The 130838-nt window shown below is 40.4% G+C and overlaps 5 protein-coding genes across 20 annotated transcripts in view; 3 read left to right on the top strand and 2 right to left on the bottom strand.

Moving 5' to 3' along the window:
• NFYB (nuclear transcription factor Y subunit beta) overlaps positions 1–6698 on the top strand; it is an 18435-nt gene extending 11737 nt beyond the window's left edge. For all 8 annotated transcript variants that reach the window (XM_011220052.3, XM_034644485.1, XM_034644486.1 and 5 more), the window contains 4 exons: positions 1564–1761; positions 3014–3095; positions 4081–4160; positions 4896–6698. In XM_011220052.3, coding sequence (XP_011218354.1) covers positions 1564–1761; positions 3014–3095; positions 4081–4160; positions 4896–4928 — 393 coding nt within the window. In that variant the 3' untranslated portion in view covers positions 4929–6698. The remainder of the gene's footprint in view (positions 1–1563; positions 1762–3013; positions 3096–4080; positions 4161–4895) is intronic.
• Positions 1–51877, bottom strand: part of HCFC2 (host cell factor C2) — a 69496-nt gene extending 17619 nt beyond the window's left edge. For 2 of the 5 annotated variants that reach the window (XM_034644480.1, XM_034644479.1), the window contains exons 1-16: positions 51677–51876; positions 50067–50215; positions 48392–48552; positions 39922–40130; positions 39032–39116; positions 37506–37612; positions 37208–37396; positions 31926–32093; positions 31332–31384; positions 29683–29860; positions 26245–26448; positions 25608–25681; positions 23502–23639; positions 21592–21777; positions 21134–21172; positions 20581–20866 (exon numbers count right to left, since the gene is read on the bottom strand). In XM_034644480.1, coding sequence (XP_034500371.1) covers positions 20581–20866; positions 21134–21172; positions 21592–21777; positions 23502–23639; positions 25608–25681; positions 26245–26448; positions 29683–29860; positions 31332–31384; positions 31926–32093; positions 37208–37396; positions 37506–37612; positions 39032–39116; positions 39922–40130; positions 48392–48552; positions 50067–50215; positions 51677–51839 — 2389 coding nt within the window. In that variant the 5' untranslated portion in view covers positions 51840–51876. Of the gene's footprint in view, positions 1–17553; positions 20867–21133; positions 21173–21591; positions 21778–23501; positions 23640–25607; positions 25682–26244; positions 26449–29682; positions 29861–31331; positions 31385–31925; positions 32094–37207; positions 37397–37505; positions 37613–39031; positions 39117–39921; positions 40131–48391; positions 48553–50066; positions 50216–51676 lie in introns of those variants that run through there. The other 3 variants (XM_011220049.3, XM_019795534.2, XM_002915460.4) reach the window with 3 other exon arrangements.
• A 12213-nt stretch (positions 51878–64090) lies between these two features.
• GLT8D2 (glycosyltransferase 8 domain containing 2) lies at positions 64091–99153 on the top strand. Its single transcript, XM_002915459.4, has 10 exons — positions 64091–64293; positions 75343–75389; positions 77513–77605; positions 84406–84577; positions 89840–89957; positions 91170–91254; positions 91871–91983; positions 94103–94269; positions 95460–95572; positions 98525–99153. The coding sequence occupies exons 2-10, from the start codon at positions 75371–75373 to the stop codon at positions 98695–98697; spliced, it is 1053 nt and encodes a 350-aa protein (XP_002915505.1). The 5' UTR covers positions 64091–64293; positions 75343–75370; the 3' UTR covers positions 98698–99153.
• A 95-nt stretch (positions 99154–99248) lies between these two features.
• TDG (thymine DNA glycosylase) lies at positions 99249–121955 on the bottom strand. Of its 2 annotated transcripts, none has more exons than XM_011220048.3 (10): positions 121746–121955; positions 110461–110603; positions 108160–108401; positions 106698–106767; positions 105411–105546; positions 105134–105216; positions 104956–105050; positions 102158–102329; positions 101625–101735; positions 99249–101197 (listed from the first exon to the last, which is right to left on the bottom strand). In XM_011220048.3, the coding sequence occupies exons 1-10, from the start codon at positions 121766–121768 to the stop codon at positions 101067–101069; spliced, it is 1206 nt and encodes a 401-aa protein (XP_011218350.1). In that variant the 5' UTR covers positions 121769–121955; the 3' UTR covers positions 99249–101066. The 2 variants fall into 2 exon arrangements, with proteins under 2 accessions (XP_011218350.1, XP_034499330.1); XM_034643439.1 differs by having other exon boundaries at positions 108160–108415; positions 121746–121931.
• A 6508-nt stretch (positions 121956–128463) lies between these two features.
• The window catches only part of C15H12orf73 (chromosome 15 C12orf73 homolog), an 8897-nt gene continuing 6522 nt past the window's right edge, over positions 128464–130838 (top strand). The window contains exons 1-2 of one of the 4 annotated variants that reach the window (XM_034643441.1): positions 128464–128593; positions 129199–129316. In XM_034643441.1, coding sequence (XP_034499332.1) covers positions 129209–129316 — 108 coding nt within the window. In that variant the 5' untranslated portion in view covers positions 128464–128593; positions 129199–129208. Of the gene's footprint in view, positions 128594–128684; positions 128947–129198; positions 129317–130838 lie in introns of those variants that run through there. The other 3 variants (XM_011220045.3, XM_011220046.3, XM_034643440.1) reach the window with 3 other exon arrangements.

Raw genomic sequence — 130838 nt, 5'->3', positions numbered from 1 at the left:
CCCCACTTCCTCCTCCCCCACTTGAAGTAGATAAAATAAAATTAAGAATCTCCTTTAAAACAGGTGCATTATCAGAACTATCAGGTGTGGGCATATGGAGTTGTGACTTCTGTCATGTTGCAACAAAACTGGGTCATTTTGGACTGATATGGAAAAAATCCTTACATTTGGAAGCAACTATTTTTATATAATCATAAATATTAATGTACATTTAAATTTAACTGGCATGATTTTTTTTAAAGTAGTTCTGTCTTGAGATAGTCGTATAGACAGTTATTTATACCAACTTAAAAAAAACTTGTCACTCTACTCATCACTTGGTCTGAATTAAAAGCCACATTTTTATATTATTTTATACTGCATAATAAACTTTCTTCTCGTAGCTTATAAAGTGCTTACGAAAGTAATAAAGCTCACAAAGAAATATATTAAAGTACAGAGCTAAGCCTAGAAGTTCCAGTTTGAGAGGTCCTCCTAATGTTTTAAGGGGAAATAAAGCACAACTGCTGATTACTGTTTCTATTGCCAGGCCTGCGCGGCCCAGTACCTCAGGCCACCAGCCCCATGTGGTTATTGAGCACTTGAAATGTGGCGAATCTGAATTAAGATGTGCTATAAATGTAAAAAACATATTTCAGATTGTGCAGGCTTAGTATGAAAAAAAGAATGAAAATACCTCAGTTTTAAAATGGATTCTGTGTTTAAATGATAATATTTTAGGTTTATTGGCTGAATAAAGTAGATTATTAACATTAATTTCACCTTTTTTTAAGCATAGCTACGGGAATATCTAAAGTTATGTGCACGGCCAGCATGATATTATCTTGCCTGCGGCTCTTGTTTACTTCTCTCCGGGATGTACAATAGGCATGGCGGTAGAAGACAGTGTGTTTCAGCAAGGGGTTTTGTTGTGTTGTTAGAAGCGGCTTTGGAATTGCACGCTTTAATTCATTAGAGTTTCACTTTGCCCATACCCTTAAAAGAAGAATTGTTTTTAAAATGAAGTGGCAGGTGTGTGCTGCTTTTTAATAAACTCCAAACTTGTACCTGACACTTGGTATCTTCAGTAATAAAAATGTCACCAGATGTCATTATTCCATTCCCTTGTAAGCCTTACATGAATTCGGTGTTTTGTCTTTTTAAAATTTTCTGGTGTCCGTATTTGTGGAAATGCTAGGACAGAGGAGTGATACCTGAGTCTAGCCCACAGAATACTACATACACCATGGGACTGATTTTCTTGGGGCACTTGGTTAGTAAGATTTCATCTTTATGGGATGGTAGGGACATCCAATGATTGCTTTTTTCCTTAAATTATATCTGTTTTCCGTGAATAGTTGTCAAGGCTTCTCTTACTAGTATTTGCCTTTTAATCTCACTCCAAGGGTTGGAATTTTGATAGCACACATTATGTCAATGTAATTAGCATATCAGTTCAAAGATGAAATGTTAACAGCCACGACCTGAAATTTGTACTCTTCTGAATAGCTTTTTATTTTTGTAGGTTGTTAGGAAGGGGATGGTTATATTCCCTGCAAATTTACCTGTGATCTTTCTCTTCAGATTGCAAAAGATGCCAAAGAATGTGTTCAAGAATGTGTAAGTGAGTTCATCAGCTTTATAACATCTGAAGCAAGTGAAAGATGCCATCAAGAGAAACGGAAGACAATCAACGGAGAAGATATTCTCTTTGCCATGTCGACCTTAGGCTTTGACAGTTACGTAGAACCCCTAAAACTATACCTTCAGAAATTCAGAGAGGTAAGTAAAATGCCTTCCACTATGCTTTTAAGAAACTAAGATACACTATTCACTTTAATTTTTTAAATGTATCATTCATCAGAAGAAGTATGTAATCACTTACATTACTGTATTTCAATAGTATGTCCTTTCTTTTTCTCTTTTGTTACAAATGACATCATAGTTGTGTAATGACTGAGAGCCTGGACTCTGGATTCCAGCCACCTGAGGCTGAGTTCCAGCTCCACCACATGTGACCTCGGGCAGATTATTTAAATACGTTAGGCCTTGGTTTCCTGGTCTGTAAAGTGAGGTTAGTAATAGTACCTATCTCCCAGGGTTATTGAGAGAACTAAGTAAAATAATCTATGTATAGCCCTTATTTTGGCATATAGTGAACACTCTGTAATGGTAACACATGCTGTGGTTATTATTAATTTAAAAGAGGTAGCATCTCAAAGCTTGGGGCCTTCTGGATAAGAAAAAGGGAATTCTAACTGTATCCCTTTCTTATTAAATTCTTCTGCATTTCCTTTTGGGTTTATCTTTGCCCTTGGTATGAATTTTGTGGAAATAAATTGAGATCAGCATATTTATTTCCACACTCTAACTTGGGTGTCAGATTCACATGGCTTTCAGAATACTTTCTTAATAGCTTTAATGTTAGAATCCCATATAGTTAGTGTCATATGCATCATCAAATGATTAAAGGAGGAAGAGAATGTGTATACATTCTTTACCGTACTTTTCCAAATCTTTTGCATCATAGAACCTTAGAGTGAATGGATGGAAACTTAGAGCTCTTTGGTCCAAACTGTAATTTTGATTTAGGAATTTCAGACTTTAAACTTGCTGTTATAGTACTGCCCATTTGGCTGAGAGCTATATATACACACACACAGTTTAATGATAATTTGGATCATTTATAGATTTATGAGCTGAATATTTATAGTATTTTGCAGACTACTTCATCTGTAAGTAGACTTCTATTTTCCTTTTGATGTAGTCTGGAATTAGAATAATTTTATTTTTATCCATAAATATTTGAGAGTTTCTAGGTCATTACTAACACTGTCTTGTGATGATTACTGCTTATATAAACCATGAGCACTTTGAAGGGCCTCTTCATATGTAATTAACCAGAAGTGTAAATAAATACTCTGTGCAGTGTTTGTAATAACAGAGCTCCTAATTTTAGGAAAGAAGCATTCTCATCTAGAAAACAGTTTCTTTTGAATACCAGTGATTGCTTTTTTGATTTTTCCTTCCCCAGGCTATGAAAGGAGAAAAAGGAATTGGTGGAACAGTCACAGCTACAGATGGACTAAGTGAAGAACTTACAGAGGAAGCATTTAGTAAGCAGTGTTATGATACATTTATGCAACTAAATTTGTTCTTATAAGTCATGTAGTTTGTTAGTAGTTATTAATACTAAATGTAGTGGTACTTTTGCAATGTCAGCCCTGCGTATTTTGACATAGCACTATTTTGAATAGTTCTTACTTATTGAAGTCAGTAAGGGATAAGTGTAGAAATTTAAATTTTGCAGACATTATAATCTTTCACCCATAGTTCTGATTTCCATAGCCCCTAGTTTTTGGTTTAAGATTCACATGAGATAGGAATATTGAGAATTGTAGCTTGTAATATAAAATCTTGTGATTTAAACAAATTTGAACTGAAGGGTTTTTTTAAAAAATTGAATAGGGGCACCTGGCTGGCTCCGTTGGAGGAGCGTGCAACTCTTGATCTCGGGGTTGTGGGTTTGAGCCCCACATAGGGTGTAGAGATTACTTAAAAATAAAAAATCTTAAAAAAAATATTATCAAATTGGTGAAATAAAAGGTCTGTGGTGATTCTATTTCTCATATAAAATTTATAGGCATATATTTTGTGTTTCTCATACATAAAATACATGCTGCTTAGTTAATGTAAGTGGTGATCCCAGCTAAGCCTCCCGGTGTAGGTCTGCTTCTGAATTAGAAACCCCGTCTGGTCTCTGCAGATTTCTACACATGCGCAGTCAGCTCAGGTACATTTCAGAGAAATGAAGATTCAGAAAATTGAAAACTTGCAATAGAAAAAATATGCTTTTTACAGAGCTCCCACAACGCTGGGATCACGCCCTGAGCCGAAGGCAGACGCTTAACCGCTGTGCCACCCAGGTGCCCCAGAGCTTTTTTTTTTTAATGCTAAATTTGAGGGTTTATGATTTTGTCCAAGATTACACTGATTAGTGGCAGAATTGTAATGAGACATTAACAGCACAACTTTAAGGTTCAGACCCAGAGAGTAGATGCAATTCTTTTCCTGCTTTTACCTTTTTTTTTTGTCTTCCAGCGAACCAGTTACCAGCTGGCTTAATAACTGCAGATGGTCAGCAACAAAATGTTATGGTTTATACGACGTCGTATCAACAGGTAAAATGCAACCTTCTTTGTAGTTTAAATTATCTTAAAAATTGATTGTATCCATTGATTTTTAGTTAATTTCAACACATTACAGCTGACCCTTGAACAACACGGGTTTGAATTGCACTGGTCCACTTAATATGCAGACTTTTTACAGTACTGTAGGTATGGTTTTTCCCTTATGGTTTTCTTAATAATATTTACTTTTCTCTAGCTAGTGTTGTAAGAATACAGTATATAATACATATAACATACAAAATATGTGTTAATTGACTTTTTATATTATTGGTAAGGCTTCTGGTCAACCATAGGCTGTTAAGTTTTTGGAGGGGTCAAAAGTTATATGAGGATTTTCAACTGTGCAGAGTCTGGCACCCCTAACCCCTGTGTTGTTCAGGATTAACTGTATTATTATTAAGGACCTGATAAAGGAGGATGTTAAAAATTGCTTTCTCAAAATATATAATTGTGTATTCTCTTACTGATTAAAACTATGTATACACATATTTGTATTTGCATAGATGTCTAGAAAGATGCATAAGAAACTATTGAAGTAGCTCCCTTGGCTAGACAGAAGGGCGATTTGGGAGTGGGGAGTAGAGTTATTTTTCATTGTCTGTTGTTTTTACTCTTTGAATGTTTATAATATACATGGGTTTTTTTGTTTTTTTTTTTTAAACAATATATATGTTATTTTTAAAATATTTTCTTTAATTCTGCTCAATTTAAATTTTCTGACCTTAGATTTCTGGTGTGCAACAAATTCAGTTTTCATGATCTGAAGAAATGGTGGCATGGGGAGTGGAGAGAAGCAAAAGAGTCTGTACGATTCTGGAAACAGAGACATTAGAAGGAAGTGACTGGAGAAAAGATGTCTCTTTGTATATTAAATAGCTGTAATGTAGCTTCCTGATGCTTGACTAATTGAGGTGTTAATTCTGACTTGAGAATCTTTTTCATGAATGATTTTAAAGAAAAATTTGGATTTTAAAGGTATTAAAATATTTTTGTTTTGTACGAGAGTTTGTTGCTCTGTATGACTCCTGTATGCATTGTATATTGCAATTTATTACTGTCAGAGATTTGTAGACAGTTTCTTATTTTCATATTGAATCATGTTACTTTTGTAATTCAAGTAAGCAGCTGGGTTAATTCATGATGTTTGCCCTTTTAATAAAATTTAAGGGTAGAGTTCATTTTGAATGCAAGTTGCCTTTATTATAAATTTGAGTTTGTCTTGGTTATATAATATCTTGCATGGTAACCTAGCTAGATTTTTAGCATTTGCCATATTTATTAAAATTAATTTTTTGTAAAACATTCATAGCTTAAGCAGCACCATTTTTTAAAAATGTAATTGACAAATTAAGTGTGAATGCAGAAGCAAACATTGTCTGCCCTATTAAACTTGGTGCCCATTAACAGTGTTTACACTGTTCATTGTGCCTGTTAAGATAGTTTTAGTTTATTGGAACTTTTGTTAAGACCAGATTTATTTCTGAGTTACATAGTGAGTGTTGGAATTCATTTAAGTTTAATGTAGTCCTAATGCTGTTGAAATGGTGCCCTTTTCATTTTTATATGATTTTTCCAAAGCATATCTTCAAATACTATAGTATCCTCTTCCAGAAGAGGAATTTTATAGTCTGATGGTAAATGTCCTCGTTTTACCTTTTTAATTGAAGTGTCAAGCTTCCTAATTATACTGTGGGAACCAGGAAACGTCAGACATCATTGTGTGTATACAGACCTTTCTCTGCATGGGTGAGTGAATGCAGTGGAGAAGAGAGTGAGTGCTACGAATGGTGTGAAACAGAAGCCCCAACTTCTAGTGCGCTGTCTTGATCTTTGCAATAAACTAAACTTAGATAATGTAACTTTGTATAATTTAGTAGTATGTACTTGGGTTGTTCCTTTTTTAAAATGAAGATTTGTATTTTCTCATCTGTTCTTTTTGGTGGTAATTAACCTGAATGTTTTGGGGTTTTTTAAATATCAACAATTGCTATTGTATAGTTTGCCTAAAAGAAAATTTAAATGTCATCTTGGAAGGATGCTCAAATTTATAAACAGAAGCCTTTTGTAGATACAGGCTGAACAGAAATATGTTACCTTGCCAGAAGGAGACCTTGGGGGCACATCTGGGATAATCTGAGGTTAGTAACTCCCTCACTACCTTCCCATTTAAAAAATAATCTTCATTACAGAAAATTCAGATAGGCAAGAAAAGGGGCGGGGCGTTAAGCAAAATCAACTATCATCCTACCATGTTGAAATAACCAATGTTAATATTTTGGTAAATTCATTTGTCCTTTTACTTTGCTAAATATGTATATTTTTATAAAAATGGGCTCATACTTGCATACTGTTTTGTAACCTGCTTTTTTCACTTAACAATATATTGTAAACATCTTTCCCAGGTCATTACATAGTCTTTTATTTTTATTCATTATTCTGTTGTATGGCTGAACCATAATTTATTTAATCCTCTATTGGACATTTTGACTATATGCATCTTTTCACAGTTATAAACTACACTTCACTGAATTTTGTGTACATCCATGACTGTTTTCTTAAAATAAATTTTTAAAAGTAGAATTGCTAGGTTAACAGATACATACAATTTTCGATATTTCCATGTTAGTGTATTTCTGAAATAGTTTCCATTTGATCCAGGCAGTATATCAGTATGTAACTGATAAAAGCACTTGGTCTTTGTTTATCAGATTCTTTCTCTAAAATTAAAGATTGGGTTATGTTTAAATATCAAGATAAGGAATTAGACAACTTTAAGATTTATATCAATATAAACCAAAGCAAATGTCTAAATGTAGTAATTTGTTGGTAGTACTGAAACTCTAGGTAAAACCAGGTCAACTTGGGGTTCTATGGCCTTGCTCCTCCGGAAGAGCTCTCGCCTTCTGCATGTGTCGGGCACATACTCTCTTTTTATGCACGTGGGAGGGAGTGTCGGCTTCTTACTTGGCCTGTGTTGCATTTCAGTGAATGTCATGTTTTCTTCCCTTGGAACTTAAGTAGATAAGCTCCTACATTAACCTAAAAGTGTTTTCTTTATAACTTTGTAGTTACTGCTTTTAGGAGTATTTGAGAGAGAAATGGGCTTCAGTGACTAAGTCATAAACAGGACTTTAGTAGCTTCTGTCTCTCCCCTCATTGCCTTATAACAGAGATGCTTTAGTCCAGAGAGAATTATTTTTTTAATGCTACCTTCCCAATGTCATATACTTGGGTATGATGATGTATTAAGCTGTTTGTGTTTCTTTTCCTCCAATAGTGTGATACCTATACAGTATTTTCCGTTCCTCAAAAATATGCCTTATTGCCTCTTTTCTGGATTGCCTTAGTGGGTTAAAGGAATACCAGTTACCTTTAATAACACATATTGAACATAGTTATGAGGGCCAACTAAAAGGATTTCTGCAGGAGTACCAATTGAGCATAATAAATGAAAAAAATAGTTTCTGACATTTGCCAAGAATAAAATCTTGTAGTACAAGATTTTTAAAATCTATAAATTTTCTCTTCAGGGAAAGTTATTTTATTAACAGTCCAAAACAAGACAATATTTGTTGCTTTATGTGATAAAATACATTTCTGAATCAATCAAATGATACCAGGTTAAGATCTATACCAAAAACTAGGCTACCCTAAATGTATATTTTGGGTTTCTCTGAATTAGACAACTTTATATATGTTTATGTAATAATTTATGTATATTGACCTTAAACTCACATTAAGTCATAGTGCATTCATGAGTAAAAATAGAACAATCTCAACTAATTTTATTTCTTAAGGAACTATACTACATTGTCTGAAAAATACTCAGGTTTAATGTATGGTTTCTTTTAGAGCTGGAAATGTTACTCTGCTTACTTCCCCAGGTTTCACTTCCTCTTGCTTGATATGCCTCAGTCAGCCTGGTCTCTTGGCTCCTGTACCATGTTCTTTGCCGCCTCTACCCACTTATACTTCCCACTACCTAGAACATTCTTTTTCTTCCTGTGCCTGGCTAAGTCTCACTCATCCTTCAGGTTTTAGTTTAAGCTTCATCAGAAAAGCCTATAAAAGCTTCTGTTACACCTTCATACTAATTACCAAATAGAGAAAATAGCACCACCCAAACTGCGTAGCTTTGTACACAGTATTTGCTGGCTGCCACAGCCGCTTAGACATTTCTTTGAAGACTACATTTCTTTTTATACCTGATTTTAAAACCATAAGGCAGAATCTCTTCAAATCATGGGCCACAGATGGCACTGGGATGGATGCCTTTCTCTGGCTTCTGGCCATCACCTTTTGAGATGTAAATTTGCCCAGTAACAATTACAGCTGCCCCTGACTTACTCCAGAGACTGTTTCCTTCTGGACTGCATAGTACATAGATATCTGTACAAGGCACCTTACTGCAAACACTCCTTTGCCAAGGTTAATGCCAGCAAGCGTGCCAAATAAAGTCAGTAAATATGTCCTGGCTTCGTCTGTAGAGACCTATGGCCATGTATCAGTTTTAGGGGTGGAAATTACAAGTTGATAGGTAATTCCCTCCATCTTCCACAATAATACCTAGGATTAAAATATTGTGACACTGCAGCATAAACACTGCCTCCTTCAGGTATAATCTGGGTTCTCCTTGAGCATCCTCTAAAAGCAAACAGTAAGTCTTTCTTCTGCACCTATTTTCCAGGGCTCGGTTTCAGAGTACGTCTGAATGAAAGAGATTTCAGAACCTTCAACACCAGGTACTTGGGGAAAACACACTGCTAGGCAAACCATAACTGACAGTGCCTTACAGCCAAGAACAGCTATGCCAAGAAGGCCTATTCGTGCATCTTTAATGCCCAACATTCGGTTTGCAAGAAAGCAAGACCAAATCCCTTCTGCAGACCAAAGCAAACACTAATCAAAGAACAGAAAGGAATAATATTTGGGCTGACAGCCATTTAAGGAAATGGCAGCAGAGCCACTCCTTACTGTGGAGGGAAAGTATAACTTATAAAACATGGTTTCTTTGTGTGCATTTCTAACCTTGCAAGTGGCAGTGCCCACACCACAGGAGGGCTCCCTGGCGGGACAAGGGGCAGAACTAAACATCCTAGAATTCTTTATAGACTACAAACTGCCATGTGAGTAGGAATACTCACATCAAGGACAAAGTAAAACAAATTTTAATTTTTAGGGGGGGAGAGAGGTGGGGGAGGAGCAGAGGGAGGAGAGAGAATCTTAAGCAGGCTCCACTGCCAGTTCTTGCCCCAAGGGTTCTGTTGAACTCTGGAGACTATCAGTAGTTGGGGGGGAATGGACATATTTGTCAGAGTGAGAGAGGGCACAAGCAGGGTGAGCCACAGGCAGAGGAAGAAGCAGGCCCCCCATTGAGCAAAGAACCTGATATGGGACTTGATCCCAGGCCAATGGGATCATGATGTGAGCCAAAGGCAGACACTTCACCAACTGAGCCACCCACGCGTCCCAGGGAGGACTGGACACAGAGCCTAAGGCTCACCCAGGCTGGAGTCTGGTAGGGCCACCACAGAGAAATGGGCAGCAAGGAACTTTGCCTATCTCAATTTTGGTGCTGGGTGGAGGAGGATAAATCACCACCACCCGCAAATTCATAATCACAGGCCAGCCCTCAAGGTTTACGATCTGAAATCACAGAACCTTCAAGCTGATAAAGTGCTCTCAGGTTGGCAGTTACTGGGTATCTGGCATAACAAACATATTCTCTGAAGGGTCTCAATTTTAGCCCATACTTCAAATAATACCTATTTTCCAACAAAAGTAAGTTAAAGGAAAATGGCACCATGAGCGGGAAAAAAACCCAAAAACATAGCTTATACAATAGACAGTAGAAGCCCCCAGAAAGACGCAATACTGGTATCAACACAGGAAAATTAATGGTATGTAAAGGAATAGAAAGAAGCACAGAAAATATGAATAAGGAGCAAAAGAATACACAGAGAACAAGATTTACAAGCTAAACAGAGCTCATATAAGAAAAAAATAATTGAAAATAAGAAACCAACAAATGGAGGAGGGGAGAAAAGAATAAGAAAATGAAAAAAGACAAGGCAAGAAGTGTGGAGTGGACAAAAAAAGAAGACATTTACGATGAGGACCTAGAAATAAATCCAACTTACATTTGTAATCACTACAGATATAAATGTACTTAACTATCCAGTTAAAAAGGCAAATTTTCTTTGGCCTTATCTTTCCATGAGTCTCCCGCAAACTCAAAATATAAGGCCAAAGAAAGATCAAAGATATTCAGATTAAGACTAACCAAAAGATTGCTATAGTAAGTAACAATAACAACGAAGATGAGGACAATGAGCATTCATAGAGGTAAGAGTCACTACATAATTCTGAAAGGTTTAATTCACCAAGGAAGAGCCAAAATTTCTTAATTAGTATGCATCTAATAATAAAGCCAACAGAAAAAGCAAATACAACTTAAAGAGAAATTGAGAAATGTAGTTATCATGATGAGATCTTGAGACTTCTGTAAATAAATCAGGTATAAAGTTCTCAACAACTGGGGAATACATACATACTCTTCAAGTACACATGGAACACACATGAAAACTGATCACATAAATCAGAAAGCTAATCTCAAATTTTGGGAAATTAAAATATTGTAGCTCATATTCTCTGGCAAAATATTAGAAGTAAAGATTAAGACAACCATAACCTACCCTTAGCATTTAGAAATCTACTTTTAAAATAACTGGGTTAAACAGTCAACCCTCTGGAAGGATTAATCAAATGAGAAGGCACAAAATAAACTAATAGGGATGAAATGGGTCATAACTACAGATGCCGTGGAAACTAAAAACATAAAGATAATATAGATAACTTCATATCAAAAAAATTTTAATGAAGTGGAGAAATTTTTAGAAAAATTTATTAGATTTAACAAAATTGACTCAAGAATAATATAAAATCTTCATGTTCCTGTGATCTATAAAGAAATGGAATCAATAGTTAAAAATCTCTTAATGACCAAATGGTTTATTTATTTATTTTTCAGAGAAAGAGAGAGAGAGCACAAGCAGGGGGAGCGGCAGGCAGAGGGAAAAGCAGGCTCCCCGCTGAGAAAGAAGCCAGATGTGGGACTCGATCCCAGGCCCCTGGGATCATGACCTGGGCCGAAGGCAGGTGCTTAACCAACTGAGCCACTGAGGTGTCCGACCAAATGGTTTTAAAGACTAGTTTCAATCTTCAACTCTGGCAGACAATCGAAAAACTCGTATCATGAGGCTAGTATACGGAAACTAGACAATGACAGGACAGAAAAGTAGAGTATTCTAAAGCTAGTGCTACTGATGAACACAGAAGCAAAAATCCTAAACAAAATATTGGCAAACTGAGTCCAGCAATGTATTAAAAAATACACATCATGATCAAGTTGGGCTTATCCTAGAATTAAAGGTCAGTTCAATATTAAAAAGTCAACCACCATAATTTAATACAGTAACATTGAAAAGCATTCAATAAAGTGCAAAATCCATTCAAAATAAAACTATTAGCAAACTAGAAATAGAAGAGAATCTTCTTAACTAATAAAGGTCATTTATGACAAAAATACTAAGCTGACATGTTGAAAGTATTCCCTTAAAACTGGGGCTAAAACAAGGATATTCACTATCAGTCCTTTTCAATATTGTACTACAGGTCGTAGCCAGTGCAGAAATGAAAGAAGGAATTTTTTAAAAGGTAGAAGGATCAGAAAGCAAGAAAACTGCCACTATTTTCTGATAATGGTTATATAAAAAACTCAAAAGAACATCTAGATACATTATTAGAATGAATAAAAATTTAGCATGGTTGCTGGATCCAAAATCAACACATAGCAACATTATCTGTATCAGTAACAACCAGTTAAAATAGAAATTATAATTTTTAAAAATTTACCACAGCATTAAAAATACATAAAATTTCTAGGAAGAAATTTAATATAATACATGAAGGCCTTTCTGGAGAAAAATCATTAAAGTTTATTGAGAGATATGGAAACACAGTGTTTTTGGCTAGGAAGACTTATTGCTGAAAAGATATCAATATTCTCCAGGCTGATCAACAGATTCAGTATAATTACAAAAGATAATCCACAAACTGGGAGAAGATATATACAACATGTTTAACTGACAAAGGATTGGTATCCAGAGTGTATAAAGAAATCATACAAATCAATGAAAAAAGACACACACCTAATAGAAAAATGGGGAAAAGACATGAATAAGTATTTCACATAAGAGAAAACACATTCATATATGAAAAAAAAATTTCATTAGTAATCAGGGAAATGCAAATTAAACCCACAGTACAACACCATATAATCACCACCCAACTGACAAATACAAAAGATAGTCAAGACCATGTGTTTGCTAAGATGTGGAACAAGGGCACTCAACCATTGCCAGTGAGAACATAAACTGGTACAAATGCTTTGAGAAATAGTTCAGCATGACCAAGTAAAACCTGCTTCTTAGGGCAGTGGTTCTCAAATTTTCGGTCTCAGAACCTCCTTACATCCTTAAAAAATACTGAGGACCTCAAAGAGCCATTGTTCATGTGGGTTATTATATTTATCAATTTTTACCATATTAGAAATTAAAACAGACATTTTCAAAACAGTAATACACAAGTACACACTTGATTAGCTGTCAGAGTGAAGACGTCATCATAGCTGAAAAATATTTAAACTCATAAAAAATGAGAGTGAAAAGGACAAATCATGTTTTAGTATTCTTATGAAAATAATTTTGTCCTCACAGACCCCCTGGAAGGGTCTCAGGGACCCTAAGGGTCCCTGGACCACACTTTGAAAACAACTTCCCTGGAGCAAATCTTGTACATGTGCACCAGGAGACACGTACAAGAACTCATTCATGCCTCAAATATTTACTGAGCATCTACCATGGGCCCTGCATTGTTCTAGACATTGTGAATGTCTAAACAGACAAGATCAGACAAAACAGGGAAATCCCTGCCCGCACGGAGCTTACGTTGTAATTGGCAGAATGTTCAGAGCAGCATTGTTTGACAGCCCCAAATGGAAAACAATCCAAATCTCCATGAACAGAAGAACAGATATAAACAAACTGTGGTTTAGCATACAATGGAATACTGTACAGCAGTGAAAACAAATGAAATAAGTTACATGCATAAACAAAGATGGGAATCTCAAAAACAATGGTCAGAAAGAAGTCATGGAAGGATGTAACACAGCAAGAAATCATTTACATGAAAGTTCAAAAACAGGTTAAATCTAAACAACATGCTATTAGGGATACATACATAGATGGTAGAACCATAAACAAACACCTGGGAATTATTAACAAAAAATCCAGAATGTTTGCCTTGTGTGGTATGTGGGTTGAGGACAAATGGGGGGATTCTGGGTATCTGAGAATGTTCTAGTTCTTAAGCTGAAGGTTGAATCCATGTCTGATCATTTCATTTATTTTGCAAGAAATATTTTAAAAGAAAAAGATATAAGATTATTTACTACATAATTTCATCAACCAAGAGAGGGAACATCTCCCCATATTTCAGCCACTGCTGTGCACTGCAAATCAGCTTATTATTTTAACTGGTGGGGAAGAAGTTATCTGATAACAGGAAAAGAGAAATGAGTATGGGGCATTCCTCACAGAAGTTAACTAGGTTCCCAAAGGTCAGAATCCAACGAGATGGCACTACTACAGGACTGCTCTGCCAAGTTGAATCAGAGTCACCGGCCTGATTCTGGTTAACTAGTACTTTGTTCACTGGGTATAACCATTTAAAGCAGAGACTAAAGATAGGTGATGCAAATCCCAAAATAAATGGACGAAGACCCTGCCTCTTTACTGAATTCTGTTGACTTTCAAAAGTACAGATTCCCTTTGGCACATTCTCCTCATAATGTATTTATGTACTAAGTAATCCAAAAAAACAAAGTGCATGGTCGTTACTGTTTCTCTACACTGATCAATAACAGGTGTCAGGCTGGTCACACAAATGTCATAACAATTTGCAATCCTGTCTTTGCCACCAAGGTCATTGCTGCCAGTCCCACTGTGCAGTTTAAATAAGACATAGTTAAGGTGCAATTTTTCCTGATTCAGGAAAATAGCTATTAATTTGATATACAATTTCAAAATTTGAAAAGAAGAAAAAAAAAGATCTTGAAACATTTGATCCAGCCCCTTTACCCAAACAGAGCAAGCTAAAGTTATTATCTTGGGTGAGGGAGTTGTTGCAAGAGGTAGAGTAGGCCTGGCAGTAAGAGCCCCACAACCCATTCCCAGGAAATGGGGAAGCTGAAGGTGTATTCTCCATGTCCAGACTCCCCAACTGGGTCTAACACAGGGGTGCCAACTCACCAGAAAGTTCCAGACATTGCTATAGCTATTACTGTAGAAGTCCCAGGCTTAAAATCTCACCCATATATTAGCTGGAAGGCACATGACACCAGGGGGTGCTACACTGCAACTGGTGGCGGGAGGACTTTGTAAAGGTGGGTCTGGCTAAGCTTAGGGTTCTGCTACTCCACCAAGTTGCACCCCTCACCCCCACCCCAGCGGCGGCAGTGGGGGCGGGGGGCTCTGGATCGAAAAGTCAGACCTTCAGAACACTGCCCACTCTCTCATACGCTATGAGGCTCTAAGTGGCATACCTACACCTTTGTTATTTTGGATGGTCAGTATTATACCTGCAGCTTTTCCCTCCCTCTCCAATAAGAAACAGAAATTAGGAGGAAACCTTTCTCAAGTTCTTAAACAACTTCCACTCCATCGCCGCAGATCCAAGGAATGAATAATCCTCTTGGTCAGAGATGGATATTTACTGGACCATGATTTATCAGTGGACAGAGTTATCCCATGTTCAAAAACAAATACCAGCTCCTACCTTTTATTTTTAACCTGTATATGCTCAGACACAACGGATTCTCATGTGCTTTCCTCAGCTGCATGCTGAGGAATGATGGGTCCTTTAGCTTCTCGTCCCTGGGTAGGAAGGATACCAGGAAGGGGGAGTGGGTAGGAAGGGGGCCATTTCCTTCTCTGCAACAGCTTTCATATCTGATATGCCACCAACTCATACTTTTTACACTTTTATCTTCAGGAGTAAACACCCTAACATCCCTAAATACTCTGCAAAGACTTTTTGTTGAACCAGCAAAATCAAATAAGGAAATAGTGAATCCTTCTGTTGCTTCCATACTCTCATATCTATGATCTCCTAGGCTTCTCTATGTCTAAGGCCAAAGGGTTTGTAACCCTGTATTCTCAAGACTTGAATGTGAGGCTCTGGCAGGAGTGATAGTCAGATTGAGAATATGATGACCTTTAAGTACCAGGCACTTGCTCAATTCAATTTATCCAAGATACTATATACACAAAAGAATCTCACGTTCAGTTTCAGATGACCTTACTGAAATAAACAATCTCACGAATGGACTTGTTTTTTTTTTTTTTTAATTTTAGTTCCTTAGAGAACAGGAAAGAGGCAAAGAGATACTAGTAAGATACAGAAATCTATTCTGAACAAGGAGGCTGGTATCCTTGGATTTTATAGCCTTTTCTTTCTTCACTCAGCTCATAGAATTTTTTTCTCCCCAGAATGTTGTAGTTCATGTTTTTCCAGGCATGATTAAAAAAAAAAAAAGTCTTCCTGAGTTACAGAAATAGTACAGGGACTCCCAACTATAACTGGGAAATGTGGAAGGAAGTTGTGCCAATGTCATGTTGTTTTCTAGTAGAATAAGAATCCTTTGTCCTATAAGCTCAGAGGTGACAACAGTGGCCTGACTTCATATGTATTAATGCTGCTGTTCCATGTCTTCCAGCAGTCCCTGTGCTTAGGTGTTAAACAGGTAGGTGGTTTTTTCTAATGCTAGACAATTGCCCATGGCTCTCCTACAAGGAAATAGTTTGGAAATATTTTTAACTCATTTTCTGGATCATTCGATGTTAAAAATCATAATCCAGCAATACCCACCAATCTCACTAAGATCTTTTTAGCTCAGATCTTTTTAGATCAAAGATTTCTGCTCGAGATCTATACACACCTAGATTAAATCCCTTTTAGCCAAGTACATATGTGACACATCGTTTATTTATCCTAGAACTTCTCTAAGGAACCTAAGTAAGAGCAGGGCAGGATAAGACAAAACTGGAGTTTTGTCTTTAGTATTTTCTCTAGAGGTTTACTAAATCTGCTAAAATCTCTTTCCCTATTAAAGCCTCCCTCCCATTTTCACCCCAGTTTGAGAGAGGGAGGTGAGATTACAGAGAGAGGTAAAGGTGACAATTTTCTTTAACCATGTGCTAACATATTTAAGCACCAGCTAAATGGCCAATATCTAAAAAATATAAAGACCCAGGCTCTGCCTCAAAGACCTACCACCATTCTAGCAGAGGGAGAAAACAATGCTAACGGGTAAGGATACAACATTTTTTAGGTCTGTTATGACAGAAGATTTGACAAAGGATAGTGGGGGCACAAGACGAAGGGGGCAAATCTACCTGGATATGGAGCATGTCAAGAAAGGCTCCATATTGAAATCTTGAAAAAGGACCCGAGTCTTGAAAAAATGAATAGAGGCAGGTGCAAGTGGAAAAGGGGACTACAGACAGGAGGAGGTATGGAAAGAGAGAGCAAGTATCACAGAAACCAAGAAAATGTCCAAGTGTCCAGGGAGTAGTTGAGTTACGAAGGACAAGAGTAATCACCAGATTTGGGAAACGAGAAGCTATCCCTGACCTTTGCTAGAGCCATTTTGATGGAGTAGCAGGACAGAAGTCTGGCTGCTGTGAATTAAAGTGGGTACAAAGCATAAAGACAAAAGATTAAGAGTGAACAGAGGACAAACAAGAAATGGCAACAGTTTAAGATCTGTTTCCTGGAGCCATGTGACTTTTCACTTACAAGCTCAGCCACAAGGATTAGAGAGAAACAGGTGTTACCTTTCTATGAGAACATGACTCCCGAACACAATCCACTAACTTATAAACAAGTTTTGGGACACAATCTATTCTTTAGGAGATGGCCTAGATTATTTTAAGTGAATGATATAAAGTCCACATTTCTACACATTTCCTCCGCCATCACTAATTTTTCTCTCATAGTTCAAAATAAATAACACCTGTAATTGGTTTTCATAGAAAAGGTGCTTTATTTTACATATCATTGGTACATAATACACAAAACTGCCTAAAACCAGCCTTGGAAAACTTAATTGTCAGTTATACCTTAAGCAGTCAAAGACCAAGGCTATTCTGCAACCTATTTCATTCATGGTCAGATTGCTGCAATAACTTTAAATACTAATTCTCTCTTCAAAGCCAATGTTACAAACGATTTTTATGCTACAAGGGCTGCATTTTTTAAAAAATAAAAATACCTTCAGTTACAGTAGACCATATCTCTAACCGCAACAAATCTTTGCTAGGCTACAAGTCTTTGAAATAATGGATCAACAGTTTTACCTTCTAATAGATGATTGTATTTATGTAATTGGGTTTTAGGGCAAAGGGGCCTCATACATGCAATCAAATTGTTTTTTTTTTAATGTGGATAAAAGTGAGTTTATAATGCCCTATTTCTAGTTAAACTGCCAAAACAGTTTACTAAACTAAAATGAAGCCAATACAATATTTTAGAAAACATAATTCTAAGAGCATGCAACATCACAATCTTTTTACTACATATGTGAATCAAAGTTTTAGAGCCCAGGAAGAGGACTGTGGCACAAAGGCTTGTACATCTGAATTGCCTATCCAGCAGGGAGGAGTAAAGAAAGTCATTTAACTCAGCATAAATCCTCTTATGAAAGATATCTGCATGATCTAACCCACTGCTACTCAGGGATCTTCACTCAGAAAATGTGCAAATCATGGGAAGCTAAATGCACTTCTCTTGTTATTTACCCTAGTCCATTCTATTCATGAACATGCAGCTCAAAGATCTGTTATTAACTATTAATGTCAAGCCACAGAGATTTCTCAATGGCATTTTTCAGTCACCCATAAATGGGGCCACTCCTTAATGTACAAATGCCAAAAAATGATAACAGAATCTGGGCTAATTCTCCAAGTAAAAACATTTGTTATTTTCACAAATCCCTTGGTATATAGAAAGACTGCCTTTCTCTCTAGAAAATAAGATGTATGTTAGAACCACAGGTTCACAGCACAGTTGAGGCATGTAAGCAAAGTAAACTAAGCCGAATACTAAATAGGTATAAATGTGCACACTCAAACAAATACTCTATTCTTTGCTTAGAGTCGACTTAGTCCTTGTCATTAAGAGAAGGACCTCGAGATACAAAATGTTAATTAATACAGAGAATAAGGAGTTAAAAGCGAGACCTTTTTCTACTAAAGCAAACAGATAATTAAAATAATCAGACTTGAAACATATACTATAACTTTCCATTCTTACTCTTTTTATAACTAAACACACACATATACACAACAAACCCTAGCATTTAATATGTGCAAAATTGCTTACCATTTATTTTAACTTTGGTTAAGTATTTGTTTAGCCTATATCAGACATATTATGGAAGCTATACAAATGATTACAAACATAATAATGAGGTAAGTTAAAATTCTACTAGTGCAAAAAGCAAGCATATGCTAAAAGCAAAGCATATGAATTTAACAAATGCAGAATGAAGCTCTCACCAAGGGAGATGCTGACATAACAAACCAGAGAAGCTCCTTGTAAACATTGTTTGTAAAACACACATTTAAAGATTAAGGATTCATACAGCCACGAAAAAGGTATTCTAACAACACCAGAGTAGTGCATTTATTTTACCTTTAGAGTTTGGAAATCACTCGTTACGTGTCTAAACAGTTTGCATATTTTCTTTGAGAGAAACTTAATTAGTGAGACACATTAATTACAAATACTGTAGTATAAAAATCCCAGTTCTTTACAAAAATTATATATTAAAATATTCTATACACTTTAAATTAGTAACTGGAACATACATATATATCAATTCTGCACAATTAAATCCATCTTGGCTGGGAGTATTCTACGTGAAGCTCGAGGACACAGCTACTCAGTCAACCTAAACTGGCATAAGGTTACATGGTATAAAAAAGACAGACCTGGGCCCGTGCGTTTTCCTGCAGCTCGTAGCGTGAACTACCTTCTTTCTCTGCACTTACTGCTCTGTATTTCCAGTCCAGATCAGAACAGGCAGTGGAACCGTGACGTTCCGAAGAGGTTCAAAACAAGCTGCCTGTGGCAAGGGACCCATCACGCCTATCTGCATCTTGAAGGTTGCAATGGGACCTGAGTGAGCTGTCTAATGCTTATATTTCAGTTGTAAAAAAGTTTATACAATTTTGAGGTAAAAACAATGCAAAAATAAAACATTTAGAGCATTTACAAAAATCTTACAAATGTTTAAAACACTATTTCAAAACGTGTTAAGGTGCTTCTTTCTTTCTGCAATAAGGAGGACATATATACTTCAATTTTGAATTTTAAATTATGAACGTTTTATTAATTTCAGCAAAAGCAAAGTTAGAGCCACTAAGACAGATGTTAAAATGTTCACAGATATACTTTGCTTCTGATGAAAATACAGAATTTTAGTGCTGAAAGAAACCTTAAATGTAAATTCTTTTAACTCTCTCTTCTACTGATGAGGAAACCGAGGACCGGGTAAGTTAAGTGCTTTGGCCAAAAACATATTCCAATATATCAGGTATGAATCAAGAAAGCCCATTATTCTTTTTGTATTTTGCCATGATTCTTGGAAAATAATAAAAATTCAAAGTCAGAGTTTCTAAACTCGCCTCTTTCTTTCTGTTGTAATTTCTTAAGCTCTGTGCTAACTGTAGACAAAGAAATGAATCAAATAGCGGCTACTAAAATTAGTATCACAAATATTATGCAGTAGAAGATAGTTGTTAAAAAGGACCGCTGCTCGTCTAGAATAATAAAGTTAGAGGGAGTACTCAAAGACGGGGCCTTGACAGTGGAGAGAACATCTACTACGTGTGACAGCACAGTGTACACAGCCAGTTACTAGAATCACCTCAATAACTCTAGGATGACTGAGTTACATGGCCTTTAGAAAAGATATTGGGGTAATAAAGCCTTCTAGCTTTTATCTTAATTTTACTATTTTCCTTTATAAAAAAGCAGTTATATAACTGTAAGGACGAATCCATATACTAATTTTCAGAGAGTCTTTGCTTCTTTTCTATTTTTATTTGGATCTAAAATTGAGCAAATACATTTTAAGAACAACTTACAAACTCAAACTCATAAGTGCTAGAAATACAGTCAGAATACTCTTAAATGACAAATATTCAAAACCAGTTACTAATAAATAATCATCACAATAGCTTCAGTTAAAAAAAAATTCAATTTAAAGGTGCTTTTTTATTGTTACCTTGAAGCCATCGAACTTGTGTAGCTGGTCCATATCCCTTTTCATTCTTTGCTGATATCCTGAACACAATGGCAGGCCTGGATGTATAATCGATATGTGCATTTGCAAGTTGCCCGGCAGTTACTATACATGATGTCTTAAGACCACAATAAATCCTCATAAACACAAGTTGACTTGGATTATCTTGTATTTGTGCTGTGCGGATAGCCAAGTAGGCTGAATATTCCAAAATATTTCCAGAAGGGGAAGTTGGAGGTTCCCAGGAGAGATGGATACCCTCAACATTCTTGAAGAGAGGAGAGAAAAAAGAAGACAAAACCAGGTAAAGGTTCTGAAGTTTTCTCTAATATCACTTATAATGCTGAGTCTATCTTTAGAACACAAAATATTGCTTTCCGCTAAAGTAATTGCATTAGATACTAGAACTTTTACTATTGATTTTTAAAAACCTACCTTAACTGGATCTACAATGTTTAATTCATGCCCACTTTTCAGTATCATAACTAGGCTTAAATGTCTGCCTGTGCCATCCTAAGAAAGGGATTTTTCTTACCTGAAAGCAGATCTTTTCTTCTCTAAAGAGGGGCAGGACCTTAGGATAAAATATAATTCAATTTCATGTGTTCTATTAAAATTCTCCAGCACAAACTTTTTGGTTCCATATAACAAGAACAAAGTTAATAAAGAATACCAGATTTCCCTGAATTTCTATCATTTGGATGCTGTAATTCTGCTTGAAATTTGGTCCTTAAAATTATGAGTGATTAGCAAACACCTTTTAAACTTATAATCCATAATCTACCCCTTTTATTTATTTATTTAAGACCTAATTTTTTTTTAATTGAAGTCCTGTTGACACACACGTTACATTAGTTTCAGGTGTACATTAATCCACCCCTTTTAGATACCTCTCATTCCATCAGATACTAATGAGAATCTCTAAACTGACTGTTTCACTTCACGTACAAAAGTTCAATAATTAAATCACCATGCCTTGACCTGACATCTCACCTTTGAAATTCTGACTGCAGAAGGAGCTCCAGGAAAACCGGGAATACAAGTTTTAAATTCACTGATTTTGCTGAAAGGGCCTATTCCACAACCATTGATGGCAGCAACCCTGAATCTGTATCCTGTGCCTGGAACAAGATCTTGTTTCTTAAGTAAACTGTAGTCAGGTGCGTCTGCACTTCCTATCTAAAAGGTAATACATGCAAAAGTCAAAAGGTGCAATTCATCATTTTTTCATTCAACAAGAAAACTTTTAAAGAATGAATTATGTTTTAAGGTTCTAGTTCACATTTATTTCCCTTTTTAACACATGGAATAAAGCTTCCAATACAAAAGCAACTAAGCCCATAAATTGGTGATTCTTAACCAGAGGAAAAGTGCCCTTTCCAGTTAAAAACCACTGATTATAAAAACAAATTGAAGTGTGTTCTGCGCATGAAGAATATGAAGGCAGAAAACAACTGGACAGCCACTATAAACAAAGTAACAACTATCCGTGTAAACTTAATTCGAGTAAAATTTCAGAAGAATTACTTTCAAATAGTCTAACCAGGAACAACACCCTTTGGATATAGGCAAGCAAGCTTCACAGAAGTAACCAGCACTTAGTATAGAGCATTTTAAAAATTAATATTCAGCAGATGCTGAATAAATGTTAAATAATTGGATTGCATATTCTGGGTAGGAAGTTCATACCATTCACAATTTTCAAACAGTTTTTGCACGTTCTCCCTAACTCTCCTGCACCACCATTTCTAAAGGAACAATGCCATTTTTATTTTATAGATGAGGAAACTGAGTCTCAGAGAGGTTAAACAGGTGGCTTGTCTGAGGTCACACTGTTGCGTACTAGAACTAATGATTCAAACCCAAATTTACCGGTTCTAAATGCTTATGCTCTGTTTTTCTTTTGGGGAAAAAAGGCAACGTTACTAGGCCCTTAGATGTTGTTATTTCCTTATATATGAAATTAAACTACAGCCAGAAATTTCATTAGGTATAATACTAACAAATTATTAACCAGGATTTCTATTTTTGTCAAGAATTGGAAGAATTCTATATGAAAAAGAAAAAAATATCAGAAGTAATATTAGAGAAACTAAAATGTAATGATAAATGATAAATTCTCCATTCGTGTAGTTCTAGGCAATTCACTCTCTGAAATTCCCCATTCCAGAAAAAAATCAGTTCAATGTGCTTTGGAGCTGTTATCTATTTCATAATTCTTAGGGTTAATGTCTCATTTATATATATGAGTTCTTCCTTAAGGGTTTTCAGAATCAAGAGCAAATTAGATTGTATTCAATAACCTACAGGCGCTTTTAAATTTTTTAAGCTGTGAAATCAGGAATTTAAAAAGATCTCAGTAAAGGGGCGCCTAGGTGGCTCAGTTGGTTAAGCGTCAGACTCTTGATTTCAGCTCAGGTCACGATCTCAAGGTCTTGAGATAGAGTAGAGGCTCCTCGCTCAGTGGGGAGTCTGCTTCTCTCTCTCTGCCCCTCCCCTGACTTGCACACTCACACATGTGCACTCTAAAATAAACAGATAAATCTTCAAAAAAAAAAAAGTTCTCAGTAAGAAAAAATGTTCCATTCTCTAAACACACCAGGTAACAAAATTAGAGATATTTCAAAAAATCCTTATCTGTACTAGCCAGACCGTATTATTTATGACTCAAAATCCAGCCCAGTGATTGTATAAGGTTTTTTAAGTGACCTAATTGTGATACATTCCATAAAAAGTACCTTAAAAGAGAGTACAAGATAATTAGGCATATAGATAGAACTCTCAGTTATAGATTGTGAACAGATCTCAATTTCTTGCATTCAAGTGACTTGAATCAGGATTATAAAAAAGATCTCATTCATGAAACGTACAACTCACAGTGTAGGAAACGTATCAATAGCTACCTTTGAGATGCTTTGCTTTCCTTTTGGCAGCAAATAAAACTGGCTCACCAAAGCTGTATTATTTTTAAAAATTCCTACATCACACCACTGTCGTTCTCCTGCTTTCATTGTGGCCGCTGGATTTGAAGGAATCTCTTTCTAATTTCAGAGAAAGAAAAATTTATCAGGATTCTTACTGGGCATATAAGAAACCTCAAGATTTAATAAATCCATGCAGTGATCTACAAGTAGGTATATGGGTAAACACCACAACATTAAAAGCTCATAAGTAAATAAACTCTTAACAGATTAGGTCAACTGACAGTGAAACAGGGATGCCAACTCAAACACAGGGAGTGACAGGCATTCTCGAAGTCAGTAGGTCTGCACTATCCACCTAGCTGGAGTTAGCATGCTTTCCAATCAGTGATATGTTAAAATGCCAGCTGTTTTATACAACACTGTCATTTCAGAGACCTTCTCAGAAAATGTAATCCCTTCAGTGTGACATTGTACCTTGCTCCAAAAGGAGCAAATAAGAAAAAAATTCATTCCAAGCTGGCTTATTTCTAGATTCAAAAACAACTAGCAGAAATTCAGTGATCTTTGTACTTGAAATACCTGTGATTCTCCAAACCTAAAAGGAGAAAAAATGTTCAAAACTAAAATGCAGTTTGAATATACTTTAGTTAAGTGTATACTAAAGAGGAGCAGATTAAACAGTTTCACATTTTTTACCTTGCTTTAAAACAAACAAACTCCCTCTACCTTAAGCTACTTTTAGTGATAAGTGAATTATACTTATCCCTGGAACTAACCTTTTTAAGCCATCTTCTTTATAAATGAGACACTGTTTCCAGAAGCTCAAAACAAATGTGCACTTCAGTTATTTATTTCTGTCTTAAATATATAACAGCAGAAGTACATGCTTATAATTCACATTATTTGTTATTTAAGCTATCACACATGACAAAGTGAGGTAACTAGGAAAGTCTTTAAGGTTTGTTTGTTTGTTTAAAGGAATATCTTTAAACTTGTTTTCATTTTTAAAGTTGTAAAAACTCTTTTCAACAACTTTTATAAAACAACTGTCTCCAACTGAAATAACAAATACCATTCTGGCTGATGTGTTGCAAAATACATTTAGGAGAAAAAAGTTCCCTTTAATAAGTCTTCCCTGAGAAGAGTCTAAGAACTCCAGGACTTAACATTCTGGAAAGGTGAAAGCTGATGAAGGTAAATATATGATCAAAATTCATAAAATTGAAAGAAGACTATAACTACCGACAATTCCTGAAGATTCTAAGAGGTAAATATTAGGTCAGATAAAAACTCTCGCTCATAGCAATAAAGTTGAAATGGCTGATAATTTTAAAATAAATTAAAAAGTATATACACACACATGCACACACACATACGTATTATCCTTATATTTACCTCATTAAGACAATTGTGGTATATTTGTGAGGCACAAACCTAGCATTTTAAGTTTGGTGCCATGCAGACCAATGCTGGCCTTTCACAAAACCACCCAACGTCAGAGATTATTGATCTACCCTATAGGTATGTCTAACCCAATAGTGCAATATTCTGCTGTTCTCCCAATAAGTAGCTACCAAAAGAGCCACTGAAGTTTTATATTCTGTAACATGTCTTTTTATTCTTTAAGCCATTAATGTAATTTACATATATACATATATACATATATATGTACACATACACTCTACTTCTATACAAAATATTGTACAGTACCATACAGAACTCCTGAAGGCCCAGAGAGGTAAGTAAAAATTATCTGTGGCCGCACAGCCTGCAGAAAGTCATCTAGCATTGTAATGAGTATGTGCGTGGACTCACATGAGAGTGAGAATGTATGTATTGTGTGTATCTTTTAATAAAATTGGGACCACAGTGTGTGTATATATATATATGTGTGTGTGTGTGTTATTTTTTATGCAGCTTTTTTCACTTAACATTATACTGTAAACATTTTTCTATTCAAGCCTTCATTTCTCAATCTTTGGCAAGTCATCACTAGAGGACACCTAAGAAACTTTTCATGAATTACGCTGGAGCTGCTCAGCACTCCACCTGTAAACACACGTGATCTTTAGGTCATGTACTTACAGAAAACGGCATCGCTGTAGCATATGCTTCTACACGGCTGATCTTAGTTGCAGGCAGCGCACATGCTTCATCCACTAAAAACCAAACAATTCATCATGTAAGACTTATGTAATCACTTAGCAAACAGACACATTAAAATATAATTTATAAGCATACAAAAAATAGCCAGAGGGAGAAAAGCACAATAATTAGAAATACGGACCCTCTAACTCAAACTAATTCACAAAGTTCATTTCTCAAGGGTTTGATGACTAGCTAGAGCTTCAGAGAATGTTTACCAAAGATGAAACACAAGTCCTATTGCAAAAGAATGAAATGAGAACTTACAAAATCAGAAATCAAGCTGGGGGAATTATCACTCTATCATCTAAAAAATGAATCTTTTCTATGGGAAAAAAATTCGCTGAATATATTCACGGTAGGAAAAATACATTCTGAATGTATTTCAGTGTGTGCTGATTTAAATATTTTATGGAAGGCAGCAGAGTATATTATATAATAATTTTAATTGAAATGTTTTATCTGTTTATATATGACTCAATCCAAGATGAAATGCAATTCCCATCTAAACAAATAAGTTTGATGAATTTATATACAAAAATGGTTCAAAATACAGTATGTGAAACACATTTCAAACCTTCAGATTTGGTACTGAATGTTGTTAGTGAAGTTTCATCTTTAACAACTGCCCCATTTGTACTGGATGATTCAGTTTTAATGGTCTGCTGGGTTACCATAGTTTGTGCGCTGGAAACAGAACTGGATACAGAAGTTTCAGGGATTACTGTTCTTAAGTCCAGGCAACTACTTAGAACACCTATATTTGCTGAAGTATGAGGACCTAAAATTAAAGTGAAAAGATCAATTATTAACATAATGCCTGCAATAAGTGTGCCATCTTAAGGTTCGCATCATACAATTTTTGTTATTTTCAATTTTAAAATCATAAACATGAGTACTGTACATGTCATTCATATGAATTAACCATCAGGCATAAAATGTTTAGAAAAATAAAGTGCACTACACATATAGCAGACGTCCAACTTCTCAGCTGCTTCCTCCACTCTAAACACTGAAGCATTGTTCTCGGACTCTCCTAAATCATAGATCAAATGCCCTGCTTCCCATTTTAAGGAAAAATACAGAAGCAATTAGGCATGGATGCCATCAATTTTCTGCCTTCTCCTGCCCTAAACTAGAAATGTATTTGTGATTGTGCCTATCCTTTCTGTCTTCTCTTCCATTTCAGAGGATGAACTGACCTCTCTCCTGAGGAAGGATAATCTACCCTCCTGTGCTCTTGGACCCATTCCTTCCCGGTATTTTGGGACTTTCTTTCAACAATCATTCCTTTCTCTTCAGGGTTTTCAGATTCTTTTTCATTAGTAGTTTTTGGCCATTGATCCACAAACATTATCAAGCCTCTCAAGTAAACAAATATACATCTTCTTTGACCCCACAAATCTCCTCCAGTTACCTTTGCCCCTCACTAATTCCCTTCAGAGCAGTCTCTACTTCCTTGACCTCCTCAAACGTGGTTTCTAGCCTGCTAATCTAATGAAATGGCTCTGGCAAATGTCAATGATTTCTAAGGGATGCCTTTCAATTTCCGTTTACTTGACCTTTCTGCAACGTAAACAATGCGTACTGCATACTCCTTTTTGAAGCCGTTTCTATGACTTATAATTACTCATTCCACAATACTGAAGATTTACTATTTACCAGATATTATGCTTCTTTCTACAGTGTTGAAGCAAAGCAAGCATGGTTAATATCTCATCAAGTTATAATCATGTGGTAGAGAGAGACATGCATACCCAATAAATATATATAGTCACAAACTGTGATGCCCAGAAAAAATAGGACACCAATCTCTTTGGTTCTTTTCTTGACCTTCTAGGAACCACTTTTCAATCTCTTTAGCTGGTTTCTTCTTTTCAAATGACTCTTTAAACGCAGGTGTTCCCAAGCCCTCTCTTTTCTCCATTTACATATTTTCCTACGCTTTAACTACCATTCACAAATCATACATCTCTCAAATCCATATGTCCTGGGCATTGTGCCAGGTGCTAGGAATCTCACAAGTCAGACAAGGTCCCTGCTGTTGTGGAGCTTATATTTTAGAGACCCTTAACTTTCACATTTTACTTCCAGCCAAAACTACTACCTAGACTTTACACCTAAGTATCCAACTGCCCATAAAAAATCTTTACCAATATGTTCTTCAAGTGCCTCAAACACATTAAGTTCAAAGATGAACTTACCTTTTACCCAAGTCTGTTCTTGCTCCTATATTTCATATCTTGATAAAGAGTATCATCATCCATTGAATTTCCAACCCAAAAAACTGGGAGTCATGGTCAACTCATTTTTATTTCTCATATCCAACCAGTTTCCAAGGCAATAACGGATCCTAGCTTCTAAAATGAGTCTCTCCTCTCCACCCCACTCAGTGCTTTAGTCTCTGTGTCTCTTGCAGTCCTAAAAGAATACCCTAACAGGCCTCCCAATCATTTCCTACTATAATTCTTCTGATGGTGAGGCCAGAGTGCTCTTTCCAAACAACAACTAATCATGTCACTCTTCCACTTTTGAAACATACCAGCTACTCTAACCTACAGAGAAAAAGTCCAATTTCCTCTTGTTAACCTGACATTGGGCAGCCGTTCATTCACATATTTGAATGTCTACAATCTACCAGATACTGCCATTGTACAACCACTCTGGTTTTCCCATTTGCCTAGTACTAATTTTATCCAAACTGCCTTACAACATAGGATTTAGAGTGCATTAAGATTCTGAAATCTCAAAGCTCCTATTTGTTTTCAAGAATATAAACTTCTTTATAAGACAGACATAGAAAATCACTATAAGAAAAATAGGGGCACCTGGGTGGCTCAGGTCATGATCCCAGGGTCGTAGGATCGAGCCCCACATCAGGCTACCTGCTCAGAGGGAAGCCTGCTTCTCCACCCCCCCAACCAACCTGCCATTCTCCTCCTTGTGCTCTCTCTGTCAAATAAATAAATAAAATCTCCAAAAAAAAAAAAAAAAAAAGAAAAGAAAGACAGAAATATAAGCTGCAGCCCAGGACCAGGCTAATTTTGACCAAATGATTCCAATGGGTATTAAGGAGGGCACGTGCTGCATGGAGCACTGGGTGTTATACGCAAACAATGAATCATGGAACACTACATCAAAAACTAATGATGTACTGTATGGTGACTAACATAATAAAATATTTTTAAAAAATCAAGAAAACAAAAGTGTTCTCCTTTTCCACATGTAATGAAATGAGGAAAAATTACAGGAAATTGTTTTCCTTGAATACTTTTATCTACCATGAACTCATAAAGAAAAAATGGAAATAAAAATAAAATTCAACTTGTTAAGCTTGCATCACTGAAGAGGATTTAGATTTATATCAGCTGTCATGATTTTTTCAAATTAAAAATACAGTTACATGTTTCTATGTTACAGACATATCAGAATGAGATTTATAAAATAATTTTAGATATTGAAATCAGGCACAATGCTTAATGTATCTCAAGTGGTATGAGAACATTCAAATGAACTCATTTTAAATATAAGGTTCACTGAATTACAAGCTGTCCCATGAATGTAATCAACAGTTCTCATAAATGAACTATCTTTCTGAGGATAATCCAGTCACTTGCTAAACAAGTATTTACTAACTAACTACTATTAACCAGGCATGGATCCAGGTGCTGAGGAAATAGAAATGAACAAGAAAATCCCTGCCCAAAATAAATAATTTCTGATAGTTCCAAGTGCTAAGAAAATACAGTAATGGGAGAGGGACACTGCAACACTGGCCAACCTCTAATGTCATATAAGAGCTTGCCTCATCTGAATTCCATAGCTCATAACTAAGTGTTACTATTCAGGTAAGTGCTTCCTTGGTATCTTGACATCGCTCGAACTAGGGTCAATATGACAGGCTAACTATTATTTTGAAAATGGATCAAAACCATAGAACTTTTACTTTTCCAAAGACTAAAATTCCCTACTATTATAAAAAGTTTTAGCTTTATTTAAAATGCCATCCTTATACCTTCATTTTTCCTTAGTACATCCACGACACAACTATTATGATTAGAAGCATTAGTTGCCAAAGATGAATGTAAAGTGGCATTAGAATCAGTTGATGCTTTAAGATCTGGTCTGTTTTTCACAGAAGTTCCTTTCATAGCTGTATGTTCAGTTTTTGTATTGTTCACTGTATCACTGATCTATAAGAAATAAATAGTTTATTGTAGCAAGCAATGTTCAATTGAATAAAAATACATGTAAAAAACAAGCATAATAATTTACAACTTAAATGCTTTCGAAAATAAATTTACCAAGATATAAAACAGTTTAAATTATATTCTTAATTTGTATAGGATTATTCTTTAAATTTTACAATAGTTTAAGAAAACAATTCCTTCACTTAATCTCCATTCTCAAAAGATCAGTTCTGAAGGGGAATGGGAAGGTATATTCTGAGGGGAAAAAACGCTATATTTTTATAAGTGGTAGTTAGTATTCAAGTAAATATGTATGTAACACAGGTGAAAATTATGTTACCGAGTTTAACATTTTTGTCAAATTTTCTTAACAAGGTCAATATGGATATTAAAGATCTGATGACTCCTAAAACTAAAATCTCAGTTCAAGCAAATGAATTGTTCTGGATGAGTTTTCCAATGAGAGATCAAGATTTAATACATACACATATAAATATTCTTTGCCATTAAACATTTTAGATAGGAATCTTTCTAATTCTGTTTTTCTTTGTCTTCTTATGCACACTGTAATGAATATATTTGAGCTTTTTGATAATTCAAGTCATCAATGTGAATATCAGCTACTATACAGCAATACCTATGGGTCTACTGCACCACAAAAGTGATCTGGCTTCATTCAAAAACCCCAATATTGTTGCCCCTTTTTACTTAGCTGTTTTTTGTTACTTTTCTGTCTCCATCTTGATTGTTAATTATAACTCTATAGTCAGTTATAACTTCTTATGGCCCTAAAGATACTTGTCCATCACAGTCATGTTCAGAACACAAGTGCTTATACCTACACATCATTTTCCTTGAAAAGAATCTACTGTATATTTAGATAGCGGCTTGCCATATAAAACCAGTGTAAATCCTAGTAAGCTTATTCATTAGTCTCTACAAGTATCTATTGTGAAGCACTTCATAAACAAGAAGGAACCTCACAAACAGCAGTGCTCAATTTAGCAACTCATATTCTCTGGTCCATGAAGTACACGGTAAAGAAATATATTTCATATCCATTTTGGAAGTATTAGTTGAAATTTAAAATGAGTGTGTATGTCATTAAGAAATGTCAAAAGATAGATTTCAGGATGCAGTATAAATTATAAGGGATTAACCTCTGATGCCATGTGTAATGAGGGTAGACTTCGATTTCTTGCTTAGGGGTTCTTCATCTTGGCTACTATCATAGTGACCCACGGAGCGGTCCTTAAAACCACAGCTACTTGCGCGTCATCCTAAAGATTCTGCATCACTAAATCTCGGGAAAGGCTGGGATTCTGTGTATGTTTTTTTTTAATCTCAGAGGTGATTCTAATATGCAGCCAGGGTTGAGAACCTCTGTCCTAGGGTAATACGCTAAAAATATGAATAAAAATTGGGACTCTAACCTTAAACATTAATTTGTCACCATAAATTTTTTTTAACTTACACTGTTAGGAATGGTGCTATTACTGCCTTGTCTGTGAGGGTCCATTCTGACTCCTGTAGGAATAAGAAAGTTCAGACTGACATGCTCTAAATTAGCTTCAGTAAAATATATTACAATCAAGTATTTCCAGAAGTTAGGTATTAAAGGTTAAAAAGTATCTTTATCAAAGTTCATCTATTTTCTTAATAGTTTGCTTAATAGTTGACTAAAATCCTTTCTAAAAGAACATGTAAAATTAAAAGTGTTTTTACTTTCCAAGTGCCTGTTACTGTACAAAATACTTTTGAAAAAAGCTGAAATATTTATGAAAGCTAATTAAAACCATATCCTGAAGTCAAGCAGCATGTCAAATTAAGAAAGTACATCAGAATGAACTGCAGAAAAAGCATTGTATCCTACATGTCTACGCATTCTACCACATCATAATGATAAGACAGGCAAGTTTCAGAGTTGAAATGCAATGTATTTGATTAACCAGGCAGGAAACATCATATCATAAAATTTTTAAAACAAGGCCATAATTACTGGTTTTCCTGCAGTAACTTTTTAAAAAAGCATATGAGCATGCATGTTGTAAGGTGAAAATTATGTTACCTTGCATATTTGGTGCTGCTGAAGACTCTGATGATGCAGCTTGGTACGGCAAGTCTGTATTCAGCTGCAAAAGATAGCCCTCAACCGTAGGCACTTCATCCCATTTGACATGGAAAGAGTTGGTAGTGGCTTTGATTAGTTGTACTTGTGATGGTGCCGGTGGTTTCTCTAAAGAACAATATTGATATTATACATTGATATTTCAAATGTATCAAATATATTCCCTATAGAGTTTGTGTGGGCCTAGGGCCCTGAAAACATCAGCAATGAGTATTTCAACGGTTTACCAAGAGGGAGAAAATTTACTCAGATAAACATAGCTATCATAGGTCAAATGAAAACAGTTTGGGGTTCTGATTCTATTTATTTATTTAATTCTTTATACAAATAGCTCTACACACAAAACAATCCGGTTCCAAGCTATTTGTCATCAGAATCAGATTAAACATTTCTATGTTTAATCATAGAAGTGCAAGGGTGTGGGGGGAAGCAAGTATTTTATAGTTATACCTACATTATTTTACCTTCCTTGTAAGTTTTTAATTTTATGAGGCAATTTTCACCCAATAGCATACATGTCAGAAATACTGTCAATGTTAGCAAAGATGATTTGGACATGATATTTTGGAAAAATGTAACTTCTTGAAGTTAATATCCTCTTATCAAAACTTGTACTACCCCAAACAAGGAATTACTTTGGTATAAAATACTACCAACATTTCCAAAACAAATAGCAATCGTAGACTTTTAGAACTCGGAAAAAGAACCTGAGATTATTTCTACAATACCCTTGTCCTCTTTTTGTTTTCCCACCAATTCAGGGAACTCCAAATTCCTGAGGGAGTACATTCCATCTTTAGACAGTTACATAAGAAAATTTATTCTTCTAGTGAATTGATATCTATAAGCTATAATTTAATCTTTATAGAACAAGTCTAATACCTATCTTTTTGTATCTTTTAGAGAAGCGGTCAGCAAACTGGCTGGCTTATGGGCTGTTTTTGTAAATAAAGTTTTATTGAAACAAAGCTATGCTCATTTGTTTATGTATTAGTTATGACTGCTTTCATTCTACAGTAGCAGAATTGCAGAGTTATAATAGAGACCATACAGCCTGCAAAGCCTAAAATATTTACTATCTAGCTCTTTACAGAAAAATTTGAAGACCGTGTTTTAGAGGATAAGTACCTCCAACTATTCCCCATGTAGATTTCTCCATAATCTTATTCACAATCCAGTTTATTTACATGTCTTAAAGTAAGACAACCCATACAAGCAAATAATAAGAAGACAAGTCCAAGAGGTACACCACCCACATAACAGAAGTTACATGAAGAGAAAATAGAGAAAACAGAAGGGTATACACCAATGAAATAAATCAAGAAAATTCCCAGAACTGAAGAACATGAGTTTCCAGACTGAAAGGGCCCACTGAGTACTCAACACGATGTGTTAAAAATAGATGCACAAGCACATCACCATGAAATTTAAGAACAGTGGGGACAAAAAAAAAAAAAATTCTGAAAGCTATCAAGGGTGAGGGGGAAGGTCACATTTAAAAGGAACAAAATCACAAGTGGTTTGGGTTTCTCAACAAAAAAACTAGAAGCTTGAATACAGTATAACAATGCTTTCAAAATTCTGAAGGGTAATGACTTCCAATTTAGAATTCTATTTCCATTCAAATGGCCAATTAAGTGGAAGAAAGACTGAACATATCTCCAAACAATGAGAAATCTCAAAATAAATTTATCACCTATGCACCCTTTTCCTGGGATGTGTTCCACAAAAAATGAAAAAGTAAACTAAGAAAGGGAAAAATATGGGATCCAGGAAACGGGGAATCCGGCACAGGTGAGAGGCAAAAGATATCCCCAGGAAGATGATGAAGGGAGACTCCAAGATGATAGCTGGACTCGATTTGTGGAGGACAGCCATCCCAGATTGGAGCAGGAGAATTTCTTCAAGACGATGAAATTTGATAGAATATCTGACGCATCTAACCATAATGAGAGAAGATTTAAACAAATAACAGAGTATGGATTGAATTAGTGGTAGATACATGCAAATCTAAAACAAACAAAAGTGACAACTATCAATCCATGGCAAATAAAAAACTGTGCGAGAAAAGTATCACAATATTCTATATGGCTCACCTGTGAACAGTGTTTATGTGGTCATAATGTAAACAATAAATATCTAACAAAATTATGGTCTAACCATATTGAGAGAATGAGGGTAGGAAAGGCGTATAGGAGAGAGGCGAGGAATGATGGGAAGAAGAGATAAATCCTTAATTTCCGTAGTAGAAAGTAAGCATTTTATGCCTAAACATCAAAGTAACTATATATTCATGTTATATGGAAATATGGAAGTAAATACCAAAAGAATTGTTTAACAGAGTTGAAAGCATATGCTTGTGAAGCAAGGAAAATGAGAGGAAGGTTGGAGCGAAGGACTGCTGTTTTTCATAAAAAGCTTTACGGAATTAATCACTCTTTTAAATATTAACAAATTCACAAAGATTAACTAAAAGTGAAAAAAGGCAAGATGAAGAGCCCTCATTTCCCCAATCCCCAAAATTCATGCCAACTTATCAAGAGGAGAAGTAAAATCTAAATTTTGACCTTATGATAGTGACCACAATTATTTTTAGATAGATATTCATGTCTAAAGAAAAGGTTTATGGAAAAACTGGCCACTCAGAGTCAGTAATTTTTAACCTTTTAAAGTCACAGATCCCTTAGATAATCTGTTGAAAGTGATGTATTTGCTGCCAAGAAAAATTTATACACACATTTTTCTTCCAATCTCAGAGGTTGAAGTTTATCCTTGGACTTCAGGCAATAACTCCCAATTTCAAAGATGCATCAGTAAGTTGGATTTTCTATATTTCTTTCCTGCTTACTAGTATGTGCTTCTTCCATAGAAAATATTTACTCTCTAACTTAGTTGTTCCATTTATTATTTTTTCAATTATCTTAATTTTAAAATTAAACTGCTTTTATATTACCAAGGCAAAACATGCCTCTGTAGAAAATACAGATGAGAGAAAAACCTTTCAGAAAATGTTGACTCTCACCTTTTAGATAACACTTTGGTACACAATGTATCCTTCCAGATTTTACTTTTTATACACTTAAAAGACACCGGAATCATAGGTATGTTTTATAATCTGCTTTACTCATGTACACGCATTACATCTCCAGATCTGATTTCTTGACTGACCTGCAGATTTCTTTATTCATTAACTACGTATTTGATCTTATTCGAACTTAGCATAGTCTAAATGAAACGCTTCATTTTCTCCATAAACTGGTTTTCTCCTCAGTCTTCCCCATCCCAGTAAATGGAAATACCATCAAGTTATTCAAGCTAAAAACTTCATCCTCCATTCCTCTCTTTGTGCCACATGCCACACCCAATCCATCAACCAGTTCTGTCAACAAGAACTCCAAAACATCCAGAATTCATCCACTTCTCCCCATCTCCACTGGCACCACTGTAGTCTAAGACTTCTCTGACTCCTGTGAAAGCCTCTTAACTGGTCTCCTGTGTGCACTTTTGCCCACCTACAATTTATTTTCCAAAAAACTGCACTGCCCATTCCAAAATGTACATCCGATCACGACACATCTCTCCTCCCAACTAATAAATAAACTTCCCTTGTACTTTATAAACAACCTAAACTCTACCAAGATGTGCGAGGCCTTATGATCTGTCCTGCTGTCACTTCTCTAACCTCCACTCCTACGCTCTCCTCTTCCATTCAGCTCAAATCTGTTCCCAAATGTGCCAAGTATTCCTATCTCAGGGCCCTTATACTTGCTGTTCACTCTTGCTACAGTGTTTCTCCCACAGCCTCTTCCATGGACAGCATCTTCCCTCCATTTGGATTATATCCCAAATGCCGTCTCATACTTTTCTAACTACCCACTTTGAAGTTAACCCCACTTCCCCATTCCAGGACCTCCCATGACTATCCCACTGGTCTATCTTACTATCTTCACACGCTTACCAGAAAAGGAACTTATTTTGTTACTTTGTCCGATTAGTGTCCATCATCCTCCTGCCCTCATGCTAAGAATATAAGTTCTTTGACATTAGGGACATTATCAGTCCCTTTCACTGCTGCAGCATTTCACTTCTCAGCATGTAAAACAATTTAGAACAATTCCTGACAGACAGGTGTCAGTCAATAAATATTTATTGAAAAATGGATGAGTTCTATATTTAAAAATTTTTAGTGTTGTAATACTTTTATAAAAATCTTTTTGGGGGTACCTACATGGTTCAGTCGGTTGGGCATCTGACTCTTGATTTTGGCTTGGGTAGTGATCTTAGGGTCGTGGGATTGAGCCCCACCTCAGGCTCCATGCTCAGCCGAGAGGCTGCTTGGGATTCTCTCTCTCTCTCTCTCCCTCTAACTGCCCCCCTCCCACGCTCTCTCATGTACTCTCTCTCTCTAAAAATCAATAAATCTTTTTTAAAAATCTTTTTATTTTGGAATACTTTTAGATTTACAGAACAAATGCAGAGTTCCCATATACTCTTTACTGTTTCCCTTAATGCTAACATATTTGTTAAAACTAAGAAATTGACACTGGAATAATACTATAAACTACAGACTACTCAGATTTCACCTGTTTTCCAACTAATGTGTTTTTTTGTTGTTGTTCCAATCCAATCTAGGGTACCACCTTGCATTTAGTCTTCATGTCTCCTTAGTCTCCTCTGATTTGTGACTATTTCTCACTTTCCTTGTTTTCTCGTTTTTTTTTTTTTTTTTTAAGATTTTATTCATTTGTTTGAGAGAGAGTGAAAGTGAGAGATCACAGAGGGAGAGGGAGAAGCAGGGACCCCGATGCAGGGCTGGATCCCAAGATGCTGAGATCATGACCTGAGCTGAAGGCAGACGCTTAACCGACTGAGCCGCCCAGGCGCCCCTCACTTACACTGATTACTTGATTAAGACGGTGTTTTCCAGGTTTCTCCACTGTTAAGCTACTATTGGTCTTTTTCCATATTCTGTGCTTTGAAAGGGAGTCACTAAATCTAGTCTATACTCAAGAAAAGGGAAATTAAGAAACTCTCCTGGGGCGGGGGGGAAAGAAGGAAATTTTCCTGGAATGGGAAGTATCTACATATAATATTTCTTCCATTCATTTTTAATTATGGAAAAGAGGGGCAGTGGCATTTACACTAAATCTCAAGAGACAGACAGTGTTCATGTATTTATTTACCTGAAGGAAAAATTATATTTGTTGAATACTCTTACCTACCAGTATCAAGATACCAAAGATCCTTGCAGCAAACTTGACTATTCAGTGCTTTTTTGTAGCCATCTCTTCCACTCCAAAAATACAATCGAGTGCCAATTGCAACAGCACAGTGTCCAGCTCTTGGTCTTGGTCTTGAATTTTTTTTATCTTCCTGAGAATCTGATACTAGGGTGGTCCACTCTGCTGTATCTAAAAGACAGAAATATCCATGACTATTATATTGTTCTTAAACAACAAAATAACAAAAATTCTTTTATTAATAAATTTTATTTCAGTAAGTAACTCTTTAAAGACTCACCAAGATTTAGGTAAGAAAATGAACTAGTACATCTCCATTCACAATCATGAGGTGAAGTCTCAATATTCTCCCCCTTATGTGGAACCCATCCACCAAAAATGTACATCCTGAACAACAAAAAGAGAGAAGATAAAGTGCTGATTTTTTTTCCTAAAGCTTTAATTTTTTTGTTTTAGATTTAAAATGCTAAGAATAGACTGAAATTTCTTATTTGTTGACTCAAAATTCTGGGACTATTCACTTACTTAATCATGATCAAGGTAATGGGAATAAGATAATGAATAAAATGGTCTTCTCTGAGGAGTTTACAATTTCATGAAGCAATACAGAATCAAATTATTTCTCTCTGGCAAGTTGAAAATCAAAATTATATATAATATACTAAATGTACCTCAGTCAGAAAGATAGTCAAATGGTTTACGACACCCAAAATCAAATTCAGAGTTGTATGTATACAGTAATGAAAGAGGATTAAGTTTCTTATAACTTTGGTCACTGATATCACTCAAATAAAAAACTTTAAACTATGTTCCTCGGGGCCCTAAGAGTTCTTGAGACATGCCTAATAGCTGCTGAAGGAGAAGGGCTCATCAGGCAGCGCTTAGGGTCCATATCACCTCATGCCAACCAGACAAGCTCGATTTTCTATCTATTTTATATAGAGAGTTCCAATGGAAAATCACATTTTATAAAAGGGTTCTGATAATCTGAAAAATATATCTTATTAGATTTTGTTTATGGCTATTTTTAAAAAAGAACTAATGAGGTTCTAGTTGTTTCCTAAAACATCACTGATAAGAAAAAGTCCCTACACAAGGAAAATACTTAATTAATTTCTATTTAGACAATAATGTACAAATAAGGAAACCTGCTGATGATAGCATAACAGCTAACCTTTACGGGGTGCTCTTCATGCACCAGGCACTGTTTGAACATTTCAGACACGTTAATCCACTGAATCCTCAAGACAACCTTGTGAAATAGGTTTTATTATTATCTGAATTTTATATGTGAGGAAATTGAGGTACAAACAGATTAAATTTCCCTGCCCCACGCAATACAGGACAAATACCAAAACTGGAGACTTGAATTCATGCAATCTGGTTACAGAGTTCATGTTCTAACCATCACTTTATTCAAAGTTCAATCACTGACCGTACATACTGAGTACATACCTGAGTACAAATCAAGCACTACCAAAAATAAGCAAAACGAAACATTGAGTTAGGTATGTCAAACCTGGCAATGGAGGCCAGGCCAGGAACACTCTGCCTCACACTTATTTAATACCTACTCTGTGCAAGGCACTGTAAGAAATGCACAGAAATATAAGAGGCAGCAGGATAAGAAAATGGCACAGTAAGTATTTTAGCTTCTATAGGCTTATTATTTTAGGTTTAGTAAATGCAATCAAACATTGTTAAATTCAGTAATCTATTTCTAAGCAATTGGCAGCACCACTCTTCTCTGCGTGTATCTTTCTTAACTTGGTTTAAAAAAAAAAAGTGAAAAAAAAAGCACCATACTTATTTCCTATAACACTGGCTGTGTGAAGACTTCGTGGAAGTGGCACTGTCCCTTTAGTTTCTGGTTTTGACCAAGACATAGTTTCTAGAAGTAAAAATAAGTATATTAACAATTTGGTTTAGTAACAGCAAATTACCACACCTTGCAGAATTTTAAAAAATAAAACAAAAAAGGACTTACCAAAAAGAAGCAAAAATGTTTCAAAACCATTACATGAACTTTCTCTTAAAACAAACATTTCCAGCTGACATAAATAGCCAATGACAGTAATCTATTTACACTTGAATGTTAGCATTTGTAATGGAGAAGTGTATTTAGGATGCCACCAATTTTGAATTAAAACCAGATTAGGGATTTTAACATTTTAGGTAAGAGCACATTGTGTAGAAGATAGTCAAAAGTGAGAGGCACACTTACCCATCACTCACTCACTCCTAGGCTGTCTTTAAAAAGAGCTAGCCACAGTTTTTTCACTGACCAGCAATAACATCACTAATGCTACATTTTCTGTAGACAGAGAAACCATATAAATTTGATCATCCCCAAGTGGGACACTTCACAGAGTGATAATTGGTACTATTGATAATTACACACAGAACAATAAGCATAAATCAGAGCCCTCTCAGGCAAACCATGACATATGGTGACCCTATTTGTAAGGAGCACAGGAGAGTTACTATAATAAATCAAACATTCATTTGTTTAACTTCACAGATCAGCAGCCATTTGCATCACATGTCGGCTGTCCCAGAGCTGGCTACAAGTGCCTTCTATAAATCTAAGTGTAACTCAATAAATGCTGTAACCAAAAATATTTTTCTAAAGCAATTTTTACATTTGCCCTTATCAATCATAACCAATTCCTGAGCCTGAATCAAGGTAAGCTTACCTAAGTCAAGTTGCCATAGATCATCCAGGCGAGCACCACACATTCCACCAAAGACATACATTTTAGGACTTCCAGAATCTTTTTTGCAATATATGACAGCTGTGTGGGACTCTCTTGGAGAAGGCACAATTCCTTTAGTCACTGGAATGCTCCAACCCACAACACCAGAACCATGCTGTAGCTCCAACTCATAGAAATCATTCAAATATCTAGGATATCATGAAATAAATTAAAACATTAATATCGTATATACCTTTTATTTGATTTTTGTTTCCATTTATAATCTATGTTTACTGTGAAAAATTCATTTAGTACCAAAAAGCATTAGGAGAGCACAGACCCCATTCCTCATTCAGTCAACATGTATTTATCAAACACTACTGTGTATCAGGTACTCTTCTGAGGATCAGTAGAGAACAAAAGAGATTTTTAGAAAATTCCTGCCATCATTTAACCAACACTCTCGTCCACGACAGCTGTGATGGTTTTAAAACATAGCCGCAAATTCTGACACTCTTTCCATCACGTGGTAGGATCTACCTGTCAGTCCCCACTCGTGATTCTGGGTTACCCTGCGACTGCTTCAACTAGAATAAGGTGAAATGACACTAGGTGACTTCTGAGGCTTGGCCACAGAAGGCTAATGCAGCTTCACTATAGAACACTTGTTCCTGGAATCCTGAAGCACTATATAAGTCAAAGTGGCACAAGAACCCCATGTGGAGAGGCACATATAGGCATATAGGAGGACGGCCCCAGTTCAGCCCATCCTTCAGTCATCCCAGTGGAGGCACCAGATATGGGAGTGACCCTTCAAGCCTTCCCATCTCAGGGCCTAGCCATCACTGCTGTGTCCTGTCTGAATTCCTGATGCACAGAATCCCTGAACATAATAAATTGTTGTTATTTTGCATTGCTAACTTTTGGAGGAGTTTATTACATGGTACAAGATAACCAGGACAATCACTATTGGCAATAATTGGTAACTACCCTTTCTGACCTCTCTCTATGAACATCCACATATGTATAAATGGCATAGATTACAAATGTTGCTTTGCAACTTTTTTCTTTTAAAACTTTCACTCTATAATGTCATAGCAATGCCCTACATAGCCTTTTTCTTAAACTCTAGAAACTGGCATTAAACTCTTCATCTGTGACATGGATGTTTTCAATGTTTTGAGCAAAATAACTTTTATAGGAATATATTTCCTATCAAATTATTGCTCAAATATGAGTGCAAAATTACAACACTTTAGGACATATAAAACTTCAAAGTTTAGGGGCCCCTGGGTGGCACAGTTGGTTAAACATCCGATTCCTGATTTCAGCTCAGGTTATGATCTCAGGGTCATGGGATCAGGCCTGCACTGGGCTCTGTGCTCAGCATGGAGTCTGCTTGAGACTCTCTCCCCTCTCCCGAAGCCCCTCCCCCCCATAAATAAATCTTTAAAAAACTCAAAAACTTAAAAGTTTAGACATAAAATTGTTTTGGGAAAAAACAATTCTAGATGTTATTCCAGAAAAATAAGAAATCCAAGAAAAAATACACTGCATAAGAGAAACAGTAGACAGAGAAACCAATAATTTATAATATACTTAAATTGTTGTTTATTTTTTAAGATTTTTAAAAATTTATTTATTTGACAGAGAGAGACAGAGAGAGCATGCACAAGCAGCGGGAGTGACAGGCAGAGGGACAGGGAGAAGCAGGCTGATGGGGGGGTCGATCCCAGGACCTCAGGATCATGACCTAAGCCGAAGGCAGAAGCTTAACCGAATGAGCCACCCAGGTACCCCTAAATTTATGTTTGTAAGTATAGTTGTGAGGTCTAAATAATCACTAAGAAAGACTGACCAAAAAATTAACTTCTTAGCATTATTATAATCTGGAGTAAGACTCAAGAATACATGGAACATATGGGAAAAGCAAAAGAAGGTAAAGACAACAACCTATTCGCAAAGATGACAAGATCCTTTCAGTTTAAATGTACGTGATCATTTTTGAGCAACTAAGGCAAGCACAGAATTAGCAATGTATAACTTTCAAATCATTAGAAGGAAAGAAAAAGAACAGTAAATCAAGAAAAAGTAAAGAAAAGGAAAAATAAGCAAAGCATAGTCTATGGAAAGCAATTAATAAGATGGTTAGGCAAAAAAAAAATTATAAAACAATGTCAAAAGACAAACTACAAAAAGAAATTTGGTATACATCACAGAAAAAGATAAAATTTTCTTAATGTAAAAAGTTCCTATAAGATCAAGATTACAACCAATTACACAATAGATACAAATAAAAGGATATAAACTGATAGTTCACAGAATGAGAAATAAAAGTTGTATAAATGTGTATGTACACACACATAGAGACACAGATAAACAAACACACATATGTACACACACACACACAAATGTTCAACCTCGTTATGATTTTTAAAAATCTAGCAAAGTCAGGGGCTGGGGGTGAAGAACCAACAACAAGCAGAATAAATGGAAAACATAAAATACAAAGGTAGGAAAAAACTTCTCTATTAGGAGACAAAGTCTCTTGGGGGCAGGAAGCCTGTAAGAAAAACAAAAGAACCCTGAAACCAGGGTGCCTGGTGGCTCAGTTGGTGAAGTGTCTGCGTTTGGGTCAGGTAATGATCTCAGGGGCCTGGGATCAAGTCCCATGTCCAGCTCCCTGCTCTACAAGGAGTCTGCTTCTCCCACTGCCCCTTCCCCTACTCATTTGCTCTCTCTCAAATAAATAAAATCTAAAAAGAAAAAAAGAAAAAAGAACCATGAAACCAGCTGTAAGCAATTAAGAGCAATGATAATATCAAAACTATCTGACAACTGATGTGGCATAGACTTACGCAGATAACGCATGCCAGCCAGTAAGCTATACCAGTTCATACTGGTCAATTGTTAGTCCTATTTACAAAAGATAAGTCTACAACAAAATACTACACACAGATTGAAAAGTAGATATACAAGAAATAAACAATAAATTCACAATCTCACTGGGAGATTTTAACATGTCATTCAGAAGTTGACATGATCTAGACTCACAAAATAAAAAAGCTTCAAATAATAATTTAAAACAGTGATTTAATAAAGAACCTTGTACCCAAACAACAAAGAATTTATAATCTTTATGAACACCTATGGAATAATCACAAAAACTGATTGACATATACCACAAAGACAATCTCCAAAAAGGAGAAACCCCACAGAACACATATTTTTTTAACCCAATATAATAAAGCTACATATTAGCAACAATAACAAAACTTTCCATTTGGAAATTTTTACAAATTTATGCCAAATTACTTTTGGGTTAAAGAGAAAATAAAAGGGCGCCTGGGTGGGCTTGGTGGGTTAAGCGTCTGCCTTTGGCTCAGGTCATCAACCCCGGGGTTCTGGGATCGAGTCCCACATTGGGCTCCCTGCTCAGCAAGGAGTCTGCTTCTCCTTCTCCCTCTGCCTGCTGCTCCCCCTGCTTGTGCTCTTTCTCTCTTTCAAATAAACAAATAAAAATCTTAAAAAAAAAAAAAGATAAAATAAAAAGTAATGACAATAAGAGCACTACATATCAAAATCCATGGAATATGGCCAAAGCCATAACAAGCGGAAAATATGTAGCATTAATAGAAAATAACACTGAAAATAAATGAACTACTAGGCATTCAAATTATTAGAAGTTAGAAAAAAGTTAGAAAAGGCACCAAAATTATTAAAAGTTTAAAAGAAGTTAGAAAAAAGGAAAAATTTAAAGAAATAGAATGAAGAAAATAAGTGAAAAATAAAAATAAATCAATAACACTAAAAAATTGAGCTACCTTATGATCCACCAATTGCACTACTGGGTATTTACCCCAAAGATACAGACGTAGTGAAGAGAAGGGCCATATGCACCCCAATGTTCATAGCAGCATTGTCCACAATAGCTAAATTGTGGAAGGAGCCGAGATGCCCTTCAACAGATGACTGGATTAAGAAGATGTGGTCCATTTATACAATGGAATATTACTCAGCCATCAGAAAGAACAATTACACAACATTTGCAGCAACATGGACGGCACTGGAGGAGATTATGCTAAGTGAAATAAGTCAAGCAGAGAAAGACAATTATCATATGGTTTCGCTCATTTATGGAACATAAAAAATAGGAAGACCGGTAGGAGAAGGAAGGGAAGAATGAAGGGGGGGTGGTAAACAGAAGGGGTTATGAACAATGAGAGACTGTGGACTCTGGGAAACAAACTGAGAGCTTCAGAGGGGAGGAGGGTGGGGGATTGGGATAGGCTGGTGATGGGTATTAAGGAGGGCACATACTGCACGGTGCAAATAATGAATCATGGAACACTACATTAGAAACTAAGGATATACTGTATGGTGACTAACATAACATAATAAAAAATTATTATTAAAAAAAATGGTTCTTTGAAACCACCAAGCCACTCACGAGTCTGATGAGAGAAAAGACAACACACACATTTATAAATGAGAAAAGAGATGTGACTACAGATAGATTCTAAATCTTACAATTTTTATCAAAAAATGTAAAAATCTAAATGGGTGATTTTTCAAGGAAAACATAAATTACAAAATGATTCAAGAGAAAGAAAATCTAAATAGATCAATAACTATAAGAGATATTGAAAAAGGTAGGCAAAGATCATCTTCCTAAATTATACCAATTTCAGACAATTACGGGAAATTTCTACTAAATTTTTAATAAATTATGTTATCTAAGCATAATAAAAGATGGAAAGCTCTGATTATGTTCCCAGGAATAACAGAGTCCTGATACTCAAATCAGATTTGAATAGGACCCCACTACCCCAAATAAAGTCAATACAGGAAAAATCACTAGTGACTATAGATAATATAAATATATATATAAATAATATAAATGTATGTTAGCAAAATGAATTCAGCAAAGTATGAAAAGAACACTGTAATGCAATGAGTTTAACTATAAATAAAAAGATGGCTTATATTTCAGAAAATAATATAATTAACACAATGAATTAAAGAAAAGAAACAATAAGCTCATTTCTATGTTTGAAATGAATATGAACATCCATTTTTGGTTAAAAAGAGAAAAAAAACTAATTAGCAAACTAGAAATTTTTAAAAACTTCCTTAATCTGATCAAAGGCAAATACTAGAAACCTATAGCAAACATCACAATTACTGATAGAAAGGTAAATATATTAATGAAACAGAATACAGTCTTGAACAAGAGTTGACAAACATTTTCTGTAAAAAGCTAGACAGTAAATATCTTAGGCTATGGATGCTCTAAGGTCTGTCACAGCTACTCAACTTTGCTCTGTTTTTTTTTTTTTTTAAGATTTCATTTATTTATTTGAGAGAAAAAGAGAGCATGAGAAAGAGCACAAGCAGTGGAGAGGGAGAAGCAGGCTGCCCATGCAGCCCAATGTGGGCCTCGATCCCAGGATCTTGGGATCATGACCTGAGCTGAAGGCAGACGCTTAATGGCTGAGCCACCCAGGCACCCCTATGGCATATAATTTATACTCTATTTAAAAAGGAAAAATGAATAAGGATAGGAACAATTTCAAAAAAGGAATCGCAAATTTCCAATAAGCATAGTTAATCAAGCTCATTGCCAGTTTTTAAAAAAGATTTTTAAAATTTATTTATTTATTTACTTATTTATTTATTTAAGATAGAGGGCAAGAGTGCTCATGCACACACATGGCGAGGAGTAGAGAGAGGGGAGAAGAGGACAAACTGACTCTGCACTGAGCCTGCAGCCCCACATGGGGTTGGATCTCATGACTCTGAAATCATGACCTAAGCCAAAATCGAGAGTCGGACACAACTGACTGAGCCACCCAGGCGCCCCAATCACTACCAGTTTTGGTTTTTTTTTTAAGATTTTATTTATTTGACAGAGAGAACGAGAGAGCACAAGCAGAGGGAACAGTAGGAGAGGGAGAAGCAGGCTCCCCACCACCGAGCAGGGCGCCTGATGCGGGGCTTGATCCCAGGACCCTGGGATCATGACCTGAGCCGAAGGCATACGCTTAACCATCTGAGCCACCCAGGCGCCCCTCATCACCAGTTTTTAAGAAATTAAAATAAATCCATTAAATGTATTTCACCTATTAGTTTGGTAAAAACTAAGAAGAGTGAGACAATTCAATATCATTAAGGGTGTAGGCAGTCCCGCACACTGGTATTAGGAGTATAAAATGGTTCTGTCTCTTTGGAGGTTGATTTAGGAAAACCTAACAAACTTGAATGTAAATACCCTTGATCTCCCTCCCCCTGAATCCATTTACAAGTATGAATCCTACAAAAATTGGGGCGCCTGGGTTGCTCAGTTGTTAAGTATGTGACTCTTGATTTCGGCTGAGGCCATGATCTCAGGATCTTGAGATCAAGCCCTGTGACCAGCTCCATGCTATACATGGAGCTGCTGAAGATTCTCTCTCCCTCTGCCCACTCCCCCAACCCTCACTTGCTCTTTCTCTCTCTAAAGAAACAAAAACAGGGGCGCCTGGGTGGCACAGCGGTTAAGCATCTGCCTTCGGCTCAGGGAGTGATCCCAGCACTATGGGATCGAGCCCCACATCAGGCTCCTCCGCTATAAGCCTGCTTCCTCCTCTCCCACTCCCCCTGCTTGTGTTCCCTCTCTCACTGGCTGTCTCTATCTCTGTCGAATAAATAAATAAAAAATCTTTTAAAAAAATAGTTATACATGTGCAAAGCAAAAAAGTGGAAATATTTAAATGTCTACCAGAAGGGGAATGGTTAAGTAATTTGCATAATTCAGACTACTTTTCAGCCATTAAAAAAAAAATAAGGTCAATTTTTATCTACTGCCCTAAAAGATCTCAAAGATATACTGTTAAAGGGAAAAAAAGAACAAAAACAAACAGGTAAACACCCAAAGTTGCAGAGCAAGAAGAAAGATCCCACTTCTATAAAAGAGAATGCATGTCTGTGTAGGATCAGATCAATGTTCCCCACCTCCACTCTCCTGCTAGGCAGAACACTCAGTCCTGGACTGCTGACCAATGGAATGTGAACAGAAATGAATCCGCTAGCTTTAACCAGAGGCTTTCAAAAGCACTGCATCTATCTATCTGCTCCCTCAAGCAGCATAAACTTGAGAAGCTTGCCCTTTATACGCAATAACCTAAAAAAAGCTAACTAATATATGTTACATGAAAAAGGTTCTAAAAGATGCACATCGGGGCACCTGGGTGGCAGAGCGGTTAAGCATGTGCCTTCAGCTCAGGGCGTGATCCCGGCGTTCTGGGATCGAGCCCCACATCAGGTTCTTCCGCTATGAGCCTGCTTCTTCCTCTCCCACTCCCCCTGCTTGTGTTCCCTCTCTCGCTGGCTGTCTCTATCTCTGTCAAATAAATAAATAAAATCTTTTTAAAAAATAAAAAAATAAAAAAAATAAAAGATGCACATCAAGTTGAATTATGTGTTTGCCTGTGTTGGAGGACAGTGATGCTGTAAGAAAGAACTTCATATACTTTCTAAGTTCTTGCATTTTTACAAGTCTGTATCTAGAAAAATCTGTTCAATGTAAAAATGAAAAAGACATGTGTCAGAAGTAAAAGTTTCTGGATTAGTATGTTGGGATAAATTTTTTTCCTTTTCTCCAGTTTTCAAGTTTATCATGTTTTAGTATGTGTCATTTTTTAAAGTTTGGAAAAGACAAAAAAGCTAAGACTCTAACATCAATGTTATGTAAGTAATATATTGATGGCAACCTGCAAGTATTTTGAAAATAATGCCAACGATCTTATTTAGCCATCAGAATGACACCGAAACGTAGATATTTAATCACTCCCATTTCACAGTCAAGGAAAACAGGATTAGATCACTTCCACTAAAGGACAACCACACGGTAAGCAGTGAATCAGAAAACAGTCTTTCGGACTCTAAATCTCCAAATCCTGAGTGCTATAATGACAATGTGATCAAAACAATATGCAAAAAAAAAAAAAAAAGATAGTGATTAGTTCTGTTTGGAAAAAGGAGACGATTGGTTCAAAAAATATTTGCTTGTGTGAACCACTGTAACAGCTTCCTGTATGAAAAGTGAATATGATAACCTTCATTTTACAGTGAGATTTTTGTCACCAAATTCCCAGAGACATCTAATTTGAAAATAAACATTTGTTACTTTTTGTTATCATTAATGACAAGTGAAATACATTATGGCTCAATATATAAAAATAGGTTGCTATAAGCAATTACATTAGTATCATTTAATAAGATGATTTCTGATTAGAAAAGGCATAGTTTTGAAAACAGATATATATTCCAGGGACTAAGGAAAACACAACCGCACACAAATTTGTTCACTGTTAGGTTTAAATGCAAAAGGCTAAGTTTCATCCCTTTTAATAACTGAAAATGGTAGAAATTAAATGTTCTTAATCTAAGTCATAAAGTAAACATTTGGTCCAAAAAAGAATCAGCATACCTGGGAACATTATTGTTTGAATCTTCACTTTCATTTGCCAGACCACCAAACAAATAGCATTTGTTACCATATAAAGAGAAGCTATGTCCAAGCCGAGGACATGGAGGTAAACCAGAAGAAGGGGGGTGGGGTTTCACTTTTTTCCATAACCAACGACTTGCCTAAAAAAGAGCATAAATACAATCAGACAATATCAAGAAAGCGTTCCTATATTGTCAATAGTATAACATCATACCAATACATTTTAATTGAAATCCAGTCAGAAGGTTCCAATAAGCTAGTCTAGGGACAAATGACAAGTAAACAGGTAACTTCTGCAACTAAAATAAACATTGTAATAGAAATTCAGTTTAGTCTTCCTGGGGCGCCTGGGTGGCTCAATCGGTTAAGAGTCCAACTCGATTTCGGCTCAGGGGCATGAAGGCCCAGTGTGCAGCCTGTACAGGATTCTCTCCTCTCCCTCTGCACCTCCGTCCCCCATCCAAAAAAGGAAAGAAAGTCAGTCTAGTATTCCATATTCACAGCTTTCCTCAACAACAACCTAAGCCCATAATAATAAACACCAGCAATTCAAAAATATTTTCTAAATGAAAAATTAAATATACATAGCTTTAAGATTAAATGAAATTTATACATTCTTACTTTCTGAAATTAGGTAATCCATAGATAGTATATATTTCAACCTTTAAATAAGCATAACGATCATTTAACAAACCAAACTCCAAAACTTATGCTCTGGCTACGGATGCTCTATTTATCTAAAACCATTTGTTTATCAATAGGTATAATTCACCTACACCTGACAATTAGCAGATGTCCTCATGATAACAGCCCTGTGAACATATGCACAGTTCAGAAATAAAAGTCAATTAAGGGCTGTCACAGAGGGCTCTGAGTGTGGTTTAACAGAACCAAATTTATAAAGGACATATGAAACTGTACCCTTTTTTTGTATGTATTGCCAGGGGAAAAAATAGTGTTTATTAGTGTGACGGTAACAATCTCTATAATGAAGGCAGAGGTTTGCAAAGTATGGTCTGGGGACCAGCAGCAGCACATGGGAACTTGGAAGGAATGCCAGGGGTGAGGCCCCACACCAGATGATACCGATTCAGAAACTCTGGGAGCAGGGACCAGCAATCTGTGTTTTCACAAGCCTTCTGATGCTTCTGTTGCTGCTAAAGTTGAAGAACTAAGATACAAAAACCTAAACGTGTAACATGTATAACTGATGCTAAGTAACAGATATCTTAATGTTACAACTGTTACACTGGGTATTGAAAAAAGACTGACATTAGAAACTCTGGCTTTTTAGTGAATTGGAAACCTTTTTCTTGAAGCTATAAAATGTGAAGCTCATACTATTTTAAACATGTAATGAAATATTTTGCAATCTTTCAAAGAATTAGGAGCAATATCATTATTAAAGCTGAAAATTGATGGGGCATCTGGGTGGCACAGCCGTTAGGCGTCTGCCTTCGGCTCAGGGCGTGATCCCGGTGTTATGGGATCAGGCCCCACATTGGGCTCCTCCGCTATGAGCCTGCTTCTTCCTCTCCCACTCCCCCTGCTTGTGTTCCCTCTCTCGCTGGCTGTCTCTATCTCTGTCAAATAAATAAATAAAATCTTAAAAAAAAAAAAAAAGAAAATTGAGATAAATTTGAAATATACTTACTTGCAACTCATATAACTCATTGCTGTATCTTCCATATTCAACCATTCCCCCAAATACTAATATTCTGGTACCATCACAGACAAATCCATGGGCAGCGCAACCTGGAGGGATGTCTCCTCTAACAGCCGGTAGGAACCACTGATTTGTAACTAGTTGCCAAAATAAAATTAAAACCAATGATAATAAACAGTTATCACAAACTATGAGTATATACTTTACATTTATTATCTGTATCAGTGGTTGTTGGAGATTGAAGATGGCTTTGCCCCCAGGAGCAAACTAAAAATGTGTAGTCGTTTAACTGGAGGGAGGGGAGAGATGCTACTGGCAACTAGTGGGTAGAGAAGAGAGATGCTGCCAAACACCTTACAATATACAGCACATGCTCTTACAACAAACAATTCTCTGGTTCAAAGTGGCAGTAGTGCTGCTGTTGAAAAACCCTAATCTGTATAATTTAATTCTTACCAAAATCCTACGTGGTGAGTACCATCATCTCTATTTACCAAATGAAAATCTGACATTTAAGTTTGGTAACTTTAGCGCTGATCCTGGGGAACTGGCAGAGCAAAATTCAAACCTGGTCTAACTTGTTCCAAAGCCAGGATTTTTACACTATACCAAATTGTCAAATAACTTTTAAACTATATGTTAGAGTGCCAGGAAGAGGAGAGGGTGAAAAAACGAAATTTCTCCTAGGCCACTATTAACCTTAAAATGACCACTATGATTAAGTTATTTGGTGAAAGTCACTGATCATGACATAGACCCAAAATTCAGTAATTAACCTTACACCAAGGAAACAGCTTTCTCTTGCTAGTTGGCGCATTTACAAGTTGGGGAAAATGAAATTCCACCCTCCTTTCTATCCCAAAGGCACTCAAAAAGGCAGGGCCTCCCCAGCCAGGGGCACTTGTGATTTGTAGCGGTGCTCAAGCTGACAGTCCTCTTTCCGATCGCTGCACAACCAAGCTTCGGCACACACACCCAACTATACAGAGAGACAGGCGCCGGTCTCACCAACGAACCACTTCCCCGCCAGTTAAGAGGGTTACCAATGGGGTAAAAATCTTGACTGCCACCTGCCAGATACGGGGTTGTATTTGGGGTGAAAGTACCAGGTCTCTCGTTTTCCCTCCTCAGCCCTCCCCTCGCCCCGATTCGTTTCCTCCTAAGGAAAGACCGCAGGTAAAGACGAGAATGGCCCGGGGCAGCTTTGGTTTGAGGTTGGTTTTGGTTTTTGACAGGGGTGGGATCTCGGACCCCCGGGGTGGGCAAGACTTTGGGAAGAGGCCCTGGCGGTTGGAAACGGTCTCTGTCTAGCCTACGTCCGCCCGCAGAACTGGGGCGGGGGGGGGTCTGGGACCGCCTGCCGAAGGGCCGGCCGGCCCCATTGGGGCCCGGTTCTGCCCCGCGGGCCCTGGGGAGACGGAGCTGCCACCCAGGACACTGCGGAACCCCGGCCGCCTGGCCAAGCAGCACTCCCCGCGGCCCGCCCGAAGAGGCAGTGACCCGGCGGTGACAGCTGTCAGGGCCTCGGCCGCCGCCTAGCCTCCCCTCCCCCTCCGCGGCTCCCACAGGCGGGGCCGTAGAGCCGCCGCCGCGCCTACCTGTGTTGTAGACGTGCAGCTCGTCCGCGATGCCCTCGTTGCCTCCTCCAAAGATGATCATCAGCTCCCGGATGGCCACGGCCCGGTGTCCGTGCCGGGCGCGGGGGACCGGCCCCGTGAAGGAGGAAACCCGCCTCCAGTTGAGGAGGCTGGGAGCCGCCATCTTCCCAACCCCCGCCCCTCTGCCCACAATGCACCGCGCCCGCTCCGGCGTCGCCGCTCCCGGGGGAGGGTGGGGACCCGCCTCCAGCTGTGCGCCGGGGGTGGTGGTCACGTGACCGCGGGCGACCCGGGCGAGGCTGGAGGCCCGCGGAGAGCCGAGGGGGTCCCGGCAAGGGAGCCCCGTCCTCACCCCCGGGCGTAATGTCTGGGCCTGGCACCCTGGGCAATGGGCCTTCGGGTGTAGGGACAGTCCTACCAAGTCTCCCCTCCCCACCCAGGGCCCCCCGTTTGGTATTTGCGGGAGAAGGTCCAGCGTTTTCCTTTACGGCCACTTTAATTGAGCATCTAGGATGTGCGGGCCAATCAGACCCTTTGAACAGTTACAGCGCAACGGGGAGAAAAGCTCGCGTAGAGGTTCGAAGCGGCGGGAGCGCGGGGAGGTGGGGGGAGTCAGCCTCGGTGGGCGGGTGACGCGCGCGCACGGCGCCCCGGCGTCCAGGATGCCCGCGAATGCGGGAGGAGGGAGGCGCCTGCGGCGCGAGCGAGCGGCGCGGCGAGTGCGGCGCCCTGGCCGAACCTGAGGACGCCGGAGGGAAGGTCGGAGCTAAGCCTGCTCAGGCACATTAGGCACTTAAGGTTTTGTTGGGTGTCATGCCAAGAAGTTTATCAACAGTTAGCCGCGAAAGCTTTTTTTGTTTCAGCAGGTGGGAAACTATCTGTAGGTTTCCGTTTTATTACTAGCTGACATTTGAGAGTCTTTCATTGCCAAACGCTAATTGCCTTATGTGTATTAACTCATGGTTCTTCCAACAACCCAGTAAAGTGGGTACTGTTACCTCCCTTTCGTGGATGGGGAAATGAGGCACAAAGAAGTAAAGTAATTCTCCCACGGACACAGCAGAAGCGGATTGGGACCAGGATTCAAAGGCAGGGTTTCTGATTCCATAGCCCCTTTTTCTAACAACTATACAGTAACTGCCTTTGCTCACAGTCATATGTAACCCTGTTAAGGCTGAGCTGCCTTGTTATCTGGTCCTATAAAGAATCACACTCGAAGAGATAAAATTTCAGAAGAAAAAAAATTGAAAGCAGTTTAAATCCCTACCTCACACTCTCAAGAAGGTACCGAAGGGGGAATACATATAACATACAGCAGATTTCCTAAAATTCCTTTTTCTTCATCTCTTTTCATTTGCAATTTCTCTCCTACGCGTGTATCATACCCTCTCCTCCAACTCTCTCAATCCTGAGCCTGCCTCTCCACCTCCTCATCCATCTAAATTTTCCTTTGAGAAGGGATTCTCTACCTTTTTATTTTTACTTATTTTTTTTAAGATTTTATTTATTTGACAGAGATAGAGACAGCTAGCGAGAGAGGGAACACAAGCAGGGGGAGCGGGAGAGGAAGAAGCAGTCTCCTAGCGGAGGAGCCTGATGTGGGGCTCGATCCCATAACACCAGGATCATGCCCAGAGCCGAAGGCAGATGCTTAACCGCTGTGCCACCCAGGCGCCCCTCTCTATCTTATTAAAAGGAATTCTCACTGTTTTTTCAGCTCCTGCTTCTCAAGTTTTTCCTCTCACAAATTACCCCAATTTTTCAATATGGTCAAAGAGAATTTGAGAAAGGAGGGGGAAGATGGCTGGAAACCAAGAAAGGAGTTATGAATATTTATGTATTAATATTTTTCTTTGTAACATACATAAATATTAGTGTTATAAACTATGTAAAACAATACTGGGAAAGTATTGGGACAAAACAATGAGCTTTTCGTAGAACTTAAAATATTTAATTTGATAAGAACTGTACTTTCTTCTGAGAGTTTAGTGTTAAGATGTCCTAACTTTTATGAATGATGCTGTAGGTAGATGGTAGTTGTGTGTGTGTGTGTGTGTGTGTGTGTGTGTGTGTGTGTGTACTTAATGCCCTTATAGCAAAAGACGAAGGGCAAAATTGAAAGTTGTAAACCCAGTGTTGATACTCAAATTTAGAAAAAATCAGAACTGGTCTACAATATGTGAAGGGCTGAAAATCCCTGAACTGGAGGAAAGATGAAGGCAAAACATTAAGAGAAAGGTGATTACAAGTCATAACTGATTGCTTAGATAAGAAGGTGCAGGACAATGGAGGAAGTGTGTATTCATTTCCTAGAACTGCTGAAACAAAATACCACAAACCGTGTGGCTTGAAACAACAGAAATTTGTTGTCTCACAGTTCTGGAAGCTAGAAACCCAAAATCAAAGTGTCAGCAAGACCATGATCCCTCTGAAAACTGTCGGGGAGGATGTTTCCCTGCCTCTTTCTGGCTTTCTAGTGGTAGCCATTGATCCTAGGCATTCCTTGGCTTGTAGCTGCATCTCCAAACTCTGCCTCATCATCATCACATGATGTTGTCCCTGTGTATCTGTGTCTCTTCTCTGCTTGTAAGTTCACAGTTACATCCTAATGACCTCATCTTAACTTGATTACACCTGCAAAGACCCTATGTTCAAGTAAGGTCACATCCACATGTATTGGGCATTAGGATTTCAACATATCTTTTTGGGGAACACAATTCAATCTGTGACAAAGTGCTTAATCCAATGGAAATGATATTTTACCACAGCAGCTTTGGCTCAGCTCTGCTTAATGAGGAGTTTAGAATAGGTCCCTGATTCTCAAGAAAGCTACCTTCAATCTTTGGAACTCTAGGAAGTTACCCCCTAGGAGGAACGTGTAGGAAGGGAAGAGTGAGACAGAAGCGCACCCTGAAGAAGCCAACATTTAAGAGGTAGAAACAGAAGGAGGCCCTCGTGAAGGAAACGGAGAATGAGCAGCCAGAGAGGTCAAAAGGGAACCGGCGAGGGTAAGAAGCCGCAGGTGAAGGGAGCTTCACAGAGGCGGAAGTGGTTATCAAAGCCAAAAGCCATAGAGAGGTCAGATAAGACAAAGACAAGTAAGTGTCTGTTGGATTTGCAAATTAGGAGGTTATTAGTGGCCTAGATTAAAATACTCGAGTGGGAGGAGGGAAGCCAGAGAAGATCAAAGAATGAATAACGAATAAAGAATGAAGTAAGGAAGCGCAGATAATGAGTATAGTCAGTCCACTTTTTACAGAGACTTGCCCATGCAAAGAAAGAAAACACAGTGGCAGGAGGGAGAAATGGATACAGGGCAAGGTACATTATTTTGCATGGCCGATTTGAGCATAACTGCAGGCCCAGAATAAGGATACAGTTGAAAAGGAGAGACTGAAGGAGCAATAGAGATGTCTTAGTCAGTTTGGGCTGCTGTTAAAATACTATGAACTGGGGCTGGCTCAGTTGGTAGAACATGGGACTCTTGGTCTCAGGGTTCAATCCCCATGTAAGGCATAGAGAACTTAAAAAAATAAATAAATAAAATCTTTAAAAAAATACTACAGACAGGGTGGCTTATAAATAACAGAAATTTATTTCTCACAGTTCTGAAGGCTGGAAGTCTAAGATCAGAGTGCAGCATGGTCAGGTTCTGGTGAAGGCCCTCTTGCTGGTTGCAGACTTCTGACTTCTCGCTGTATCCTCATATGGTGGAAGGGGTGACTCCCTGGAGTCTTTTATAAGAGCACTAATCCCATTCATGAGGGCGTCACTCTCATGACCTACACACCAACGTACCAAAGGCCCCACCTCCTAGTGTCATCACCTTGGAGGTGAGGGTTTCAACATGTGAATATGGGGAGGGGGCACAAGCATGCATAGCAAGAGAATATGTCATTTGGAAATGCTTTCTGTTATAAGTGACAGAATGTCCAACACGGTGGCTAAATGATGAGGCTGTTCATTATCTTTCACAAGAAATCTGGGGTTAGTTCAGTGCTATCATGGTTCTGGTTAGTGGCTCTGAATTTCTCTTGGCCTTTCCTTTGTGGGCATAAGAAGGTTATATATATATATATACACACACACATACACACACATATATATATATGAAGGCTTCTTATATATAAGAAGGCTCTGGGCATTGTGTCCTCACATACCATGGCAAAGATAAAGAGCAAGAAGACAGCCAGGATGGGGAAATAGAACCCTCCTTTTACAAGGAGAAAAAGCATCTTGCCTAGAAGTCATCCAGCACACTTGTCCTTGGGTTTCATTGGCCAGGACCAGGGCATTTGGTATATTAAGGTTATATTCACTATACTCATGGAAATACCAAAGCAACAATGGCTTTAAAAGTTTCTGTTTCTCCCATATGAATGAATTTTGGAGGTAGCAGTCCACAGCCGGGAGGCATGGCAGCTGTGTTTCACCAAGCCCTTAGGAATTTGTAGGCTTTGTGGATTGGAATTCCTCCTTCCAGCTCATGGTCCAAGATGGCTGCTCCAGCTCTAGCTACTGCATCTACATTCCAGCCAACAGGAAAGAGTGCGGGAAAGGAATGTTCCGTTCTCCAGAACACATTTTAGAATTATACACATTATTTCTGCTTACATCCCATTAGCCAATATTTAGTCACAAGGCCACAGTTAGTTGAAGAAAGTCTGGGACATGTAGTTTTCATTTAGAACGGCCGTGTTCCCAGCTAATATTCAAGGTTCTGCTACAGAGAAAGAAGAAGAGAACAGACATTGGGGTTCATCTTGCAGAAGGGTGGCCACATAAGTCTGGGAAAGGAGTTGTTTTTGTTTGTCTGTTTTCAGCCTCAATAATGAGAAGCAGGCAAGGAAGAATAAAGTTGGAAATGAGAGTTGCTTGAGCTAACCAACTAGGCCACCTCAGGGAGAACTGACACTTGAGGGAGCAAGATCCTGAAGGATCAAGAAAAGACGTGTTCAGAAGTACACATGGATTTACATGTGCACTAGGGGTGAATATATTATGTTTCTAGATATAGCTTATCAATGACATAAATATTTCTAGTCTATAAGTGTATATAGAAAACAGAAAGCTCTAGTGGATGGTGCTGCTCTAGCCATTCAAGTTTCCATTAGAGTAGGTAACTTCGTCTCTCACTACTTTTTCCCCTTCGCTCCTGCTCGCCCATACCAAACACCCATCATGTATCTGGACTTGCAACATAGCAAGAGGTAAGGTCATGGGATTTAGAATTCAGTAGGTGTAGCCATTTACTAGCTGTGTGGTCTTGGACAAATTATTATTATTTATTATTTATCCTCTTTGAGCCTTTTGTCTATAAGATGGGGATAATAGTAGTGGCTATTTCTTAGATGTTGTTTTGAAAACCAAATGAGATAATATATGTAAAGTACAGGCAGTCCTTGCTTTGCATGGTAGTGTAGTTCTTTTTTTTTTTTTTTTAAATTTATTTATTTGAGAGGGGTGGGGAGGGGCAGAGGGAGAGAACCTTCAAGCAGACTCCTCCTTTGAGTTTGGAGCTTGGAGCCTGATATGGGGCTTGATCCCATGACCCATGAGATCAGGACCTGAACCAAAACCAAGAGTCAGACACCCAACTGACTGAGCCACCCAGGCGCCCCAGTAATGTAGTTCTCTAAAAATGACCACATAAGTTGCAAAGTGATCTTAAATCTCAATGGGAAAAATTATAATTGTGCTGTGATCTTTAAACATTTTTGTGAAAATATTTAAAACTCTTACTATTGGTTTTAAATGCCTAGAGAAGGGACGCTTGGGTGACTTAGTCGGTGAAGCATCTGCCTTTGGCTCAGGTCATGATCTCAGGGTCCTGGGATCGAGTCCCATATCAGGCCCCTTGCTAGGCAGGGAGCCTGCATCTCCCTCTCCTTCTGCTCTCCCACTCCTGCTCTCTCTCCCTCTCTCTACCTCAAATAAATAGATAAAAATCTTTTAAAAAATTAAAACTTATCAAGAATAGTTTGAGCAGTGCGTGCCTTCGTGTCATATAACTTACTGTACAGAGTAAGCATCTTTTCTGTGCCTTGGCAAATTGTCATACTCCTTTCCAGGTTTGAATCAGCTTTCCATATTTTATTCTTTACACTTTCAATGTCATGAAATATCTTTGAGGCTTCCTTTAAGATGAATTTTTTATCCACATCTCTTACCCGGGAACATCTTCATCCTTTTCTGCACAACCACTTTCTGCATTTATGTTCATAAAGTCACCTTTACTAAATTCTTCGGGCTGCGTGTCTAGAGTTGCAGTGACAGTGTCATCCCACAGCCTGCTTTTTCTTCTCTGCCTCCATTCACCTTTGATTTTAACTTCACTCTGATCATTACCACTTTTTGTTTCTTTGCTACCCTATTACCTTTGTTGGCCAATTCTCTATTACCCATTTTTATAAATATCACGAGTTTTATAAATATCACTGGGAATTAAGGAGGCAACAGGACCACATTGCTTTGTCTGTACATAAACTGAATAAGAAATGTCCAGTGACCAATGACTGGCTGAGTGACAGACAAGTGACATGATTGGTCACAGATCACGATTTGGATCGTTATTTGCACAGTAATTTCATGGACTAAAAAGTTCGCAGCAAGTTTGTCCTTAGGCAAGTACTCACAGTTAATATTCTATGGTAATGGATGTGAACTGTGATCCATGCTGTTGAGAGCCTGATGTCATTGAACTAAACCATGAAAATGGAGATTTGTTCTGTTACCAAGCAAAGCAAGGGCTATGCTGCACTGTGTGATGCCTGGCAGGTAGTAAGCACTTAGTAAGTAGTAGACTGTTTTACTTGTATCATCTTGGTCGTCTTCATTATATTACTACTGTTTCTACTCTTCTTTCTCAGCTACAGGCCACTGAGGAGTGAGCCGGAGAGGGAGGGGCTAGTGCTAAGAGGTGGCAGACAGTCCTGTGTTTTCAGCCAAGTGTGTAAATTGCCATGTCCAAGGGATACCTTAATCTCAACTGAGGATTCAGGCCAAGGGCTTACTGGCAGAGGTCTGGGAAGGAGTTTTGGGGAGTGCCAGCAGGTGGGCAGGACTCAACAGCAGAGAGGCGGGGCAGGCAGGGCTCTGAGATGAAAGAAGCAGATGGTGTCTGAGAGGTCTGTTCACAGATCACAGGGCTCCGGCCATGGGTCTTGGCTAGAGCTGTGGCCAAGGCTTGGTGAGGGCAGCTGGCAAGAGCAGGCCAGGACTCTAGGCCAGGTAAAGCCTACACCAGTTACCAGAACAGGGAACCGGTACATGAGTCAAGGAAGAAAAATACTCATCTGAGTGAGAAAGAGCGCCTCCAGGTCGAGAGTCAGGTGCAGACACAATTGCTACAGCTTAGGGGGTAGCAGAGAAGAGCCCAGAGCGCCTCCGCTAGGGACAAGAAGGTGACCCATCATTGAGCCCCATCAGGAAAAGGAGAGGGAACTGAGACCCCTCTAGTTATACTTCCTGCCCCACATGCGTGACCTTGGAGCCCAGCCCCGGGGGCGAGGGGTGGGGCAGGCAATAATCGAGGCTGTCAGCCTGACCCAACGTAGTGATCCATTGCTTCTCTACAAAGCTGCTTCCTTCCTTCCAGTCCGTTTATCAGCCTTAATAGGTTTTATCTAAGACCTTATCTACAAAGCAGTACACTTAGCCAAGGCAGGCCCATTGGGTAAGAGGGAATGATGAACATTTGACTCTCAACTAATAAAAAATAAACACAGAATAATAATGACTCAGATATACACTGTGTCAGCTAATGATACTGCAAATATAAGATGCGTATCAATCCCATAGGACTACATTCAGGCATGTTACTGAAACTTGACCAAAGAGGTTTGTTTTCCTCACGTGGTTAGATGTTTCAGAACACTTAGTTCAGGGCTGCTCTGGTAACTCCCAGTGCCAGCAGGGATTTCAGCTTCTCTTATGTTCTTGCTCTGCCCTCCTTAACATGCGCAGGGCTGCTGAACCAGACGACGCCAGGGGACCCTACTGACATTGTGCAAGGGTATTTTCCATTTGCTTATACAGATCTACTCTCTACTCTTCTTCAAGCTGTTCAGTGCCCTGAGAGGCTGACTTAAAGATCGGACATCATTTGAGCTCCCCTGCCCTCTGGCTTCCAGTAGGGTTTGGCCAATGGGAGGCACCACCAACAGGAGATGGTAAGCTTGGGGTCATTAGCCCCCTAGTCCCTTTCGTGCGGGTCACCACAGGCTGCTCCTGTTGGGTAGCCCTGTCCATTCAGCTACTTTCCCAGTCCTAGTAACGCCTCCCTTGCCTTACAGGTGGTCATACCTCCCTGAAGTTGCTAACACCACCTTACTGCACCACTCGTAACCATGTTTCCTTAATATTGACCTTTTCAAAGAGTGCCTCTTCTCAGAGTCTCCACCATTAGCCTTTTGGAGTGAGCCATCTATCTCCTTCCAGAACCCTGACCAATTCAACACCATAATCTGTGCATAGCTGGCGTGGCCCTATGCAGCAGCACGGTGTGGTCCTTTCATCCCCAGAGCTGCAAGAGGGATAGTGCACCCCCAGGCATCAAGTTGGATTTCAGACAGGAAGAAATGGCAAAAGGCACCAAAAGGCTCTTTGCCAGGAAAACAGTAGCTTTTTAGGAAGTCACAGAACAGGATGTCTGAGGAGGTGAGTATTTGTAACTGGGCCATTGCTGCCCCCAAATGAAAGTGTGTTTCTATTTCAAGGGAAGAAGCAGAGAAGGGTATTACGTAGGCTACAGGCAGTGTTTGCAACATCATATCACTCTTTTGGACTTTTTAAGAAAAAGTTACAAATAACTTACTGTTCTGAGTCCTTTCCACAGTTCATACTTTGAACCAGGGGTATTTTCATTCAACAGTAAAAATACAGTGGTCCACCCTTATCTGCAGTTTTGCCTTCTGAGGTTTCTGTTACCCTCAGTCAACAGAGTCGGGAAGCGGACGGTCCCCCCTCTGAGGATGGATGGTCAGAAGACGAGGTAGCCGAACACCACGTCACCATGCCTGCCTCACTCATGTCGCTTCATCCGCTTTGTCTCATCACACAGGTATTTTGTCATCTCACATCCTCACAAGAAGGAGGGTGAGTAGCGAACAATGAGGTCTTTTTAGAGAGAGACCACATGCACATAGCTTTTATTACAGTATATTGTTATAAGTGTTCTATTTTATCATTATTGTTGCCTAATGTATAAATTATACTTTATTATCGGTATATATGTGTAGCAAGAAAACAGTATATAAAGGGTTTTGGAGCTATCCATGGTTTCAGGCACCCACTGCGGGTCTGGGAACAGACTCCCTGCAGATAAGGGGGATGACTCTGATAACTTCCATGTATTGAGCCCTTATTGAATGCTTTACATGCATGATATCTTTGAACCCTCACCAGGAGGCTTCCCACTCTATAGCTGCAGAAACCACAGCTGAGTGGTTTTGAGTGATGTGTTCAGTATAATGTCTGAGCTAACAGCTGGGTCTGTCTATCTGTCCCCAGAACTCATGCTGGTAGCCACTGTACTTCTCGGAGTGTCCCTTAAAACCTGCGTCTCTTTCTGTTCTCATTTCTTCCCTGGGGAAGAGCCTGTGCACACAATAAGGAAATCTAGGTCATAGCTAATAAGCCCCCTGCATCCTTAGAACGTGGCCCACTAGAAATAAAGGCGAGAGAATCCCAAGTTGGAGACAGTAGGGCATTGAGCAGAGGGATTTGGGTCCCTATGGAAGCCAATATGAAGAGCAAGCAGAGTCTATGAAAATACCATAATTATTATTTCAATTGGGAGGCCCACACTCCCCGGGGTACTTTGGTTGTCATACTCTCTGAACCTACTTAGTCACCAGCTTTCACACTGGGTCAGGCATTCTGCTAAGTAGATGAGAGATGCCAAGGGGGAGAAAACCCGGTCTTTGGAGGAAACTGGAGTAGGCAGGAGTCAGCTTGGAGGGCTTCCCACCACAGTGCTTTGGGACATGCCTGACTGACTATCCCGCTGCTCCTGACAGCACGTGATTCTAGAAGGACAGGAAATGTTGTATTTTTGCTCATGTGAGGGCCGTGAGGACTGGAGCAGGAGTGCCCAGAGTGCAGTACTCAGTGCTGCCATTGAACCTTCTCACTTCCCACATGGATCAAATGGGCCTGCCACAACCAGAGAGAAAGACATTACAACTATGTCTGTTAGCTAACACACTGGGTAAAGTTGTGCTTTAAAACTGAGTACGCTTTCTGGGAGTAAAGAGAAAAGAGGAATAGCATAATGGCTAGCCTGCTCCCAGGAAAAGCGGTATACTTGCTGGATCGCATACTTGCTTTAGGATAGTGGTGTGTAAGGGAACACCGCCAGGGCAGCGGGTAACTCCATACGAACCGTGCCTGGACGCTGAAGGCCAGCCAAGTGAAGAATGCAAAAGCCCTGGATGCAGTTTCACCCCTAGAGTTGTAGCCAAAAATCCTAGTATTTGAAGCATGCCTCAAGTAAGAAACAGGTGAGAAGTGCCAATGGGAATTCCCGTCTGGGCTTCATCACCAACTTGCTTTGGGAACTTGGGACTTCAACATTCTCAAAAAACCTCAGTTTGCTGATCTGCAAATTGGAGCGAACAACATCTCTGTTCAACTTACCTAACAGGTATGTTATGAGAAGAAAATGAAATAGAAGATGTGAAAATGCTTTGTCAATGCTCAGAGTTCTACACAAAAGGAAGCTATTCCAGATACTCCCACTCTCCAAGTTCAAGTCTAAAAAAACAAACAAACCCACTAAACCCTTTAGAGCTGCACCATTTAATACCATAGCCACTAGGCACACTGGCTATTGAGCATTTAAAATGTGACTAGTACAACCGAGGAACTGGCATTTAAATTTTACTTAGTGTTAATGAATTTAAGTTGAAAAACTGATACTTGATTCAGTTATTGGCAAGCTTTTAAGAATGCTTGGAACAACCTGAGTATGTGAGCCCAATTTTTAAACTGTAAATTATATGAAATCTAAATACATATCAATTGTTGCAGATGAAATTTAGTGTTTGAATTGAGATGTGCTACAAGTATAAGGTACATACCAGACTTCAGACTTAATACAAAAAAGAATGTAAAATATCTTGTTAGTAATATTTTATATTAATTACATATTGAAATCATATTTTGTATATATTGGGTTAAATAAAATATATCATTAAAATGAATTTTACCTCTTTGTACTTACCTTTTTTTTAGCGCTCAGCCCAGTGCCTGACACACTAATTTTCTCTCTCTCTCTCTTTTTAAAGATTTTATTTATTTATTTGACAGAGAGCAAGAGAAAGCACAAGCAGGGAGAGCAGAGGGAGAGGGAGAAACAGACTCCCTGCTGAGCAGGGAGCCAGATACAGAGCTCGATCCCAGGATCCTGAGATCATGACCTAAGCCAAAGGCAGACCCTTAACTGCCTGAGCCACCCAGGGACCCTTCTTTTTTTTTTTTTTTTTTTTTTTTTATATTTTTTTTTTTTTTTTTTTTTTTTTTTAAGTCTGTTTGTTTGTTTGTTTGTTTAAATAATCTCTGTACCCAATTTGGAGCTCAAACTCACGACCTGAACGCTCTTCTGACTGAACCAGCCAGGCTGGTACTTATCTTAGGTCTTTGTACTTATCTTAAGGGGACTACTAGGAAATTTACAATTATGGGGTGGCCTACATTATATTTCTATTGGGAAACACCACTTTAGAAAGAGCCAGTGAGCAAAGGGATCCTCTTTTCCTTATAAGAACTAAGGAGAGAGGTTGCAGAAATAAATTCCATGGTCCCAAGGCAAAGTGCTGGCACCATTTCCTGGGTTTCTGAGAATCAATAGCAAAAACAGAACAGCTCAGAGCTGGGTGGGGTTGATTCCCTGCCTGATTCCTTTCCATGTTCAGGCTCAAAATACAGCATCTTCAAACTCCTATTGCTATCATTGCCTTGGCAAAATGAGACCATAGCTGTTAGCTGGGCTTTCATTTGGGGACCACAGCATTTTAATGACTGGGGGATTTCAGGAGAAACTAGTGGCTCTGATGAGATTCTGAAAATCAGTATGAACTTCATTTTTCCACTTCTGCTCTTTACAGGTTCACCTTAGACCCCACATGTGGTGGAAAGCATTTGCTTTTCTCCGGTTTTGAATCTTTTCCGCCAGAGCTGCCTTGTTTTCGAAGTGATTTGCACGCAGACTGCTGGAGGAGGATGCCAGAGGAAGTCTGGCCATGCGAGCCAGCCTGCCAAGCACATCTGGAAGTGGTTTCAGGGGCCGCCTCACCCCGGCAGCCAGCGCAACGCCCGATTCCCAGCTCTCCCAGCTGCTCCGCGCAGGAGTGGAAGATTTTTTTTTTTTTTTTTTTTTTTTTTTTTTTTTAAGAAAAGGGGGGGGGGGGGTGTTGGGGGCAGGGGGAGGAATATTCTCTTGGAAATGTGATATTGGCCTTGCGGGCTCTCCAGCCCTTTGGGCTTTCCAATGGGATCTTAGAAGCAGCCGAAGCCGCGTGAAGGGCAGCAGCCCCGGGCCAGCCAGGAGTTGAACGCTCTGCCCTACAGCTCTTCTGGACGGAGGAGCCCAAAGCCCTGCCCTCACCGTTCACCAGGTAAACAGAAATTGACGAGCAGTGTGGCAGCTCCCGTTCTACCCTGGCCCGCCTGCAGCAGCCCTTTGTTTTGCTGTAAGACTCAAGAACGCAAATCAGAGGTGGATTGTCCCACATGAACTTTGCCTTAGGAGCTCCCAGCCAATGTTTGTAGCATGCCGAGGCAACCATTTTTCTTTTTCCCCCTTTTTTTTTTTTTTTTTTTTTTTTTTTTTTTGCCATTGCAGCAAATCCAGGATACTCTGTGCAAGTTTTTCACATTCTGGACTGCTTTTCCCAACCTGGTATTAACTCCCCTGAGCAGTGTGATTTATTATTTTCATCATACTTTAAGCATGGAAGTCAGTGGTGAGCTAGATAAATGAGTCAGATAAATGCGAGCATTTAAATGCAGGTACATTTCTGAGCCACGAAAGATTTAATTGAGCTGTGATTCATGTTTTCAGAACTTGAAAAAAAAATTGGTAGTGGTGGAAATCTAAATGAGGCTTATAAATATATTAGTTGTTGTGTTTGGGTTGAAAATGCTTTCTTAACGTTCAAAAACTATCTTACGTTCACTTCAGGAGCAAATGTAGTACCTCGGATAAGCCTGACAGATAACTTCTGAAGTGAGTTAAGAAGGAATAGTTAACACAAGAGTAAAAAGAGGGAGAGAAAGAAAACATGATGCTATCTAAACATCTGGCTGTCCTGTGGGGGGAGGGGAGCCGTCTCTAGCTGTTTGGCTCCCTGTGTAGTCAGTTAGCAAAGTGACATTGGTTGGTTTGTTTTGTCTTTTCCTCCAAATGGCTTCGTGTCGCATTTCTGTACGGAATCCTGTTTGTGCTTAGCCCTCTGTCGAATACAGGTACAAGCAGAGCACTGCAGTGTGGTGGTGAGAACATGGGCTCTGGGGCCGGATCACAGAGTTCAATCTATGCATTGCCACTTACAGCCTTTATAAGCTTTGACTCTGACTACTTACTTGTCTGTGCCTCTATTTCCTCATCTGTAAAGTGGGAATGAAGTGACATCGTAGGTCTAAAGGACATGATGCAGGATCTGCAGAGTAGCGAGGCCCCTGGTGGTGCTGACGATGACCATGGTGATGATGGACGTGGCCACACATCCTGTGTTGGGTAGCAGGCCAGCCTTTGGCACATTGTTCCCTCTGATAGTCCAGTCCTCCAAGTGTTCCTCAGCTCCTCCCATGTTATTTCTCCAGGGAGCTGCTTTCTTCCTTCCTTCTCCTCAAACCTCTCTCTTTTTTCTTTTTCTTTTTTTTTTTCACCCTGGCTCTTTTTATTTCTTCTTCATTCTCTTTCCTTGCTGAGAGAAAGACATGCTCATTAAGCCACAGTTCACATAGTTTTCATTTCTAGTTCCCAGGGAGCATGATTCTAAATACTTCCTTTATGTCAGCATTCCGCAAAGACTGTTCTGAAGAACATAGGCCCATGGGGAAAATACGTTCTGTGAACCATATCACTCTCTGAGAGATCTCAAGGCTTAATGGCATTTTAAAGGTTCTGAGAAGTCCTGCAGTAGAGAAATCTGCTTAAGGTTGTTTACCACCAAAGTTCCCGGTGGACCCCAGAACTGTTTTATCACATAACGTTGATTAGCCTTTCTCAGAGCACACTTTGCCGTATCCTATTCTGGCCACATTTGTTTTCATTTTGTTCCTCTTACAGACATGCTATTTCATACCTTCCCTAGCAAACACCCAAGGGGATGTGGTGTTCTTCCTTCCCTAGTTAAGGACATGAGATGATCACCTGTGCCATACTGATATATAGAAAATCTGGCCTAAAATGGACAGCTGGGATCAGCAGTTTTTGTGCAAAGGGCCAGAATGGTGGCTGTGCAAGCCATATGGTCTGTTTTGCACATACTCAGATCTGCTGTCATAGTGTGAGACGAGCCGGAGACCAAAGGTCAAAGAATAAACCTAGCTATGTTCCAATAAAACTCGACTTACAAGAAATGGGCAGGATTTGATGCAGGGCCCATAGTTGGTTGGCACCTGCTCTGCAACCATTCTGTGAAAGAACGCTTCATTCCAACACAGGAGAAAGCAGAGCAGGTCCTCCAGGCGAGGACTGCCTCATCTGGCTTCTCTGTCCTGTGTATTTTGGTGGATCTTGAGTAAACCATTCGTGCTAGAGCAAAAAGTAAAAAGGCCAGAGATGTTTCATGAGAGACCAAATTCCCGAGTCCTGATTTTGTCCTTCTTTCTCCTTTCTTCAGGTGAACGCATGCTCTTGTCCTGTTCATGACTCCGTAGCTCGCATGGTTTAAGATGAAGTGCTCTGTAAAATGTTTCATGCGTGTGCAAAAACTGCAGGGTGCAAGTCTTATGGAGGGAAGTTTAATCACAGAGCTTATGTCAGTTGCTTGACAACATAATGGTTGCAGTCAGCAGTGGAAAGTGGATGGCTTCAGTGTCGATTAAGATGGTTAAGAATGAGAACTCAGAGCCAGACTGCCTGGGTGGGAAGCTCTGCCACTCGTTAATTGTGTCAGCCTCCCTGAACTTGAAGTTTCCTCATGGGTAAATCAGGGATAGTATCTTTATGGGTTGTTGTGAGGATTGAATTAGTGGATGTATGTAAAGGTCATAAAACAATGCCTGTCACATAGAAATTGCTACGTAAATGTTACCTATTATTATTATAGGCTATTTAATTAAATCGGCAGCACAGCCCCATTTTACTCATTGGGTTTTGTAAATTGCCCAGGCTTGCATGGCTAAAAAATGGGGCAGAACGAGGATTGAAAGTCAACTCTTTCTAATGACAATGGCCATGATATTTCCACTCAGGTACAGGCCTGCCAGATTTAAGTCATTCAGTAATATCTTTAAGGAGCCCCCTTTTGGGGACCTGGGTGGCTCAGTTGTTTAAGCTTCTGCCTTTGGCTCAAGTCATGGTCCTGGGGTCCTGGGGTCCTGGGATTGAGCGCAGTGTCCTGGGATCGAACCCCATGTGAGCCTTCCTACTCAGCAGGGAGTCTGCTTTTCCCTCTGCCTCTCCTCCCTGGCTTGTGCTCTCTCTTCTCTCAAAAAAAAAAAAAAAAAAAAGGAGCCCCCTCTTTTATCTTTCATTCTGATTTTCAGGTTCTTTCCTATTCCTCCTTACCTAAACCCATAACAGACAGGATTAATCAATCAGAGCTCTTTCTTTCTTTACTTTTCTTTTTCTTTCTCTTTACCCAACTCTGGTGATAGCTTTAGATCCCTTCTCAATTTAGCAATACTGAAAGCCCCTACCCACTGATTAGAGTTGGCATGTAGACTAAAACTTAGGGGCTCTGATTTTTGAAATATTTTTCTGGAGTTCTTGCCACTTTTGCCTTTTCTTCCAAGGCAGAGCTAAGTCGCTTAGCCACTGCCAGGTCTTAAAACATTCTTTCCAGATTTGGCCATAGGCCTGAACCCTTTGGCATCTGGTAAAATAGCTCCCTGTGTAAGGTCTTCAGGGGCCCATTTTTAAACTTAACGGTCACTTCTTAGGTCCGGACCAATTCTCTAAACTCCCCTTTTCTTCCTAGTCACAGGCCCTGGGACCCCAGCCTTCTTTCCTCTGCTCTTTGAAGCTGCCACTCTCCACCCCCCCCCCAGTGTCTTGCCTAGGGAATCCTTCTCTCCAACACTGGCTTCGAGGCTCCATCTTTCTTCCTGTCTTGAAGACAAGCCCATGGGCTCTTCAATGCCAAAGGCTTGGCTATTTACGACTGCAGAGAAGCCACCACACAGGAGTCACTCAGCCTAAGAAAACTTAGAAAAGCGCAGGGAACACAGTTCCTGGGACTTCTTGTATTGATGGTCAGAAAAAGGCTAACAAAAAGACCAGGGCCGTCTGCTTTTATTCCTGGACTAGATCCACAGTCCCCTCTTGGCTTTTTTCCTGAGTAATGGTATGCTGCCCCCTTTCTTCCTGGGATTGAGGAACAGAACAAGAGCCTTGTTCCCTTTCTTCCTCTCCCCTCTTTCTCATTCATTCATTCCACACACGTTTATTGAGGCACACAGAGGTGGGCAAGCCACAGTGCCTGTCCCCAGTCATCTCATGATTTAGGGGAGAAGATGGGCATACCCATGATACTAGAACAGTGTTCTGAGTGCAGGGATAGGGATAGGAATGGAGATCAGGGGAGCACCCAGGCAGGGTAATCAGGTAAGACTTCCTGAAGGAGGTAATGCCTGAATTAAGTCTTGAAGGAACAAGTAACAGTTTACTGGGGAAAGAGAAGGGGAAAGGGCATTCCAGGTAGAAAGGACTGCATGAACCAAAGTTCAGAGGCAAGAAAGCATGTCTTTACGTGCAGGAGCTGTTCACCCCCAAGATGCTCTCCCAGGCTCTGCCCCAAACAGTCCCATTTCTTGTGGCCCCAGGTCTCTGCCTCTTATTCTATAGGGTCTTAGGACATCCCCCAGCTGTTTCCTGCAGCACATGTCCCTGACTTCCTCTGTCGGTTTTCTACCTCTTTGCAAGTCTGATCCCACTACCAAATCCACATCATGAGCTAGTATCTAGAAGCTGCAAACATTTCTCGAGCACCTCCTTAATCTATCAGAATGCTTTTGACTGCAAGTAGCAGAAACAGCAACTTACAGCAGCTTACACAGAAAGTGCCACCATCAGACAGGAGATGCAGCTGTGAAGACGGAGAGGATGCCAAATCTTTATAATTTCATATTTTCAAGAAATTAAATAAAACAGGCTTTCTTTTGGAAGGCCATGCTTCTCCAGGACTCCACTCCTGCGTTATATTCTGAAAGCTGCTCAGAAAGTTTCCTCCGAGAGTGTGCTTCAGGAATTTCTCTCCCTGGCTCACCGCTGCCGTGCCTGGCAATGAGACGTGCCGTTGTCAGTTTCCTGGAGCCTCTTGCTTTGTCTTAAAGGGATTTTCAAGTAGGCAACATGCTGGACAGGGAAAAGGTGAGCCCCCGTCTCGAACTAGTCAGCACTTTCTCTCTGCTTCTGGCATGACCTCAGTAGTTACAGTCACCGAGCACTCAGGGGTGAGCTGACCAAACTTGACTGACGCTCCATCAACACACAGGGCCATCTCTTACCTGGAGCCCGACTCCCCTGCTTCCTGGGGGAGCTGGAATGGCCCGTCAAGCCCTCCAGCTCCTTGCGTTTCAAGAGCATGGGCTTTGAAGTCAGAGAGCCCTCATTTCACATCCCTGCTCTGCCATTTAGTAGCTGCGTGATTTTGAGCAAGTTATTGAACTTCTCTGAGCCACAATTTTCTCATTTGAAACCTGGAGATGGTGAGATATCTGCCTGAAAAGTATTGTAAGAATGAAAGGAGATGACAGACCTGGTCAGCATAGGGCTGGGTGCAAATTAAACATGCAATAAATGATAGCTGGAATTATTATTTAGCCCTGCAAAACTCTCCCTGCAGGTGTACATGATTCTGGCCACAAGGAGTGTATTTATAAGGACTCTTGTTTGCAAGAAAATGTCATTTCAAGCAATTTAAGGAAGAAAGGGGAATTGATTGGTTTGGCTAATGGGGATTCCCAGGGTCGAGCTGGCATCAGGGACTCAGTCTCAGATCCTTTTGCCCTTCCCCTCATTCTCTCTTGTGGTGCTGGATGGCCTTCCTTCATGGAGTGGGGAAGAGGGAACATGTGGCCAGAGACCGTTCTAAGCTTGCATCATCTCAAAGAGTCAGCTGAATGCATATCATCTAAAATCATAAGTGGACAAAAGTAGCCGAAGTCAATATCCAAAGAGTCCTAAGTAATGTGCTGCTTTGACTCAGTTGTCTTCCGGGTGCAAGAGGGGAAGAGGAGAGGGGGCCAATGCAGAGGTAGACTAAGTCTAGAGCCTGGGGAAATAAAAGGGATGTTGTAGCTGGTTCTTTACAGTGAATTAAAGAGTTTCCTATGGAAGAGCTTCCCAAGATCACTGCCAACAAGTTCTCACAACACTTGGATTCATGAGGGAGCCCTGGGGCACTATGACATCTTGGCCTTTCGTGCCGCCTCCCAGAGGCTCTCTCTGTCATGCTGCTGGTTTCTAAAGGTTAGTATTCCCTGTTTGCTGACTGCTGCCTCCAGTCAAATGTCAAGTTTAGAAGTTCCTTTGAAGGACCATAATGAAGAAGGATCAACTTAATTTTAAAATAAACTTTGGGCTTTCAAGACAAATTGTTATTTATTTAATTTTTTTCAAATGCCCACACTCTTTGTTTCTTTCTTTTTTAAAAGATTTTTTTTTTAATTTATTTGAGAGGGAGAGAGCGAGAGAGCAAGTGAGAACACAACAGCAGAGGGAGGGAGAAGCAGAATCCCTGCTGAGCAGGGAGCCCCATGCAGGCTTGATCCCAGGACCCTGAGATCATGACCTGAGCTGAAGGCAGGTGTTTAACCAACTGAACCACCCAGGTTTCCGCCCCTCCCGCCCTAGCTTTTTTAAGATTTTATTTATTTAGATAAGCAGTTTCTTATGAAGTTAAATACACTCTACCAAATGACCCCACAATCTGATTTCTAAGTATTTAACACAGACAACTGAAAACTTAAAATCACACAGAAACCTGTAAACAAGTGTTTACAGAAGCTTTATTCATAATCACGGAACACAGAAAATAACTCAGATGTCCTTCAGTAGGTGAATGGGTAAACTGTGGTACATCTATACAATGGAACCCTAAACAATGATAAAGGGAAAAGCTATTGACACACTCAATAACAAGTGCGAATCCCAAATACATCATGCTAAGTGAAAGATGAGGGTCTCAAAAGATTGTGTGCTGCATGATCCCATTTATATGGCATTCTGGAAATGGCCAAACTGTAGGGACAGAGAACAGATTGGTGTTTTCTAGGGGCTAGGTGTTGGGCAGGGTCTGCTTGCAAAAGGGTAGCACAAGAGAATTCTTCGGAGGTGTTGGAATTGTTCTCTATTCCATTTGTTGTATGAGATACAATAAATTCTTAGTACAAGAATTTTTGCATGTGTTAAAATATACAGAATGATATAACCAAAAAAGTGAATTCTCTGTGTAAATATTTGAGATTCAACACATCAAATTTTGAACAGATTCTGTGCCTTTAATAAATAACTTGTGTCACAGAAAGGAAGACTATTTTTAAAAAAAGAAACCAAAACCACCAGGTATACTGAAACACAATTTGTGTTTCTCTGGGTGAAGCACTCTTTCTAATTATGGAAGTTGGCCATATGAAATTTATGGAAATCCAGAAGACCACCAAGAAATCACCTTGCAAACATGCATCAAATGTCTTGGCAGAAAAATTGTTCTCATAGGCCAGTTCTTTATTCTCTGAAGAAGCAGTTGGCCTCTCCTGTTAAAAGATGCTGTTCCTGGAATATATCTCGTTGATAGGCCACTTAGAATTTGCCCTGAATTTGTCTCATGCAAAGCCAAGGGCTCTGTGTAAAAAGTTGGCCGGGTAGCACCTGTGTGTGTGTGTTTGTGTGTGTGTGTGTGTGTGCACGCACGCACATGCATGCTTAGGCTCTCTGGAACTTAACTGTCTGTTTGAATAGATGATACTTCCACGTGATTCAACATTCTATAGGTGCCAAGTCTGTTTATTAGAACCTATCAGTTGGGTTTGTTCCAGCCGTTTATACCTGGGGCCCTAATTGTTTGGTGCAGAGGGTCGTGTTGGGTATTAAATAAGTGCAGGATAAGCCCCATAGGACTAATAAGTGAAAGTCTCCCTCTGTTTTGTATCCTGGCCCCTTCTTTATCTTCTGTAGTCTTCAATATAGAGGCAGAGGACTTTTCAACATCGGTCTATATGAAGTTGCAAAGGTGGCCGTTTTGATGACCTTTAATAGGCCAGCAGTGCAAAATAGGAAATCTTATCCCAAGTCTGTCTCTGGCATCCCTCCAGCCTTCCTTGGAGGGCTTTCTTTTCCATTTACACTCCTGTCTCTGGCAGTCCCCCTGAAAGTCAGCCTGCGCCTGTCTGATGTTTGCCTGGGACTGGGGCCTCATCCTGTCTGTCACCTGGAGTGTCACATAGTAAACCTGGGCCTATGAAAACCCTCAGGACAAATCTGGCATATCTTCCTAGAGCAGCAGTTTTTCTAGATGTTAGAAGAGCGAAAACATTGTCTTGACCCAAATGGCAGTTGAGTCTACCAAGCCCAGGGGGTCTAACCTTTAACCCGGGGTGCACAGACTGCCTAAGTGTCCATCGATACATTCTACAGAATTTCATGTACTTAGATGTGAAAAAAATCTTTTTCTTTTTTTTTTTTAAAGAGGGAGGGAGAGGGAGCGCACCAGCATGCGCAAGGTGGGGTTGGGGGTGGAGGCTGGAGTGGGGGTGGGGAGGTGGAGCAGGAGGGGCAAAGGGAGAGAGAATCTCAAGCAGACTCCCCCCTGAGCAGAAGCCCACGACCCTGAGATCGTGACCTGAGCTGAAATCAAGAGCCTGTCATTTAACCGACTGAGCCACTTAGGCGCACCTAAAAAAACCCTTCACTTTCACTAGCCTCTACCTGGAACTAAGGGCTTCTTTCAATTGTGAATGTAGGCGACAAATCACAGAAGTTACTGTATACCTGTGCCATCATCCCCTGAAGAAATCAGATATTTTCATGCCACGTTACAGTTGTTGAGGTATCTCCCACTTCTTTAAAGCTCCCCACTACCTCAACTGACTGTAACTATTACACTTGCTAATAGTTGCTACTTAATAAAGAGGTATATATATTATGTCACAAATTTGGGGTTTTTTTTCTCCAATGTGTTGATGGCTTCCTTTTCTTTAAAATTCTGTAATTGGTTTTCTTTGTAATACGATACATTTTTAAGCTTTAAAAAACATTATTCTAGAAAGAGGTCTAGGGGCTTCAGCAGACTTTTGAGATTTATGTCTCAAAAAAGGTTAAGATTTCTGCCAGCAGCCATAGGTTTGGAGACTCATGTAAAATGGACTCACCTTTCCCCCATCCAGTATCCCCTCTAAAATTCCCATGACTTCCTAGTGGCTTACGTTCCCTTACATTTAAAGTGCCCACAGCACTTTTTCTTAGTTGCCTCTGTCCGCTGTTCTCCATGTCCAACAAGGGCCCCCTTTCCTTGATTTCCCCCGAACACGTTGACACATGACTTTAGATCCTGGGGGGAAAGCAGTGTGGAGGTAGGGTGGGGGTTAGAAGCTGCAGAGCATGGCAGAAGACTGTGGACTGAATTTTGGGCCTCCCGGTTCCTGAAAAGTCCCTGGGGGTCACCTGTCACAAGGAAAGAAGTTCTCATGAGCAAGTGGCAGCCCCTGCAACAGGATCTTTCTCCTCCCCACCTACTGTTCTTGGGCTGCTACTAACCCCAAGATTCAGTTCATCATTTACTTGGACTCATTTAACATGTTCCTGCTCTCATCCCTGCCCACCCCATCCATGCATGGAAGACTTTGACTTCATGATAACAGAGAGTTTTCGCTCTGAGGGGACCTCTGCTAACAATGAAAGGAGTCATTATTTTTCCTTATTCTTGTATACTTTACAAGAATCTGAAGGTAATGCAAGAAGCTTGTATTTTAGAGCTCATTATGAATGACTTTGAGTGTTTACTCTCCTTTACCATCAGAATTTCCATGGGAATGTTTGAAAACATTGCTTTGGGGGCTTTAATGAAGACAAAAACTGATGGAGGGAGTTGCATGCATTTGAAATAAAATCTAAACTCTTTTAAAAACACCACAGTTTATCTCCAGTCTTACCTGGCTAGTCTTTTCTTTAGTCCACTCCATTCCAGCTACATTGAACCTCTTGCATTGATAGAATACTCAGAGCTCTTTTCAGCCACAGGGCCTTTGCACCTGCTGTTTCCTTTCCTTTTCACTTTGCTGTTTCCTTCTGCGTTCTCCCCTCTGGCTCCTGCTCTTCCTCCTGATCAAATGCCATCTCATCAGTGAGGCTTTTCCTGATTTCTCTTCCTGAAACACTCCCCAACTCTGTTGATCTTTATCCTAGGACCTCTGTTGTTTCCTTCATATCTCTTACCATAATCTATTTTATTTGTTACATTTTATTTTTTAAAGATTTTATTTATTTATTTGACAGAGAGAGAGATAGCCAGCGAGAGAGGGAACACAAGCAGGGGGAGTGGGAGAGGAAGAAGCAGGCTCCCAGCGGAGGAGCCCGATGCGGGGTTCCATCCCAGGACCCTGGGATCACGCCCTGAGCTGAAGGCAGACCCTTAATGACTGAGCCACCCAGGCGCCCCTATTTGTTACATTTTAATATCTGTTTGCCCTCAGGATGAAAGCCCCATGATGATAGGGACTGGGACTGATTCGTTCATTGGTGCATCCCTAGTACATAGCACAGTGCTGGGCTTTTAGTAGGATCTCAAAAAATACTCATGGAATGAATGATTGGATTTAGTGTAAGATATAGTTCTGTTCCCACAAGGGGTCCCTAAGGATATAAAAATTTCCTTGTCAAAGAATGCAGTTATAATAGCAGAAAATATGCATGGGGTTGATATTTTAGATCAAGGAGACCTTCTTGTGTGATGTTTCTTCAGTTAGCACCATCTGATTTGCTAACTTGGGGAGCCGACAGGGCTATTTTTGGAGAAGGTAAAAACAGAAACAAAAACAAAACAAAACGAAACACCCTGAAGACAAAAGATTACCCCTTGGGCGCCATTTGTACTGTTTGTATAGCCAGAGAAATTAATTGGAAGAGGGGAGCTATACATTCAAGAAATATGTTTCCAAAGTTCTAGTAAAGAATGAAGCCACAGTTTGCTACATATCAGAACACCAGGGGCACCTGGGTAGCCCAGTCGTTAAGCGTCTGCCTTCCGCTCAGGGCGTGATCCCAGGGTCCTGGGATCGAGCCCCGCATCAGGCTCCTCTGCTGGGAGCCTGCTTCTTCCTCTCCCACTCCCCCTGCTTGTGTTCCCTCTCCCACTGGCTGTCTCTCTGTCAAATAAATAATAAATAAAATCTTTAAAAAAAAAAAAAAAGAACACCAAAGACATGGTCCTTAATCATTGTGTGATGACTTTTGGGTTGATTCTGTTTTAAATAAATTTTTGTTCTTCAATCCACAGGTCACAGTTTTTGTCTGCGTGAACACACATGGCTTTGTTACGGAAAAGTAAGATTACAGCTTTTCCCAATCATGATTATTAAAAATAGATATTTTGAAGGACTATTTTGATGCTAGATCTTGGCTTAAAAAAAAAATCCTCTGTGATTTTTCATGGGTAATTTTCCCACAGGCAATTCTTGGCATCATCATTTCAGAATGATGCCTGTGGAAAGTTGTTAAGTATTATGTCCAGAGATGGATTTGTCCTGAGAGGGGTCATACATTTCTATAAAACTTATAAATATAATTTATTTTCTCATTTTAAATAAATATTAATGCTTCTATTTAATTTAGCAGTTGTAATTTCGTGTTCCTGTTCTTAAAGAGTCACCTTAAATTATATAATCTTCAGACCCCATCAGAACCTGGATTTGCCCTTGATTTCAGATCTAGCAGATCTAACCTGGGAGGGAAACGTAGTAATCCAGTTGTGTTACTGTTAGCCTCAGGGGAAAGTTGCCTTATGTAGCAGATGAAAAGACAAGATATCCAGTAAGATATGAATTTCAGATTAACTATGAATGATATTTTGGTGTCAGTATATCCCAAATATTGCATAGGACATGCTATACTAAAAACAAAAACCAAAAAAACAAAAAAACAGAGGTGGTAGTAGACACTGAGTTGCTTCCCCAAACTGGCTGTGGCAGGTAAATGTTAATCAGACATATTGATAAACTACAGGACTTTGTTCCTTATCTTCTATTTCTCTGTAGTTTGGTTTTAAACTGGGTCTAGTATCCGGTTGTCTCTGGCTGAATGTGATAATCCAGAAAGGCAGAAAGAACTGGATGTCAGCACAGGAGAATCATTGAGCCTCAGAATGTATCTCCGGAAGACAGCCCTGGAGACTGACTCCTTCCTTTTGCAAATGTGAAGCCAAAGGCCTAGGGGCCAGAAGATATATCAGTATGAGGCCAATAAATGTAAATACCTTGATGCACAAAAGTAGGAAATGATAACATTAACAATTGTAACGTGTTGATTGGGTCTACATTGCCTTTGTTAACTCTCAAAGGGTCCATGTGAGACAATGATTAATATTCCAGTTACAGTCCTCATGGAGCTGACGAGCCAGCTGAGCTCAGAGAGGTTAAGTAATGTGTCCAAAGCCACACAGCTAAGAGGTGATAAAAACACGATTTGAGTCTCACTTGAAATCCTAGCCCCTTCCTCTCCTACCAACATTTTCCAGACTTCAGGTACTTGCGCTCCGTGTAGAGCAATGCCCCACCTTCTCAATTTTTCATCATTGTGTTTCTTCTGTCCTACGCATGACTTTTTAAGTTGACTCACTTAAAAAATTATGTGTACTTTACAATAGAAAGTGTATATCCTTACTGTAAGTAGAATAAGCTACCTCCTATCATAAAAAGAAGGTGATTATACAAATATGTATGATTAGAACAATGTTATTCAATTCTGGGTAGCTTTTGTTGCCTGCCTGCACCTGAAATTAAACTGATTTCTCATGCTTTGATTTCACGTTACGCAATGCCATGACCCTGAAGGTCCTAAACCCCCTCATGTACAATCACATGGCATGTGCCCCATTTTAGGAAAACACTGACCTATGTCACTTGGCTTCTCAGCAGATCCCAAGGGCAAGTGAAACTCTTCTGGAACAGATTGTCCTGGGTGTTTAGAACTGGAAGAGTATTTGGGTCTTCTGGCTTCTTACTCAGGGCAAGAATTTTCTGTATGTCATCCTTGACCCATGTTTGAATCAACCAAGCAGCAGCTATGTTATAATAGCTGAGAACGTGTACTCATAAGAAGCACGGGCTCATCGTAAGCATTATATAAATGTTGGCTATCAACTGAAATGAAGTATTCACGCACAGGAAGTGGCCGTGGAGGCAGCATCATAAGGCACGAAGGTTGCAACCTCTGCCATCAGACTGCCCGGGGGCAGCCCTGGAGGCTCCTTAAACTACCTCTCCATATCCTTGACCGTCAGCAGCACCCCAGGCTAACCTGTACTGCATATGCGATCGGCTTAAAGAAAGGTCCCAGAACACCACTGCTATGTATGTCAGGGAAGGCATCTGCTCTTACGACTCTTCTAAACGGTCCTCAAATCTCAGCTTGGTAAGTTAGACTTGAACGTGTTTCTGTTTTTATTTCAGTTAATCAGGTGTTGCTCTTCCTTCTGATTGTGACTCTCTGTGGGATCCTGTATAAGAAAGTTCATAAGGAGACTGTGCTCAGGAATGAATCAGGTATGCTAACTGAAATAAGCCAGTCACAAAAAGACAAATACTGTGTGATTCTTCTTAGATGAGATACTTAGACAGCCAAAATCATCCAGACAGAAAGTATGATGGCAGTTGGCAGGGGCTGGGGGGGAGGAGGGGGAATAGGGAGTTCTTGCTTAATGGATATAAGTTGTAGTTTTATAAGATGAGTTTATAAAACTCTTGTAATTTTATAAGAGTTATGGGGATGGACGGTGGCGAGAGTTGTACAACAGTGTGAGTGTATTTAATACAATGAGCTGCGCACTTAAAAATGGTGAAGACGATATGTTGTATGTGTTTTTTACCACAATAAAAAGAATTTTAAAAAAAGAATGAGACAGGTAAACAAGCATATAATCCATCAAGATGAGATACCTAGGACTGTCGTTTAAATACATTCCTTTGATTCCTTTCAGTAGCTGGGTTAAGAGACAAGCCACAATTTGGTCAGATCCCAAGGACCTGCTTGTAGAATATCGACCCAAGGCCAACTTTTCGGTGATGTTCTAGAATGATCAGTGCTACTCAAACTTTATCACGTATAAGAATCACAGTTAGGGTTCATTAAAACACAATACTTGGACTCACCCTGAGAAATTCTGAATTAGTAGATTTGGGGTGGGACCTGAGAATGTGCATTTCTAATGAGCTCCCAGTGACACTAGGTTCTGGGACTACACTTTGGGTTGCTTGCTTTACATCCATCCTTTGAGTCTCGCAATAATTTTGATTATGAAAATTGCCTTTTCTCTCTTCTCCCTGCTGGTTCATTCCCATCAGTGCAGCAGTAGCCTCAGAATTCTCAATTTAAAAAGATCCTGTGTTGACCCTATATCCTCTTTCAGCTGTGCGGAGGAGCCCGGTTTCCCCCCTAAGGGGTGAATTGCTTGAAAAGGCACCTTCACAACCTCTGAACACACAAAATCAACCCACAGAAAAATTAAGAAGCACTGAGAGCATGTATATTATATTATATTATATTATATTATATTATATTATACTATTTATAAAGATTTTATTTTTAAGTCATCTTCATACTCAGTGTGGGGCTCAAACTCACAACACTGAGATCAAGAGTCGTACACTCCTCCAACTGAGCCAGCCAGATGCCCCTATTTTTAAATAATTTAATTTTTATATTAATCAAACACATACATTATGGCAAATGCAGAAGAGAAAAATATTACCTTTTGCTCTGTCAGCCAAAGACAAATACAGTTAATATTTTGGTACATTATATACATTCATTCACACTTTTTTTCTTTTTTTTTTTTTTTTTTTTTTTTTTAAAGATTTTATTTATTTATTTGACAGAGATAGAGACAGCCAGTGAGAGAGGGAACACAAGCAGGGGGAGTGGGAGAGGAAGAAGCAGGCTCCCAGCAGAGGAACCTGACGTGGCTCGATCCCGTAACGCCGGGATCACGCCCTGAGCCGAAGGCAGACGCTCAACCGCTGTGCCACCCAGGCGCCCCCACACTTTTTTTCTTAAGCTAACTTAGGCACTGAACATACAACAGTGACAAAACAATGTCCCTGTTCTCACAAAGCTGACTTATCTTAATATAAAAAAAAATTCATTAAAAAAACAGTTCAAAACATGTATAATCTGGTCTAAATGAACATGAGGAGCATCTGAAAAGAGAATGATTCCACGTAAAGATGTGTATACAAATGTTTCTAGGGCATTCTTTGTAGCTGCAAACTGGGAACAATCCACATGGGAGTCAACTAGTGAGTAGATAAAATGTAGTATATTGACACAACGGAGTCCTTTTCAACAATAAAAAGGAACACAGTAATATGTGCTCCCTGTGGATAAACCTCACAGAGATTATACAACATGAAAGAGGCCAGACCTGAAAGCCCACATATTATACATTCCATATATAGAAATTTCTAGAAAAGGTAAATCTATAGAGACAGAAAAGAGAGCCATGATTGCCTGGGGCTGGGAGCAGGAGTGGATTGACTACAACCCAGTTTAAGGAACTTTTCAGGAAGGTGGAAATGTTCTAAAATAGGATTGTGTTGATTGATGGTTGTGCAACTCTATCAATTTACTAAAAATCATGAAACCCTATACCTACAGTAGGAAATTTTAAGAAAATTCCAAAATTACCAAATTTTAGGAAATCTGTATCAGTCAACCTGGGCTGCCTTAACAAAGTACCACAGACTGGGTGGCCCAAACAACACAAATCTATTTCCTCACAGTTCTGGAGGCTGGAAGTCCAAGATCCAGGTGCCAGCAGTGTTGGTTTCTCCCGACTTCTCTTTTGGGCTCACAGTTCTCCCTGTGTCCTTTGATGACCTTTTCTGAGTGTTCACATCTCTGGGGTCCCTTCCTCTTCTTATAAGGACACCAGTCATACTGGATTAAGGCCCAGCCTAATGGCCTCATTTTTCACTTAATTGCTCTTTAAAGGCTCTGTCTTCGAATGCAGTCACATGCTGAGGTACTAGGGGTTAGGGCTTCAACATATGAATTTACGCAATTCAGTCCCTGACAATAAATTATGCCTCACTAAAGAAAGGAAGCCATACAAGGTCAAAAGTTGTCTGAACTTCAAATTCTTTCCTCCTCGCCCTTCAATCCCTGCCCATAAACCAACACATTTGGCCAGTTGAATCCCACTACAAATTCCTTTCTCCACAGAGAGAAATGAATAGCTTTCGTAACAGCTGTTAAAACAACGGTAAGGAAATGCACATCCTGGCTTATTAATTAGCCCTATACCGAGAAACAAAGTGTTTGGAGCCCATGAATGGGTCCAGTGTCACATTTTTATCCCATTCAGAGTTAAAGAAACAAGAATCAGTGTTAATGGACCACCATTCAAAAGGATATAGTGTTGACATGGAAAGACGTCTGTGTTATGTTAAGTGGAAAACGCTAAGTTACAGAAAACCGTGAAAAGTATGATTTCACTTTGGTGTGAAAACACCACACGTAAGTGGTATATTTCCTTTTGGAATAACACAAAGAAGGATTTGGGAGGCACGCACTGCACCCGTAGCAGAGATCTACCTTTGGGATGGGAGTGGAGAGGTCTGAAGAAGATCATCATGGTTTATTGGAAATTGGGGCTGGAGTTTTTTTCAAGAAGTGCGTATTAATATTTTTAATAGACTTTATTTTTTAAAAAGAGTAGTTTTAGGAGCACCTAGGTGGCTCAGTTGGTGAAGCCTCTGCCTTTGGCTCAGGTCATGATCCTGGAGTCCGGGGATCGAGTCCCCGCATCGGGCTCCCTGCTCAGCTGGGATTCTGCTTCTCCCTCTGCCCCTCACCCTGCTCGTGTTCTCTTTCTCAAATAAATAAATAAAACTTTTTTCAAAAAGTGTACGAAAAAGAGCAGTTTTAGGTTCACAGCAAAACTGAGTGGAAGGCAGAGATTTCCCATATAACCCCTGCCCCTACCCACGCACAGAGCTTCCCCCACTAATAACATCCCCCACCAGATGGTACATTAGGGACAACTGATGAACCTTCATGGGCACATCATTATCACCCAGTGTCCACAGTCTGCAGCATTAGGGTTCACTCCTGCTGTTGTACATGGGCTGTGAGAAAAGTATAATGACATTTATCGACCATTCTAGAATACAGAATCAGTAAAACCCCTCTGTGCTCCACCTATTCCATATTAATTTTTCTATTTTCAAAGAACTGGTGGTATAAGGTACTATGCAGAAGCCCTGCCAAGTCACATGCTGACGAAAAGCACGGTGCCGTTTTGTGTGTTCTCCTGATAATGACATTTGATGTAATCTCCTGATAATTAGCTGGTGATTCATGCCTGGCCCATTTGAAGTGAGACAAGTTTACATGCTTGGCTGAAACGATCCTAATTTGAAATGGGATTCAGAGACTTGGCGTTGGGAGATCAGACATTTCACTTTTTCTAGGAATGGGCATGGTCTGATAACAGCTGCTTGTAGGAACAGACTAGTGCAATGTAATACATTTCTAGTCCATACTGCCATCAGTATGGTGTTTTCTAGAGATTTTATGGGCACCAAGCAGCTAAATCTTATGGTGAATTGGCTTAGGCACCTATTGGCACAACAGATTCAAATATGGTGGATGATTCCCCAAGAAGCCACAAGGATGAGACATTAGTGAAGAATTTACAGTTGATAAATCTCTCCCCCTCTTTCTCCAGTGTGCCTCATCCATATTCTATCCAGGGAAGACTTCTTGGCAGAGAGCAGTGTTTTTGGCTTAGGTTAGCTTCCAACTCCTCAGACTGGCAGAGGCTCCTAAGAAGTGTGGCAGTATGACGGTCTGTAGCGGAGCTGTAAACTTGGTGTTTGACCGCTTGGGGTGGCCCTTTTCCTTGGGGACATCTTCCTCCTCCCTTACTCTGCCTGTTGCCTGACAGCCTGGCTCTGCCCCAGCTTTCTAGCCTTCTCTCTCTTTGCGCCTCAGAGTAGCCCAGGAATCATTCCTCCAAAGCCCTGTTCTGTGAGGTCTACACATCAGTTCAGTTCAGTTAAGTCCAGCAAACTTTTATTAAGTGCTTCCTAGGTGCCAGACTCAGCAGGGATCCTATAATGAGCTCACAGTCTAGCGGGGCAGACAGACACATGAATAGATGCTTTGTGTGCAGTGGGGTAAGGGCTCAAAGAGAGGTATTTAATAAATTCATCTATCCATTCATCCATTTCTCCAAAATATATTAAGAATCTATCATGTTCCAGGCACTATGCTAGCTGCAAGTGAGCAGATAGAGATGAATGAGATACTGTCCCGGTCCTCATGGAGCTCCGAGTGTAATGGGAGAGAAAGGAAAGACATGCAACAACAACAACAACAACAATAACAACAACAACAAAAATTTCAATGTAGCTAAATCCAGCCACAAACAAGGCCAAAGTAAGCACAGACAGGGGTTGAACTAATTTGTGCAGGTGTCCTGAAGGGTCTGATCTGGAATGACGGTGTCAGAGTTAGCCATGCAGGAAAGGATGGAAGGAGCATTCCAGGCATCAGGAACGGTATGTGCAAAGGCACTGGGGACAGGGACAACCTGCCTGGTGCAGTATTCAGGGGACCACAAGTAGCTTAGTATTGCCGGAATGGAAGGAGTCAGAGCTAGGGAAGCGAGCAGGGGCTGGATCATGAGGCACCCTGTGTACCAGGCAAAGGAGAGGTGGCTTTACCGTACGGGAACCCCTGGAGGATGGGAAGCAGTGGAGAAACATAGTTGGATTTGCATTTGGGGCAGTTCACTTCACTGCCGGCAGGTAACATGCCGCATGATGAGGAAACCTCCCCATGATGACGGGTTAGTCCAAAGGAATAATCCCTGAAGAAATATTTTCTTTCTTTCTTTCTTTTTTTTTTAATAAAAGTAACAATGGTTACTTTAGAGAATTTGGAAAACAGAAGAGATGCAAATAAGGAAGCTGAAATCACTCATAATTCCATAAACAGATGTAGATCCATTTGAAATATGTATGTCTGTATATATCACATTGGGATCATTCGCTAGATGAGATTCCTGTGGTGACTTTGTACACCAAATACTAGAGAAAATTTTGTATTCTTTTCCCCCTTGACATTGTATTATGAGCATTTCCTCGTGTCAGTAAAGATACTGTGAAAACAAACTTATTCTCCTGGTGGACATGTCCAGTGTGGTGGCCAGCCTGTGAAGAGACATTGGAGGAGAAGGGGCAGACCCTTCAATGTTCCTTAAGTTATACAAAGCACAGGTCCTGGTAGTTAGTTTAATATATAGCTGTTGGATTAAATATCAGCTAGAACTATCCTGCATCTGAGTGGTATTTTGCAAAAAGTATCTGTAAAGAGAGAGTGAGCTTCAAGTAAAAACCAAAAGGACATCTGATCATGGGCACTCTACCTACTGGTAATTATTATCCTTCATCCTGGAAAATTGCATTGTGGTGCCAAACTATGATGTTACAACACCAGTATTTTATATCACAGCCACAGCTCAAAAGAACAATCAATTATTCATCTTGTACATTAGTCATGCTCTTTCATTTACCGCCTTTCTCTTGCTATCAACTTTTAGAACTTGACTGGAGGATGGATAAGAGAAGGAAGATCACAAGCAGTAGATTTTATAGCAGCGTTGGCAGGGTAAATATTCCAATCCAGGGAAGAGTTGAGGAGCTGAGGAACTGTTGAATAGAATGAGGCGTTCATTTCTTCACATATTTTTCAACTGTGTGTCTGTGTTAGGCTGTCTGATTGGCTTCTGTAAGAGAGCTCCAAAATAATAATGCCTGAATCAGAACAGAAGTTTATTTTCTTTCTCAAGTGAAAGTGTGATGTGTCCATTCCCCACTTCATCCAGAAGTGTGGAATCGTCAGATCAAGATTCCTTCTCTCTTGGGTTTTTGGTGTCCTCCACAGGTAGCTTCCATCTTGTGGTCCAAGATGGCTGCCCTAAGTCCTGTCATCATATCTCCATCCCAGACAATGGGAAGAGGGTAAGGAAGAGGGGAGGCCAACACATTGCTTTCAAAGGCAAACCCAGTAGTCACACATATACCTGTGCTAACCTCCCATTGGTCAGAACACGTTCGCACAGACTTGCAAGGGAGTCTGAGAAATATATTTTTCATGGTTGGCTATGTGCCAGCTAAAATTCCAATGTTCTTTTTCTAAGAGAAGAAGAGACTGGTAAGAACAGTCGGCTGTCTCTTCTACACTACGCTGTCTTCCCCCAGGAGTGTGGAAGACAATTTAAACTGGCCCCACTATGAAATTCCTTCATGTTCTAAGACACTGGATTTGATGTTTCCAGACGATGACTCTGAGCCTCCTGAGGAAATGGAGGAGGAGATTCCTGTGGTGATTTGTGCCGCGGCGGGGAGAATGGGTGCCACCATGGCTGCCATCAATAGCATCTACAGCAACACCGACGCCAACATTCTGTTCTATGTCGTTGGACTCCGGAACACTCTGTCTCGAATCCGGTAATTTGTGCACTGTAGACTTTGGGGTTTTCTACTTTCTCATCTTTCTTATCTTTCCTTAAAAGGATTTCCCTATGTTTCGGGTTTGATAAATGTCATTTGAATTATTCTAGGTTTACTTGGTGACCTGACGAATGTGTTGCCTAGCTAAGGAAGTTTCAGCAAAGCCTCATTAATCTCGTAGGGCAATGCATCATTCTACCCAAGCAATTGTCTACCGAACTAAAGAATTACAATCCTTAAGCTCGTTATGTGGAAGTCTTTCTTTCTAAAATGGTTTCTCTTTTCTCTGATTTCTTTACCTGGGAGGATATTAATATAATATCATTTTAATATGACCCGGAATCATCACTAATTATAATTTTTGAACTGCACAGCGATCTGTTTCCTGTCACACAACATACTAAAAAAAATAAATTGGAAATGGATTTAGAGGTAATAAACAGAAAATAAAATTTTAAAGTACTGTAAAAATGTGGGGTAATTATATAATTTTGCTATGGAAAGTGACTGTAAGCCCAAAAAATCATAAGCAGGGGCGCCTGGCTGGCTCAGTCATTAAGCCTCTGCGTTTGGCTCAAGTCATGATCCCAGGGCCCTGGGATTGAGGCCCGCATCAGGCTCCCTGCTTGGTGGGAACCCTGCTTCTCCCTCCCCCACTCCCCCTGCTTGTGTTCCCTCTCTTGCAAGTAAATAAATAAAATCTTTTAAAAAAAGGCCAGATTTTACTGCATAACATTTAAAAACTTTATTTATTTATTTGTTTGTTTGTTTGTTTGTTTGTTTGTTTTAAAGAACCCAAGTGTTGGAATTAGCAGACAAGGACTTTATTTATTTATTTATTTTAAAGATTTTATTTATTTATTTGAGAGAGAGAGAGCGAGCACATGAGCAGGGAGAGCGGCAGAGGGAAAGGGAGAAGCAAACTCCCCCTGAGCAGGGAACCTGATGCGGGGCTCAATCCTAGAACCCTGGGATCATGACCTGAGCCGAAGGCAGACATTTAACTGACTGAGCCACCCAGGTACCCTTAAAAACTTTTAAATGATGAAAAACACTGTAAGTGAAATTAATCATACAATGAACTAGGCAAAATATTTCAACATGTATTATAGATGAAGGATTACTATCCAAAGTATATAAAGAATTCTTACAAAAAATTTTTAAACATACAAGCATCTAGTAGAAAAATGAGTATAGAATACAAACAGACAATTGACAGAAGAAAAAATACAAATGGTCAATAAACATGAAAAGGTATTTTGTGTTACTAACAGGGAAATGCAAATTAAAATGACAATGACATATAATTTTTCACTCATCGAGATGGTAAAAATTATATAGGACAACAATATCCAGTGCAAGAAATGGACATGCTTATTACTTATTTAAACAATGTCCACTTTGTAAATTGGTAATGCATTTTAAGAGGGCAATATGGCAATGTCTAATAACGTTTTATATGCATAGAACTGCTGTAGCCACTGTGGAGAACAGTATGGAGGTTCCTCAAAAAGTTAAAAATAGAACTACCCTACAATCCAGTAATTGCACTCCTGGGTGTTTACCACCCAAATACAAAAACACTAACTCTGAGTGATACATGCCCTCCTACATTTATGGCAGCCTTATTTACAATAGGCAAATCAAGGGAGCAGCCCAAGTGTCCATGGATAGATGAATGGATAAAGAGGAGATGGTATGTGTATATAATGGAGGATGATTCAGCCATAAAAAAGAATGAAATCTTGCCATTTGCAATGATGTGGATGGAACGAGAGGGTCTTATGCTAAGTGAAATAAGTCAGTCAGAGAAAGACAAATAGCATGATTTCACTCATATGTGGAATGTAAGAAACAAAAAAAATGAGCAAAGGAAAAAAAAGAGAGAGAGAAAGAAAAACCAAGAAACAGACTCTCAATTATAGAGAACAAACTGCTGGTTCCCCGAGGGGAGATGGGTGGGGGCTGGGTGAAACGGGAGGGTGGGGGTTAAGCAGAGCCCTCCTTGTGAGGAGCCCCAGTGATGTATGGAAGTGTTGAATACTGTAATTAAAAGAGAAAGAAGGCAATGTGGGTATACTGACAAAGAAGGTCCTCGAGGCATATTGTTAAGTAGGCCTCATGGTATGATCTGTTTTATGAGTGTCTTATCCATTCAGGCGGCTGTAACAGACCGCCCCAGACTGGGTGGCTTATAAAGATAGAAACGTATTTCTCACGGTTCTGGAGGCTGTAAAGCCCAAGGTCTAAGCCGCAGCCAGTTCCACGTACTGGTTTGCAGAGGGCTGCATTCTTGCTGTGTCCTCCCATGGCGGAAGGGTAAGGGAGTTCACTGGGGTCTCTTTTATAAGGGCACGAGTCCCATTCATGAGGGCTCCATCCTCAGGACCTAATCACTTTCTGAAGGCCACACCTCCAGATGTCATCATGCTGGGGATTAAGGTTTCAACACATGAATTTGGGCAGGGGGGGACAAAGACATTCAGTTTATAGCTTTAAAAATTAAAAAACCAGGGGTACTTGGCTGGCTCAGTTGGTAGAGCATGTGACCCTTGATCTCAGGGTTGTGAGTTCGAGCCCCACATTGTGTGTAGAGATTACTTAAAAATAAAATCTTAGGGGCGCCTGGGTGGCACAGCGGTTAAGCGTCTGCCTTCAGCTCAGGGCGTGATCCCGGCATTGTGTGATCGAGCCCCACATCAGGCTCCTCTGCTATGAGCCTGCTTCTTCCTCTCCCACTCCCCCTTTGTGTTCCCTTTCTCGCTGGCTGTCTCTATCTCTGTCAAATAAATAAATAAAATCTTTTAAAAAAAATCTTAAAAAAAGGGGGGGCACCTGGATGGTTCAGTCAGTTAAGCATCTGTCTTTGGCTGAGGTCATGATCCCAAGGTCCTAGGATTGAGTCCCATGTGGGGCTCTCCATTCAGTGGGGGAGCCTGCTTCTTCCTCTGCCTGCTACTCCCCCTGCTTGTGCTCTATCAAATAAATAAATAAAATCTTTAAAAAAACCAACCCAAACTACACATGTGTACATGTATGTGTTACTGTAAAGAAAAAGACCTAAAGATCTCCATCTGTGTAACAGTGGCTATCTCTGGGGAGGATGGAGGGATTGGGGACAGCAGTGATGAAGGGAAGTTCAAGGCATTTGAAGTGTTATTTCCATTATTCGGAAGGAGAACCAGGGGCGCCTGGGTGGCTCAGTTGGTTAAGCATCTGCCTTCAGCTCAGGTCATGGCTCCCGGGGCCTGGAATCGCCCCTTGTTGGGCTCCCTGCTCAGCAGGGAGCCTGCTTCTCCCTGGGCCTTTGCCCCTCCCCCCTTCATGCTCTCTCTCTCATTTGTTCTCTTCCTCAAATAAATGAATAAAATCTTAAAAAAGAAAGAAAGAATTTATTTTTCTTAAGCTTATTTATTTTAGTAATCTCTCCACCCAATGTGGAGCTTAAACTCATGACCCCAAGATCAAGATTTGCATGCTCTTCCAACTGAGCTAGCCAGGCTCCCCAAGAATGTATTTATGGATGACTTTGATAATTAGGTTTTTAAGTCCTAGCCACTATTAGGAGGTACTGAGGAGGTACTGAGGTGTGGAAGACACTCACTCCTAATCTAAATGGTCCTTGGCTCCTGTGGGTTTTGAGGGCTTATGTATAGGTTCTAGATTTTCTGTCTCATTTCTCACTCTTCTTATCATCTATTGTTGCCTTAGCCTGCTGTTAACAGCCCTGTAATTATCTGTGGGTATGAAAGCCAGATAACCAAACCCCAAAGGGTAGCATGTATAATATGTTCTGAGTAAGGGTTTGTACTCGAACAAAAGGCATGACCTCCCGGGCTCTGAGCAGGGACTGTCTCCCAGCTCTTGGTTGTGCAGTCTACTATTCCCTGTTTTAAACTATTAAAAACCAAAACCCCTCACGTCGCCTGGGTGGCACAGCGGTTAAGCGTCTGCCTTTGGCTCAGGGCGTGATCCCGGCGTTCTGGGATCAAGCCCCACATCAGGCTCCTCCGCTATGAGCCTGCTTCTTCCTCTCCCACTCCCTCTGCTTGTGTTCCTTCTCTCGCTGGTTGTCTCTATCTCTGTCAAATAAATAAATAAAATCTTTAAAAACAAAACAAAACAGAAAAAACAACCAAAACCCCTCTTTTCACTCAAGTGTAATACAAAAACAGAAAATTGCATAAATCCTGCATCCAGGTTAGTGAGTCATCACAAAGTAAACATACCCTTGTAACATCCACTACCCAACGTGGTATGGTCAGTCTTTTTAACTTTGCCATTCTGACGGATGTCCAGGGCTATCTCACTGTGGTTTAACTTGAGATCCCTTTATTTCTAATGAGTTTGAGCACTGTTTTTCCCACATTTCTTGGCCACATAGAAAGTCACGTGTATGCTTGAGTCTCATGCCAGTTTTTCAGTTGGATTGTCTATCTTATTGACATGACTTCTCCCCACCTCTGGATTTATTGAGATAGAATTGACATATAATGTTGTGTAAATGACTGGTTTTTATGGTTCAAATTTTGCAGATCTAAATTTTATTCAGAAGGTCGACTCTTTTGTTGATTTTGGAACAACAAATGCTACCGTGTTTGGTTTTTTTTTGTGTGTGTATTTTGAGGTAATTTTACCAAGAATTTTATTATTAATTGGATAAAAGATAGTCACAAATTGTGTAAGACTGAACAAACAAGGGGAGGGGGTGGGGACAGGGAGGAGGTGAAGTGGGAAGTGAGGACAGGTGGGGAACAGTGAGAGACAAAGACAAAGAGATAAGGATAACTTCAAATCATCCTTGGAGTCCAAACAGCAGAGTAAGAATGACTTCCATTGAGAAGATTCAGAACGTCCTGCCTCATAACTGGATAAATCTGTTAGCCCGTGGCAAACATAGACCAGCAACCACAGACGCTGCTTTATAAGAAAGAAGGAACATTCTTGTTCTTCCAGGTTCCTGTGGAGATTATGTGGATCTGGGGAGATATTTGGTTATTACTATTTTGCTTCATTTCCTTTCCAGAGTTATGCGAATTAAAGGAAAAAGAGAGGAAAGATTTGAAGCCAGACCAGACTGGGGGGAAAAAATCAGGATTTATAGACTAAAGTCTACTAAGTTTATACACATTTTATTTTTAACTTTCTAAGGAGGCAACAGATTGACTCTGAAGCAATAGGCAAATTGAGGAAAGGTTGGAGGTGTATACTAGAGCTTTCTTTTTGTGGTTGTTTTGTTTTTTTTTTTCATCTCTTTAGAAAATGGATCGAACATTCTAAGCTAAGAGAAATAAACTTTAAAATCGTGGAATTCAACCCTATAGTCCTCAAAGGGAAGATCAGACCAGACTCATCAAGGCCCGAATTGCTCCAGCCTGTGAGTAGGAAACACGCACATGCTGGGGACAGTCTTTGGTGAGACCCTAGCTCAGTGTGGAACACTAGCCACTGGGATGCGGACGGAATATTTTTGAAGCAGTGTTAGATCTCCACCAAGCTCTGCTTATTTATAATTTATAAGCCACCTGTTCCAGAAGGATTTAAGATAGTTTACATAAATATAGTGAAGCTATTAAGAAAGAAATGAAGCATAAGAAAATGTAGGTTGGATTTATGTGTGTGAATATGCCTGTAGGGGTTGGCGGTAGGGGCCAAACAGTGAGGCCAGGAAAAAATTTTCCCAACCCACAGGCTGTTGTGTGTACTGCAATTGGACATTAAATTTAGCCCAGAGTATTCCAGCAGCTAAGGAAAAACAGTAGCATGATAGATTATATATCTCATAGGATCAACTAAGATATTTTCAGGAGACACCCACTATTTTCCCTAGCATTGGGAATCTTAAGGTATTTTACTGCAAGAGTTCTTACAAAAGGGACTCTTTTTTGCATAAAGAGTAGTGCTGGTAGCAGGTTTACAGAAAAGGCAGCCACCTTCTACATATAATTGTTACTGGAATCCATCCTCGAAAATTTACTGAATTCTAAGCCCTTGGATGACATGATCTTTTCCCGGTTCCTTATATTTATTATCAGACTGTGAGCTGAGATGGGATTTTGGATTAAGAGGTGTGGCTGATAAAACTATATGACTCCCACCCTCAGCTCTTGCCTGCCTGACTTTTTTCTGGTCCAAGGAGCTAAGCGGCTGAACTTGTGGCTGGGATGCCTCTGTGCCCGTGTGTGTGCGCGTGCGTGTGGATGTCTGTGCGTGTGTTTGTGTGCCCATGTGCGTGAGGCTAATTTAATTGGCAGAAAATTACTAGTGTAGAGGAGAGCAGGCAGTCTGTGGCCTAAAAGACTGACCGGGAAGGAAGCCTCTGCCTCCCACAGTAGCCGTGCACAGCAGTGAAAGTGTCCCATCACTGCCTCGGCGGCTGAGGGTTGGGATTGAGGAGGGCGCTGATCAGCCAGCACGGGTGGCAGCCCCAGGCCCCCATCACTGGGCACTGGGACGCTGCAGTGAGGCATATTTTGCTCCGGACCTGGAGTTGAGCTGAGGCCACGGTCAAAGCCACCCCCCCCCAGCGCTAGAAGACACGGAGCCACAAGCCTCTTCCCCACCATTGCTTCTTTTGTTGTTTTAACAGCTGAACTTTGTTCGATTTTATCTCCCTCTGCTTATCCATCAACATGAGAAAGTCATCTATTTGGACGATGATGTCATTGTACAAGGTATACTCGCGGACTGCCAAGAACGCTGGGAAAAGGAGTAGCTGATAAGTAGAATGACTTATCTCTTTCGTTTTCCAAATAGCTAGGTGCCCAGTGCTTTTGACTCGTGTACTCAAGTCGGGAGAGAATAGTAGTGTTACAAGTTTGTGAGTAGTTTGAAAACAGGGGTCGATACTCACTTCCCTGGACAGTCCAGCTGACCTTCTGAAAGCTACTCTGTCAAAGTCGGCAATAAATAACCTAGTAGCCTTCCCTTTCTCTGCATCCCTACAATGTAGGGCAATAAAGTCTCCCTAATGACATTCTCAGAAGTGAGCTAAGTTTGGGTGTTTCAGTGTTGCTTTCTGTCTCCCACGTGCAAATAAGATGAGCACAGGTGTGTTGGTACATGGCAAACAGATGTAAAGAAATCGGCCCAGTGCCAATCCGAGCTTACCATCAAGTGGCTTTCTGAACCGAGACAAGCTAGTTACTAAGTCAATCGCCAGGCCACTTGAAACTGGGATCACATACTTTTCCTCCAGAGCAAAACTGGGGACAGTCTGACATTCTAAGGCTCTATCTAGCTCTAAAACAAATGCTATAATATTTTAACTCCTGGTGTTTCTAAATTCAGGTGATATCCAAGAACTCTATGACACCACGTTGGCCCTGGGCCATGCGGCAGCTTTCTCGGGTGACTGCGATTTGCCCTCGGCTCAGGACATGAACAGATTTGTGGGGCTGCAGGTGGGCTCGCTGCTTGGAGGTCCTGCCTTCACCCTGCTGCTCTCATCCCTTCCCTTCCCCACAGCTCATAATAATCTAACCTGGCCGAACCTCGCCCGGGACCGCGGGGAGGCAGAACGGCACGGGGGCCCTGGCAGCCCGTTCCAGCCCAGCTCCGTGCGTACCGAGTCTGGGGCAAACTAACCCTGCAAGTCCCGTTCTCCTTGTCTGAAACACGGCAACAACAGTACCTGTTCTGTTCTGTTTTTGTGAGCCGCGATGAGATACCGGGATGCCCAATCCAGCCAGCGGTAATGCTCCAGAACGGACCCTTGTTCTGTAGGTGGCGGGAACCACACTCTCTGGCCGAGATGGGGTTTCCTGTAAGAGACTCCCTGAACTTTGGGTTCTGTTTTCAGAGCTGTGATCATCGCTTTCCCCCCTTTCTCTAGGGGAGAATACTGATTTTCCTCAAGGGTAAAGAGCTCCTTATCCTGGAGGAAATGAGGAAAGTTGAACCTATACGGAATTCTGAAGCCAAAAGGATGGCTTTCAAATACAAGGTGCTGTTAAGAATCAAATGGTGTTCTCCAAAGAAAAAAAAAATCCCAGGAAATAATTTTGTATGTGTGACAACAGAGATGTGACGCACTTGGAGGCGTAGGCTTTCAGGCCGCCCCCCACTTGGTCCAAAGCTCGGCTCCATCACTCAGTAGGTTTGTAACCCTGGGCCAGTGACAGTCGTCTTCTCCCTCAGTTGTCCAACAGAGGTAGTAAGAATACTTCCCTTGTAGAGTTATTGTGAGAATTAAATTAGTTAATACATGGACAGTGACTGCATGCAATGAATGAGGTAATGCGTGCAAAGTTCCCACAACTGCCTGGCGCCCAGCAAGTGCGCAAGTGTTTCCATTATCTCCCTGTTACATTTGAGCGCCACACTGAGGCAGGTTAGGACAGCCCGTGCGCGTGAAACACTATGTCTGTCCTGCCTCACGTCACATCCGTTCAGCCTCCCTCTGGGCCTGACACTGTTTTAGTACCAGTGAGACAGTAAACAAAACTAAAATTCCTGCCTTTGTGTAGTTTACATTTTAGTGGGAAGAGACAGTCAGTAAACAAAGTATTTAACGGAGGGTCAGGGTGCGGGTCGGGCTGTGTTTTAAATGGGGTGATCAGAGCAGAAGGCTCTGCTGAGGTGATGTCCCCGAAAGAAGACATACACCTGAAAGAGCTGAGGCAAGCACCTCGGCAGGTATCTAGGGGAAGAACATTCCAAGGAGAGGTCACGGCAAGTTCAAAGGTCCTGAGGCAGGAGTGTGTCTTTCTTGTACTGAAGGAACAAGGAGAGCAGTGTGGCAGAGGAAACAGGGGCAAGCACAGATGTTAGAAAGGGGGCGGATGGCGCCGGGCCTGGCAGCCCATCTCAGGAACTCGGGCTTTTACTCTGAGCTGGGAAGCCACTGGAGAGGCTCTGAGCAGAGGAGTGACATAGAGACAGAGTGGAGTGGAAAAGGGTGGAAGCAGGAAGAGTTCAGGAGGAGCTTGCAAAAATCCTGTGAGTGGTGACGGCAGCCTGGACCGGGAAGGTTGCAGCACAGACAGTGTAGTTTGGAAGACGAGACCAACAGGACTTGCTGACAGATTTGGATGAAAAGTGAATGAGGAGCCACAGAGGACCTAACGACCCTGGGTTTTTTGCCTAAGTATCTGGAAGAATAGAGTTGCCAGTAACCGAGGTGGGGCAGCTTGTCGGGAGGCAGGTTTGGGACAGGATTGGGATCGGTGTTTGGATGTAAGAGGAGCTGCCTTGTTAAGCCTCCCGGAGACAGAGGTGGCAGATGTGGCAGGAGCTGGAAATCCAGAGACGTCGGGGCTGGCTATGCGGATAGCATTTCGGGCCATGAGACTGGATGAGGCTGTTGAGGGAGTTCGTCCTAGAGAGAGGAACAGGTGCTGGAAGCGAGGCTGGGGGCACTCAGACTTTAGAGGTTGGGGGAATGAGAAAACCAGCCAGGGATGCTAGGAAGTGGCTGGTGACAGAGCAGGAAACCCAGAAATACTGCACGGTGGCTTCAAGAAAATGATTATTTTCCAGAAACAAGAGATTTGGTCAAAAGCATATCCTGTTCCTTTATAGAATACATACATGGGCTATCTGGACTACAGGAAGAAGACTATTAAAGACCTTGGCATAAGCCCCAGCACTTGCTCTTTCAATCCGGGGGTGATTGTGGCCAACATGACGGAATGGAAACACCAGCGCATCACCAAACAACTGGAGAAATGGATGCAAAAAAACGTGGAGTATGTGCAAACCTCTCTACCATTTTCTGTGCTTGGCAACAGAGTTATTCTGTTAATTTTCTATGCATAACTCAGGTTAGAAATGTTTCACAGACAGCTTAGGTCAGATTTTCTTACAGAGGCACTGGTGAGAAAGAATGGGGACAAGAGATGACACTCTAGTCTCAGATGGTATGTCAGCAGAAGCGAGATCCTGCAGAATCTTATTATGCAAACATTTTTCTAATGAATTAATAATATAATTTTTTAAAAGATTTATTTATTTGACAGAGACAACAAGCGAGAGAGGGAACACAAGCAGGGGGAGTGGGAGAGGAAGAAGCAGGCTGTCAGCAGAGAAGCCTGATGTGGGACTCAATCCCAGAACGCCAGGATCACACTGAGCCGAAGGCAGACGCTTAACCACTGAGCCACCTAGGTGCCCCTAATAATGTAATTTTAAGTCTTCTCCCAAAAGCCTAGTGAACCTTCTCCACTGAAAATCATTTATCTCAGTCGAGTTTCTCCTTCTTACATAGATTTAAGAATTATTTTATAGGGGCGCTTGGGTGGCTCAGTTGGTTAAACAAGTGACTTTGGCTTAGGTCATGATCCTGGAGTACCAGGAATGAGCCCCACATCGGGCTCCCTGCTCAGCAGGGAGTCTGCTTCTCCCTCTGTCCCCCCCCAATTCTCTCTGTCTCCCAAATAAATAAATAAAAAAGAATTATTTTAGAAACTCAACTTTTTGAAGGTTGAATTTTTAAAAATATATCATTTTTCATTATCAAAGTTTTAAAATAGAAAAAACCCTTTCTAACACAACCACTATTACCATGTCATTGTTTTTCCTGTCCATCTTTTTTATCTGGATATTTTAAATACCATCATAACCTTGAATTTGCAAGTAGTTACTCTACATAATGTAGGACTGGAATTTGATCTTCCATATTTGCCATTAAAAAGGCTGAAAATTAAAATGGCAAAATGCTATGCTGTGAGTCTAGACAAATTATATGGGAATTCACGGTATTCTTATAATTTTGTATAAGTCTGACAATTTTCAAAATAAAAGGTTGGGGGAAAATGAAAAACTATAGTCTTATTATATAGTGGGAGACTGTCCTATATCCTTCAAAATTAGAAGATTCTACTTTATCCGAGTCTGTGCGGCTTGAGGCCAAATGTTGTTTTTCTATTCCATTTCTTAGGGAAAATCTCTACAGCAGCTCCCTGGGTGGAGGGGTGGCCACCTCCCCAATGCTGATTGTGTTTCATGGGAAATACTCGGCAATCAACCCCCTGTGGCACATTCGGCACCTGGGTAAGTCATTTAGGGAGACAACCCAAGTGTGCACTTTACAGACCGGTGGGCACCGAGGGGCGGAGAGTGTGCTATCGCACCAGCTGCCTCCGTGCACGTCCTCCAGGTGACCTTGGAGGTTCTTGCTCGGATCCTACAGATGCAGCTGATAAAAACGGCCCCCGAGGCGCATTTCCAGGAATTCATGGGATGCACGTGGCCTCATGCTCAGCAGACAGTATGTGCTCAGTGAACAGTACCTACTGGCAAAATAGGACTTCCACTGTCAGAACTTCTTCACTTGCCTCTTGGCCCTCTTGCAGTAGCCTGCAGTGGGCAAAACCAAATGACGTAGCGTAATGGTTTATGATGCATTTAGATAGCTTGTAACTTCTCTTTTAAAAAGTTGTTTCCTGACTGTGTACCACGTGAGTCTTTTATTCACCCTTCACTGCAGGAGTGCGGGCTCTAGGACATGGCCTGGAATCCCACTCTGCTGTTGCCTATGTTGGGCCAATTAGTCACCCTTTCTGTGCCTTAGTTCTCCATTTGTAAATGGAAGCTAATAGAACCTTATAAAGTTTTTATAAGGAATAATTTACGTAATACATGTAAATTGCTTATCACAGAGCCTGGTGCAGAAGCTAGTCACGTTCATTCAAACACATGGCCACAATCCCTTAGCCAAAAGCACTGGGCCAGACCTGTTTAGAACTGGGAAAGGTTTGGAATTTTAAAAAGGTAATGTGATGCATACATTTATGTTATACAATACCCTGAATGGGATCTAGGTTTTGCTACCAAAAAGGTTATTAAAAATCCTCTTGTTTTCAGGCATTTGGGCATTATTTTAGAATTGGAGACAATGGCTTATGGATGTATATTTACTAAGTACCTTCCACACTGTCAAGAACTGAGCTAGCTCTGGTGACAAAGGTGAATCTCATTTCTAATTCTCAGAACCACCTGCAGGGTGGTATGTCCCTTACTCTCCCTTTTAAAACAAGGGACACATAAAACTATAGAAGCTGGGCTCCTGTCTCCTCTTAATGATTCTGTATAGATTTGCTTCCGTCTCATTACCAGAATCTTCCTAGGTTTTCCTGAGCATCTGTATGCACATGGGAGCAACACAGGGAAGTTAAGGACACTAGTGTTCCATCTGGTTTAATTTATAATAATGCTTTGTTCCCTGTTAGGTCAAATATCAATGTCTCCATGTAATCAATGTGCAGGAAATCTCATCAAAGTTGTAGATCTATAAAAAAGGTTGTGTAGGAATAGTTATGCAGAGCTTAGCTTGATAAGGTTACAACATTCTATGATCTTGAACAGAGTCTCAATCACATTTTAGGAAGTATCTAACTGGTACGCAGGAAGGGACAGAATCTTCCTAAGGGAAATAAATCATTTTTCTTTGTAGAACAGGGACTACATCTGTGCTGCAGGTTTTGGAATCAGGGAAGTCTGCAAAGTATATCTACACAGAAATCATTTGAAAAATGATTCAGTTTTTAGAGTGTTTTGGAAGCAGAAAGCAATCTAACGCTAATGGGTATTAAGTTTGGGTCTAAGCAGGTATGCTTAAGATTTTTAAAATGTATGATATATATTTAGCTAAAAGCAAACTCCAAGCCCATAGGAAGTCCTCCAATCATGGAGCAGACAGATGACATCCCACTGAGTGGAGACTCTAAGGTGCTTCTTCCCAAACTAGCATTTCCTTTGTATAGAGTCTTTGGAAGTTGATAATTATTCCAGTTATGTTACCATAGCCTGAAACACCTAGCTCCTCTTCCGAGACACCTTCACAACTATGTTTATGAAAAATAGAAGATGGTTTTTTTTTTTTCTTGCATCATATGTTAAGCTGGACTAACACACAACTCCAGCTAGTCACCCTCTCTTCATTAAGGGATTTTCAGTTTAAAAAAATATATCAAATTCTCTTTCATAGAAAATTTAACACCATAGAGGATACAAAAAAAAAAAAAGGATTACATTACATACACAAGATCTTAGTGTACTTCTGGAAGAGATACTCTTAAAAATCCTCTGAGCAATGGCAGGATTAGGGTAAACGCACCATCTCTAAGTGACTCCTTATGAGGGGAATAATATTCAAATGGGGACAGCTTGGGGCGCCTGGGTGGCGCAGTTGTTAAGTGTCTGCCTTCAGCTCAGGGCGTGATCCCGGCGTTATGGGATCGAGCCCCACATCAGGCTCTTCCGCTATGAGCCTCCTTCTTCCTCTCCCACTCCCCCTGCTTGTGTTCCCTCTCTCGCTGGCTGTCTGTCTCTCTCTGTCAAATAAATAAAATCTTAAAAAAACAAATGGAGACAGCTTTGTGTTAGAAAGTGAATCTTCTTCACCACATTTCATATGGTAAAAACAAGATTGTTACAGGAAGATGTTGCCATACTAAGGAGGGAAAATGTACAGAAAGGAGAACTATAAACTCTTAGTGGGAGGGAAACGGATACAAATTCTTCAGGGGACAGTCTGGCAATCTCTTATTAAAAACGTCAAGGCACGCACACTTCAACCTGATTCCACCTACAAGACTTTACCTGACAGATCTGTAGACACGCAGCAGGCGTGCACAGGAGACTGTTCGGTGTGCATTTATATCAGTGAAGGGACAGAGACAACCTAGACAGCCTTAATAAGGAACTCACTACGCAAATAATTACATATCCATCCTATGTAGTCATTAAAAATAATTCAGTAATTCCACACGTGCTGTACTACACACACACGCACACGCACTTGCACACAGGAAGAGTATTACTGGAAGGATTTCATGAAAAACTCTTTAATTGGTTATTTTGGAGATCTAGGGTAGGTGGTAAATTCTTCCTTACATACTCTTTGATTTGTTTAATTTTTTAAATAATGGACTTGTATTTAATTTTCAATATAAAAATTTTACTTTCTAACAAGCCTATTATTTTCTTCTAAACACCATGAAGGCTGGAATCCAGATACCAGATATTCGGAGCATTTTCTGCAGGAAGCAAAATTACTCCACTGGAATGGAAGACATAAACCTTGGGACTTCCCTAGTGTTCACAACGACTTATGGGAAAGCTGGTTTGTTCCTGACCCTGCAGGGATATTTAAACTCAATCACCACAATAGCTGATATAACTTGACATTTTAAGTATGTCCTGCATAAAAATGTGGGATTGTGCATTTGTAGCCCTACTATTTCATTGTTCTTTATGAATAGTACCTTCAATACATATGACCCACGATGTAAACCACAAAGACTACTGTATGCAAACAGTACCCTGGGTCGTGCAGGCATGGACTCCTGAAGTACAGGGGGGATTCACGGAAATCACGATGACGTGCGTGAGCTGTATTGTTGGAAGGAAATAAACCCGCCTCAGTTTCAGCAATTTGCTTAGCTCTGAATGCAACTTGCATTCACAATTTTTAAAAATTCCTAAATGTGTTTTTTCACATGTAGGTATTTTTTAACAGGTTGCCAGTCTTGTCTTTTGTAAAACAATATATTACATTGAAAACGTGAATGTCTGAAAAAATAAAATATTTGCAGATTTTCTAATGATTTTCAGTGTATATATCATTCTACACGTTAAACATAATACAGGGTAGACTGACCTCACGTGTAAAGGGGGAAAGAATACCAGTCACTCCTGCTGAAGAAAAACATGCAACTTAGGATAATCATTCTTAATATATTTATTGTAAAAACCATCAGACTTTCAAGTGAATTTAAAAACTTTTTCAGTATTATGTAATGAAAAAGTTTCATATTGTCATGTATAGGGTATATCAACATTTACTACTCATCTTTCATATGTAATGAAAAACACCATTATTGTATGCTTGGAAAATCCTCAAACCCATTCTCTAATGAGCGTCCATCATAATTTAAAGGGTATTTTCTCCACTCAAATTTTAAAAAAAAATCTATTGTAAGGCTACAATCATTATACCAAAGCAATTCCTACTTACATGCTTTACATAGTCCCATGAAAAAATAATTCAGTTGTTCCTAATCCCTGATGCAAGGCACTTCAAAGCACCCGCATAAACATCCATGTAAACAGCAGTACAGTACGTGAGTTAAATAACATGGGCTGAATAACTCTTACACAGCTTGACCTAGACTAAGGAAAATATAAAATCCATCATAGCCACAGCTACAAAGCATGTTAAGATTCACAAGAATTTGTTTCTCTTATCATATAGAGAACAGACCATATAATCTCTTAGAAAAAAAAAAAAACCTCATAAATATTTTCATATTGAAAAACAGCATGCTCCCTGGGTATGTATGAAATCAGGATATTCAGAAGTGACCAGGAGTAATTGCAAACAGCATTTCTGAATACCCAGCTTTACTATCCACCAGGCCTAGTAGTCTAGACTCTTTATAGCACCATGGAAAAGGCATCAGAAAATCACAACGGTACGTTACTTCAAACTAACCCTGCCATTAGGCTCACTTAGTCCACAGTAACAGACAGCAATGATGCAGAGATTTTTTTAAATTATTGATTAGATATACTTAACAAGAAAAATTATCTCAGTACATCTCATGTACATCTCATGTACATAAAGCACCAATTTAAATAAGATTATCAAACACCTCCCACGTGAGGTTTTTCAGCCTAAGAGTTCATTTCTCACCACTTTCCACGTTACACCCTTAAAGTCAAGGAGGATAAAATTAGAATGGTGATAGACATTGTAAGAAAAATTCAGTTCCTTCCCTATCAAATGTATGTCTCTCAAGTAAAACACAGAAGTAACAAACTTAAAAAGGTCTACTGCATTCTCTGGAACTTATCATCCCAGCACAACAGTTTCTACCTATACTCGGGGATTAACACCCGGGGTGAGGAGGCCAAAGCCAGGCCTCGGTGCCCCGTTAGATAAGGCCAGGCTAGCCTTGCTGCCGGAAGGCCACACTTTACATTTCCACCGCTGGCATCTCTCACAAACATTCCCCATTGGTGAGGCAAGAGGTGCGAGTGTGAATACGACTCAGGGAGCCTATCAAACACCGCTAAGATCTACCGAATGAGACTCCACTGTGGGTTAACTTCATATACAAAAACGAACACATCCGCCTCTTTACCAATGGTAATTATTATTAGCATGCCCGTTAGGCATAGAAGAAATAACGTGTATCTCGGTTTATGCACAGTTAATAATCAAGTATAAATATTCAGACTGTTTCATTTTAAAATTACAGATTAAAAGTGACTCCCAAAAGAAAATCAATTTCTTCATAAACAAAGTATAGTTTATAAAAAGCTGGAATGATGGTTAATTCAAATACAAAAACTCATACACAAAAAACTTTTTCCTTCCCAACTTCCTTAGGCTCATACAGTTGATTCTGCCACACAACTGTACTGTCATTATATCACAGAGTAAAATACTAATAAAATGCCTCAGTTAGCAAACTGAGGGCCACTTCCTGACAACTGCATTAAAACTGCAGTGTTTAGGTAGAGCTGGGAAACACCACTCTTAAGCGTGGTGTCCTTCTTCCTGTTCTTGCGTCCCACAATGATTATTAAAGGAAGGAATCTGGTCTGTAAACGACTGGGTCATCCACTGCCCGTTTGGAATGTCAACGAAAGCTGATTCTCCGCTGTCAGCTGCCAGGGGGAGAAGAATGTTAGCGTTAGTTTATTCTCTCTAAAAACGTTACAGGGTTCAATCTGGAGGTCTGAGCAGTCCAGGGAAGGGGAACTGCTATTAAAATAGTTACACAAACTTCTTGACTACAGTGATAAATGTCTGTTCTCTCGGCAGACACAGGACTGAGGAACCCTCAACTGTTATTCACGGAGAGAATGTGATTAGGACGGCACGGTGACTTAGAGAAAAAATGAGCCGCACATGCGCGTGTGGTGAACATCAGATAACCGCCACGCTTCCACTATCGGCCACTGGAAAGATTTTTACAGCCCCATTCCTGAATTTCAATAACGCATTCTCTTAAAAAAAAAAAAACCCACCCCTTTCCCCCATCCTGACAAGACCAAGCGTTTGAAAGGAACGCACACACGGAGGGGAACATACTTAGCCCCGTGGAAGAGAAGCTGCACGGGTTCTCTGCATAAGCACCGCCGTACGCTGCTTCGTAACCTGGGTCGTACTTTTCTTCCTTAACAGCCATCTTCTTTGCATCCTCTGCGAGGAGAGTAAAAGGGATTTAAAATGGATTTTGTACAACGGTTTTGAAAATAGCTTTATTCAGAAGTCATCATGAACAAATCTTATTTGAGTTCACGTATACGGAGATGCATCTTTTCCTACCATCTTTTAAACTACTGGTAACATATACTAAATTAACTCATAGGAACTGTAAAAGCCTATTAGATTTAATTTCAGGTGGGCTACGATGTTTCTTGTGTCCTCGACATCTGCAGAAGGACCCACAACAGATGGACGACTTTAGTAAAAGGAGATTTTTAACACTGACTAATGTCTATTATCAGAGCACTCTGGCTGCACATACACCTTTTCTTTTCTCCTGCTTTTAAATCCACCACACGCTTTCTGTAATGTACAGATCAATGAAATGAATACACGGGGTGAAAACGGGAACACACCTTGGGCCAACTGCAGATCAAACGTATATTGCACCTCTTGGACGTCTGTGTTTCGTTCAATGCCTTTCAACTGATCTCTCAAGTCTTTCAGCTTAATGTAGTAATGAACTTTGTCCTGGGCTCGAGGAAACTGAGCACATCTCGCACTGGATGATGGCATAACGTAGCAGAGCTAGAATTACAAAATTTTATGGTTACATAAATCTTATAAGTCTACTGAATCTATTCACACAGAGATGAAAAAGTTTATCTTTTTCTGCGTTAATAACGATGTTTATCACATATTAATATATGCAAACTCAACAAAAGTAGTTGTGTTTGAGTTCAAATTTGTAAAATTTACTTATTACAAAGTCAATGAACCAAAAATGATGAAGCGTCCGCCCTGTATTCATTTATCAATTAACAATCTTGTCTTTTTAACAGTAAACACATGGTTCACAATTCTAAAGGTACAAAAGGGCACCGAAGTACACAATGAAAGTCTCTCCTCCCAATGCTGTCTCTATCCACCTAGTTCTCTTCCAGGGCAATCAAAGCTGCTGGTTCCAGAGGTATACTATGAATATACAACCAAACGTGTCTCACACATGTACTCTCCCGCACCCTTTTTAAAAAACCCGCGAATGGTAACATGCTCTCTATTCCCTGTTCTACACCTTGCTTTTTGACTTAACAGCGTATTCAGAGATAATTCTGTACCAGGTAACTCTATTACAGTAAAAAGACATTCTTTTCTGTAGCTGTGTAGTACTTGCATACTGATTTAACCAAGGCCCAGCTGTGGGCATGTAGGTCGTTTCAGTCTTTTATTATTATAAGCTGTAGTGAAAAACCTTGTGCATATTTAATTTTGAGTATGTGTGAGCATATCTGCTGGATAAATTCCTAGAAGTGGAATGACTAAGGAGAAAGACATTTGCATTTACCATTTGGGATACTGGCAACAAACTGTCCTTCACAGAATACAAAATATATAACAGATATCATATATATATGAAAGAGTGAAGCTGCTGGACTATGGAATTTCCAGTTGCAATTTCTTGCAATTTTTATACAGGTCTCCGTAACATTACAGAAAACAAATTATTTATTCTGTTTTGTTTAGAAGGCATTTAGAAACTCCTGACTCATAAAGATATGTAGGTGCAAATGCTACCAGGTCTTGTAATAGCACATTTTCCCATCCCAAGATATTCTTCAATTAAAATGATCCAGAGGGGGGTGCCTGGGTGGCTCAGTTGGGTTAAGCGTCTGCCTTGGGCTCAGGTCATGATCTCAGGGTCCTGAGATCGAGTCCCGCATTGGACTCCCTGCTCAGCGGGGAGTGTGCTTCTCCCTCTGCCCCTCCCCCTGCTCATGCTTGTGTGCTCTCTCATTCTCTCTTTCTCTCTCTCTCCTCTCTCTGAAATAAATAAATAAGATCTTTTAAAAATAAATAAATGAAATAAAATAAAATGATCCAGAAGGGCTCCTGGGTGGGTCAGTCAGTTAAGCGTCTGACTTTGGCTCAGGTCATGATCCTGGAGTCCTGGGATTGAACCCCAAGTTGGGCTCCCTGCTCAGTGGGGAGTCCGACTCTGTTCCCCCACTCCCGCTCTGCTCACTCACTCACTCTCTCAAGTAAATAAAATCTTAAAAAAAAAAAATCCAGAAATTTGAAAAAGTAGTTTTTTGTTTCAAAGCTGAATCACTAACTTCATCAATAACTGTGAATACTTCATAACAAAGAATAAATTTTAAAAGAGACAAGTAATCCCAGCTCGGTATAAGAGCTAAAACCACCTGTCGGGATATGATTCAAGTTCACTTAGTATTGCACTATTACGGCCGCATATATCCAAGAGATGTACCTGAGCTTCATCTGGCTCTTAAGGGACAATAATGCAGTAATTTATAGAAAGCAATGAACTCAGCCGTACAATTTTACTGAAGTAGACAAGTGTAGGCCTCAGTTTCAAGAAAGACCACGGCTACCACCTACTTTATCGATCACATATTTATAACAAGTTAAAAACAAAAGGAATTTAAAGGAGAAGTTCAAATGTATGGAAGTGGCAGAAACTTTATTCTGAGGCCTCCACAAAAACCTGTCGGCGCACTGCCTTCTCCATCATTTAAAATACTGTCTAGAACACATGGGTCTGTGCATGTATGTTGTTTTTTTTAAAAAGCTGCAAACAAAACTTAAAACTATATTTAAGAAGCACAATTTGAACCAAATGTCTTCAGAAGCTGCGTAGAAATGACAGAGTCTGAACCCACTGTTACGTCACGATGCCTTCGTGTACGAGGCCCCAGCACACAGCACCACGTGCCGGTCAGACTGGCTACACGTCTGTCTGCAACTGCGCTGTGCGCTGTGTATATGGCTCTAAAATGAACTTGGGCTAAACTACACAAGCAGGGGGTGAGGGGCAGTTGTACTAATCAGGAGCATGTCTGTACTTACATATTTCTTTCATACTGAATAAGGGCTAACCTACTTGAATTTGGTAAGAATTTGCCATTAAATACATTTTGAATGTATGTTAGCTAGCTCCTTCCAATATTTTAACCAAATAACATCAGTAAGACATTTTATATGACACATGATTCTTTTTTTTTAAATAACGGTACCTGAATTAATGTGCAACTATTAGTTTGGATTGATAGAACTATTACTCAACAAAAATCCAGTGTTTTTTTTTTTTTTTTTAATGGCATCAATTACAATAGCTAGGACAAATAAAAAAGGGAAGCTATCTAGAAAAAAATTCATATTTAGCTGATGTACAAAGGTAATTTTAAGGACTTACAGTTTCTGTGTCTGGGATCTTATGGGGTTGAAGTCCAAACTCTAAGTTTTTAACCTTAACTCCAAAAACTTCTTTACTAAAAATTTCATAAATACCTAAAATGAAATACAAACATATTTACATTGCCCATAATGTTAGCAAAAAAAAAAAATAGATAAAATTTAAAAGTAAATCTTACATTTTCCATTAAACACTGCTATTCGTGGCTGATATTTCTGTAATTTCTGCACTAGAATACGTCCTCCTTCACGAAATTCTTTACTAAAATTGAATTAAAAAGTAGTCAAAATATAAGTAAGGCAATATTTATAATATGCTAAATTCAGATAGCTGTGAATAAAAGATTGATTCATGTATTTGTTAAGCTCAGCTTGAACTAGGTACATAGAGTATTCCTGGGGGATATGAGGCACCTGCACGGTCAGGTTCCAACCTATAAAAATAAATGTAATTACCTGGAAAGATCTTTGCTGCCTGGAGTTGTCCTTTCCACCATATTGGTAAATCCAATACCATACTTCCCTGGTAAAGTGTGATCATCCATATGGTTCAGCTGGACCTCACTCAGGCCTGACATAAACAGACACTTCCCTGTGAAAATGAGAGTTCAGTTTATTTCCATATAGATCAAAGGCTTTCGCCCCATGAATCGATATGGTAGTTACATTTTATCCTGAAAGTACAAAAAAAAAAAAAAAAAGATTTAGGATATTTAAAAAATTATGGGTCAAATACCATATCAAGCAATTACTATGTGTGAAGCCCTCTGCATGGATTACCTCATTTAATGATAGTAACTATCTATGAGATATTAACCAATATTTTGATCTCCTTTTCACAGGGCAGTTATGGTAAATGGCTATTGGAAAGACACAGCTAGTCAGTGTAGGAAACTTCAAAACTGTTTTCCTTTCTAGAAACTGGTAACACCACCACCTGCCCCTGGAATAACTTGAATAGATAAACATACACCAAGAGACCTGGAACATTCAAATGCCCTGACAATGGAATAAATGTAAAGTTCCAGCTTTTCTAGAAAATTTTTTTTTAAATAATGGAGACAGTATGTCCTTAGTTCCAAAAACCCATTACTATATTTTTTTGCCCTAAATGTTTTTAATGTTACTCTTAGATAATGGACTAGTATTTCCTGAGGGCCTAATGCATGTCTTTTTCTATTGGGTGGTGTGAGGTAAGTGGACTTACACAGAAGATAACAGTAGTTATACTTGGTTTTAAAGCCCATTCTACAAGTATGAGGCTCTTTAATACTATTTTCTGCTAGATATGAAGTATCTGTATAGAATGTCTCCAATCACAAAATTCCTTAACTATTACAACTTGATTGCCAATGATCAATGCATTTCGTCTCTCCTGGGAAACAGGATCAGTGGAAATCTGGAAAGGTCAGTATTCTGCCTGCACGGGCACAATAAGGTACCGTAGATATCAAGTAAAAAAAAAAATTCATTTAAAAATGTAGTAAAACTCCTATAAAACTATTAGCAAAACAAAAGGGGAAGTACTGCTTTTCTTGCCCCTCCACTCTTACACCAAAATGTGAACAAAAAAACACCAAAAAGTTTCAAAACTTTTATTTTTGTGTACACATGCACAGAAAACATGTAGGTATTTGTACAATCTCTTTTTTTAAAAATACAATTTGGTTAAAAAAAACCCCAAACTATTAACAAAGATACCTAGTTTAAAAGTAAGCTAATTTAAAAAAAGTAATTACTTACAAAAGTGGTTTCCAGGTCCAGGGTAATGATGCCCTTTGTAAGCTGCCATTAGTCCTGGGTTTATACCAATCTACAAAAAATGTTTATATACAGTTAAGTCTTAAAAAGTAGGGTTTAAGCCTTAGGGCGTCTGTGGAGGAGTGATGGACAAAACTAAATTTATTAAAATAAAAACTTAATCGAGCATCATAAGTAATACTGTTTATCAAGTACCTAGTCTTGATCTGAACAAAGTATTCCTTTTTTTTTTTTTCAAGTAAGCTCCATACCTACTGAGCCACCCCCGCACCCCCAGAGTATTGCACTTTGAGGAAAAACATTCCCTTTTAAAAGTGTTGCTGTTGTTTTTAAAAACCACTCTGGGGTGCCTGGGTGGCTCAGTTGGTTAAGCATCCACCTCTTGGTTTTGGCTGAGGTCATGATCTCAGGGTCTTTGAGATGAAGACCCATGTCAGGCTCCGCCCTAGGTGTGGAGCCTGCTTGGGATTCTCTCTGTCCCTTTCCCTCTGCCCCTCCCCCCACAACCACCACTTGCTCTTGCCTGTGCACTAAGAAAAATGACCAAAAAAACCAAAGCAACAACAAAAAAAAACAAGTCGGGGGGCGGGGGGAAGCAGAAACAGAGCCACAAACAGAGAGAGCAAACTGGTGGTGGCTAAAGGTAGGGGGATGGGCAAAATGGGTGAAGGGGAGTGGGAGGTACAGCATAGGGAGCACAGTCAATGTGCGGTAATGGTGTATGGTGACTGATGGCTACACTTGGCACAAGCATGGTATAATGTATAAACTTGTCGAATCTCTATGTTGTACACCTGAAACTATGTAACACTCTCTCAACTATACTTCAATACAAAGAAAAAATAATAAAATAAATTTTAAAAATGAAGACCAGTTTGACTCCCTCATATCCCCATGCCCCCACACCCACCCAACTGGGCTGGGAAGAGAGGTCCTGGAGCAGCCGGTCAACGGAGTCTAGGCCCAGCCGCAGTCAGCTTCTCCCCTCCCAGGGAGCAGCTTAGTCCCCATCAGCTAAGCTGTTTGCACGCTGCTGTTTCTGACATGACTGACAAAAACCAAAGCTCAAAATCAGTATTCTCATTTACGGAGAACTCACAGGTGTCCCGCAATCTAAGCGAGCCACGTGGATTATGTGATCTAACTGCATCTCTATGGGGAGGTACTATCATCACCCTGCTTCACCAATAAGGAAAGCGGTGATTAGGAAGGTTAAGGCTTGTCCAAGGTCAGACCCATATGGCAGGATCTGAAACCGGACAGCCCCACTCTGGAGCCCATCCTCTTAAACACACCCACATAATACAACCTCATGAAGGAGACACCATTTACTACCAGAAGGATTCTAAGGAATGGTTCTTTTCAACAAAATGCTATTTGCAAGAATAGTCAAGTTAATCCACCAATGCTATTTACAAAACCAAACAAGGACAAAAATCCTTACAATCACAATGTCCAGATTGAAGGTCAAAATGTCCGGGAGGGTCTTGGTTAGAAGTTCAGCTTCTGAAACACCATTAAAACGGTCTACCTTTCTTTTCACTTTAAATGCATCTGTAATTTTTTCTTGCTTTTCTTTTGCTTTTGTGGACTTGCCAGATTTTTTGGCCTCAGCAGGCTTTTTGGGTTCCACTGGTTTTTTTGGTTCTGTTGCTCTCAGTTTTCTTTTCCTTCCTCTTGGAGTCTCTGAAACACAATAACTTCCAGGAGTAGGTGTAGATGCAGAAAACTTTAAGTTATGAACGTCGGGCACCTTCCCCGGAAAAGTCACCGTCAACACTCTACCCTTCTCTTCTTCTTCTTCTTTTTTTTTTTTTAAGATTTTATTTATTTGACAGAGAGAGCGAGCCAGTGAGAGAGGGAACACAGGCAAGGGGGTGGGAGAGGAAGAAGCAGGCTCCCAGTGGAGGAGCCCCATGCGGGGTTCGATCCCATAACGCCAGGATCATGCCCTGAGCTGAAGGCAGACGCTTAATGACTGCGCCACCCAGGCGCCCCATCCACCTTTCTCTTCTATCTCCCAACCTCAGGGTCCTCTGCACCATCCCCCCCTTCCTTCACCCTGGGACTGGGTACATGTGGCCCCACGCCCCACCCTCCTTCCTCTGCTAGCTGTTCCTGGGATGAAACGTCCATAATAACCATAGACTGATGTTCTACACACTCCTACCTGTCACCATGGCCTCGCCAGGGATACAAAGCATCTAGACTATTTTATAGGAATTTTAAATGTAAGTACATAAATAGCTCAATAAACAAACGAAAAAATAAGTAGAAAAATAGGGAGGAAGAGAAACATTTTAACTCAACTTCCCCGCAATTTCCAGCAACAAAGCCTCAAATGGCTGTGGGCTTTAGAGATTATGAGTGTATATTCTGTTCCACACACAGCCACAGAGGTGAATTTAGAGGTGCTGAGGATGAAATCTCTGGGATGAAAGTAGTTTTTAGAAGGCAAGAGCAGGGATCTATCTCAGGACCTAAAGTAGAGCTTCTCAATCTCGGCACGACTAACATTTTACGTTGAATAAGTTTTGGTTTGGTTTTGGGGAGGTTGTCCTGTACACAATGTTTAACAGCAACCTTGGCCTCTACCCAATAGATGCCAGTAGCACCCTGCCAATCATGACAATCAAAGCTGTCTCCAGACAATGCCCAATGTCCCTTGCAGGGTGGGGGTGGCGGGATGCTTGGGCAAGAACCACTGACCTAAAGTTACCCACAGGAAAGCTTGGTTCTCTTACCCTTCATTCTTTAACATCTCTCTTAATTTCTTGGGCCCCTCCCCCATTCTACTACTATTTGGCGGTTCCCTAACCCAGCCTCCTGTCCTTCCTCTCTCTACCTTGCTGTGATTTAGCCATTCCCTATGCCAAGGGATCTAACTCTATGGCAATAGGAGAGTCAAGGGCAGGGGTATCTCTAATGCAATGGAGTCAGATGTGTTTCTGGAATCATAAGTTGAAACTCTGAGCCCATTTCTCAAAAAATAATGCTACCCTGGAGAAAACCATTACCTTCTCTCCAACCCCTCAGGTCCTCCTCACTTCATCCCCAGATAATTTAGTCTCGAACCCACTTTTTGCCTCCAAATTCTGCCTCGTTCCTTACCATCCAATCTATCCTCTACAATATTTTAGGCTGACTTTTAGAATGCCAGTCTATGTAAGTCACCCTTCGCTTACATTCTCTCAACAGCTACCTACTGCCTCCAGGACAGAATATACATTCTTCAGGTCGCAAGCCTCATCACTTACTAATTTTTGGCTATACACCAGATGCCAATGACACAGAATCACTACTTTTCAATGGTCATGCTTCTTCACATTTGTGCTTTTGCATACACTGTTTCCTAAGTCTGGAATTTCCCCATCCCATTCTTCATGGGGATAAAGTCTCCTCCCCCTTGACTTCCAGAGCTCTGAGAAGCTGCCTCTGAGCCTCGGTCTGAGTTAGGTGTCAACCCTGTGAGCTCTCACAGCATCCTGTGCTGCTCTTCACCCTTGTGTGCTCAAGTATATAACATGTGTTTACTTATTATTTTCTCCTACTAGATTATGAGATATTTGAGGACAGGATCCATGTTCTTTTATTCCCCTAAACCTATCACAGTGCCTGGCACATACTTAAAAAGTGGTTAAAAATTTTAATACTAAAATAAAACTAAAATTCATCATGACACCCTTTTCTACATCAGTTGGCTAATCCAATAGCTGATGTTCTAAGCCATCCTGACGAGAACTACCTTGTACAGGTTCCTGGGCAGGAGCTGGGTCTGCACCTTCTGCCGGCACTGGCTGCTCGCTCGGCACTACCACCGCGGGAGCGTCCGCCATCATTTGTTGAAACGGGAATGTATAAAAAGCTTGAGCTTGCTGAAGGGAACAGCTGAAAGAACAATTAAATATAAAATATGACAATAAAGTTACCCAACCAGAAGTTTAAATAATCAGCTGTAAAAAACAAAACAAAACAAAACAAAACTTCAGGATCCAAACACTTTGTAACCAGCCTGTCATATCTGGAGCTGACAATAAGGGGCAAAGGGAGAAGGAATATCTGCTCCCATGTGTGCACATTCACCCGATTTTTACTTTGTGCCTACTAACCAAACATTAATTAACTCTCCCACTGTTTAATGACAAGATGTGTCATCAATAAAACTTACCACTCCTGTCAAGTCAGCCTCTGCTTTCTCTGAAATGAGATCATGGGAATTTTATAACAGAGACACTTAAAAGACACAGCAGCTTGTATAGGATTCAAGTATCCATAAAAACAATTTGTGTCTCTGTCTTCAGATTTAATCCTTTTGTCGCAAAGATCGCCTCCAATCTTTCACTCAGCTTTACTGACATACAATTGACATATAACGTTGTACAAGGTAAAGGTATATACTGTGCTGATTTGATACACATATTGCAAAATGATTACTAACACAGTCTTAGCTAATATCTGCATCACGTCAAATAATTACCATTTCTTTTTTGCAATGAGAACACTGAAGATCTGCTCTCTTAGCAACTTTCAAGTATACAGTACAGTATTATTAACTGTAATAACCACAATGTACATTAGATTCCCAGATCTTGGTAATCTTTATACCCTTCGACCAACACCTCCCCATTCCTGCCTTCCCTCCAATCTAACGAAAGGTTCTCTTTTGGTTTATCGGCCTACTTAATGATTTATTCATTGGATCTGTTTTTAAATTGTTGTTGGGTTTTTGCCACTAGATTAGGACTAGAAATGGATATTCTGTATATATCTGTGAATTTATGGAAAAAAACACTTTAAACCTCTTTTCTGAACATCTTCAGACTTTGTTCCAAGTATTCAGTTCAATATAAGAAACAGAGGCCTTCACAGAAAACTGCCAAAAATACTTTTAATGACTATAAACCACTATCTCAAACTGTTGCCCTTAGCACAAAGCCAGAGAAGTAAACATATATTTTGTGAAACTCAAGCTACAGCTGATGCCAAATGATGCCATTAAATACACAATGGGAAGGGAAACACTAGGAAATAAAATGGGTAAGTACTGTTTACCATTTGGAGAGAAAAGTCACATTATCTGTGGTGAACTACTCACTTATTAGTCACAGAGAAAGAAAAGCAGAAGCTCAGAAAGTAGAGATTAAAAAGGCAAAACTGTGCACTCTAAATGGGTGAACTTTATAGTGTATAATTCATATCTTAATAAAATGGCCTTAATAAGCTTAAATGGCCAAGGCAGACAGGGTAACAAACTATCTGTGGGTGGCTAGCTACGATGCTGGGTGCTCAGAGACAGACAGGGGCCAAACCCCAATGGACAAACCACTGGAGAGGAATTCTGGTTTCAAGCTATCTTTAAGGGTAAGCTGCTAAAGAAAATGTTAAGAATTAGAAAGATATTACACCATATCTTAAGAGTTTAATTTTTTTTAGATACATTGTTTTCAATTATGTAAAAAAATAGACACAGCAATGCAGTAAACCTTGTACATTAACATGAGAAAATACTATGCAGCAAAATTACATTTATTGATATTTTTAAAAGCGCAGAAAACATTTAATGCAGCCTTTAAAGTAGAAAGAACACAAAACAGTATTGTAACCTAAGGCTACACATCAGGAAAATACGTAGACAAGTCCTAGAAGCTGAAATGTGAAAAATGAAGAGAAATGCTTAAATCGCGCACGGCACAAAGTAAAATGTACCCCCCCCACTTCCTTTTCTTTGATAATATGCACAGCTCTGGGCGCCCGGGTGGCTCAGCTGGTTAAGTGTCTGCCTTTGGCTCAAGTCCTGATTCTCCCTCTGCCTCCCCCCACCCCTCTGTCTCTCATGAATAAATAAATAAAATCTTTAAAAAATAATATTCATACCTCTTTTTGATAAATTGTAAAAACACTGGTTGTTCAGCATTGATGACATAAATACTCTAATTAGAGGGGGTGGACACTGCCAGGTTACATGGTGAGATCTTGTTTAGTGACCCTTTGGAAATTCTAGTAAAATTTACTATAACTTTTGATTATGGCCAGCGGCAGTTTCCTGAGATGTTAGCAGCCCCTTTCTGTTGGAATGTAGAAAAGTCAAACCATATGGTCACAATAAGTGAGCGGCCAGAAGAATGTACGATGTCTGTTCTTAAGTCTGTCACACTGTCAGGAGAGCAACCGTCCACCCTCTCCTTTGTTTCTTTCTACCACTCTCAAGAGTTTCACAGATGTGTCCAATTTCGAGCACTTCACAAAGTCCAAACTTAAAATACTTAATTTAGGAAAATACTACATTACATTCTGAGCCTTACAAAATAAATTTCCAAAATGTGGTTCCTTTCACATATTTCGGGGTCATTGAAATCTGAAGCTCAGAATCTGAAAATTAAAATTTTAGAAATCGGTTGGCTGAAGAAAAAGTGAAAAGGAAGAGAGAAATCTGAAGTTTGGCTTTAGAGATATAGATGAATTTTGAAAGAAATTGAGAAACATCAATAATATCAGTATCTCCCTTAATCTTTCTAAAAATGATCCCTGGTACTTCACAATAAGTTAAATTAGAAATAGAAAATAAATAAATTAGAAATAGAAAACTAAAGCTATGAAAAATATGATGTGTAAGTTCTAAGGTAATACACTATCTTTGAGTGATGATCTCATTTCCCCTGCTCACTTTCCTTCCCTACCATTTGTCCCCACACTGTTCTGTGCCACCTCTACTTTGCTTGCAGCTAACATCCCCTCCTCTCTCCTAGCCTCCATTCACACCCCCCTTCTCTTGACCATCAGTGCTCAAAGCACTGGTTTTTATTGCTATCTGAAATGAATACACCGCATTTTCCTGATGAACTGTGTATTTCCCAACAGTCTTTCTCAAAACACACACACACAGTGGACTGAGGAATTCAGGTTTTGCTGTACTTCAAAAACTCAGATTTTCTCTACAATGAACTCCAACTTCTTTAATCCGTTATTTTCCACTATTTTTTTTTTAAAGATTTTATTTATTTGACAGAGAGAGAGAGCGCGAGCACAAGCAGGGGGAGCGGCAGGCAGAGGGAGAAGCGGACTCTCCGCTGAGCAGGGAGTCCGATGTGGGGCTCTATCCCAGGACCCCGGGATCATGACCTGAGCCAAAGGCAGCTGCTTAACTCACTGAGCCACCCAGGCGCCCCATTTTCCACTATTTTAAAGATTTAAGTTGCTCTTTTCTAAATACATTTGTCTTAGTCCCCTTGGGCTGCTATAACAAAATACCATAAACTGGATGGCTCACAAAAAACAATTTTTAGGGGCACCTGGGTTGCTCAGTTGGTTAAGCGCCTGACTCTTGGTTTCAGCTCAGGTCGTGATCTCAGGGTCATGAGATCCAGCCCTGTGTTGGCCTCTGCATTGGACATGGAGCCTGCCTGGGATTCTCTCTCTCTCCCCCTCTCCTTCTGTCCCTCCCCTTTCTCTCTCTCTCAAAAAAAAACAAAAACAAAAAACATTTTTTACTTTAGTACTACAGTTTGGAAGCTAGAAAGTCCAAGCTCAAGGCACCGGCAGATTTAGTGTCTGTTGAGGACCCACTTCCTGGTTCATATGGGTTGCCTTCTCACTATATTCTTACAGAATGGAAGAGGTGAAAGGGATCTCTCCGGGACCTCTTTTATAAGGGCACTAATCCCATTCATGAGGGCTCTACCCTCATGATTTAATTACCTCTCAAAGGCCCTACCTCCAAATACTATCACAGTGGGGGTTAGTTTTCAACATGAATTTTGAAAGGACAGTCCATAGCAGTATTTTATCATTTTCACTTAAACAAACATATACAACACTGAATAATTACAAAATAACAATCAATGCTAAATAATCCAAATGCTCAACTAAAGGGAACTAGTTATATAAACCATTATCAAATACCATCACAGTATTTAAAGACTACATTTAACATTGTGAAGTGGAGGGCAACCCTCTCGGGTCCCCTCCCTCTTTGGGAGCTTTGTACTATCACTTTGCTATCGCTCAATAAACCTTGCTTTGCTGCCCACCACTCTGTCTGGTCTACCTCTTCATTCTTTGAGGTGGCTTGACCAAGAACCATGGGCACTGACGGAGAAAAAAATCCTGTAACATTTATGGGGCTCCTCTGGGATATCCACCATCAGTAAGGACAACTAACTGTAGGTAGTGGGCAGCAAGTCTCTCTCCCTCTCTCCCCCCATTTTGTTTGTTGAAATGATGGGCACCTGTCAGCCATGTAAGAGCCATTAGCGTAGCTGACATTTTCGTCTTGGGTAACAGACTTTCTGGGCTCCTTTCTGACTGATTCCCCAACAGAAGCTGCGAATGTCAGCTTGGTAAGGACTCAGAACTCCTTTCGGGGCAGATCACTGGATGTGAGAGACCTAGGAAAAACCTAGCAGCAACTGAAGGGCCTCACCAAGGCTACCCTTTGGTGGACACCAGAAGGCCCTCTCAGGAACCTGGTTCCTTACTTGCCTATCCTGGCATCCAGAGCGAAACTCCTCTACTACTCTTTTTTGGGCTGATTCCTCCCCTAAGAGAATGAGTGGGAAAGCTCAGGATGGTCCCCTGGACATTCTCTTGTGGGTGGTTTGGGTGACCTCCAAGGGATCTCACTCACAATTCCCTATTACGGTGAGGAACAGTCTCCTGTTTCTGACTCCTCCTCTTCTGGGCATTACTAGCTCACCCCTAAACTGCCTACACCATCTATGTGAAGGAATGGCCAAGCAGGGCAAAAGAACTAAGAGCTAAGGGATCTCCCAACTTTTCGGTTCCACAGGGGTTATTCCAGATGGATTTCCTCTCCCTGGGTGCCCCATCTTGTCCCTCCATGTCGTTATGCCAGACAGAACAACTCTACTACAAGAAGTCTAGTGTATCCATTAACTTCTAAGAGAGTCTTAAGTGTAGGGAAACCAGCGTCGCTCTCTGGAGGTAGGACCAAGCCTAGGTAAGCACGAGTACTCTTGCAGACAGGACAGGGGCTCTGGCTGTCAGCTGATGAGTACCTAGGGCCACACATCAGGAAAAGATGAGAAGGAACTGAGGTGGGGGATACCTTTTTGTCTCTTCCCAAGTCTCCCTGATCAACTATAAGAAACTGAAGTAAGGGACGCCTTTTCCTCTCTTGTAGATGGGTAGTTCCCTGACCAGACCCTCATTCCTTTAGAGTCCCTTCCTGGCATTTTAGGCTATAGGAAGACTATCAGACTTGTAAATCACTCAATATCATTTACTTGGATGCCTTCCTGGTTTTACCTGAACAAAGGCAACTCATTTTCATTGGGGCATGGCCACAATACATGTTGGAGGATGAGACATGGCCACCTGATGGACTTCGCCTTCCTGATTTTAAATGGGAAAAAGGCAGCTCTTAGATTGAGAGAGGCTCTCATTAAATACGCAGCTATCTCCCCCGGTTCTCCCAAGGCCGAGATCATTCTTAAAGCCCACATATTTGGGAAAAAACTGCAAAAGTTGGCTGTTGGCCCCGAGGGGACCCTAGAAGAACTCTAATGAGCCACCAGTGTGTCTTTTACAGTTGGGACTAACAGGAGAGTGAGGAACAGAAACTAAAGAGAAGTCTGAGGCTTTGGTTGTGGCCTTGCATGCCGTTGCCACCTTGGCCTCCCAAGGCTCTGGCACCAAATGCCATCTCTGTGGTCACCCGGGACATTGGAAGTGAGAATGCCCCCAACGGCAAAAACCAAGGCCCTGTAAGCCATGTCCCACTGCGGAAGGGGACACTGGAAATCTGAATGCTCAGGGGACCTCAATCTGCGAGGGTTCAGGTGGCCGGTGCTCTACGTGGTGGCTCCTCCAAAAACAGCTCACTACAGGGAACTCAGAGCCTCACGTAATTTTGGAAATAGAAGGAAAACCAGTCGATTTCCTTCTTGATACTGGAGTCACCTTTTCTGTTCTACTCCCTGTCCCGGGTCAACTGTTCAACCACAGTGTTGTCATTAGGGTGTCACTGGGCGATCCATAAGCCAAATTTTTTTCTCACCTTCTGTGATGCACCTGGGGAGATCTAATATCCTCTCACTTTTTTTCTTTTAAAGATTTTATTTATTTATTTGACAGAGAGCGAGACAGCCAGCGAGAGAGGGAACATAAGCGGGAGAGTGGGAGAGGAAGAAGCAGGCTCCCAGCAGAGGAGCCTGATGTGGGGCTCGATCCCAGGGCTCCGGGATCATGCCCTGAGCCGAAGGCAGACGCTTAACTACTGAGCTACCCCAGCACCCCAATATCCTCTCATTCTTAAAGCCTGAAAGCCCCACACTTCCCTTAGGTAGAGATATTAACTCCATACTGATAGCCCCTGGGCAAACTTTCAATTGCCTCCCCTTAATAGAGGCTGATATTAATTCCCAGATCTGGGCAACTCAGGCTCAAGTGGGTTGGGCCCTAACAGCAGTGACCGTTCCCATACACCTTAAGGACCCCACAACTTTCCCTTGTCAGAAAGGTGTTTTGGGCATAACAGGACACTGTCGCTCATGGATACCAGGATGAGGAGAAGCATGCCCGAAATTTGAAGCCTGATTCACCATTCCGAAGTCAAACCCTGGTCCCCAACGGGGCCTAACAACAAGGAACTGAAATCCCTCTGTGAACCCAGACAGGACCTCAAACTAGTCTTGAAGTGACAAGACACAGCTAAGTCTTCTTAAATGTTACTCTATATCCCATCAAAATCATAATCCTATTGCATTCCTTTTGCCCGCTCTCTCCTCACAGCTCTCTTCTCACAGTACATGGGGAGTTCACTAAAACGGCCTCTATCTTTCACTGGACCCCTGGCTGTACTAGGTCTTGCTTTGTGCTTTGGGCCTTGCCTCCTAAATGCCCTAACCTGCTTTGTATCTTCCAGAATAAAGGTCATCAAACTCTAAATGGTGGTTCAGATGGAACCTCACATGGAGGTCAAACCAGACATCAACAGGGGACCCCTTGATAGATCAGGACAAGAGGAACCCTGATTGCCGTCCCATCCAACACCCTTGACCAGCAGGAAGTAGGTACAATCGGTCGTCACCCTTCTTCCCTAACAGCAGTTGGGGTTACCTCTTCAGAGGAGGGAATGATGAAGGATAGTTGGAAAGCACGCAGGCAGGGACAGCCCCCCCCACCCCAACCTTCCGGCCCTAAGAGGAAACCACCCTTACAGAGATTTTACACCACCCTGTAAGAAGCCCTCCACCCTTTCCCAGGTGATAGGTAGATGACAAAAACCTGATTGGGTGACAGGTGCAGGAGGATTAATCTGATTAAAACAGCCCTCCATGCCATAAAAACCGCTAGATTTAGAAATTCCGGTGGCAACCCTCTCAGATCCCCTCCCTCCTCGGGAGCTTTGTATTATCACTTTACTATTGCCCAATAAACCTTGCTTTGCTGCCCACCACCACCACCAAAAATATTGCCAAGTGGAAGTGTGTGGATTCACCATGCATTACTGGGTACTTGCTGTACACGATCTATTAAAAACTGTAAACACAAAGATTAGAATAAGCCAGATCCTCAATTCATCCAACTATTCTTCATATAGTAAGATTTCAAATTTCCTCACTATTTTGTCATTTTTTGGTGCTCAGAATCAAACAAAATAAAAATACTCCAGATATAGCCTCATCATAACCTGAAATGGAGCAGGGCTATCAACTTCCTCATTCTGGAGTCATACTGCAGAATCCATGATATTAGCTCTATTGGCACCCACATTATACTGTTGATTCATACGGAGCTCATCATCAACGAAAACTGCTCTTTTATCACCTCTCGCTGGATCACTGATTTTTCTGCACCTAAGCACAGGATTGTGGCTCTTTTGGTAAAAGATGATTCACCATTCCAGCCAGTTAGGATTGATCTGGATTGACTCAAACTATCAATTCCATAAACCTCTCCCAGAGTTGGGTCATTCACAAATTTTAAAGAACAAGTTGGGGTAGAACTACATGACACATCAATATAGACCTCTCTTCAGCCTCCCCTTAATTCTTTCAGCAGTTAACCAGTTTTGAATTCACCTAATTGGACTGCCATCAGTCCATCTTCATCTTGCCCACAGAGAAGTGGTATATGGCACAGTTGTTAGAGAGGCAGACTTTCAGCCACATTGCCTGGATTCGAATTTCAGCTCTGCCATTTACCAGCTCAAGTTCCTTAACCTCTCTGTCCCAGTCTGCACATCTATAAAATGGCAATAATTATACCTAATTCATTGGTTATGAGGACTAAATTAGTTAACACACGTAAAACACTTAAAACTGCCTGGTATGTAGTAATTTTGCTGTAATAATAAAGATAGCAGGAGACGATTACATACTTTACGTACCTCCTGTCACCACCCTCCTGATGCTGTCTAGTCCAGTATCATTATCCAAAAGGGAATGAGCCTCGCTTAGTATGTCCTACTTTTTTCTGAAATTATACTGTAGCTTAGTGGTCTCTGGTTCCTTTTAAATATGCTCAAAAACCACTGAGAAGTACAAATTTTGTTTAGGATCAAAGTCAATAAATTAGAGGACAGACTCCACCTTTGGAAGAAATAGGAACCCATGTGTTTATCTTCAGGCTTTGGGCCCCTCTCCTGTTGTCTACCAGTCTTAAAGATTGGCTGTAATCTAACCTCTCATTTGAAATATAACTTATCCGGGCCAGGAAATATGATTTCTTAGAGCAGTTGAAAGTTCTCTTAAATGCCCTCATTGATCTTGTCTTTTTTTTTTTAAAGATTTTATTTATTTATTTGACAGAGATAGAGACAGCCAGCGAGAGAGGGAACACAAGCAGGGGGAGTGGGAGAGGAAGAAGCAGGCTCATAGCAGAGGAGCCTGATGTGGGGCTCGATCCCATAACGCCGGGATCACGCCCTGAGCCGAAGGCAGACGCTTAACCGCTGTGCCACCCAGGCGCCCCTGATCTTGTCTTTTAAAGATATTCATTCTGTCATTTCCAGTCTACAATCATTTTTCTTTATCGAGATAAAAAAATCAAAATCAGAACCAAGTGTTTGTTTTCTGTTATCTACTAATATGCCAGTGGAGTAGGCAGAAAAACCTAAATCTTTCTTGCCCTTGTTGTCAATACCTAACTAAAAAAGTTCTTAGTCTCTTTAATATTTCTACAAAGACTGATCTCATTTGAGGGTTACTCTTTCCAGTGTTTATTTTCAGTGGTCCATATCACACTTTTCCAGTCATTTTTGATTTGACATCCTGCTTTCCATTTTTGGTAAATGTCCTTTTCATGCTGGAGCTCATTAGAAACATAGTATCCTCTTCCTACTTTTCTTCCTGATTAGCCTTTAACTATTTGTAATGATACTGCAATTTTGTTCTTTTTTTTTTTTTTTTAAAGATTTTATTTATTTACTTGACAGAGATAGAGACTGCCAGCGAGAGAGGGAACACAAGCAGGGGGGAGGGGGAGAGGAAGAAGCAGGCTCATAGCAGAGGAGCCTGATGTGGGGCTCGATCCCATAACGCCGGGATCATGCCCTGAGCCGAAGGCAGACGCTTAACCGCTGTGCCACCCAGGCGCCCCTGTTCTTTTTTTTTTAATGCCTCTTAAAAAAAAAGGATTTCTTCAAATTTTTTGAAATTACTCTTCTAAAATAAAAAGTGAATTCATTATACCCAGCATTCCGTTCTACTCCTTGATTAGCATAAAGTCAAGACTGACAAAAACCCAATTTCTCAGGATTACCTGGGGCCTCAGTCATTTCAGAATCCCCAAGGATAAAGCCCTTACACTACTAACACCAAATTCTATTTCCCGAAGTTAAAACTTTAAGTCAAAATTAAAAATGGTCGATAACCCTGCGGATGAAGTTAAAACAAAATATAAGTCAATTTTTGGATAAACATTGTACCAGAGACCTATGACTTTGCTGAGACACTGAGCAAGGTCTTCTAATGTGTAATTCATTTGATGGTAGACTTCACCCAGGTTTCAATTTTGATCTGAAGTAAGATCACAAAGGCAGGAGCGAGTTTCAAAAGTTCTGGTGAATTCTTTTAACTGCAAAGTTCTTCCGGGGAGGAAGTGCAGTACTTTATGTCTGGATTTGACCCACAAAGGCAGAATAAAGCCCACCCTCTACATATATCTTTCCTAAACTCTAATGATTTTGGTGATCTAATCCCTTCTACATAACACAGATTCACAGCATGTCAGAATCGTATTCCAGAAATGCCCTACTTTACACACGAACAGACCCAGAGAAGCGAAGTGTCTTGTCTAAGTTCAGGACCCATATAGCCACAGAGAGTCAAGAAATTCTTCATTAGGTCTAAAAGAACTTTATTCCAATGTAAGCCATCACTTTTTCCTTTTTAAAGGTCCCGTTACCCTAATTATTTTTTCATTTAATTTTTTCTGCCAGGAGTTCAAATCGCGGAATCTCTGCTCTTGCCAATTGTTCTGTGCACGTATCTAACACTCTCCGTAGATCATATTGAAAGTAGATTCTTAAGTTCGTCCCCAAGATCACCAGAAAGCACTGATGAGTTCTTGGGAGTATTAGTCATAGTCCAGAATTCAAGAGCTCTAGTACGGCAGTGTTATCTACCTTGTGGTCCCTCACGCCGCTCTAGTAAATCTATGGGGGAAGAAGCCACAATAAATCTACTAACTCTAAAATAAAAACTCCAGCAGTGATACGTCTGGTACTCCACCTTTACAGCTCTTCGAATAAGGGAAGGTGGAGGGAAATGCAGCCCAAAACGGCAAATGGAAAGAAACGTTAAGCGCATACTGCTAGCTGCTTACTAACGCATTTAAAACCCTGCTGGACGCCGGGAAGGCCGGAAGAAGGGCTCAGGTACTGGAGGCGCCGCTTCCGAGCAGCCCAGGTGAGGACTGGCCAGGGCGGGCCGGAGGTGCGCACGCGCGGCCCAGGCCTTTGTACTCGTGCCGCGGCATTTAAAGACCCCTGCGTGCGTGCGCGCGCTCGCCGGCCAGCCCCGCCGCGAGGGGCGCGGGGGGAGGGGTGGCGCTCCGCCCCGGCCTTACCTGCCCGCGTTCTCCGCTTCCATTTCCCGTTGCCGCTCGAGCTGGCGGCTGCTCCTGCCGGGCAAGCGAACGACTGGTCTCCGTAGTAGCGCGGCGTACTAACGGCTGTACGACAATAGCCAGAGACTGGACACGATTGCTGGCAGAACTGGGACAGCGGCTGGCGCTCAAGCTCCTCCCCCAAGCTTCTAGTCACCCCTCCCCCCCAGCCCGGACACCCCCCCCCTCTTTCGCGAGGCACTTCCGTCTCCTCGAAGCCAAATCCCTCGCCTCGTGGCCGCACGTGACTCAGGCAGCCCAATCATGTTTGCTTCCCTCTCGTTGGTTCTGCTCGCCGCTTGGCTTTTCGGGAAGGGTGGAGGACAAAGAGGGTGGGATGAGGCGCGCTCTGCTGACGTAAGCTTTTGTCCGCGCTGACACTTCGGTAGTGAGCAGATCCGGAGCTGAGAGGGTGGTATTTTTTGGGGGGCGCTGTGTGGGTGGTACGGTCGTATTTATCAGAATTATCCAGGCCTGTCTACCTCAATTTTATCCCGATTAAAAACTGTTTTGCTTTAATTATCAGGTATCAATTATCAAGTGTGATTTGGGGCAAATAAGATACTTTGGAGTGAGAAAACCTAGGAGTTGAGGTCACTGTGCCATCTTGGGCCTCAGTATCCTCGTTTGTAAAATGATGGTGACAGTAAAACTGCTTTGTAAAATGTAAAGCTTTACATGAACCATTGCTTTAATTCGTGTATGTAAAATATTGACGTTTCAAGTGTAGGGTAGATGCCATTTAAGCACTACGCCTCCCTTATTACCTTACAGACTAGCCGCTCTGTTTTATTTCTCAATGGTTCGTACAGCTGGTTTTTGTTTCATTAGTTTTCAAGTTGTCACTGTGTTTGTACAAAGACTAAACTAAGTAACTCTTAATGGAGATAGGCTTTTCTGTTTCTCTAGTTTGCATGATGAAAAACATGGCTGCTGTATTAGTTTTCCCCAGTTAGGCTGTGGTAACAAATGAGTCCAACATCTTGTTACCGGGGCACTAGGCGCAAGAGCACCTGGCTCCGGAAGTCCCAAAGGGACCAGATTTGGTCACATACCGCTGACAAAATCCTAAGTGAGAGAGGAATGGTGGTGAAACAATTTATGTCAGTGACGTCAACACCGGGAAGACAGTAGACTAAATCTCAAAGACTGTCTCCAAAGCGCTGAAAATACTTCTAGGTTTATATAGAGAAAATGTACAGCAGGGGCGCCTGGGTGGCACAGCGGTTAAGCGTCTGCCTTCGGCTCAGGGCGTGATCCTGGCGTTATGGGATCGAGCCCCACATCAGGCTCCTCTGCTATGAGCCTGCTTCTTCCTCTCCCACTCCCCCTGCTTGTGTTCCCTCTCTCACTGGCTATCTATCTCTGTCGCATAAATAAATAAAAAATCTTTAAAAAAAAATGTAGAGCAAAGGTCTGTGGGTAGGTGCAGGTCGATCATTGTCCTCAGGAAAATCATGCAAGGTCTTGCTGGCATCAGGGTATTCCCTGTTGCTTGCAGGGTACTTTCCGTTCCCAACATGGGATGCGTTACCCCCTGAGTCTTTTGCTTAGTTAAGAGAGAAACTGAAAAGATTTTAGTCGTTTAGAAAATACAGACTGTGGTCAAAATAGAGGTAGTTGAAGAGCTCTTTCAGTCTCATTGGTTTACAGCAACCAATGTTTATTTCTCACTAATGTAACATGGACTGGGAACGACTATGGCTTCGTGCTTCATGTGTCTTCTTCATTCTGGGACCCAGGAAAGGGCTTTCATGAGTAAATGGAGTATGATTAATTTGTCTTATAGCCATTGCTCAAATGAAACTTTAGATATTTTTAAACTCTTCAGAACTTTGATGGATGCTCTGTCAATTAGTAGGTAGTACTCAGAACCTGACTTATGGTGGGCGTCCAGTGAATATTTGTTGAATGAACGAATGAACGACAGCCCATTCTCTTGCCCTCTCTGGTTTTTCTAACCACTCAGGACAACAATCCAGAAAAGTTTCTTTTAAGATTTTATTTATTGATAGAGAGAGCGCATGGGAGTGTGCGCGCCATGAGTGGGGAGAGGGGCAGAGAGCGGAGGGGGGGCAGAGAGCGAGGGGGAGAGAGAGAATATCAAGTAGACTACCCTCTGAGTGCGGAGCCTGACATGGGGCTCCATCTCGGGACCCTGAGATCATGACCTGAGCTGAAATCAAGAGTCAGACACTTAACCAACTGAGCCACCCAGGCATCTCAATCCAGAAAAGTTTTTAAGTAGGTGACTTACCTTGGTTATTTCAGAGAGAGAATTCTGGTGACTAAAAATGTGTGTAAAGAGCTGCGAACTTTCCTCAGGATGTTTTCACTCATGGGGAGTTAGTGTGGGGTGCTGTGTATTCTGGGCCTGCCAGCCCCATTCATTACCTGAGCAGGCCAGGGGCCTCTGCTCATTTCTGCCTTGCAAAAGGAAGAGTTTACTGGAAGAGGTGTTGGGGAGCAGGACATCAGACCTGGAAATGGTGAAGCGATTGCAGCAAAGAGGTTCCTATCCTATCAGTATCTCTCTCACCCTCTGAAGCTGAATCTGGCAGACAAACTTGTTCTGCTTGTGAGCCTTGCCTATCAGAGCTTGGGGGAAGCCTAGGAGGAATGTCTTTGCCAAATATGTCTCTACTTCGAAGAGACCTTGTATGATAGGACAACAACAAAAGAAGGGTAAGTCACTTCATCTTCTTTACCTCTTTCTCCCAATGCTTCCTCTCCCTTTTAAGAACCTAGTAAGCTTGCTTCCTTCTTAGGTAACGTTTTGTCAGTCAGTTTCATCTTATTTTCAGCAAGGTTTACTGCTGGCTAGGGTTTTTCAAACTGCAGATTTTCATCCACAAGTGGGTCCTGAAATTAAGCATTAAGAAGAAATAACAACAGAATAAAAGTGTCAAAGTCTGCATATATAATAAAGGTAAGTATTGTTTTACACATACACAGGTACATGTGTACAGATAGGATCACAGTCCTAGAAAAGTATTTCTTACTGTGAACCATGACCAGAAAAAGTTTGAAAAGTCATTATAATAGGGCTTATTCTTCCAAGTGATAGGGAGTAAATGAGGAAACCTGTGGTTCACACACTCTCCTGTATCTACTCAGCCCTTTAATACAGGTCTTTAATGTTTAAGCTATATTTTGAAGAATGGGGGGTTTGTGGTGTCACCTGGGGGGAATAACTACGTGTTTCAAGCAAATGATTTAGAAAAAAATCTGTGTGTCGGGCCTTTAACGAACATTCATTTTAGGGGAGGATACTAGATTTTCTAGGTTTCAAAAGAATTGACTTGTCTTAATCTTTTTAAAAAATATTTATTTTAGAGAGAGAGAGAGCAAGCAGGGGGAAGGACAGAGGGAGAGAATCCTCAGGCAGACTCTCCACTGAGTGCAGAGCCCGATGCGGAGCTCGATCCCAGGTCCCCAAGATCATCACCTGAGCTGAAATCAAGAGCCAGACATTCAACCCACTGAGCTACCCTGATGCATCAACTTCCCTTACTCTTAAAATTTACGAGCCTTTGAGCTTTTTTTTTTTTTTTGCAGTTAATGTTTAAACTTCTACTTACGTATTTTTTAAGTTTTTGAGTAGGTTATAAGGGCTTGTGCTGAGTTGAATAGTGTCTCCTAACTCATGTCCATTTGGTATCTGTGAATGTGGTTTTACTTGAAAATAGGGTCATAGCAGATGTAATCAAGTCAAGATGAAGTCATAGTGGATTAAGATGGGCCCTAAATCTAATGACTGATGTCCTCCTAAGCAGAGAGACACGAGATACACAGACATAGGATGCATTACTGATAGACTACGCTATGAATAGGAGTTGGGCACTGCATAAAATGTGGTTTTGGGTGCATGGCAGAAAACTTAAAAGACAGAAAAGACGGTTTTTCTCTATGGTGGAATCGAGTCTTACTAGTTTGTCATTTAACAGCTTTTTAAGGAACCTAAACCATTTTTTAGCTGTGCTAAGCCAATATTTTGCAGCACTTATCTTGCCTTTAAGATATCCTCCTAAGACAAACCATAAGAGACTCTTAACCATAGGAAACAAACTGTGGGTTATTGGAGGGGAGATGGGTGGGGAAATGGGGTAACTGGGTGATGGGCCTTAAGGAGGGCATTTGATGTAATGAGCACTGGGTGTTCTATGCAATTGATAAATCACTAAATTCTACCTCTTAAAGTAATAATACACTATATGTTAATTAAATTGATTTAAGTAAAAAATTTAAAAAGATATTCTGAAATTTCTTGTTATGTATTCTATCTCAAGACTTTTATTTTATTTTTTAAAAGATTTTATTTATTTATTTGTCAGAGAGAGCACAAGCAGGAGGAGCAGCAGACTCCCCGCCGAGCAGGGAGCCCGACGCAGGACTTGATCCCAGGACCCGGGGTTCATGACCTGAGCTCAAGGCAGATGCTCAACCAACTGAGCTACCTAGTGTCCCCATCTTAAGAATTTTTTTTAAAAAAGTACATACTTTCTTAGTTTATAAGAATGTCTAATTTAAAAATAATCTTGGGGTGCATGGCTGGCTCCGTTGGTGGAACATGGAACTCTTGATCTCGGGGTTGTGAGTTTGAGCCCCATGTCGGGTATAGAGATTGCTAAAAAATAAAATCTTTAAAAAAATAAATAAAGGGGAGCCTGGGTGGCTCAGTCAGTTAAGTGTCTGCCTTTGGCTCAGGTCATGATCCCAGGGTCCTGGGATAGAGCCCTGCATTGTGCTCCCTGCTCAGCAGGGAGCCAGTTTCTCCCTCTGCCTCTCCCCTGGCTTGTGCTTGCTCTCTCTGTTGCTCACTCTCTGTCAAATAAACAAATAAAATCTTAAAAAAATATATTCTTAGAGTGTAATTATCTTAATATAAGTTATTTTCTGCATTGTTTTTAGAAAATAGCCTCTGACCTTTAATATGGAATTTAATCAACATCTGCCATTTGCAACTGATATGCCAAGAATTCGATTAATGTTTGAAATCTGATGTAGCTTTCACTTCTCAGACACAGGAAGGTGAAATACAAAGCAAACCAAGATCCCAAATTAGCAGTTAGTTGTAATTTTCTGAGGTGTCTATTTAAATTAGTTTACCTCAGAGCTCCTTTCTAACATGAAACCCATGTTAACTAACATAACATGAATTAATGTGGTGTTCATGTGTTTTTAAATGCATGAATTAGGATGAGTATTGCAGAAATTAAGTAGAAGTGAAGCTTTCTGAGTAGTGAGCTCAAGAAGCAGGGAGCCAGAGTGCTGGATGGGAAATCATCTCTGACGCTGGCAGGCGGGCCAATTTCATGGGTGTGTGGCTTGCTATACACCAAAACATCCGTAAGAAAGGAAATTGAAAATTGGACTTTATTAAAATTCGAAGCTTCTGCTTTTCAAAAGATTATTAAGAAAAAGTAAAGACAAGCTATACCGTGGGAGAAAATATTTGCAGATCAAATCTATCTGATAAGACTTATATCCCTGATATATAGATGACTAAAATAATAAAAAACAATAAAACATGGATGAAAGATTTGAACAGACACTTCACCAAAGAAAATACAAGCATGTAACAGAATTCCCAAAATCATTAGTCATGAGACACCATTACCAACCTATTAGAGTGCCTAAAATTAAAAAGACTAACCAGACCAGGTGTTGGAAGAGGATGGAGAGGAACTGGAACTCTCAAAACTGCTGGTGGGAATGTGAAACTGTATACATACATTGCAGAACAGCTTGGCAATTTCTTAAAAAGTTATACACTTATTTACTATATGCTGCAGCTATTTTCCTAGGAAAGTGTTCAGTAGAAATGGAAGCATATGTTCACAGGCTTGTGAGTCTTTTTAGTATACTTCACCGTTCATAACAGCTTTATTCTTGTAAGTCCCAAACTGGAAACAACCAAAATGTCCACCAAAGGTGAATGGATACACCAATTGTGTTATAATTATACTCAGCAATAAAAAGAAGTGAATGATTGATACGTGCAACCATGTGAATGAATCTCAAAATAATTGTGCTGCATGAAATAAGCCAGACCAAGATGGTAGGTACATACTGTATGGTATGATTCCATTTACGCAACATTCTAGAAAATGCAAATTTATCTATTGTGACAGAAAGCAGATCAGTGGTTGATCCAGGAGACAATATGGGAGGAATTAGAGGCACAGAGAACTTTGGGTATGATGGATATGTTAATTATTTTGCTTGTAGTAATGGTTACACAGGTGTTCACATGTCAAACCTCATCAATTTGTATATTTTAAATATGTCAATGTCAAACATACCTCCATGAAAGTGTTTAAAAGGTGAGTGTATCGTGATTCATGTTATACATACATCCGTAATCCTTCAGAATTTAGTCCTGGGTTAACTTTTTCTCAACAAAAATCAATCCATAGTCATAGCACAGTCTAAATACTCAGAGATTTAACAATGCCGACTTGAGCTTTCTTTTATCCCAGTAGCACCAGTAGGGAACAGCAGTGTGAGTGTGTGTTTCAGGTCTCAAAGGACACCGGGCACCAGAGTGGAGAGCGCTTTAACTTTACTCATTGGAGGGTGAGCTCATCTAAGCACGCACTGGTCGGAGTGCCAATCTCCACCCGCTCTTTAAAGGTGGTAAACGCAAGCCAATTTCCTTGGGCCTGTGAGGGGCCACACGAGGCAAGAATCCGGCCAGTTTCCAGCCCGAGATTCGACATCTTCCAGAGAAGTCCTACTATACGGAGAGTGAAGGGCGCAACAAGTGCCCGGGCCTGGGAAAGCACTAGCAACTGGAGGAGGCGGGGGTAAGAAGAAAGAAAAAAAAACCAAAAAAAAAAAAGCGCCCCGGCCGGAAGTCCCAGCTAGGCCCGGATCACGTGCCCTCGCGAGCGCCGGCACACCCCACGGCTTTCTGGTCCGGCGGGGCCCCGAGGCCCTGCACTTTCGGTTCCGCCCGCTGGCCGTCAGCTGCGACCCCGGCTCGCACTTCCGCTCGCCCTTTGACCCACTGCCGAACGCCTGTGCATTCTGCGGTACGGTGTCTCGGGGCACGCCTTTAGGGCCGGTGGGGAGTGCGGTGTGCAGTTTCTCTCGTGCTAGAGTTTGAAGAGGCGCGGGGAAGCCACTGGGTGTCGGCCTTCCGCTTGCTGCACAAGAGGTGCCTTTAAGTTGCGCAGGCCCAGCCCCCACGCCAAGAGCCCAATGTGAAGGCTGAAGGCCGCCCGCGGCCATGGAAGGGGCGTTCGGCCTCTCGCCGCCCTCGCATCCTAAATGAGCCCACGGGGCTCGTGGTGGGAGACAACCCAGGGTCCTGACCCCGTCCCACCGCTGCTGTGTGGCCTGTTTCCTGGCACGGTTTCGTCCTGACCTGGGGGCCTAATAACACTGCCCACCTTTCCTCTCCGTGCAGCTCCCTGACCATGCCCGCGGGCGTGTCCTGGGCCACTTACCTGAAACTGTTCGCTGCCAGCCTCCTGACCATGTGCGCCGGCGCTGAAGTGGTGCACAGATACTACCGGCCGGACCTGGTGAGTGCGGGAGGGTCCATCGTTCCTGGCTCCTGGACCCCTCCGTTCTCCTCCCAGCAGCCAAAAGGATCTTAAAACAAAATTAGAAACCCATCTGCCCTGAGCCTAAAACCTGATGATGGCATTCCATTGCGTTTAGAGCAATGCATGGCCTGTTCTTACACGGGTCTTACACAGCCAGTCCCTTGCCTGCCACTGGCCTTGAATTTTACTATTTACCCCTCGTTCCCACTCTTGCAGCCACACCGGTTTCCTTGCTGTTTCTCACACTCATCAAGCCTGTCCCGTTGTCAGTGCCATGCTTTTTCTCATCTTGGAAGGCTTTTCTCCCAGATCTTGGGTTGGTTTCCTACTTCACAACGTCAAGGCTTTGCTCAAATATCTCCTCCAGCAGTCAGGGTCCTTTGGACAGCTCCTAAAGGATTCCTCCTTGTGCTGTTCCGACTCAGTCCTTTGCTCCCCTAGAGGATTTGTCACAATTTGCAAGTATTTTTTTCCTTTTGTTTTTTTCCTTTTTCTTGTTTCCTCTCCACCAGAATGTAATCTCCATGAAGGGCCTGGGCCTGGGTAGTTCACCCTTGATCTCAATCACCTAGAAAAGAGCTTAGAACATAGTAAATGCTCGATAAATATTTGATGAATGAAGAATGAGGGAATATAGGCATTCCAAGGAGGGAGAAATTTAAATTAAGTTTAGCATTTTAAGCATTCATTGAATTAGAACTGGGAAATAGAGGTGTTTTTGAGGAGTTATGGTCTTGCCGAGGTGGAGGCAAGGAAATGCAGTGGAAATAATTATAGGCGTGTGCTGGGTGTTTTGCTACAGGTGTGAATAGAGTGGTTTGGAGCACAGTGTACGGAACAGTCATGTCTGCCTTGACTCTGGACGGGTAACACAGAGAACTAGCCATTTGTCTTTTAGTTTCAGTGAACCGTCAGCTACAGTTTCGGGGGTTTTTATTCTTGTTTTCAGATAAGGAAACGAGATTCAGAAGACTGAAGGTGATTTCCCAGATTCACATAGCTTCCTGGGTATTTGAAGTCCAAGCTTTCTGTTTAAGTGCTTTTCTTTTTTGATCCTGTTAATGAGGTAGTACAACACCCTGGTAAAACATTCAGATTGAACTCCGGCACATCAAGTAGAATGTGAAAATCTACCCCTCCCCCACTGTCTCCAGTCTGCTCCCTGCAGGTAGCTACCATTTTTTGGTTGGTGTATATTTGCAGTCTTCTGTTGTTGAGATACACACACCACACACACACACACACACACATACACACACACACAGTGGAGAGGGTGTTTTTCCCCACGTAAATAGGTGTTCATATACACATTTCTCTGTAACTTGTTTGTTTTGGTTAACATCTCTATGAATAGACACATGTTTATATCAACAGCCTTTTTTCTTTCTGAGCATTTTATACTATGGATGTTCCGTATATTATTTAATCCCATATTGACATTTTGGTGGTATCTAGTTTTCGTACAAACAATGCTGAAGTATCTCTTTTTTTTTTTTTT

This window comes from Ailuropoda melanoleuca, chromosome 15 (genome assembly GCF_002007445.2).
Source record: "Ailuropoda melanoleuca isolate Jingjing chromosome 15, ASM200744v2, whole genome shotgun sequence".
In the NCBI taxonomy this organism is placed as follows: domain Eukaryota; kingdom Metazoa; phylum Chordata; class Mammalia; order Carnivora; family Ursidae; genus Ailuropoda; species Ailuropoda melanoleuca.
This window is presented reverse-complemented; position numbering and strand designations above follow the sequence as displayed.

What these genes read in the sequence shown, in the direction of transcription:
- GLT8D2 (XM_002915459.4), top strand. An exon ending in CGATGATGTCATTGTACAAG is followed by an intron (nt 91,255 to 91,870) that starts GTATACTCGCGG and finishes TTCTAAATTCAG; the next exon opens with GTGATATCCAAGAACTCTAT. An exon ending in ACAGATTTGTGGGGCTGCAG is followed by an intron (nt 91,984 to 94,102) that starts GTGGGCTCGCTG and finishes GTTCCTTTATAG; the next exon opens with AATACATACATGGGCTATCT.
- TDG (XM_011220048.3), bottom strand. Translation starts at nt 121,768, where the DNA reads ATGGAAGCGGAGAACGCGGGCAG. An exon ending in GAAGCGGAGAACGCGGGCAG is followed by an intron (nt 110,604 to 121,745) that starts GTAAGGCCGGGG and finishes TTGTTCTTTCAG; the next exon opens with CTGTTCCCTTCAGCAAGCTC. An exon ending in AGATCCCAGACACAGAAACT is followed by an intron (nt 102,330 to 104,955) that starts GTAAGTCCTTAA and finishes TTGTAATTCTAG; the next exon opens with CTCTGCTACGTTATGCCATC.